At 37.5% G+C, this 111,746-nt stretch overlaps 9 protein-coding genes, 1 non-coding gene and 2 pseudogenes across 19 annotated transcripts; 8 read left to right on the forward strand and 4 right to left on the reverse strand.

The window, feature by feature from the left end:
* Positions 1–18,196: 18,196 nt before the first annotated feature.
* On the forward strand, positions 18,197–18,712 carry LOC147920805 (uncharacterized). The gene has a single exon (XM_087501235.1). It carries the CDS (start codon positions 18,197–18,199, stop codon positions 18,710–18,712), a length of 516 nt encoding a protein of 171 aa, XP_087357361.1.
* An 8,705-nt stretch (positions 18,713–27,417) lies between these two features.
* On the reverse strand, positions 27,418–29,334 carry LOC104766633 (uncharacterized). Its single transcript, XM_010490550.2, has 2 exons — positions 28,738–29,334; positions 27,418–28,575 (listed from the first exon to the last, which is right to left on the reverse strand). The coding sequence occupies exon 2, from the start codon at positions 28,550–28,552 to the stop codon at positions 27,821–27,823; it is 732 nt and encodes a 243-aa protein (XP_010488852.1). The 5' UTR covers positions 28,553–28,575; positions 28,738–29,334; the 3' UTR covers positions 27,418–27,820.
* A 1,238-nt stretch (positions 29,335–30,572) lies between these two features.
* LOC147920806 (uncharacterized) lies at positions 30,573–31,361 on the forward strand. The gene has a single exon (XM_087501236.1). The coding sequence runs from the start codon at positions 30,573–30,575 to the stop codon at positions 31,359–31,361; it is 789 nt and encodes a 262-aa protein (XP_087357362.1).
* A 37-nt stretch (positions 31,362–31,398) lies between these two features.
* LOC147920807 (uncharacterized) lies at positions 31,399–35,207 on the forward strand. Its single transcript, XM_087501238.1, has 2 exons — positions 31,399–31,969; positions 34,984–35,207. Exons 1-2 carry the CDS (start codon positions 31,399–31,401, stop codon positions 35,205–35,207), a joined length of 795 nt encoding a protein of 264 aa, XP_087357364.1.
* A 693-nt stretch (positions 35,208–35,900) lies between these two features.
* LOC104766631 (nuclear transcription factor Y subunit B-7-like) lies at positions 35,901–37,418 on the forward strand. Of its 2 annotated transcripts, XM_010490548.3 has the most exons (2): positions 36,056–36,853; positions 37,093–37,418. In XM_010490548.3, exons 1-2 carry the CDS (start codon positions 36,201–36,203, stop codon positions 37,100–37,102), a joined length of 663 nt encoding a protein of 220 aa, XP_010488850.1. In that variant the 5' UTR covers positions 36,056–36,200; the 3' UTR covers positions 37,103–37,418. The 2 variants fall into 2 exon arrangements, with proteins under 2 accessions (XP_010488851.1, XP_010488850.1); XM_010490549.3 differs by lacking the exon at positions 37,093–37,418 and having other exon boundaries at positions 35,901–37,076.
* A 2-nt stretch (positions 37,419–37,420) lies between these two features.
* LOC104766630 (NAD-dependent malic enzyme 1, mitochondrial) lies at positions 37,421–43,546 on the reverse strand. The gene is made up of 19 exons (XM_010490547.3): positions 43,140–43,546; positions 42,915–43,011; positions 42,705–42,823; positions 42,446–42,613; positions 42,166–42,294; positions 42,011–42,071; positions 41,458–41,561; positions 41,299–41,382; positions 40,857–40,963; positions 40,513–40,624; positions 39,740–39,853; positions 39,525–39,590; positions 39,141–39,213; positions 38,962–39,048; positions 38,755–38,809; positions 38,586–38,657; positions 38,211–38,273; positions 38,004–38,118; positions 37,421–37,752 (listed from the first exon to the last, which is right to left on the reverse strand). Exons 1-19 carry the CDS (start codon positions 43,302–43,304, stop codon positions 37,678–37,680), a joined length of 1,866 nt encoding a protein of 621 aa, XP_010488849.1. The 5' UTR covers positions 43,305–43,546; the 3' UTR covers positions 37,421–37,677.
* Positions 43,547–46,104: 2,558 nt separating this feature from the next.
* LOC104766629 (uncharacterized) lies at positions 46,105–47,421 on the reverse strand (annotated as a pseudogene).
* A 9,736-nt stretch (positions 47,422–57,157) lies between these two features.
* LOC147920808 (small nucleolar RNA R71) lies at positions 57,158–57,264 on the reverse strand. The gene has a single exon (XR_015591844.1). It is a non-coding gene; the product is annotated as a small nucleolar RNA R71 (small nucleolar RNA).
* A 15,544-nt stretch (positions 57,265–72,808) lies between these two features.
* On the forward strand, positions 72,809–74,139 carry LOC104766628 (uncharacterized). 3 transcript variants are annotated; one of them, XM_010490546.3, is made up of 3 exons: positions 72,812–72,998; positions 73,302–73,456; positions 73,625–74,139. In XM_010490546.3, the coding sequence occupies exons 1-3, from the start codon at positions 72,991–72,993 to the stop codon at positions 74,065–74,067; spliced, it is 606 nt and encodes a 201-aa protein (XP_010488848.1). In that variant the 5' UTR covers positions 72,812–72,990; the 3' UTR covers positions 74,068–74,139. The 3 variants fall into 3 exon arrangements, with proteins under 3 accessions (XP_010488846.1, XP_010488848.1, XP_010488847.1); XM_010490545.3 differs by having other exon boundaries at positions 72,814–72,998; positions 73,589–74,139; XM_010490544.3 differs by having other exon boundaries at positions 72,809–72,998; positions 73,302–74,139.
* Positions 74,140–75,010: 871 nt separating this feature from the next.
* Positions 75,011–81,699, forward strand: LOC104766627 (nuclear cap-binding protein subunit 1). Of its 2 annotated transcripts, none has more exons than XM_010490543.3 (18): positions 75,011–75,399; positions 75,502–75,561; positions 75,658–75,714; positions 76,303–76,374; positions 76,489–76,551; positions 76,704–76,880; positions 77,112–77,240; positions 77,486–77,552; positions 77,731–77,930; positions 78,145–78,215; positions 78,637–78,721; positions 78,882–78,950; positions 79,044–79,162; positions 79,469–79,607; positions 80,093–80,596; positions 80,704–81,003; positions 81,090–81,335; positions 81,413–81,699. In XM_010490543.3, the coding sequence occupies exons 1-18, from the start codon at positions 75,316–75,318 to the stop codon at positions 81,518–81,520; spliced, it is 2,550 nt and encodes an 849-aa protein (XP_010488845.2). In that variant the 5' UTR covers positions 75,011–75,315; the 3' UTR covers positions 81,521–81,699. The 2 variants fall into 2 exon arrangements, with proteins under 2 accessions (XP_010488845.2, XP_087358252.1); XM_087502126.1 differs by having other exon boundaries at positions 75,207–75,399; positions 78,633–78,721.
* A 9,628-nt stretch (positions 81,700–91,327) lies between these two features.
* Positions 91,328–97,021, forward strand: LOC104766625 (uncharacterized). 5 transcript variants are annotated; one of them, XR_015590912.1, is made up of 13 exons: positions 91,328–91,769; positions 91,851–91,981; positions 92,059–92,150; positions 92,636–92,713; positions 92,957–93,287; positions 93,525–93,704; positions 94,468–94,548; positions 94,883–95,101; positions 95,190–95,332; positions 95,567–95,773; positions 96,052–96,275; positions 96,367–96,459; positions 96,544–97,021. XR_015590912.1 is itself a non-coding variant. In XM_087501648.1 (13 exons), the coding sequence occupies exons 1-13, from the start codon at positions 91,571–91,573 to the stop codon at positions 96,736–96,738; spliced, it is 2,133 nt and encodes a 710-aa protein (XP_087357774.1). In that variant the 5' UTR covers positions 91,328–91,570; the 3' UTR covers positions 96,739–97,021. The 5 variants fall into 5 exon arrangements, 3 of the variants coding, with proteins under 3 accessions (XP_087357774.1, XP_087357773.1, XP_087357775.1); XM_087501648.1 differs by having other exon boundaries at positions 95,607–95,773; XM_087501647.1 differs by having other exon boundaries at positions 91,449–91,769; positions 92,600–92,713; positions 95,607–95,773.
* A 169-nt stretch (positions 97,022–97,190) lies between these two features.
* On the forward strand, positions 97,191–98,936 carry LOC104766623 (pentatricopeptide repeat-containing protein At2g13420, mitochondrial pseudogene; annotated as a pseudogene). Its single transcript, XR_015590913.1, has one exon. The product of XR_015590913.1 is annotated as a pentatricopeptide repeat-containing protein At2g13420, mitochondrial pseudogene (transcript).
* Positions 98,937–111,746: the final 12,810 nt, after the last annotated feature.

Here is a 111,746-nt window from a genome sequence, read left to right on the forward strand (position 1 = left end):
TGAGGCTGGAGTTTTAAGAGATCGAGAGGGTCATGTGTACAACGAGCAAGTGGCGTCGACCGACGCAATGATGGCATCGATCGATTGATGCTGAAGGACGAGTTATTCAGGAAGAACTCGTCGTGGTTGAGGATGATGCACGTGGCGTCGACCGACGCAATGATGGCATCGATCGACGCAACCAAGAAGGCATCGACCGACGCAACGTTGACATCGATCGACACAATGCCAGATCTGGTGCGGATTTGGATGGTAACGACCAGCAGAACCCTCAGGGCAGAAGGGATAACAATGGAGAGCTTGTCAAGACTCTTGCAGACTTCAACTGACCAGACTTATTCTATGAGAACCGCTCTGCAATTGTCCCTCCTCCATTCCCAAGGAATGATTTTGAGCTAAAGCCTGCCTACTTTGCTCTTGTCGGCCAAAGACCATTCCAGAACTTGCCGCATGAGAAGCCTTTAGACCACATTGAACACTTTGAGGATATAGTCACAAGCATCAAGGCTAATGGGGTCACAGAGGACTATCTCTATTGCAAGCTCTTCCCCTACTCTCTTGCTGGGGAAGCTTCTCATTGGCTCAGACAACTCAAACCGGGATCTCTGACAACCTGGCATGACATCAAGGTGGCATTCTTGAACTACTTCTATGATGATGCGATATCTGATGAGATGAGGATTAAGCTCTCCACTTTTCGACAAGGACCTGCTGAATCTTACAAAGCTGCTTGGGTAAGGTTCAAGGCATATCAGAGAGACTGTCTGCATCATGGGTTCTCAGAAGTGCAGTTGATTAGCATCTTCTTCAATGGTATTGATTGGAGGTATCAGATGGCTTTAGATGCTGCTAGTGATGGGAACTTCAAGACAAGGTATCCAGATGACGCTGAAAAGTTGATAGAAAGACTAGCATCCAGCAATATCACCAAGAATGCGGACTTAGAGCGGAGAAGAGCACATGAAGGCAATGGTTCAAATCAGTTTGCTGCGGTGAATGCTAAGCTGGATACAGTCCACAATCTTCTTGTGGGAAAGAAGTCTGTCCATTTTGCTGAAGATGTTGAGACGTTTGAGCCAAATCCAGAGATTACAGAAGATGTCAACTATGTGTATGGAGCTGGGTATCAAAATCAGAGATTTGGTCAGAAGAATTCCTTCACAGGAAATCCAAACAGCAACTTCACAAGAACCTATGGATCTTCTTCTTACCAACTCCTCCCTCCACCCAATTCAGAGAGCAATTTGGAATCGATGATTGGACAGATTTTGGAAGGTCAACAGAAGTTGACAGTGGACTTCAATGGAAAGATTGATTCTGTATACACTGAGCTGACTGGAAAATTCGATGCATTGAACACTCATGTCAAAACCCTGGAGAATCAAGTAATTCAGACTGTTGGGTCTGTTAAAAGACAAGAGCAACTTCTTTCTAGAAGAACTGAGAACCCCAACCGTTCTTGTAATGCGATTTTGGTGAAGGGAGGAGACGAAGATACGTCTGTTGAACCAGCTTCGATCGACGCCATCACAATGCATCGATCGATGCAGTCACCATCATCAAGGCAAACTCGCTCCAGAACGAGAGCATCGATCGATGCACCACCAGTGTCGATCGACACCCCCCACAAACAGCTTCGGTTCTGTTCCAGTTCCACCTGCTTCAGAGCAAGCTTATAAGCCTAAGGTTCCTTTTCCTAAGCCTAGGAGGTCTAAGCAGGAGCTTGAGGAAGCTAGATGCAAGGCTATGATGGACAAGGTAATTGTTGAGATGCCTTTAATTGATGTTGTCAAATTTTCTCCTGGGATTAAGCGGTATGTCAAGAGAATGGTCACCAATGGTTTGAGTCCTGAGGAAGGAGCTTTGCTAACCAAGGATGTCAGCTCAATTCTGTTGAATCAGCCTCCAAAGAGGAAGAAGGATAAGAAGCAGGAGTTGGTTGTCTCAGAGGAAGTAAGTGCAGTGATTGAAAGTAGGATTTCAGAGAAGTTACCAGATCATGGAAGCTTTGTACTTGATTGATCTATCTCTTCAGCACGGTTTGCTCACTCTCTTTGTGATCTCGGTTCTAGTATTAACCTGATGCCCCATTCTGTTGTTGTGAGCCTTAGGATGACAGATTTCAAGCCAACTATGATATCTCTTATCTTAGCTGATCGATCACGAAGGATTCCTGAAGGTGTCTTAGAGGATATTCCAACCAAGATTGGAGATTGCATGATTCCCACTGACTTTGTGGTGTTGAAATATGACCAAGAGCCTAATGATCCTCTCATCCTTGGCCGCTCATTTTTTGCTACTGTTGGTGCCATCATTGGTGTTAAGAAGGGACACATAGCCTTGAATGTAGAAGATTTGGTTATGAACTTTGAGATGGACAACCTGAGAAGGGTTCCCACTATTGATGGTCAGACATTTTCTGTGAAAATTGTTTTTGATGATGATCTGATCATAGAGCTTCATGGAGACATTATTGCTGGGTATGTCAAAGAGTTGGAGACTGTTGAGAAAGTGAGTAAGCAAGCTGTTAAGCTTGAAGATTGGAGTGGAGATCATCTAATCAGTACTAGAGACCATGATGAGGTTCTGATCCATGACAAGTCGCTGGTAGATGACGTTTTTGTACTGGAAACACGGATAGTTGAGGAAAGTTGCAGAATCGTTGAAGAGACACGAGTTGCAGACACAGTATCGATCGATGCAGCTGTTGCATCGATTGACACACCTCCACGAGAACGTCCAGACTTTTCCAAAACTAAAGATTCTCGAGTTGATTCCTTAGTTGCAAGTCCTACACCGGTTGTAAAGCTGAAATCTCACCATTCTACAGTCAAGAACCCACAGGTAAGGCCAAGGTATGCATCTCCTTCTCCCAAACCTTCTCCTATCATCAATAAGACTTCCAAAGGTACAAAAATTGTTTTGCAGTTAATCAAGCCACGAGATTATCGTAGAGCGCTTGTTTCTTTTGTTGATGATTTTGCAGGACTTCAAAGAAAGCAACCATTCCCTATGTCCCGCCCTGGTCCTGTTCCTCATATACTTGGAAAGTCTCATGCACCTACTGCCTACACACCACCTTGGATGAAGAGGACATTCTCTCAGAAGCATTCATTGCCATGTTCTGATCCACCAGATGCCTGAAATCCGACACAGTCAAGCTAATGACTGAAAACAAGCGCTTAGTGGGAGGCAACCCACTCATAGGTTTTTCTTTTCTACTTTGAGTCATTTTTATTCTTGCTTTGAGTCAGTTTGAATTTATATTGAATTATGAACTTCTATCTATCCTGTTGCGTTTAATCTTGTGTTTGAGTGATTCTTAGCAGTGCTAACATCCAGGAGTGAGAGAAACACAAATTAATCGCAGTTGACTCAAGAGTAATGTTCGAACTCTCTTCATCTGCAGAGTGCATCGACCGACACACCATCGACATCGGTCGACACAGAACATCCGGTTTGGTAACACGATTTTGTTCACAATTTCAATACTTATTCATTTTTGTTTATTTGTCTTCGCCAATGTCTTACTTGATAACACTGGGGACAGTGTTGTTTAAGTCTGGGGGAAGCAGTTACTAACTACGTTATTGTTTTTGAGTGTCAAAAAAAGAAAAAAAAAATGCAAAAAAAAAAAAACTAAAAAACTGTTTTATTGAGTCAAAATTTTGTTGGGAACTATGATTTTTCTTTTTAGTGTAATGTCTTGGTTGATTAATGCTGCAGATTGAATCCAGAATCTGACTAATGAAAAATCCAATGGCTGACCAGTGAACCACATACATCCAAATTTCCAACAGAATCCACAAAAGCCTGAGGTAATTTCTGCGCTTTTCTTTTTACCTCATCAAGGAGATTTATGTTCATAGAGCTTGACTCCTTGTTCATACCTGACAAGTAAGATTTCAGAGAAGAAAATGGTACTCCTCTCCCTTATTTAAAGTTTGAAATATTTTTCCTCAGAGCTTTGTTTTTAAAAAAAAGAGTGAATAAAAGATGAATGATTTTGATCAGTTTAGAGGGGTAGGTAAATTACCTGTGACCTCATTATTCTACTGTTGAGTCAAATGATCCACAAAGCTTGGAAGCGAGGGGTAGGTAAATTACCGATGACCCCATTATTTTTATCCTACAACTTTGAGAAAAAAGAGAATAGTAAAAAAAAAACAACAAAGCAAAGCTCAAAGGAAGATTAAAAAGAATATGTCTGGGGGAGAGAAAGAGTATCACATGTGGTAAAAGATATGTCTTGCTTGTTATGGTATTGTACGTGAATGAGTCTAGAAGGTTCTTGACATTGATCAAATTGATGAGACCCACCGATGAAGGCTTAATGGAGGAAGTAGTGGAACTTGGTTTGAATTTGGGATGCTATGAAAGTCAACGGAGAAGTACATGGAGGTTCGATTTGGATTTATCTGCTAAGCATATGGATTATGGTTTGGATGATCATGGCATTACTTTAAAAAGAAAATGAGTTTCTGCGTTTTCAAACCTCTTTCACAGGTCTAAGTTTATGTTTTGCTTGAGGGCAAGCAAAGACTAAGTCTGGGGGAGTTGATATATCATGGTTTTTAGGTGTTTTTAGCCATGATATAAGTCTTATTTATAGAGTCTTATTTTTAGTCTTTTGAGTCTTTATAGGATTTAGCATGGATGGGAGCTTGATGGAGCTAAATAGGAAGATTTGGAGCTTAATCAAGCATGCTACGAAGTTGGGAGACAAGTTCAAGAGAAGGCATCGATCGATGCTTCATATGTGTCGATCGATGTTGGGCCAAAGAAGAAATCGAAAGTTTTCCCACAAGTTTTGAATATTTACAAAACCGCCCCAAAATTTTCTTATTTGCATCTTTAGTCTCTAAACGTGTTTTACGAATATATATAGGATTTTTATGGTCATTGTCTAGACCTAAGCTTTATTTTTCCTGCGACCTTTTGAGAGAGAAATCCTTGAGAAACTTACAGAGTTTTTGGAGAGAAGAATCAAGACTCCTTCCAGAGAAGATTCAGAACTCCTTTTATACTTCTTTTAATCTCTTAATGCTATCTATTTTAATCATGATTTTTGTTCTTGCAATTATGTCTGAGTAGATCTTTTGTTAGGTTCAGGCTTTTTCATAGGGTTTTTATGATTTATTAGATCTGTTATTTTTAGGATTCTTTATCTTTCTTGATCTTCATCTTATGTTGTTCTTCATATTAATGTTTGATTGATCACCTGGAAATAATACCTAGGAAAATAAATTGATATGAGAATATAATTGATTTTTCTGATAAAACCTTTTGATGAACAAAATTATTTCTTGCAAAGAGATTTGATTTAATATTTTTGTGAACAATCTAAACTTGTTTTTAAAGCTGAATTTTGGAAAGAGATTTGGATTTTCTGGTTTTAAATTTAGATAATATTTGCAATGAGAACTGATTTATTTTACAAGAGTGTTTAGAGTTCTAGATCTGATCTTAATTGCTTGAATCCTAATTTATTGATTGATTTAATATTTCATAAATTCCTGAGAAATTCCCTAGGCCTAGCATTTTTAATTCCTGAATTTACAACACTTTTGAATTCTGTTTTTACATTGCTTTTAAATTAATATTTCTGTTTAGCATAATTAAAAGATTATTAAATCTATTGTGTGTTCTAGAGTCCTTGTGGATACGATCCCTAAGTACTACAATTGATCTCTTAATTTGAGAGAGTAGCTCTAGGGCAAATTTGAGCATATCAGTAATCGACCAAAGACTGAGCAAACAGGCATTTCTTCCTGTTGGCAAAGAGTCGATGTTCCTCAAAGATCTTCAATACTACCAAAAGATGCTCCACATGTTACTCCAATGACGCACTATACACCAGAATATCATCAAAAAACACCAAGATGAACTTACGTAGATACAATCGGAATAGCTCATTCATCATTGCCTGAAAGGTGGCTGGAGCGTTTGTTAAACCAAACGGCATAACGAGAAACTCTTAATGCCCGTCATGTGTGTGAAACGCCTTCTTCTCCACATAATACTCCCGCATCCAAATCTGATGATAACCAGCTCTGAGGTCCAGTTTAGAAAATATGTTGGCTCCATCCAATTCATCAAGCAACTGATCAATAATTTGAATAGGATACTTATCTGGTGTGGTAGCATGGTTCAGAGCACAGTAATCCACACAGAAACGCCAACTTGCATCCTTCTTCTTAACCAACAGAATCGGACTTGAGAAAGGATTGGGGCTTGGCCGGATTGTACCCGTCTGTAACATCTCCTTAACTAAATTCTCCCGAAACTCCTTCTGGGCATGCGGGTACATGAATGTATGGTCGAACACTAACAGCAGTGACTCCCGCAACCAGATTAATAGCATGCTCTCTACCACAGATAGGAGGAAGACCAGAAGGTTCCGCAAAAACTTGTGCAAACCACTGAAGAGCCTGATCCACGACCTAAAGAACCTCCAAAGTCAGAGTTCCAGATAACAGCTGAGTTGATAGTTCACCGGTACCATCACACTCCAACAAGGGAGATGAGCATTGAAACGCACAGCCAGCCAACTGAAGCTCACTCTCACCAACCAAGTTCACCAACTGATCCTTGTACGTAAATGAATACTCATGTGTGTCCCAGTTAACATTGCAATTGCCAATGTGCGTAACCAGTAAATACCCAAAATCACGTCCACCTGTCCCAACTGAAAAATAATGAAGTCTGAAGAGAAAGTCCAGCCTTGAATAGTGAAACAGAGTAAACGACATACTCCAACTCCTTGAACAATCACTCTTGTTCCTAACTTGATATTGAGATTGGCACCAGCTTGAGTCTGTAACTGTAATCTCTCCACCATTTTTGGAGTAATAAAGTTTTGTGTCGCCCCACTATCAAGCATCATCAACACTTCACCATGGTTATAAGTCCTCGCAGCTTGGTAGTAGAAGGGGAAGACAAACCCATGAAGGAACTGTATGATAGCTCCATAAGCTGTCCTGTAGCAACAACTTCAACTTGTTCTTCAGGTGGACATTGATCATGTAACACCTCTACAAGATAATCATCCAAGACAGTGAGAATTTGCAACTCCTTATTTGGACATTCATGACCACGAACCCACTTCCTTTGGCAGTTAAAGCATATCCCTCTGCACTGCATATCATCCAAGTTAGCATTGGAGTGGTGTTTCTGAGGACGCTGAACTGCATTAGGACCTTGCCTCTTAGTAACTTTGCTCTGCTCAGAAACCACCGGTCTCCCTTTCCAAGTCACCACAGACTTAGAATGCAGCACACGCGTGGAATGATCTTTCGCACTTGTTACTGCTCATGGTTGCATTAATCTGTGTAAATGGCTTGTTTCCTTGGATAGAGCAACAACTATCACCTCTGGAAGACTTTGAGGCTTTATCATATATACCAACTCTTGCATCTCCGGTTTCAAACAATTAAGAAAGATTCCTTCGAGCTTGTGATCATCCAAACCTCTAACCTGAGCCGGTAGATCCTCAAATTGGCGCACATAATCAGCTACAAAACCTGTTTGTTTGATGCCGAACAATCTTTGTCTAGGACCTTCGATGCGTAGATTCCCAAATCTCAACAACAAACGATCCTTAAACTGAAACCGCTGTCAAACGGCGCACGAATCAATTGCCAATTGATCCAACCCAAAGCATCGTCAGCTAGATGCACCGACACCAGATCTAACTTTTCCGACTCAGAGAAACCACGAATTCGAAAGTATTGTTCCGATAACGACAACCAGCTATAGATATTCTCACCAGAAAACATAGGCATCTCCAAATTCCTAAATAATTCCTCTCTCGAACTTGGACCTATCTCAGGTCGATGAGGACCCAAAGGAGTAGAAAGTACCTTACGACGGTAATTAACCGACGGATCTGCAGATTGGGGCTCCGAAGAATCACAATCCACGTCGCGCGGTGATTGCTGCAAAAGCAAAAGCTTCACCAACTGTCGCAACTCCGTGATAGCCTCCTTTACGAATTCCCGATCTGAAACCAATTCCTTATGAATCGTATGAACACTCCGAAACAATTCCTCCACTTGCTTCTCTTTGAACTCCTGATAAGTTTCAGAAATAATCGGCGAAAGCTTCGTCTCATAGCCCATCGTTCTCTAAATCAGCGATTTCTCTCGATCAAACGTCACGACGCACCAATTTAATAGAATTAAGAAGTACCCTCTGTATTTATTTCTGTATCGGTATACAAAAAGAAACCTAGAGCATCATATTCTCTAGATTGTCTCTCTCAAATTCTCACGCAAGAGAAAGTCATACACCAAATACATGAATGTTCTAGAATGATTAAGCTAAAGCTTTATACTCCTAACAACCGAGTAAGTTGCAGAAAATATCTTCTTCATTTCAAAATAAAATCTTCAACAGCCTTTTTACACGTGTCCAGCCCACGTGACTTCTTCCTTCGCACGTACATGCGATGCAGCTTATCATATCCTTTACTCAACTCTTTCATTTGCTTCACCTTTTCACATGCTATTTCTGCTTGATGTGCAAGTGGCATGAACATTGAAGTGAATACTCCATTGCCAATTTCTCTGGACACCGTACCAGAAAAAAAAAACAAAAAAAAACAAAATGCGTCATCTTGTTCTTGATATATATAAAAGTAGAATAAGAAGTCACATTGCACGTCTTATATATCAAAAATACACAACTCTTCTACATGACCCGGTTTTTTGGATTATCAAATAGAAGAAAATGTAAACAATAATAATAATAAAATGTAGTTTGTTTGTTCAAGCTATAATATGGTTTCTACTTAAAAAAATATTTGTTTTAGCTAAGTTTTGTTAATTTATGTCAAATTAAGTTTAAGGTTTAAGGTTTAGGGCTTAGAGTTTAGTGTTTAGGGTTTAGAGTTTGGAGTTTAGGGTTTAGGATTAGGGGTTAAGAGTTTAGGATATATGGTTTAGCATTTACGGTTTAGAGTTTAAAGTTTAAGGTTTAGAGTTTAGGGTTTAGGGTTTAGAGATTAGGGTTTAGGGTATAGGTTTAGGAATTTAGAGTTTAGGATTTTCGGTTTAGGGTTTATGGTTTAGAGTTTAGGATTTAGGTTTTAGGGTTAAGGGTTTAAAGTTTACGGTTTAGGGTTTAGAGATTATGGTTTAGAGTTTAGGATTGTATTTTTGAATTTAGTGTTCAGGGGTTATGAGCAACAATAAGAAAATTGAGTATGGGTATGTTAACATACACAGACCATTACTCTCATAACACTACAAGAAAACATGGTGAAATTACTAATTTTGTAAGAAAATTTGTAAGAAAATAATCTAGAGTCTTGAGGGTCAAGAATTACAAATCTATAGTCATAAGAAAATTTGTCAAAAAAATGGAAGGAATTAAATAAGAATTAAAGCGGTATGAATTTGGTAAGAAAATTTCCTTCCAATTTCCTACAAAAACTATATCGAAACAATTTTGTAGTAAACATGGTAAGAAACGTTTCTTACCAATTTCTTACTAAATTTATTTCCTACTAAATTCCTACTAATTTCCTATAAAAAAAATTACCTACAGAATTCCTACAAACTAAATAAACTTAGATCTATTTTCACCCCTTAAAACATTTCACGCCTCAACCCAAACCTAGATTTGGAGGGTCTTCGTCTCTTAATTTTTTTTTTCTTTTGGGGGAGTTCTTCTCTTCGCATGAAGCGTTGTTGGCCGTTTTTCACTGGATTCAAAGTCACCGTCGTCCTCATCACCAAGCTCTCGGTTGGATTCACTGGTATGTCTCTTCAGATCTGACCGATCTTCATCGGAAATGTAAATTTGGATCGCTGGTATAGTGACCCTCACTAAGAATAAAAATCCAAATAAAAATTTTGGAGAAAAAGACCCGGAAAAAACTTGGAAAGAAGGAGAAAAGAAAAATAAGAAGAACGACCGAAGGAAGTCCGAAGAAAAATCAATAAGTCGGAGAATGGCCAATAGCCGGTAGTCAAGAGGCTAATTCCAATAGGAAGTCGAAAAAGAAGAATTGCCAAGTCAAAAATCCAAGATTAAGCCAAGGTATGATCGAGATTTAGTTTTCCGATTAAAGACCGGCATTCCCACGTAAAAATTATGGACGCGGGACGAAGATGGTACGGACAAACATACACGGACGGAGACAGTACGAACAGTTCAGACGTACATGGACGGAGGCAGTACGGAAAGTTCGGACATACACGGACGGAGAGAGTACGGACAGTTCGGACGTACATGCTCAGAGACGGTACGGAAAGATCGGACGTACATGGTCGAAGACAGCACGGACCGAGTAAATACGAAAAGGACGGACGCATGCGGAATGGAGACGATACGGACCGAGTAGGAGGACACATGCGGAGCGGAGACGGTAAAGACCGTGTATACGTGGGAAAGACCGATTGTTCGCGGAGAAGCTGCGGACAAGACGGAGAAGTTGCGGACTTATCGGACGAGATGCTTGACAGACGCGGTACTTACACAGAATCGCAGAACCGACCAGACAGCAATCCGGAAATTCTGGGCGTTTGTCTGCGGGCGCAAAAGAGATTCTTTTCTCTTGAATCAATCAATGAGAATTCATGCAAAGAGATGGGAGACATAATTATTGCCTTGCTTATGAATTGACCAATAAGAATTCATGCAAGAAAAAGTGGAAGACATAATCATTTGTTGCCTTAAGGAGTGGACAATAGGATTTCATGCAAAGGGGAAAATTGGTGCGCAAGCAAGAGCCAACGCCAAGTGTTGCACCCAACGCCAAGTGTTACACATGCTCGATTCCTCACGCCATTTGTCCAGCGATTTCAAGGGAGAAGAGGAGAGTTGCTCGACTACAAATAGGAGCTCTCCCACTCTCATTTCGTCACTCAATGCTTAAGAGTGATGCAAGGAGAGACGCTGTTGGGATGCTGTTCAGACGTAGTCGAGACGTTGTTGGACGCAACGAAGAGAACGCTGTCTGATCTGTGGTGCTGTGAAGTCCGATCAAATCAATCCTCTGCTGAATCACTGTGAGTCTGCGGTAGTTGTGTGGGGTTATGCATGGACCCTAGGGTTCATGTACGTACCTATTGCTTGCTGCATATTGACCAGGATTCATGCTAGAATCGGTTAAGTGTCGCATGTGTAAATTGGTAGGATTCATGCTAGATTCATGTTTAAATCACATAGAATTTATGCTAGGAATCACCATGCATGTTGAGAATTGAAGAGAACTGAACCTCATGTTTACATGATGAACCTGATGCATTTTTAGCAATTTGGCTTGCTTAAAAATTGGACCATAGACTGGCATGTATGATTAAATTGGTAGATTTTTATCTGCAATTTTATCTTGCTCAAAATCGGTTAAAATGGTTGCATGCATGTAGAACAATCTAGGTTGCTTGAATTTTTTTATTCTTGTTGCCTGTTGATTGTTGCGTGATTTTCTTGCTTGATTTTTCTTGCTTGTTATGCTTGAATTGCTTGTGTTGAAGTACTAAATTCTTAGCGTTTTTACCCTTAGAATTATAGTACTTATTTTAGCTAGTCTCTTGAATTATATTTGTTATTTTTCTTGAGTCGTAGCTAGAATAGAGTAGTCGATCTTGTGTTCCAAGTGTTGAAAGGTTGTCTCGTGGGAAGTTCTCAATGACCACTTACACGGGACAAAGTCGGCGTCTAGCTAGCTACTAGAGCGACAGCTACAAGACGTTGTAGCATTGTTGGCTCATGTTGGTTACCTTTGTGGTTTCAGCATGGGAAGTGGTTTGGAACGGAACAGATTATCGAGGGCCCATAGGTGAAAGAGTCTAGGGTAGTCGAGTAATCCTTGATTATTCTAGTCGTCTTTGTGTTGCATAGGTGAAATAGTCTAGGGTAGTCGAGTAATCCTTGATTATTCTAGTCGTTTTTGTTTGTTGCGCAGGATTGAAGAGTCTAGGTTTATCGAGTCAAGTCTTGATTGAACTAACCTTATTTGCTTGCTTGATTGTTTGTATTTCTGCTTGCGTTCCTTTGATAGCCTGTTGTTTTCCCTTGTTTGTTGGGGTAGTCGGGGTGGGAAGTTAGAATGCATGTTTAGGAAAAAGGGGTACCCAGCTCACTGAGTAATCTTAGATTACTCATGATAAATAATTGTCTTGCAGGTAGCCTAGGATGAGTCTAGAGCTGGAGCAAACATTAGGGTACCGGATAGGGATCGTTTTCATGTGTTTTTGTAAAACCCTATATTTTTTTTAAGATGTATTCTATGAAAGTTTTCCGACTATCTATGTATATTACTTTGGTGACTTGTTTTCAATGTAATAATTTATTATAAGTAATATAATCGGTTTTTGGTGGAAATTGGACAAGTTGTACATTATACATTAACCTTGTCCGAGCCAACACAACGAGCCAGGCGACGCGAGGGTTGCAAAGCCTAAGCAAAACCTCGGCTGCGGGCGGAGTCGCGTCCAGGGAGGACTGGTCGGGAAGCTGCAGCTTTCGTACCTCGGCCGGACCACCCCAATGCGGTTCCCATCTGTAGCGTCTCGTGGCTGTCCTTGTCCTCGTCTGGGCCTAGGGCGGTTCGGGGGCGTTACAGCTGGTGCTGGAAACCCTAACTTATGTAAATGTATTTGGTTCATTTACAGAGGAAGACGCCAAGAACTCCAAGTTTGTCCAACAACACAGACGGTAATTTCTTCATCTTTCCATCAATCTATCCGATTTCAGACTTTTCGATGTTTTCAAGATTTTGTTTTCAGTTCATTCATATTTCTTACAATTGTTTGATAGTTTCCATCTGTCGTAATTCATGATTTGGTATCTGGTTAAGGTAGGAGAGACGAGGAGATCATAGATTCATTATGTTACAAGGATTCTATTTCGGAAGAACGCCGCTCTCATGAGCTTAATCCCAGCGGCAGCGTAGCTTGGATAGCAGCTCCGATATGGTGAGGCCAGTAAGCTGCGGAGAGACTAAAGAATCTATGGCAAGGAAGCTAACAAATCTATCTAAAGGATGGAAATCCTCATGGAGGCGATACTTTCTCCAACATCGGAGATGGGTGGTTTATTTCAGTTTAGGCCTGTTTGTAGTCCTAACCAGACCAGTTGGGTTGATTTGATTATGTTTTATGTTTAAAAGAATAATAATTTGATATAAATTAATTTTAGATCTATTTGTAAATAAATTGATTATATATATATATATATATATTATTCAAATTAATCATTAATGATTATTTTACTTTTAATCAATTTCAGAATTAATATTATTATTGAAAAAAAATATTTTATATATTACTTATTAATTTGGTAGGAAAATCATAGGAATCTCACAAGAATATTTTGGTAGAAAACAAGAAGGAAACATATGGTAGGAAAATTGTAATACAGATTTGGTAGGAAAATAGTAAGAATGCTTTTCTTACGAACATTTTGGTAGAAAAATAGTTAATAAGTTTTTTTTTCCATTTTTCTACAAAATTCTTACGAAAACGTTTTTGTAGGAAATTGGTAAAAAATTTCCTACGAAATTCCTACCAAAACCGATTGTCTTCGAACGATTACCTCCAACATTTTTTTGTAGGAAAATGGAAGGAAACGCCTGTTTCGTTCCACTTTCCTTCGAAATCTGCAGTAGGAAATCAAATGTTTTCTTGTAGTGTAAGATTTAATGCATATATAAATTTAAATCTGATTTGGTGTAATATTTGTTTTCGATGGTGCAAAGGAGGGAACAATACTTAATTTGGAGTTTAATGTTATGGAAGGAACATTGAGGACAAGACAGACAACATATGGGAATTGATTGTTGATGTCACAAAGAAACTGACCATATGGTCATTGTCTCGTGAACATCAACTTTCAGAATTTTTCATATACAATCCACTCCATACAAATTCATGAAAACCAATTTTTGCAAAGGATATTGTCAACATAAACATTACATAATGAACATCATTAGCCAAAATTAGTGATTCAAAGATGTCAATTGAAAAGTCCAAATATTTTTATTGGAAACGGCAATTAGGTATTTTTATGTTTTTATATGATCATCCACATAATAAGACACTTTAAGCATCAAATAATAACTAACAAAGATTCAACTATAAATGAATAATATGTAATATAATTATTCATTTTAAGTATAGTAAAATAGATCTTAGAATATAGGAAAAATATAATTATAACGAATCACAAAAATAAAATTAACAATATATGTCATAATAATTAAATAAAGTGCTTACAAGAGAGAAGAAAAATTAAAAAAAAAAATAAAAAGTAAAGGGAAGAATAGAAAAAAATATAACATAAAAGTATTTGAGATAAAAAAACAACAATTATATTTGTTGTAGGTGATAGTAAAAATAATCCCCACGTTTTTTTGTCCAAACTCTCAATCTCTCATATTCTTGTTATATATAGAGGGCAAAATAGTCAAAAAAAATGTGAATAGTATAAAAAGTGGCTAAAAAGTGTCTCATGGATAGAAAGTGTGCTAAAATGAAAACACTTTAATAAAAATGTGTCTCTATGCAATTGTCCCCAATTCTAAATCCGAAAAATGAAACATGATCGGAATAATGATATACCGGATAACAATATGATTCGCATCTTTTTTTTCTTTAGAAAACGACTTTATTGCCCCTTTTAGTTTTTTTCCGTGTTCTTCCTTAGTTTATTTCATAGGGATAATACATAGAATTCTTGTTTTTTTTTTAGCTCATAGTGTAATCCCCAACTAATAATATAGATAAATAAATATATATTTTGTAACATAAAGCATTTTCTGTATATTAGCAATATGTGACTTCAATAACTTTTGAACCGTTTTTTATTTATTTAAAGAGACTTCTAGTTTTGCATTTTACATATTATGCTAAATGGGAATGTGAACATCTAATATCTGAAATGAAAGGTATTGTTTTACTTTTAGTGTTTGTGACTAATTTTGTAAACATGCTATAAAATAAATTAAAAGCTCATCTGATAAATTGTGGAGACATGATGGATTAGACATCTACATAGCTAATAGTCCATATATTCCATTTTAAGTGATTTTTAAGATTTTTACACACAAATTAAAAAAAAATATTTATTTTCATTTAATTTATCCTTTTTACATAAAACACCATTAAATAAAATGAATTTAGCCAATAAGAATATATAGGGGTTCATAGTTGGTTTTCTTAAAAAAAACTCTTCTTGACACGATTCCCAGTGCTCTCCCTCAAAAAACCAAGATGCAAGCATTTACTCGGATCTCACCTAACCTCTTTCACTAAAAAGGTACATTTTCCTGGTCTTTACCCGACCGTTAGAATTTTATCCAATGGTCTATCCACCCCTCCCCCAAGTAAACATTCAAACCTCACCTCTGGCTCGGAAGTTGCCTGAAAAGCCCCTCCCCTCTTAGCGTGTTTCTCCACCCATCTCTTCTGTTAACCTTTGCCCCCTTTGTGTTTCCGACGTTAGTTCCCACTAGTATATCTTCGGCTCTCCCTCTTTATACCTTGCCAACCCCACCAGTGACTCTATTCTAGCCATACAAACCCTGAAACTATGACTACCAGAATCCCTGCGTACCAGAAAGGAAAGGGAATAGCTCGAGGCTACTCCCCACCACCAAGAAAATGAATACAAGCCCATGAACTCAACTGTTCTGCCCTAATTGAAGTGAACTCTCTTACCCTTATTGGGCGACTCACAAATCCCACTGGACGGCTTTGGGCTCTCCTCCCTTTCTTAGTGAATCGCAAGAACCTAAAAGGAAAAGCTAGAGGCTCCGACCTAGGACGTGGAGTTTTCCAATTTCGGTTTGACTATGAGGAAGATCTACTAAAAGTTCTAGAAGAGAGACCATACCAGTTTGACCAGTGGATGATCATTCTGCAACGATGGGAACCAATTATCTCTGACTCTTTGCCTTTAAAGATCCCCTTCTGGGTGGAAGTCTAGGGGCTCCCTGTAACAATCCGTCCTGCGGACTCCACTAGCCTCACTGCTAGCTGCTCCAACAGCCCGTCCGCGGACCCCACTAGCCTCACTGCTAGTCGTCCCAACGGACCCCAAGCTGGCCCTGCAGGGCATCGATCCTAACCCATCATTGTGGATATCCAAATCCACCAATTGGTGACAGCTTGTCATGTGGGAAGGTTGTTAAAGGGTGGGGACCAGGGTTCGAGGAACGCCTGGCGCACCAATAACCTACTGGTAGATTGGGATATCCATAGTGATGGGTTAGGATCGATGCCCTACAGGGCCAGCCTGGAGTCCGTTTGGGCGGCTAGCGGTGGGCTAGTGGGGTCCACAAATGGTCTGTTGGGGCAGCTAGCGGTAAGCTAGTGGGGTCCGCGGGACAGTTTGTCACACTCCCTAAACACTTCTAGCAGCCAGCGATGCTCCAAACAATAGGAGAAGCACTCGGAGAGGTTTTGGAGATGGATATTTCTCCAGACTCTACGAACATCAGAGTAATGCTTGATGGATTGTAACCTTTACTCAAGGAAACAGTGGTGGAGTTCTCAACTAGATCAGAGACTCTGGTATATCTGGAGTACAAAAACCTGAAAAACCACTGCCAACATTGCTTAAGACTTACCCACGATAGGAAGAATTGTCCAGGCTTCAAGGAATCAGAGGAGCATCAAGGAGACCCTATCTCTCATGGTACGGTTAGAAAATACTACACCCCGAGGATAACTTCATGGCTCCAAGACCGAAACCTCACAGCCCTACAAGAAGCATAAACTCGCAGAGAAGCTCAATCCCTCAAAAGAGAACCCACAAGAGACTGCAGTTTGACTCCAACCATAGTTTTGGAGGAAATAACCGTAGAAACCACCGCCTTCCCTATGAAAATTCCTCTAGATCCAAGGACTCCCTTAGAAGACCTACCGACAAGGCTAGATATAGCGACTTTCACAATAGGGATCAACCCCCCCCCCCATAAACTCTCAACCAAGGAACCTATAGTGGAGAGAAAAATCTCACTCATCCTAATCCCCCCTGAATGGCAATAGTGACACCTCTAGGCCACGCCGGCCACCGCTTGAACGAAACCCAAGAGACTTTTCTACCTCTCAGCCTCTGCCCTTAGTAAAGTCGTCTGAGGATAGACAGACCTTAACTATCTTGGCCGAAAGAACCCCTCCAGTAAATACCCCAACAAGAGACCAGGTCATGGAAGAATTGATGGAGTTTACTGTCCAATATACCTTGTGTGCGGATCCTACATAGAGTGCCGCTCGTAAACTTAGAGTTATCCAAGGAGAATCAAGAAACCTAATGGAGGAGGCTGCAAATAGAATCATTACCTCTGCACTCATGAATGCCTCTGCTCCCACCCTTGAGGAACCAACTTTCCAGGAAAGCGTATCCCGACCGACACAAGTGAGCACTGAGGTTCCCCCTGTATTGAACATTGAAGCTATGAAGAGTGTTAAACGGGGAAGAGGATGGCCCCCATTACATAAAACAACCGGAAAACAAAGTCTATTACTACCAGAAGCTAAATCACAAAAGCGAAGCCTTACTAAAAGTTCCCCAAAAAAGTTAACTTCAAGGAAAGGCACCCCTACACTTGCTAGAGGTAGTTCCAGCAGAACCAAAGCCTCTAAATCAGCCTCCCCTCCAGCCAAACTCTCCATAAGTGAATCCTCTGACCTTGTAAGGACCAGTAAGAAAGCCTCTTCAACGGGTTCACCCACTATTAGCCCTATACCTACTGCAAAAAAGAGGAAGGGAGTGGATTTTCAGAATCCACCACCCCCTCTTCCTTAAGAATGGTTAGTTGAAATTGTTTTGGGCTGGGGAACCCCATGATAGTTTGGAGGTTAAAGGACATAACTAAGAAAATATGTCTTGACCTTATTTTCCTGATGGAGACAAAAAGCCCTACTGATTTCGTCTTGAACAAACTGCAAAGTTTGGAGTTTCCAAAAGGCTTCCTAGTTCCCCCTTTATCTCCAGCTTATGGTGGTTTAGCACTCGTGTGTAAAGATAACCTGGAGGTAGAGATTACCAATCACTGTCCAAACTTCATCAATGCCAAAATTAAAGCAAAAGGGAAATTTTTTATTTCTACCTTTGTTTATGGAGAGCAGGATAGATCCTAAAGGGTAGAGATTTGGGACGCCTTAAAAACTCATGCGGAGGATAGATAGGAACCGTGAATCCTGATGGGTGATTTTAATGACATTATCCATAGGGATGAGAAATGAGGGGAACTCCTAGGCCCGAAGGTTCTTACTCTGACTTTAGGTCCTTCATGTCAGCTTGTGACCTTTACGATTTGAAGAATATGGTCAATTTCCTATCCTGGAGAGGCAAGAGACATACGCACATCGTTAAGTGCAGGCTGGATAGAGTTATGGCAAATAGTTCTTGGACTTTAGCATACCCGTCCGGACAAAGTGAATACCTCCGTTTTGAAGGCTTAGACCACAGACCGGTGGTAACTTCTTTCAACCCTGTTAAAAAGAAAAGGAGAAGCTTGTTCAGATACGACAAGCATCTTAGGGATAATGAGGAAGTCAAAAATTTGATAGTTGAGGCCTGGAACTCCCTAATGACGACGACGGTTGAAAAGAGACTATGCTTATGCCGCCTAGCTATCATAACCTGGTCAAAGAAGCACCATACTAACAGTCAAGCTATTATCTTGGACCTGAGAGAAAAATTGGAGGAAGCAATGAGTGATTCTACTGCAGACAAACTGAGATTGATACTTTAAAACATCTATTACATCAGGCATACCAACAAGAGGACGAATTCTGGAAACAGCGAAGCTGCCAGTTATGGCTAGCCTTTGGAGACAGAAACACATGTTACTTCCACGCTGCAACAAAAGGCCGAAGGGCAATAAATTATACTTATGTTATTGAAAAGCAACTTGGCTCTCATGTGTTCGAGGAAAAAGAGATAGAATCTGTTATCTCATCTTATTTCCAGGATATCTGCACCTCCAGAAACGGGAGTAGACTCTCTATTGTTCATGAAGCTCTGAATCCATGTGTTACACCGGAGAGGAACCTCAACTTATCCAAATGCCTACTGCAGGCGAGATCAAACAAGCATGTTTCTCCATCCACCCGGATAAATCACCGGGGCCCGATGGCTTTTCTGCCTGTTTCTTTCAAAGTAATTGGGAGGCAGTGTCTGATAAAGTAGTCGCAGAAGTCCAATCTTTCTTTATCTCTGGCGCCCTTCCTCGGAATATAAATCATACCCATGTCAGGCTCATACCAAATATTACTAGTCCTACAAAAGTTTCGGATTATCGACCTATTGCTCTTTATTCTCTCTACTACAAGATCATCGCAAAACTCTTGGCGCACCGCCTCCAACCAATCTTGGCAACCTGCATATTAGAAAACCAATCAGCTTTTGTTCCCCAAAGAGCTATATCGGACAATGTCTTAATTACACATGAAGTTCTTCATTACTTAAAGACATCAGAGGCGAAGATAAGATGTTTTATGGCTGTCAAAACAGACCTGAGCAAGGCTTATGACCGGCTAGAATAGGACTTCAAGAAAGCTGTTTTTGACAGATTAGGTTTCCATAACCAATGGACTACATGGATCATGCAATGCATAACACAGTATCATATGCTTACCTTATTAATGGTCAGGCTAAAGGTCTGGTTAACCCCCTCCAAGGAATTTGACAAGGTGATCCACTATCTCCCAATATTTTCATCTTATGTAGTGAAGTTCTATCTGGACTTTGCCATAACGCTCAAGCTCAATGACGTCTTGTGGGCCTGCGAGTCTCAAAACAAAGTCCCCGAGTAAACCACCTCCTGTTTGTGGACGACACCATGTTTTTATGCCGATCGGATCAACAGAACTGCTGGACCCTGAAAAATATTCTGCAAAAATATGAGGAGGCATCTGGTCAGAAGATAAACCAAGCTAAGTCCTCTATCACTTTCTCCTTTAAGACCTGTAATGAAGTTAAGAATGGAGCCAAAGTAGAACTACGTATATCGAAGGAGGGAGGCCAAGGTAAATATCTAGGACTTCCGGAACTGTTTGGGTGCAAGAAAAAGACCTCTTCAGTGAAATTGTTGACAGGATCAAACAATGGGCCCTCAAGTGGTCCTCTCGGTTCCTCTCCTCGGCTGGCAAGCTAACTTTACTTAAATCTGTCTTGGCTGCTATACCATCCTATAAAATATCCTGCTTCAAAATTCCCAACTCTCTGCATAAACGCATTCAATCTGCACTAACTCGTTTCTGGTGGATTCTAATGATGGGAAAAAAAAAATTTGCTTGTTAGCTTGGAACAAATGACTAAATCTTTCAAAGACGGAGGTCTAGGTTTCTTGATTCTCAAAAATTGGAAAAAATGTGCTTGTTAGCTTGGAAAAAATAAAATGTGCTTGTCTGAGCTTCAAACTATCAACATTCTACATGATTCAGTGAGGGACTTAACAACTAAGGATGTGGATATAAGTGGACAAATCAAGAAGCTTCATGGTAAAGTAAGAAGTTCCTCTCCAAAGAAAGCAAGGCAAGGTCTGACTATTATTAGCAGACACAGCTCTTTTAGCATTGACCCATTAATAAGAGGAGCAATGCAATCTTTAAGAACTGAGGGGACTTCATCACCTCTCTATCACCCTTCCAAAGCATAAAAAGTATGCAAAGTCAAGCTTAGAGACTTTAAACAAGCTCACTTGGGAGGAAGTCCCAAAGGTATCCTTGTACATATTGGTTTAAGTTTCTTGTTATTTTGATCTTGTTTTCTTTAGTATTATGGTTCAGTTACTAGGGAGGGAGCTTAAGCACTTGGTAACACTTTCATAAATGAATCCCACCCTCAGCCCATCCCAAGTAATACTCCAACTCTATCTTTGTATATACCATTGCATTTCTTGTTTTTGTGTTGTTTCTTGATTCTTAAATCCTCCTTCAAATTTCTCTTACGCAAGGGACTGTGTAATTTAAGTTTGGGGGAGGGTTTGAGATGACATTTGATGTTGTGTTTTGTTTTCTTATTTCAAATTTTTAGCATAGTCATGTTAGTACTTGCATTTCATCTATGGCATAGAAAAACCTAAAAATTTGAATTTTTTTGCAAAAATCTTTACAAAAAAAGAGTGTTCATGTAGTTTGCATTGCATATTAGGATCTCGTTAGTATGTTTCATGTAGGACTGTTTCATATTTGCATTAAGGATCTATGATGAGTTCAGCCTTGTTAACTTATTTAAATTTGCTAGACTAGGATCAATGCCCAAGTTAATAGTACTTTGATGCTAGTTGAGTGAGCTAGAAGCATAAGATTGAACCAAGACTTGAATTCCTGTATTGCATTCTGGTCTAAATTGAAGCATATTGTGATTTGATGTCATTTCCTACTTATAAGAACCTAATATTGACTTGTAATTATCTGGTTGTGCATTGCTTTAAACTCATGGATACCATATACATATTTGGATCATCTTTCTCTTTTTTACCACTCTTGTTGATCCAAGTAGCTGATTTCACTTTTAAATCAGTTTCCCCTACCCTTAACCTACCCTTCTTTCAAGCCATGTTTATTCTTGTGTGCGTGAGGCCTTTTTGGGATTGAGCTTGGTAGAAAGTGTTAGGTTTGAGCTGACAGGAATAAAGCCTTGTGTAGTTCTAGTTTGCATTTTGCAAACTAGATAGGACTAGGTGATATTTACTTTCTGGGTTTGGGACTTGGTTTGTTTGAAAAAAGAAAAGAAAAAGAGGAAAATAAAGAAAAAGAATGAGAAAAGGGTAAAGTCTTTAGGAGGGGAATGTGTTTTAAGCTCTAGTTAAAGAATGGGGAGGTATAAAGTTTATAAAAGATGGTTCTGGTCAAAGAAAAGAAAGAAAGAAAAGAAGAGTATAGAAAAAAGCTTTTATGTCTTAAGAAGTAAGAAGAAAAGGGAACCATAGCAAATAAGAAAGAAACCTCCATTCCACTAGAAAGTTCAAGTAAGAAACCTCTCCTAAGGCTTAGAACAAAAGAGAAAAAGGGTATTTGAGAAGAGATGAAGTTTAAGGGTAGAACTAGGACCATTTGGGATTAGAATGTTAGGATCAAAATCTTTGGGTGCCTTTGGGATTAGAATGTTAGGATCAAAAAAATTTGTTCTAAGCCTTAAAGGAAATGATTGATCTGAATGCATGTGGATGTCTAAAGCTTGAATCGGTAGAGGTTGTGATAGGTTTGTCTAAAGTTTTTAAGTACATCTCATTCACCTTGCATCATAGTACTAGTAACTTGAACATTGATTCTAGGTAGCTCATTATCAAGTTGTTAGGTTCAAAGATCCCACTTTCAAACCTCACTTCCCTCTCTTTGTCTTGTTTGTTTGCTTGAAGGCAAGCAAAGACTAAGTTTGGGGGTGTTGATGTCACTATATTTTCCCATATTTAAAGCCTTGTTTAGTTCATATTTGGCATCATATATATAAGTGATTCCTTAGGTTTTATAACCATTTCTGTCCAAATATGCACTTAGGATGTTTAGAAGCATGCATTGCATACATTTGTGCATTTGGAGTATTATTAGGTGTTATGGAGCTCTAAAAGGGAAATGAAGGACTTGGTGTTATTTCTGGAGCTAAACAAGAGGACTGAAAGTATCAGGAAGGAAAAAGAAGGCACTTGACCATGCCACTCGACCAGGCACTTGGTCGAGTACACGGTCGGATTCATAACGGGCTCCTTAAAGATCGATTCCAATGAAATGAAGATCTTCCGTTGCAATTCATCTTCAGCGTTCTTCATAACAGTTGTAGCAAATCAAGTTATCTTTCTAATTCCGGTGGTCAAAAGTCAATCGGAGCTGTCGTTCAAGAGTTGTCCCTGTTTTATTGAACAGATATCATCCCAGATCGAAGACTGGAGTTAATTGACGGACCAACCACTCGACCATGCACTCGACCGAGCACATGGTCGAGCACTTGCAGCCGACTTTCTGTTTTGTCCTCTAGCTAACTAGGGCTTCTCTCTCTTTACTATATATGTGTGTACTGGCACTTGTGGCCGAAAAAGTCAGACCCTGGAGACACCTCATAACCTAGTTTTTGCCATTTTTAGCTGTTTTTACTTTATTGCATCATCTCTTATATTTTCTAGGATTTTCATAGATTTGTAACCTTCATAACTTTAAATCTGTTGAGTATTTGCTTTCACATCTTTGTGTTAAATTATTTATCTCTCTCTTATCTATATGATAATGTCTGTTTTAGCAATTTCTGGGTTTGTGTTCTTCATGATGATTTTTAGATCTGATTAGTGGCTTAGGATCCTAGAGATGGGATAGGTTAGTAAAGAGTTATGTTTATCTAGATTGTTTAAGCTTGATTGTTATATATCCCTTCTGGGTTAGTTGTGCTCTATACTATCTTTGTTCTGAGAAGTTAAGGATAGATCTAGGGTGTTTTATCTTCCAAAAGATGTTTAAAATGCTTGATCATGCTAATACTGGAGATTACTGTGCCTAGCCTAAGAGATTAGTTGTCTAGGGTGGTTTTTTGACAAATAATGATCTGGAGTTTATTGCCTGTTTAGTATAGTTTCACCAATGAGAGTTGGGTTAGGATATTACTAAACTTGATTGATAGTATCATGAGAATGGATTAGCAAGTATTAGAAGATCATTGTCTAGGGATAGCTTTTGTGAAGTTTGTTAAACAATCTGGGTAAGCTTAGCTTGATACCAACCAATTACCCCCATCTCTAGGACCTATTTGCTCCTTGTTTATTATTGCTTTCTCTGATAAATCGTTTTTCATCGTTTATCTTGCATCTCTGTTCTTTGTTTTGCTTCTGTTCATCTATTATCCACCACTCGACCATGCACTCGACCGAGTGCATACTCGAGCGCCAGTTTACTTCCTTATTTATGTTATGTTTCTTCCAGTTTGCTCTTAATTGCATTTGTTAGTAGTTTTCTCGTGCTTAGCATAGTTTATTGCACTTGTTTAGTAGCTTAATTTCTGCATTAGTACTGTCTTAAGTTGCTTTAATCTTCTACATTTCATTTCTGTCATTAGGTTGTTAGAAACAAATCATAATCATATCTAGCTTAACTTGAATGCATTAATCACATCTTGACTGCTTACATATCACACTCTTTATGGATTGACATCCTTTATGCTACAACATTCATAAGGGTATTGAAACACCTTGCATACATTCTGATCATCTCTGCTTAGGTCTCTGATTGCATGTTTGCATACATTCATTCATAAGTAGATACTTGAAAAAGTTCTTGTTTCACTTGTTGATAAAGGCTCTCAAAACGTGGTTCATTAAGCGCATGAAGGTAGACGGTGCATTAGTTAAACCAAATGGCATAACCAACCACTCGTACAAACCTTGCTTGGTTTTGAAGGCGGTTTTCCATTCATCTCCTTCCTTCATCCTCACTTGTTGGTAACCACTTTTGAGGTTAATCTTAAAGAAAATGGATGAACCGCTCAGCTCATCCAACATGTCTTCTAGTCGCGGAATCAGGTACCGGTACTTGATCGTGATGTTGTTTACGGCCCGGCAGTCGACGCACATGCGCCACGATCCGTCTTTCTCTAGGACAAGCAGGTCATGGACCGCACATGGGCTAATGCTTTCTCGGACATAGCCTTGGGACATGAGCTCAGACACTTGTCGCTCCAACTATTTGGCTTCATCCGGGTTCCCTCGGTACGCGGGATGGTTGGGAATTTGTGCCCCGGGGACCAAGTTGATCTGGTGCTCGATGCCCCTGAGTGGTGGTAAACCTTCGGGCAGTTCATCCAGGAACACGTCCGAGTATCTCCTAAGCACGTCCTTGATGACGTCCGGAAGTGTGTCCTCTAAGCCGTCTGTTCCTTCAACCAACAAATCTCTAAAAACCATCAATAAGACTTGGTTGGAGTCCGTAATGGACGTTCTAACATCACTTGACTTAATTAGGAAGTTCATTTTAGGGTCTGAATCCTTAGACAGCTTCACTTGCATTTCCCTAGCTTGTGTGGGAGTTAAGGGCTTTAAACTTATACGTTTGTTATTGTGTACAAACGTATACTGGTTGGTGCGACCGCAATGTGACGTGCCTTATCAAACTGCCATGGTCTTCCTCACAAGAGGTGGCTATCTTGCATCGGTACTACATCACATAGGACTTGGTCCTTGTACGGTCCAACACTAAAAGGGACGAGGACTTGGTCCTTCACGCGTATCACGGTATTATCGTCCAACCACTTAAGCTTATAGGGCTTGGGATGGCATGCGGTTGGCAAAGAAAGTTTCTTGACCATGTAGGAGCTCGCTACATTCATGCAAGAGCCTCCGTCAATGATCAAGCCACACACCTTCCCGCTCACCGTGCATCGCGTGTGAAAGATGTTGTCGCACTGGTTGGAGTCATCCGGCTCTTGACTAGTATTGAGGATGCGTCGGATCATCAGAAGTTCCCCAAAGTCAGGTTTGGCTATGGCCTCCTCCATGTTCGCTACGTCTTGGTCATGTCCCTCGTCCATTTCTCCTTTGGATTCGAGTTCTCCGGACTCGGTTATGATCATGGGACAGTCGTGGGCATAATGGCCTCGATCTTGGCATTTATAGCAAATGATGTCCCAGCTCCGCACGTCGTTGGTCGTCTTGCGAGGATCTTGTCAGCTGTCCTTGGTTGTTTCCTTGGGCTTGAAACGTGAGTCGACGATGGCCACTTTAGACTTCTCTTGTGGTCGGTTGGATGGCGATGCGTTTGGTGACCAGTTAGGAACACCTTGGGTTCGGGTCCGGCTTACGACTGCGAGCTTCTACTTGATTTGGGTCTCTATTTGTAGTGAATGATGCAATAGTTCTTCAAATCTTTGGTATCGTTGGCGCTAGACCTTGCGTGCAATCCGATCTTGTAGACCATCGAGACACTGAGCCATGAGGGACTCCTCGGTATCCTCTACTTGGAGCCGGTTGCTTAGGTGCTCGAACCCCTTGTAGTTTTCCTCAACGGACCGCGTGCCTTGGGTGAGTCTCCTAAATTTCTTTTAGAGCTCGCGATGATAGAGTGGTGGGACGTAGCGACGTCTCATAACAGATTTCATGGCTTCCCAAGTAACAAGAGGTCGGTCATGGTTTCGACGCTGTTCAGCAACTAGGCGGTCCCGCCATGTGAGTGCATAGTCGGTAAGTTGTGCCATGACATAAGAAATCTTGCGTACTTCCGAGTGTTTGTAGCAAGAATAGATGTGGTCCATCCGGCTCTCCTAGTCGAGGTATGCCTCGGGGTCGGATTTGCCGGCAAAAATCGGAGCTGACATCTTGTGTCCTGGTTCGGTCGGACATGGAGATTCTTTGTACCGATCATCGCAATGGTAACGTTGCCTCGGATGTGACTCATACTCGTCGTTGGACTGGTCACATATGCCGGTTCTTGTCTTTGCCATCGTACGGGCGGCGGATCTTCTCTAGGAGGGCTGGCGAGTTCAAGTCGGCCCAATCGCTCGGCTAGATTTTCTATGTCGTTGCGAAGGGCCGTTAAGGTGGCACCAATCTCCGGCGGTGGTAACGGGTCTCCGATGGTTGTTGTGCGTCCATAGCATCTGTGGTACGGACGGAAATCTTGAACGGCTGACGTGGACTTGGTCTGTCCGCGATGTGTTGGTCGAGTGCGTCATGTACCTCGTTCAAACAAAACGAATATTCGTGAGTATAACACGTCCAAAGTTGGCGGATAAGATATTATTTGGACAATCAATGATTTATAAGACAACGAAGCAATCATACAACCTCTGACTAACAAAAAGCAACTACACGCACCTAAAAACAAACACACGCACAAAAAATAAAAACTTTTGGGACCACAACAAGAACTGGAAACAAAACACTCTACTTTATGGATCTAACAAGTCCTAGGCAAGAAGAATGATGAACAAACAAAGAAACAGGACGGACAAACGAAGGGATAAACGATCTAGAGTTTCAGAAAGATACAACCTTTAGTTAGAACAGTTTGGCTCTGATACCAGCTGATGTGAACCTAGGTCACAGTCGTTACAGAGGCATACAGATGGATGGTCATGACAGACGGACGGACGCTGCAGACGGGAAGTCGATGCGGATGGTCGCACGGTCGTTGCGTATGGTCAGACGCGGATCTCCGGTTGCGGATGACGTATGAATGGAAGAGATAGCGGATGGAAAGATCGATGGGAACTGAAGCGGCTAGCAAACCAAGTAAGAAACTCGACCTTGGTTCCCTAGAGAAAAATGGGGCAAAGTGAAACACAACTAATGATTGAAATCAAACGTCGTGTGATAGAGGCGGTATGGATTGAATCGGCGATGTACACGAGCGATGGGAAGTGTCGTACGCCGACTAGAAGAAGAGAGATCTCCTATCGGTCCTTCTAGGTTTTCTTTCAAGCCCAGTCCCGGACTAAGTTGTGAGAAAGAGAGTTGAGACAAGAAGCAAAGATTCACTCTTTGGAAAATTTATGATTTCATTCAAGTGTAAAGAGTCTAAGCTAGTGGCGTTGGGAGCTTAAATAGTGTAAGGGTTTATAGGGGACTAGGGACATGCGGACTCGCTATGGTGCGCACACGTTTGCCCTTGACGTGTCTTCATAGACGGTGAACACATCACCCTCTATGTGGTTTAAACAAGGCCACATACGTCACACTATTCCAACGTTCACAAGGGAAGAATCTAGAAAAGTTCAAAACGCAAAGTTTAAAGATAAAGGACAGAAAAGAAAGGTCGCGTCCTTAGGTTGAGTGCGGATGACACATCACTGACGTTAAACGCGGCGTTGCACGTATCCTTGGGTTAAACGCGGCGTTGTGCGTTAGGACTCGTCCCCTCATTAAAACCTTCTCCGGTAAACCTTATGGGACAAACCCGAAGTAAGGAAAAAGAGTACGAGTCATGATCCTAACGTCTTTGGCACCCTCATCCTTGGGTAAGGACAAAGGCCGTACGGATGGTCTAGCCAATGGTTGCCTTGGCCGAGTCGATCTCTTGGACTTCTTGGACGAAGTGGTTGATATTGTGTCTTGAAGTCCAGGATGAGCTCTTCCTCCGAGTGGTTGCATCGGGATGATCCTAGGCATGTTGGCTCCAAGTTTTCCCAAGGGTGATACAAGTACTCCGCTGGTGTCCTGGTCTGGTGCGAGTGTTCCTGGCCGCGTCTCCGGTCCCGTGCTCACATCAGTACTGATCCAAGCTGAACATCGCTCACCATCAAACCTTCGAAAATCCACTTTTCCCAGCCGAGTAACCCCAGAGTACTGACCTGGACCCGTAGATCCTCTACCCCTCGAATGCTCATAGCTAACCCCACCTGATTCCGGAGCCGCTGAATCCATCAAAGGGCTTTGTTCTTCAAGTTGCTTAGAACTCTGAGAAGCCTTTTGACCAGATATGATCTTGATCATCTGAAACATCTCTGCGATGTTCCGATCCAACTTACGATTCTGATTCGCGATCGCATACTCAAGGGCTTGCGTACGATCTAGCAAATTTTTGGTTTCCACCGGTGTCACTTTTTTTTCTTCTTCCATGGTAACACCCTCTCCCTCGTTGTCCAGCCTGTTTATATGTGAACGTGTTCCAACCATCGTTTCCAAGGATTTGCTTAGCTCTGATACCAATGTTAACGTAAATCAATAATCGTAGTGAATAGAGGAAATAGCAGAGAGTTGAAAAATAGAGAACTGAGAAACAGAGAGATCAAAAGCTGAATAACTTGTATTTGATAAAAAATGAATCAACGTTCAAGGAATACGAAGGTTCATCATCTCACCTTGAAAGTCTCTCCAGCAGAGATTCTCCCACAAAAACGATGAGGAAGAAGAAGTTTCTAGAGATTACAACTTAGGATAAACGTTGCATAAAAACAAATGCTGAGCTAACAAATGCTCTTATAGAGTGTTAACGTCGGCTAACAAACCTGACAAACACCGTTAACGCGAACTTATTCCTTCCGTGACGTTGACATCCTTAAACCGTCACTTCTCTTAGCTCATATCTAGCATGTGCCTCTCTTCTGATTCTTATCTCGACCTTACACGTGCAGCTCCGGATTTACTGTAACAATTCCAGACGAAAATAGTTGGTGTGACTTTCTTTGATGGCCAGCCGTTTCCACCGCCATTATGAGTGCGTTCTGGTTACGGCGTTCTCGTTACGCTGTTGTATGATTTGGTTTTTGATGGTGACAGCTCCGTTAAGCATATCTAGATCCAAACGCAAGTCGCGTAGAAACGGTGTGATGGTGCTTCTACTGAAAAGAATGAAAGAGACGAAGAGAAGAAGAAATCGCGTTTATTTTTTTGTCTCTCGGATTTGGATACCCGACGAATATCCGATTTTTTAACGGATCTCCGAAAACTAGATATCCGAATAAACTGATCCGAATCCGGATATTAAAACTAAGGATCCGTCGGATACAGATCCGGATACACTCAATTTTGTCGGATATCCAGCTTCATCTCAGGGCTAGTTTTAATACGAAAGTGAAACATTTGTTTACAATTATTATTGTTTGTAAAGTTGGAGAATAAAGTGGCTAATTCATTCTTTTTTTTCTATTTTTTTGTTAAAAACGTGGTTTCGTTCCTTCTCATCTATTATTTTCTTTGTTTTTCTATATTTATGGATAATCCTTGGCTGTTTATAAAATTGCAATGGAAGTTTCATCAATTTTGACACTAATATATCACAATTTTGGTTAAATAGGAGATTGTTTGTTAGAGTACCGAGCAATTTTGAATACATTCAACCAATATATTTCGATAAGATAAAACTAAATAAACAGTATTTTGTGATATTGGTAGGGTGGAATAGGTGCATGCACCCATTATACATAAACAGAACATATTATTGGTGTTGTTGTTTAGACTAATAATAGTAAAAGATAAAACATCTTTAATAGGACTAGTAGTATTCATGGCTCCTAAAAGATAAATCATCTCCATAAAAACAGTAAAAGATAAAAGCATCTCCTAGGACTAGTATTACTCATGGCTCGTAAACCACTAAAACAGAATCTTACTGATGTGTTTAATTGACAACGAACGATTGTGTGCTCAGCATATGTTGCGCAAAAGCCACTTTATAATATTCCGTTTCTGCCAAGTATCACTATCTTATATAATATGAGAAATACCAGAAAGTTTCTTCCTAACTTTGTATTACATGTGGCAGCGCATATTTTCGACACCTATCCTCACTTTTCAATTATTAAATTCTTTTAATTTATTTTTCTCAAAAGTATATACATTATTTTTCATCTTTACTAAATTGAAATGATATTTCTGTACTAAAAAATATATTGACACTTATGCAATGTTCTTTTAGTAATTATATATAGATATTATTTATTAATATTTTATTAGGGTGGCACTTTACAAAATTTGGTAAATGTACGGTTAAGTCAGGGTATGAAACGGCACGTCTGGATATTCCTAACACTTTCCAGGCTCTTGGGTGTGGCCCAGAGATTACTCCTCTTCTTGCTCGGGTTTGGCGGGTTCACTGTCCACCAAAAATTAAACATTTCATGTGGCAAGTGTTAACGGTAGTATTTTGGTGTCTGTTAATTTGAGACGGCGGGGCATAGATTGTGATGTCGGATGCATGAGGTGTGGGGCGGATGTGAAGACTGTTAATCATGCTATTTTTGTGTGTCCGCCAGCCCGTCAGGCATGGGCTTTGGCTAATGTACCTGTGGGGTCCCAACACTTTCCGACGGAATCTATTTATGCTAATGTGGATGATTTTCTGGGTTCTACGAATCTGGGTTCCCAAAAAGAGGTTTTCCCTTGGCTAATGTGGTATATCTGGAAAGCGCGAAATGCTTGTGTGTTTGAGAATCAAACAGAACGCCCAGATGACATTGTGCGAGTAGCGCAAGGGGAAGCGTCCTCTTGGCTCCAAGCACAGGTGGAAGACGAGGGTGAGGAGGCTATCCCCTCCTCTGTAGTTCCTAGCTCTCGGTTACAAGGGGGTAGTTATCCCCTTTCACTGGTTTACTCCGGTTATCGATGCTTTGTAGATGGCTCTTGGAAAGAGACCGATGCTTTTGCAGGTGCAGGATGGTTTTGTACTTCTATACAAGGATCGTCACCTTTTCTAGGCGCTACCAATTATCGGCGTAGTCTATCCCCGTTACATGAAGAAGTGGAAGCTTTCAGCTGGGGGATGCGGTGTATGATTGTCCACGACTTTCGAGATGTGGTTTTCTTTACGGACAGCTTGGATCTGGTGAAGATGGTGTCTTCCCCTCATGACTGGCCGGCCTTTGCAACATATTTGGATGGAATCAAGACAAATCGAGAGGAGTTTTCTTCTTTTTCTTTATGTCATATTCTTCGTAATGCAAATGTTAAAGCGGATTCTTTGGCATGCCAATTTGGTGTCTGTTAATTTGAGACGACGGAGCATAGATTGTGATGTCGAATACATGAGGTGTGGGGCGAATGTGAAGACTGTTAATCATGCTATTTTTGTGTGTCCGCCAGCCCGTCAGGCATGGGCTTTGGCCAATGTACCTGTGGGGTTCCAACACTTTCCGACGGAATCTATTTATGCTAATGTGGACGATTTTCTGGGTTCTACGAATCCGGGTTCCCAAAAAGAGGTTTTCCCTTGGCTAATGTGGTATATCTTGAAAGCGCGGAATGCCTGTGTGTTTGAGAATCAAACAGAACGCCCAGATGACATTGTGCGAGTAGCGCAAGGGGAAACGTCCTCTTGGCTCCAAGCACAGGTGGAAGACGAGGGTGAGGAGGCTATCCCCTCCTCTGTAGTTCCTACCTCTCGGTTACAAGGGGGTAGTTATCCCCTTTCACTGGTTTACTCCGGTTATCGATGCTTTGTAGATGGCTCTTGGAAAGAGACCGATGCTTTTGCAGGTGCAGGATGGTTTTGTACTTCTATACAAGGATCGTCACCTTTTCTAGGCGCTACCAATTATCGCCGTAGTCTATCCCCGTTACATGCAGAAGTGGAAGCTTTCAGCTGGGGGATGCGGTGTATGATTGTCCACGACTTTCGAGATGTGGTTTTCTTTACGGACAGCTTGGATCTGGTGAAGATGGTGTCTTCCCCTCATGACTGGCCGGCCTTTGCAACATATTTGGATGGAATCAAGACAAATCGAGAGGAGTTTTCTTCTTTTTCTTTATGTCATATTCCTCGTAATGCAAATGTTAAAGCGGATTTTTTGGCACGCCAAGCGTGCTTATCTCTGCATCATGTTTTGTTTGTAAACAATTTTCCTTCCAATTGGCTCTTTTGAGCTGATTCTTTTGTTGACAAAAAAAAATATATATATATTATTATTTTATATAATTAACATAACATTATAATTTTGCAAATAAGAAAGAATTAAATATTAATATTATAATTTTAGACAAAATAAATTTCCCATAATTAAAAATTTAAATATTAATATCATAATTTTGGAAAAATAGAATGTGATGGTTATTAAATTCTTTACTAATTTCAAGCTATAAAAATATTATAATAATTATTTGTTGACAAAAAAAATATAATATTAGTTTCACAGTTTTTGTGCCAAAAGATCAAATCAATTTATTCTAAATTAATTTTAAGATATAAAACAATATGATATTTTATTTTCTTTAATAGTAATCATTAACACAATTTATTGCATATTAATTCTTTAGAATGTAACTCCCATGATGTTTGAATTTTTTTTAGAAAAAAAACCTTCATCATATTAATACACTTTAATGTCTTAATTACAATACAATTTGTGTTTTACAAAAAAAAAATATAGACAAAACCTATGATATATTTATTCTTTGAAATGTAATCATAAATAGCTAGAGAAAGCCTTCATCAAACATCATATTCTACCTCTCACATAATTTTCTAAATTTTGTAATATTTAACTTTTCCCTTTATGTGACATTTGTATTTGAAATAAATTAGTTGAGTCAAAATTTTGGAGCATATATAGAAGTGAACATGTGAAATGTGGTTATTCATTAGAAAGAGTTAGATTAAGAAGGTCTTAGGCACATAACACATTCTCACTTGTAAATATTGGTAAATATTATTTCAAAATGCCTATTTTGTATATCAATATTGTAATTTGTTTTTCTTTTGATACATTCGATAAATTTTTAATAGAAAAATTTTACTTTTAGATCATAATTCGTAAACCTTAATAGATTTTATATCTTAGTCACAATATTTATGCTACTTATTAGTCATGCTATATTTTATACAAGTGTGTTTGTATGTATTACCCATGAAAATGAGTTTAAACAAATATTAACTGTTTCAAATACTATTACTTTAAATTTGTTCCTTAACGTTACAACTGTGTTTGTATGTATTTATTAACTTTCTTTCTGATAACAATTTTCATGGTCCTTTATTTTATTTATAGATTATGACTTTTGATGAGAAAGGTTTTGGGATGATTTAGGGTTTAGGGTCGAGGAAGTTTTGGAGGTCTAGGTGATATATATCTCATGATATGGGTTTCCAAAGCCATGTGATTCTTCCAAATTCAGTTTTTATTTTCTTACACAATTTAGTCTTAATTATTTTCTTAAAATATGATTAACATCTAATTTCTTTTTCACAGCATTATTGTTTGGGTTATATTATGTATGCACTTATTTTCTCTTCTCATATGTTCCATTATTTTTCCTAGACATAATCAATTGTTGATAATGTTATGATAGTGCTGACCCGAAAGCAGAGCAAGGCAATGGCATTTGACCATGTGTGCAAGTTTCATCAATACGCATTTAACAAGACTCACTTCTACCACATGTTTATCAAGTCAAAATATCCAAAGATCACCCTAAGCTAATCTCAATCGCATCCATCACATGATTTTAGAAATAAAAACATAGAAGAAAAAAAAAGATTATATGGTGAACAATTATTTTATGTTCTCTTAAGTTATACAGTTAACACTAAAAAAAGTAACTTAGTAATACGATGGTATGTTTTCACTCTTTTTCATTGGTCATTTTGAGTATAATATATATATATATATATATATATATATTTAAACAGAAAAGTATAACACAAAAAGCAATTTTAATTTGATATAATAATATATCAATATATTAATAAAAAAAATTTACTCAATTCTAAACTAAAACTCAGTTTGCATTTAGTATGTTCAATAGATATAAAGTATGTGATAAAAATATAGAAATATCTAACAGAGAACTTTCATTTCCAAATGCAATTAATCAAGAAACAGAAAAAATTCTACTTGTGGAACACAAATGCATTTGAAGTCATTTGTATAATCCATTAAGATTAAAATATTTTATTGCTAAAACATTCAAATTAGAATAATAAATCTTTTAAGCATGTGTTAAGCATGCTGGTAATATATAAATATCAAAATTATTTAAGCTACCTTTAGTATCTAATTAATGAACTTAATTACACAGAGAATGAAGGAAGAGGATGAGTTTCGGCTCAAGAAGAGATTATTCGAGAAATTTAAGCTATGGTCTTTCCCTTTTTGGAGGTGTCTGGTTTTAGAAGATATTGACGTTTTATAGATTATGGTAAAAGCGGACAAACTAACACATAGTATCCATGCTCAGCCGCTTTTTAATTTATATGTAATCAATGTTTTTTTCCCAACGTAAAAAAATGTTTGTATGTCTTGATTGTGCATCAAAACATGAAAGCTCTATATATTATAGGATACAGACTGAATATTTTGAGGTAACCTTTCATAATAACAAAATTTTAGTTAAATGCTTAACTGATCAATAGTCATTCATTTTCAGTGACCGAGTCTACTTCTAGTATATATATATAAACATAACAAATAACAAACATAAAATAATTTATTGAAACACAAAATCTAAAAATTTATTATTTGTTTAATAAATTTTATATATGTTAAAATTATTATAAACTTATCTCGCGCGAGTCTACTTCTAGTAAGCGATCGATCCTGCCTCCGCTCTTCTTCCTCTCCTTTACATCTCTCTGGCCAAATCTCTTATCCTTTCTCTGTTTTTCTGTTAAACAGTGGCCACCGTTGCCGCAACACCCTCTTCTAATGAGAAACCTTACAGCATCTCACAAATAAAGGCTTATATACCAATAACACTTGATATCAAAAAGTTCAACTATCAAGTTTGGAGAGAGCTTTTTGAAACTCATTGCATCTGTTTTGGGGTTTTCGGACATCTTGATGGCACAACCGTCTCCACCGATGACACTGCAAAAAAATGGCAAGAACACGGTGGCTAAGTCAAGATGTGGATCTATGGCACTATTTCTAAATCGATCCTTGACACCGTCCTCAAAACGAAGTGCTGAGCTCGTGACTTGTGGCTAACAATCGAGAATCTGTTTCAAGACATCCAAGAAGCTTGTGCCTTGGAAATTGAAAGTGAGCTTCGCACCACCGTGATTGGAGATCTCTTTGTTGATCACGACTACTGCCAGAAGCTTAAGTCCATGTCCGACCTTCTCTCTAATCTTGACTCACCGGTTACAGAACGTGCTCTCGTCATGCATCTCTTCAATGGCCTCTCTGATAAGTTTGATAACATAATTAATGTTATCAAACACAAATCTCCCATCCCAGGTTTCATTGAAGCTCGATCTATGGTTTCAATGGAGGAGAAGCGCCTAACCCTGTCTTTTCCCACTAACACATAGACCTCTAACCAGAATATTTCGGCAGCTGCCATGGCTGCCGCATCCCTCCTCTGTTCTCACATCTCTACTATATCCAAAAAAGATTCTGACACAACCTTTGCTGTTGACACCTCCTATCTTATTTTCTCTGCATACATCGTCTTTACCATGCAGCTAGGCTTTGCTTTGCTAACCACTGGTTAGTGGTTAGCAAGTGTTGTGTCAACAGCAATTGTTGTGTCAGAATCCTTTTTGGATATAGTAGAGATGTGAGAACAGAGGAGGGATGCGGCAGCCATGGCAGCTGCCCAAGTATTCAGGTTAGAGGTCTGTGTGTCAGGAACAAAATAGGAAAATAAAAATTCAAAACACTATTTGATGACAATATTTTACATGATTGCTATTTTCTTACTCTTCATTCTTGTTTGGCAAATCATCTAAAAAAAAAAAAAGGAGCGAGTCGCATGGAGTTCCAAATTTGGTTGGCAAGGTATCCATAAATAGACAAGTTGCCTAGTTTCATGCACTAAGCTTACCCATAAAATCAGATAGATCACATGGTTGCATCAATCATAAAAACAAAGAGAGAAGGAGAGAGACATGACTGAAGAGAGCCCAGAAGAGGATCATGGGTCTCCTGAAATAGCCGAAACGAATCCAGGAAGCCCTTCTTCAAAGACCAACAACAACAATAACAACATCAACAACAAAGAACAAGATCGGTTCCTTCCCATTGCTAATGTCGGAAGGATCATGAAAAAGGTTCTTCCCGGTAACGGTAAGATCTCGAAAGAAGCCAAAGAAACCGTTCAAGAATGCGTCTCGGAGTTCATCAGTTTTGTCACTGGTGAAGCTTCTGATAAGTGTCAGAGAGAGAAGAGGAAGACCATCAACGGAGATGACATCATTTGGGCCATTACAACTCTCGGATTCGAAGACTACGTGGCTCCATTAAAGGTTTACCTCTGCAAATACAGAGACACCGAGGGAGAGAAAGTTAACAGCCCAAAACAGCAACAACAACAACAAAGACAACAGCAACAACAGATTCAACAACAGAACCATCATAACTACCAGTTCCAAGAACAAGACCAGAACAACAATAACATGTCATGTACTAGTTACATCTCTCATCATCATCCTTCTCCATTCCTACCCGCCGATCATCAACCATTTCGCAATATTGCTTTCTCTCCTAAATCATTGCAGAAACAGTTCCCGCAGCAGCATGATAACATTGATTCCATTCACTGGTGAGAGACTTTCGTTTTTATTTTTATTTTCTTTTTCTTTTTTCTTTCTATAAGTTATATGCTTTCTTTACCTTTTGTGAGAACAATCTTGATCCTTATATAAACAAACTGTTGCTATATAGACACATTAGATACGTACATCGATCTTGATATTTTCAGTATTACCCATGTCATGATTTTGTGTAATAGAATGAATACTTATTCATATATTTTTCGGATAAAACTGAATCACACAACAGGAATATGTAGCAAGTCAGATACACAACTAACTGGGTTTCATATGGTGAATATTTGGTTTAACCCACGGTAAGTATAAATCTAATTCAGTGTTGATAATCCAAAACTTTGAACCTTTTTTACCAAGAAAGTGATACTTATCACCTTACTATTTGAAAGTTACGAAAAATGTTATACCTGAAAAATGTCATGTATCTCGAACTAGTTGATTTTGGGAAATAATTTGTTGACACTAAAGAGAATGGTGTTCATTGTTCATCACTGCTCATAGTATCTTATCACTCAGAGCACGATGCAATAATATAAAATTATAAACTTGAGGGCCCTGTAAGTATAATGTTGCTGCTATGAATCTGATTGGATAAGAAGAAACCCAATTATCTTATTTTTTTTACATATTAATAACATAGAAACTGGAAACTATGAATCTGATTGAGTAAGAAGAACCCAAATAATTAACATTTTTTTTTTTACATAAAAACAAGAGAGAGCAGCGATTATGAATCTGCTTGGGTATGAAGCAACCACATTATGAATTTTTACATATAAATAAGAGAAAGTAGACTAATTCATTTTGGGAACCAGATTTAGTCATCTTTGTAGACCAAAGTCGGATACTCTGGACTCCACATGTTGTTTTCCACGTACTCCATCAGCTCCTCCTGCGAAACGCACAACACAGCGTCAACACAATTAACATTTCGGCTTAGTTTTTGGTTGGTCTTTATATTCTCTACTGGAGACATCAGGTAAGCACTATTCTTTTACTAGCATATAACCAAACTCATATACATTCTATGCAGAATACGATTTGATCATCAGGAGTTCCAAATAGACCAGAGGCGTTATTTCAACGTCTTTTCTTTTCCCCATAGTTTCTAATTACACTATAGATGGTCATAAGCTGAATTACCTCATTAAGCTTCTGGAGCTCTCGAGCGTCCATTTCCCTATATCCGCCGACCAGATCCTCCTCAATCGCTTCCTTAATCACCGCAGCTGCTATTCTTTTTGTTATGTCTCGTATCCTGCAATTTCGATTCCACAAACCAGATATAACAACATCTCTATCAAAACCCTTTTCTTATGCAACACGAAGAATGTGCTTTTATTGTGTCACCTTGATATTGGAGGATATATAATCCCCTGTAGCACTTCTTCTTCGCTCATGTATGCTGCTAGGCTGCAGTTGTTTAGCGGAACAGTGTCATGATTCAACATTCATAAAAATTACGGGAATTGATTTATTTCAGTGTCTTCTTATATAAGAAGATCTACATCAACTAGTGTACGAAACCTCAACCATACTTTGGTCACTGTCTCGTGGGTGGATATATGTTAACAGTCCATGACATTAGCCAAATAGGTGATTGATAATTTGCACACAATATTTATAATTCTCTGAATATGGTCTATATTAATATATATCATGGTACTCTTAAATAAAGATAAAATCAGTAAAAAATTAATGCACTAGATAAGGAAAAGAGCTTACCACTCAGATGCGGCCTGAAGCATACCATCCGAGACGATGGGAGCACCAGATAGAAGAGTACCAAGTCCAATACTACATAAAAATTTACAAGATTATAACTTTTTTTTTTCAGGATGTTATTAATCCACCCAGTCAAGAGTGTATGCAATTTTTTCCGACGAAAACTAACCCCGGAAATAGGTACATGTTGTTTCCCTGGTTGCAATGTCCTACTTGACCATTCCCTGCCACAAAAAATGTACTATTATATTAAACCAAAGCCTTACAGAGAACAAATATCTAGTAAGGTCAATTTATTACATTACTGAAAATAAAGGAGCAGTTAGGATTTTCTTCCCATATAAAAATGGACAACAAATGATGCAGTGGTACATACCGAATTCCACATTCTTGAATGGGCTTCCACTCGCAAAAATCATATTCTCGCCTAATATAGAAAATGCATCTTGAGGCGTGCATTCAGCTGTAATTTTAAGCATAAGTTACTATATCAATTCTGACAAGAATCACAAATAACTACAAACCATCTCAATGCAAACGAAGGGAACAAATTACCATTTTTTGTAGGGTTTGACATTGCAAAAATAGCAGGTCTTGTCGAGGTTGAACCTTTCATGGCTTCTAAAACCTTAAACACAATATCCCAACAATGACTTCCATATGTCAGATTCATGCAAGCAAGACGCACCAAAACTTCTTACAGCATTATGAATCATGCAAGCAAGATGCACCAACGCCTCTTACAGCACTATGACCTATGCTACAGTCGACTTGCTCATTCATTTAAATAGCAGTTACCATGGAAACCAGATTATGAGGGCAGTCGATAGTGGTCACTAAGAAATACGATATTTCATTTGCTCGCTTATCTAATTAGATAAATCAATGATTCTGTTGCATAGCATTAGATATGTTTAGGCGTTTGGCAGCTTTCCTTACCTCTTTTGAGAATAACCCTCCAACGGCAGATAAACCAAGAAGCACATCAGGTTTAACTTCACGAACCTAGCCACCGATGAAACAGAAAACCATTAGTTTCTTACTAGTATTAAGCAGGAAAACATTTTAAGGGAGAATTTCTATCAAACACCAGACCCATTGCCAAATTAGATATAGAATACTGGATGGATATATTGATAAAAAGAATCACAGACCACTTCCACAAGAGTTGCTCCTTCTTTTAATCCCTGACGCTCCATTTCTTTAGTCTTCCTAGCAAAAGGCTGAGCCTCTGGGTCAATATTTTCTCGTCCTTCAGTGATAAGACCCTGATTTAAGTGCAACAAAAAGAGTTAACAACTTCAGCTCCTTAAGCTATTGGACCAACAGGTCCAAAACACACGACAAAACAAAAGGGATGATGAAGTATTTGGCAAGCAGTAAAGGAAACCAGAGGGAAATCGCTTGACAGGGTTAAAACATCTTATTGATACACATTCCACATCGGTGGGATAAAGAAATAATCAATGCCATATAAAGCACCACTGGTCCCCCCACTCATAAGCTAGCTTTTGTGGTGGGTTCTACCTTTGGGCTTTATTGGCTTGGTTTAAGGTCCAATATGGACTAAAGTGGTATCAAAGCGTAACAAATGGTATCAAAGCACTCGATCCTTGGACATGCGACGTCCGGCTGGGGAGGAGAGAAACGGGAGAGGCCCAAAGTAACAGCCGCCCGAGTGGACGTCGCTGTCTAAAGGGGGCGGTAATGATACACATCCCACATCCGCGGGATAAAGAAATAATCAATGCCATATAAAGCACCACTGGTCCCCCCACTCATAAGCTAGCTTTTGTGGTGGGTTCTACCTTTGGGCTTTATTGGCTTGGTTTAAGGTCCAATATGGACTAAAGTGGTATCAAAGCGTAACACTTATCAGCTCCCTAAGCTGAAAATCAATCACACCACTATATAATAATAAATATACCTGAGCATCAACCACCCAAAATTGACTTTGTGCACTATCAAATGCAGTTTCAGTATTTCCCAACATCCGCGCCATTGTCTTCCTTGCAGCATTTAGAACACCGATTCCGGCACTGCAAAAATCAAAGATTTTTACAAGGAAACTCAATATTCTGACATAACTATTCTAAGTTGACTTATGCAGTGATGCAGCTGAAAGATTCCATCTGTTAAATCCCTTCAAACAATCCTCGGCCAGTAAATAAATAAACAATAATACCAAGACCAATTTTTTACAAATACAAATCTCTGGTAAACTAGGACCGTCCAGGAAAGACTAGAAAATAGCAACAGAGAATAGCTTACCTTCCAGCGCCAGCAACAACAATCTTCATCTTAGGAAAATCAATCATAGGCCGCCCCTGTGCTCGAACTGCTCCAAGAAGACCAGCGATTGCAACCCCTGCAGTCCCCTAAGCCAGATCATGAAAACATATTAGTCAAAACATAAAAAAAAAACAAGATTTTTGTATCAACATTTAGATTTCCAAAACCCCTTCTTGTTGTCTGTTTTAATGGATCTGATTTTATGAAAAAAGATAAAGAAAACTTGAACGATAAAATGATGGTTAGAGCACATAATATATGATATTTTAAAAATAATAGTGCCTAATTATTTCAAACATTGTAAGTGCTCCAGCAAAGGCCAGGCAAACTTAACTGACACATTGACCTAATATAATACTTCAGAGCTAAATAATGGTATTTCATCTTTACAAGAATCGTTTTATGGCGGAAGACTCATTACCTGGACATCATCATTGAACATTCGATTGGTGTATCTATACCTCTGCAATAATTTGAAAGCCCACTTGCTCTGGAAATCCTCAAACTGTGGGTAGAAACACATTTAAGTTTCATAATAAGAAACATTTGATATACCAAAGATCTATGAAGCATCGGTTACCTGCACAATAACATGTGGCCACCGGGTATACACTGCCTCCATAAATTCATCAATAACAGATATATACTCGTCATCCTCTAAACGACGTTGCTGCAGACCCAAATCTGTCAAAATAAAACCACACACAGTAAGAACGATTACATGACAGAGGATAAGCTATTCTCGTTCATGTCTCTGAACGATTGGAAATCCCTAAACCATGAAAGAAAAAAATAAAATGTCGGACAACCAAATTATGTTGTTTCAAAGACAAAGAAAAAAAGACATAAATGATATGACAGACTTTTACACAATACTATAAAGACCTTTGACATTTTAATATATGTATGTATGCATACACAAAACTCAACTATGCATTCTTTACCTCATTATGTAAAGAGATTAAGAGACAGATAATAAATATGCTTCACCATACTAAAATCGCAAACATCAGCAAACAGTTATATTATATTGTATGTAGTAGGAAAGAAGAACGCCGTTAAAATATTAATCCTATCGTAGTCATCTTATGATAATGGACTTTATAAAGGTAAGAGGGGCAAATGAATCTTACACATGGGGTCCTTGAGTAGTTTTTCATTGTTCGTTCCAACATCAATCATGACAGGTAGTACCTAAACCAGCATGTGCACGCAAGTATTGTATCACATCATCATAGAGAAAAATAGAGATGGGGAGGAATAAGAAAATATTAGATGCTGCAAGTACCCGTTGAGGATTTATTCCAGCTGCGGCAACGTATAAATCAAGCTTCCCAACAGCAATTCCAATTCCATGAACACCTAGATCTCCAAGACCCAAAATCCGGCTTCCATCGGTAACAACAATCATATCAACCTAAATGTATAGCAAAACGTTATATCAGTAAACAAATGGTCACTAGAAGATATACCAGTTTCTTGGTATACAGTAAGAGAAAGAGGGTAGAATGGGTTGAATCAGTCAGCCAAACATAGTTAAGCACAGTGTCGTCATATATATGAAGGACCTGTTCAGCTGGCCAGTTGTAAACCATGGACATCATTTCACCACGATCTTCAGCACTAAAATACATTCCTCTAGGCCTCCTAAACAACCCACTGTAGTTCTGGCAGACAAGACCAACCGTAGGAGTGTAGACTATTGGCGCATACTCCTCAATATTGTTAATCAAAACCTAAAACAACGGGAAAAAAAAAAAATAACGTTAACAGCCTCTTCAGAAAACAACAAGGCAAGCGATGTGAGCAAAAGGTAAGTGAGTTAACCTTATAGTACATGGTCTCATTTCGGTCATGCAAGCGATTAAGGATTCGCCACTTAGCCAAAGCATTAGGATCAGAAGGTCCATCTCTTGCTTGCTCCTCCAGCCTCTTCAGGTCAGTCACTGGTGAGAAAAGTCAGATCATGTCAAATGAGTAAGAAACACTAACAGGCAGGGAAACATAAACAAAGGTTCCAGTAGCAAGTAAACTCACTAAAACGCTGAATTTGCTGCTCAGAATCCATAACATTAGGTGGAAGAAGTCCTCTAAGATCAAGACGGTTCCTCTCCGTCATCGTAAACGCAGTTCCCTACAGAGAGAGATCGATTCCGATTACACAAGATCCAGATTCGTGTTCACACTCAAAATCCAAGTTGAAAAAAGAGAAGGGGGTGGGGTGGGGGGGGGGGGGGGGGGTTTGAAGCTAAAGTACAGTACCTTGTTGAACCAAGGGTCATGGAGGATATCGAGACCTTGTTTATGGACGATGGTGGGACGGTGACCTTCGGATGTGGTGAAAGATCTGACGGAGGAATAAAGTATCCTCCGATGGAGAATTCGGCTGAGAGAAGAGCTCAGCCGGAGCTTATTGGCCATGCCCATCGTTATTCGGAATCTATTGCGAAGGTCGTACCGATCTGGGATGGAGATTATTTTTTTTTACACACAGCTCAAACTGGACAAGAGACTCTTGAGTCTTGACTCTCCGTGTGGGGTTGTTTTTTATGATGATTCTTCAATATCGCAGACGCAGACTCTCTATTTTCTTTCTTTTTCCCAATTTTCTTTTATTTTTTATATTCGAAGATTCTTATTTCAACTTTTCTCCCACACCCAATTTAGTCAAAAGAACCGTTTACAATTTTCCGTCTTCTATAAAATTTGCAATTTTCATGCTGTCAACATTTATCATGGCACAGTATTTTATATATTTTATATTGATTTTTTTTAACAAATATTTAAAAAATTAGTTTTTGACCCGTGCATAAGAACGGAATTATTATTTGTGAAATTTAATATAATAGAAGTTTTAGTAATTTTGACAATATAATTTAGTTGTATATTATCAATTTACTTTTAGTAATTTTAACAATATAATATGATACTATATTATCAATTTAGATGTTAATACTTAAAATAACATTAATTTGTTAAAATTAATATATTGGTAAGTACTTTACAATGTATAATTTGGTTGAATTTTTATAATTTTTTAATGTTACTCCTAAATGTAGTTATATGTATTTAAAAATATAAAAATATAAATTTTATAATCATGTAAAACTAAACTAAAAGTAACAATAAAAAATTGAAGATACCCTTTATAATATGTTAAAATGAGAAATATGGCATTTTGTTTTAGATAAAACAGGAAAATTAAGAGATTCCATAAAATAATGAGAATATTTGTGTGATTGTTTAAATAGTAATAACAACTAATGAAAATACTACACTAATTATTTAAAGTAGAGGAATTAATTATTCCGGTTTGTTTTATTTGGAAATCTCGTTTGCTTTGACTGTTAAATTAAATAAAAGGAAATGAGATGATTTAGAAAAATATACAGAAAAGGAGTTAATGTAAAAACCTCTATCCTTTGTCGGCACCATTCTTAGCCAGTTAATTGCGATGTGAGCCACCTCCGCCCAGACCTTCCTCTCTCTTTCACCATCGTTCTTTCGACATAAATCTTTTGTGTATATGAAATACATGAGCTGCACATGTATTGGAGAAACCTTTAAGTATGTTCTGCTTTTGTAAGCAACCTTAGATGTTAATTTTTTCTTTGTTGATGATTCTTGAACAGCATCAATGACATCATCACGTAGTCGTTTTGTGTTTGGAGTAAGAGGAGAAGACAAAGACAATTCACTATCTTTTGTTTCTGAAAAGGTATTTTCCAACTGCAAATATTGGAGAAAACTTTAATGTATATATGAGAGAGCTATAATAATAATTTAGTATGTAGAAATATGAAAAACTATATAACTTGAATATCGTTTGACATGCTTGAAATGATAGATACTTCAGATTGAGTTCTCTCCTTGTAAATGTAAACCACGCTAATAAAGATGTTTCCATTCACAACTAAGACAATAATACAAATACAGTAACTATCTTTGTAACAAGGTACCTTGAAGATTAGATTATCTTGAAATTTCTGAACAGTTTGTGGTTTTTCAATGAGTTTAACAACTTTGAAACTTGATTGTGGATTCTTTTTTTCAGTACCTTTGACATGAACAATCCAAACAATGCCCCTTCCTTGTAACTCAATGAGATCTTGATGAATTTCACCTTGACGGTTAAACTACACAATAAATTAGAGAAAGAAGTTTGGTTATAAGGTGATAGTTATATATGTAAAAAAAAAAAAAAATAGGTTCGGTCCATGACATAGAGTTGTATTAAAAAAATGCAAACCACACCTAAAGTTGTTGTTCAAGCAATTCATAGGCAGACTTATGAATAAGTTGCATAACTTCCCTATCAAACAAAAGGAATGTTGCGGTTGCAGCTGTATGATCAACAACTTTAACATGTACTTTGTACCTGAGAGGAAAACAAAGAAGGCTAATATTTTAGTCCTTTTGATATGCGAGTTTCATACTTTATTAAATTGTTAAGGTCAGCATTACCTTATACTTGTTGAAGTTTCTTCCTTGTCGCAATGATCGGATGAGTACTTGTTGAGGTCAAGTTATTCTGTTTCTGGATTAAAATAGGGCATGACCCTCTTTAAACATTGTGTGCATCCAACATAGTACCATTCAATGTCTTTTCAAAATTCCAAAATTCTAGCAAAAGTAACGCAAGTATTTTCCTGACAATTTTAAAATCAGATAAGTATATATCAACTTTATATTAAATAGACTTGAATTTTTTTTTTGTGCAAAAAAATAGACTTGAATATGAAAACAAATACCTGAGCAGTTTTAGTAATGTGATCAATAGATTCCCAGCTACTTAATGGGAAAGAATCTTCAACTTTGTTGCTCAAATCAGGTGCCATGAGTTGAGAAACTCTATGAACATCATTTGAGCCCCTATTGCCCAACCTGAAGTGTTTTGTTGAAAATAAAGGAAGGTAATGTCAAGATTTATGACTCACGAAACTTAAGTCTTAAGTCTTTAAAGCTTTGCATCATATATAGCATCAGACTAATAGATGGAATGGTAACATTAAATAGATCCTTATGGAGTTAAACCAACTAACGATTGGTTTGACAGTTAAAGGAAATAGAATTGGATGAAACTATATAAATCATAAATCAAAAAGACGATCTCATATCCTATCTATAAGAACTGGTGTCTGGTTAGAGCACACAATTAATGTCTACAACACAAAAATTTTCCTTTTAACAAAGTATTTCCTTACAAAATTTTAAACATAGAAAAGACTTACTGCTTTTTAAATTTAGCAATCTCAGATAGGTCTCCATCAAGAAACAACTTTGTAGAGAATCTAGAATTTTGAACAGATACTTTACCTATATATAAAATAATGCTTTGTTAATAGGTCGCATAGAGAAGAGTTCATATTATAAATTAGTAATAAGATTGAATTTGTTACCATTAAATTTTTTGATCCTCATAAGACTCCCAAGTAATATTATAGGACCTGCAATTTTTTTGGTAACATAAGAATATACATCTTCAACATGATTCTCCCATAGAGTACACTCCATGATAGTGTCACTGCAAGAGAAATCAAAAACTGATCTAAGTATGGTGTACAGTTTATAAAGAGAGACATGACGAAGTGTGAAACTCTCCAGCAACTTCACTTACCTTAGATCTCTTAGCTGAATATCCAACAGCTTTGACTTCTGTCCAGAACAATCTTTCTCAGTAATCTGACATTCTGACTCATACCAACAACTTCTCCAATAATATCTGGGACAAAATGGAAATAGAAGCAAACTATAACATAATGAAAATCTGAATGCTTAAATAAACAGAAAGGAAGATATTGTCAACATTTTTCCTTTTAAATAAACTTTACTGAGAAAGATTGATCTCCACTTGAAAACGAAAAAGGATTTGGTAATCTATGTAAGAGTAAAGTGACATGTAAAATAGCAGGAGGAAACATACCGAAGAATACATCATCCACAATGGATTGAGTTGAAATCTCTGAGAAAGAATAACAGTTGAAGCGAGATATACTTGGGATCTGATCACACGGCTTCACCCATGTAGTAAACATGAAATTAATCTTGTAAGGATGTGTAGTTCCCTTGTAGTCACCAAGGTTATCACGAACTTCAAAATTCAAGATATCACAAAACCTTCCTTCCACCAATTCCTTTTTGAATTTTCTAACTAAAGTGTTTTTCACTGATGCTTGAATTCGATCCCCCAACTGCCTGTAGCAGCAGAAGGGGAGCTAGAGGAAAGATTCATTGCTGCACTTGACATCCAACTGGAGGCGCTTGTAGAGCGTATGGCCAAGCGAAAAGCTCCACCTCCTAAGTTCTTACCACCACACGAACTTCAAGAGGAAATCTCTGAGGAGGCAGTTCAGTTGGAGATTGAGGTTAAGGAAGCTGTCAAGGAGATTGGGTATGAAATTCTCAGGAGTGGAGTGTGCTTAAACCCTGAGCTGCAAAGCGAGGAGAAATTGGAGGATCCTGGTTCTTTTACTCTGCCATGTTCAATAGGTCTTAGGATTTTCAACAATTGCATGTGCGATCTGGGAGCTTCAGTCAGCATCATGCCGCTATCAGTTGCTTATAAGATGGGTTTCAGCAGTTTTAAATCGAGTAGTCTGTATTTGGTTCTAGCTGATAGAACAATCAGACATCCGATTGGGATCCTGGAAAATTTGTCTCTCAGGATAAGAAGAGTGGAAGTCCCTACTGATTTTATGATCCTTGACATGGATAAGGAACCAGATGATCCACTGATCCTAGGGAGACCATTCTTGGCAACAGTAGGTGCAGTGATTGAGGTGAAACAAGGAAAGATCAGAATTGAGCATGGAGAGCATTTCAAGATGGAATTTGATGTCAAGAAAGGGATTAAAAGGCCAACTATTGATGGTCAAGTTTTTTCCACTAAGACAAAGCAGAGAAAAGTCAAGCATCTTGAAGAACACTACATTTGCTGTGGAACCCGGACAAGACTTGGAGAATCCATTGAATCTGCCTGCTAAAGTGGAAAAGATTCCAGAACCTTTCCCTCCTAAATCCCATGTTTAAAGAGGATGAAGAGTCAAGCTTAGTGACTTAAAACAAGCTCACTTGGGAGGAAGTCCCAAAGGTATCCTTTATTTTGTTTTAATTCTTACTTATTTATTTTATCTTATTTTCTATTTTTGCATATTTACATATATATATATATATATATATAAAAGTGAAAAAGAAATTTTGGGAAACCTGAGGCTCTACCCGAATGCGTACTCGACGCGCCTGGTCGTGTTCCCCATCGAGTGGCGAGTGGAATCCGAATTCCACAGCCCCAAGCACACTCTCGGCGAAGCCCAAGTTGAAAACCCTAGAGGCAGCCACTTCTATTTAAAGAGGACTCTCTCTTCCCCAAGAAAAAACTGATAAGTCCAAAAAACTTTTAAACTTCTTTCATCTTACTTCTTCTCTCTCTAAAACTCGAGTGTTCTGAGATTTTTGGGAACTAACCCTATTGATCTCGAGTTTAGCTTTTCTTTCTCCTTAAGGATTCCACCAATGGCACCAAAGATGAAGACCTACCAAAAGAAGGGAAACAGATCAACCTCCGCCGCTGCGAGAACCGGAGGTGAGACTGCCGAAACTCGCGATTCGCAAGGAAGGGGAGACGTTCCACTTTCTCAACAGTTGGTCGGACGTTTTGCATCCCCAACCCGATGCTCAACCCAATCCGCCACCCGAGAGGATGCTCGAGTAACCGATCGTGTAGAGACCCGTGTTCTCTGTCCCGATCATGTAGCGGTCGCAGTCCGCCGATCTCCTGGACGTAGGGACCTGTCTACGTCCGAGAGAACCGTTACTGACCCTATGGAGGTCGATTCTGATGCCGGTGGGGGAGGACCAAATGAGATCCAAACCTCGCGGTTAAGGAGCAGAGCTGTGGTTGCAAGAGGTAAGAGACCAGCCTCTGAAAGGGCTGAGAAGGTAGCTGAGAAAGCAGCGGAAGAAGAAGATCGAGATTCAGAGGAGGAGAGCCGTGACCGAGAGGAGGAGCAGAGAGAACGCACACGCCAGTCGCGGAGGCTGAAGCAGAAGGAGGTGGAAACTCCGGCGAATCTCTTCAAGGTCCTCCGCAAGATGAGCTTCGTTAGTACCCGCTATCCCCACCGAGAAACAATGAAGCAATTGGGCATCGCTAGAGACGTCGAGTTCCTGTTCGACATGTGCCACCTGGGCAAGATGATGCGAGCCAACCTCGAGGCTTATGAGGAGGAGACGGTACACTTTCTATCCACGCTGCGGTTACACTTCTTTGAGGACAACCCGACCCTACTACCCGATGGGGGGATCTGATTCATCACTTTCTCCGTGCGCAACAAGGAATACCGACTCACCTACAAGGAGATGGAGAAGTTGTATTGTTTCAAGGCTGGGAGTGGGGAGAACATGGAGTTGAGCAAGGAAGAGATGAAGTCCCTATGGCTGACAATAGGCGACAAGCTCCCTTACAAATCCACAAGCTCCAAGTCTGCTCAAATAAGGAGCCCTGTTTTGAGGTATTTTCACAAGTCCCTCACCTGCACTCTTTTTGCTAGAAAGGAGGCTGGGAATGTGAATGACCATGAGCTCTAGCTACTAGACATTGCTTTGTGTGGAGTATTAGACAATGATAGGGATGGTACACCACTAGTTGGAGATGATGCAGATACTAGCATGGTCTTTGTGCTGCTCGATCAGTTCCTCTACCTGAAGTCTTGGGCAATGAAAACTGAGATAAGGGATGGAGCTGGAGAGATCTCCATTGGAGGATTGGTCACACCAATCTTGGTAGCTTGCGATGTGCCCCTAAAGGGATTGGTTCATGAGCCGAGATGGCTAGACATCGACTACCTCACATTGGCGAGGTTCTTGGCTTATGAAAAGCAAAATGACATGCTGCTCTTCAAGTTTGTCCATCCAACTGCCGAAGCTACCCAAATGATCCTACCCAACGTCGTGTGCACGAAAGTCCGGTTAGGTGACAACATAGACTTCACACCACCTTTGGAGGAGCTTTACAATCCAGAGGAGGAATTTGAAGCTAAGGGAGAGCAAGCTGGGCAAGAACAGGGAGACAACTCAGATGAGTATGATTTTTAGGAGTATGTTTGCTCCCAAAAACATCCTGTTGGGGAGAAGGAAGCTCACAAGAGGATCGGCTGGCTGAAAAGGATGAACAAGTTCCTAGCCAAGAAGGTAAAAGACCTCACTGGCTCAGTGAAGGAAATGGGAGGACAGATCAAGGAGCTGCAAGACAAGGCAAGCTGTGCCTTAGCTCCCACTTCGGCTTATGCACCCACATGGATGGGAAGAAGCGGACCATTGGGAGGAATCCGAGGATTAGCACCTCCAGAGCCTCACAATGCATCCTCCTACGAGCCCCAAGTAGAGGAGGATGTCACCAGACCAGATAGATCGCGGAGAAGCCACTCGGATGCCTATCCGATGCATAACCTGATGGGATACACGATGCCCTATCCGATGCCACCACCGAGCACACATCCGGGTGACCACTCAAGTACTTTCCCTCCGCCTTACCAGATGCCATATCAGATGCCCAACTCGATGCACCCTGCAAGTGGCTATAAGGGTGATCATTTCGGACCTCTCCCACCATACTCGTCGTACTATCTGATGCCATAACCGATGACCTATGTGAGCACTTACCCGATCAACCCCTCAGATGCTGGTCCGAGCAGGTCGTCCGTGCGTATAACCGAGCTCTCTGATGAGCGAATCCCGGCACCTGGTGAAGCCGGTGGCGACCCTGGTTACACGTTGGCGAGTATGGAGGCTGCTATAACCTCCTTCTTCACCAACCCATTAGGTATCATATTCATCCAACCTTTGTAAATAACATTGCATTTAGTTTTATTTCATTTTGTGTGATTCTTGGAACCTTTTTCGGACTTTTATTTACACAGGGACTGTGTAATTTAAGTTTGGTGAGGGTCCTAGAATGTATATAACATTGTGTTTTATTTTCTTATTTTCTTATTTCAAAATTTTTGCATGCTAGTTTTATTCATTTGAGTCTGCATCTATGTGCATTGAAAAACCCAAAAAAAATTGAAAAACTAAAAAAAAAAAAAAACGAGTGTTCATGTAGTTGCATTTTCATAGTAGGATTGAGTCTAGAATGCTTCATATAGGATTGTTGCATATGCATTTTAGGGGACAATGATTAAAACCACCTTGTTTAATGTCAAACCTTAGGATTGAAGCTATAGCCCTTAATCACATTTCATTGTTGCTAGATCAATCTTTGGAAAAAAATGAAAAATCTTTGTTTAGAACCTTATGTCTCTTGAATGCTTCCTCCACTTGCTTGAACATTGAATCATCTCTATATTATTGGACTTAACGTGAACTTAAATTGTCTTGCTTATGGAATTTGAATATTTGCTCATGGTAACTCTAAACTCGGGTTAGCACTCCATTTTTACCAATCTTTTCGTTTAACCTGATTTGTTTTTTCCTACCCTTGAACCCAAACCTTTCTTTCAAACCTCGTTGTGAATTGTTGATTGAAACCTTTTCATTGTGCTATAGGTTGTGAAACCTTGAGAGTATTGAGAACGACAAAGAACTGGCTCTTGATTTAGCTAAGTTATAATCATTTGGACTAGCTAATAGAATCGATTTTGAAAGATAGGTGGTTAGCATGTTTATTTGGGGTGGGGTTGAGAAAAAAAAAAAAAAAAGAAGTCCCTAAGGTCCAGTTCAATTAGCTCTAAGTAAAAAAAAAAGAGAGAAAATGATCTTGCTATAGTCTCCTAAAAAATATATATATAAATATATATATATATATATTAGGAATTTAGCAAAGGAAGAAAAAAAAAAAAAAAAAAAGAGCTAGATGTTTAAAATTTAGACCTTAGGGATTACAAAAAAAAAGGAGTTAAAATCAAGGTTGTGGGTAGTTTTGTTCAAGGGGGGTTGATTAAAAAAAAAAGAGATGAATGAGAAAATGGTAGATTATCAAGAGTTAATCTTTGTATGCCCAAATTGTTCTCAATCTTAGATAGTTTTCACAACTGTCTAGCATTCCTTCTTTTGAGAGAAAACTACCCAAAGAATTTGTTTGAAGTCACCTTACCGAAAAAGCCTTACCCTTGAAACCGATTGAGCTTGATTCACCTTCCATTTGCAAACACTTTAATGAATGTGAAAGAGATGTTCTTTGGAATTGCAAGTCCTTTCTGTTAGTTGGAGATTGAACTAACTCGATGCATGGTGATAAGCATAAAAAAACCCTAAAAATTTGAATTTTTTTGCAAAAATCTTTATAAAAAAAAGAGTGTTCATGTAGTTTGCATTGCATATTAGGATCTTGTTTAGCATGTTTCATGTAGGATTGTATAATATTTGCATTAGGGATCTATGATGAGCTTTGCCTTGTTAGCTTGTTTTATTCACTAGACTAGGATCAATGCCCAAGTTAATAGTACTTTGATGCTAGTTGAATGGTTAGAAGAATAAGATTGAACCAAGCCTTGAATTCCTACATTGCATTTGGTCTAAATTGAAGCATGTTGAGATTTGAAACCATTTCCTGTTTATAAGAACCTAATATTGACTTTCAATTATCAATGTGTGCATTGTTTTAAACTCATGGATACCATATACATATTTGGATCATCTTTCTCCTTTTTACCACTCTTGTTGATCCAAGTAGCTGATTAAATCATTAAAATCAGTTTCCAATACCCTTAACCAACCCTTCTTTCAAGCCATGTTTATTCTTGAGTGTGTAAGGCCTATTTTGGGATTGAGCTTGGTAGAAAGTGTTAGGTTTGAACTGACAAGAATAATGTCTTGTGTAGTTCTAGTTTGCATTTTCCAAACTAGATAGGACTAGGTGATTTCATTGTTAGGTTTAGGATTTGGTTGTTTGAAAAAGAAAGAAAAGAAAAGAGGAAAAGAGAAGGAAAAGGTTAGAGTCTTTAGGAGGGGAATGTGTTTAAGTAAAATCAAAATCTAGTGAAAGGATAGGAAGTAAAAAAAAAAATTGTTGTTGAAGATGGTTCTAGTTAAAGAAAAGAAAAGAAAGAAAAGAAAATCTAGCAAAATGCTTATATTTTTTAAGAATAAGAAGAAAAGAGAACCATAGCAAATAAGTAAGAATCCCCCATCCCACTAGAAAGATCAAATAAGAAACCTCTCCTAAGACTTTAAAATCAAAAGAGAAAAGGGTGAACGAGAAGAGAAGAAGTTAAAGGGTAGCACTAGGATCAATTGGGTTTAGATTGATAGGATAAACACTTTGGGTGTCTTTGGGTAGACAAGGTTTTGTTCTTATATGTGTCTAAGTGTTCTTACCTTTAGCATTCTTCTAAAGCTCAATCCATTTTTATGAGAGAACCTTGATATTGATAAGCTCCACTCTAAAGAGAGACCATCATTGTCTCTAAACCTTTTACTACCAAGCCAAATGAGTTTAAGCATTGCATAGAATTGATTCATGTTCTTGATTAATGAATGTTAAAGGAAATGGTTGATTTGAATGCATGTGGACATCTAAGGCTCAAATCAGTAAAGGTTGTGATATGCTTGTCTAAAATCTTTAAGTACAACTCATTCAACTTGCATCATAGTACTAGTAACTTGGACATTGATTCTAGATGGTCTATTTGCAAGCTTTAGGAGCTGAGATCCCACTTTCAAAGCTCACCTACCTTCTTATGTCTTGATTATTTGCTTGAGGGCAAGCAAAGACTAAGTTTGGGGGTGTTGATGTTCATATATTTCACCCTGTTTTCCCTTAATATATTCACATCTTTTGCATCATTTGCTATCCTTTTTGACCATTATTGCATAGTTTTAGGATTGTTCTTGCATTAGAGTATAGTTGCATTGCATTTGCATCTTTTCTTGCATAAACAGGTGATTTTGGAGCCTAAGGAGAATGGAAGCAATGCTGAGGAGAAGTGAAGCAATCATGAGGAGAAAGCAAAGGAGCTAAGGCTGAAGAACCAAGGTCCGGAGTCCAACTCGACTGCCCACTCGACCAGACACTCGACCGTGTGCTGAGAGGGACTCGACCGAGTGGGAGGAGCACAAGAGGAGCCAACTCGACCGGTCACTCGACCGAGCACCAGGTCGAGTTGGTCGAGCCGCTTGGCTATTTTGTCTTTTAGCGTTTTTAGGGCTTCCACTACTTTTTCTATATAAGGGCTTGTACCTGCAGCCACCAAAGAAGCCAGCTTTTTAGAGAGTTAAAAACCTAGTTTTTACCTTTTTGGGAATTATTCCTTTTGCACTTTTATTTTCTTAAGATCTTGTACTTCTTTTAAAAGGAGAAAAAAGACTAAATTCTTCAATATTGTTGGTTTCATAACTTTCAGAATATTGAGAATTTGAGTTTGATTCTTTCTTCAATATTGTAGATCTTTGCTTTATCTATCTAATCATGCAAGTTTCATCATTTTCTGGGTTTATTATTTTGATGTTCATCATGTATGCTTGTGAGTAGTTGCTTAGGATCTTGAGGATGAGTTAGGCTGGGTTGTGTTTGAGGTTTGTTTGATTTGGTCAAGCTTGATTGTTGTAGATCTCTTCTAGGCTAGATGTTCTTAATGCTGATTCTATATTTGAGAGGGTAGGATCTGATTTCAAGCCTCTTAGCATCACACCAATGTCTAAGGAGCATAGATAAGGCTAGATCTAGAGACTATCATTAGGCTTGCTAAGATGATGTTCATATATTTTACCTTGTTTTCCCTTAGTTTATTCACAACTTTTGCTTCTTTTGCTATCCATTTAGGCCATTATTGTGTAGCTTTAGGACTAATCATACATTAGAGTATAGTTGCATTTCATTTGCATCTTTTCATGCATAAACAGGTGATTTTGGATCTTAAGGAGCATGGAAGCAATGCTGAGGAGAAGTGAAGCAATCTTGAGGAGAAAACAAGAGAGTTAAGGCTGTAGAATCAAGGTCCGGAGTCCAACTCGACCGCACCACTCGACCACCACTCGACCGTGTGCTGAGAAGGACTCGACCGAGTGGAGAATGCACGAGAGAAGCCAGCTCGACCAGCCACTCGACCGAGCACTGGTCGAGTTGACAGAGCCGTTGACTGCTTTGACTTTTTGTATTTTTAGGGCTTCCACCTCATCTCCTATATAAAGCCCTTGTACCTGCAGCCACTAAAGAGTCCAGCTTTTTAGAGAGTCTAAAACCTAGTTTTTACCTTTTTTAGATTTTATTCCTTTTGCACTTTCTTTTATTTTAGATTTTGTACTTGTTTAAGAAAGAAAAACTAGATCCTTGTATTTTGTTTGTTTCATAACTTTCAAAATATTAAGATTTCGAGTTTTATTTCTTCATCAACATTGTAGATCTCTGTTTCATCTTTCTAATGATGCAAGTTTCAATATTTTCTGGGTTTTTGACATATTTCACCATGTGTTCTTGTGAGTAGTTTGCTTAGGACCTTGAGGATGGGTTAGGCTGGGTTGATCTTGTGGTTTGTTTGATTTGGTCAAGCTTGATTGTTGTAGATCTCTTCTAGGCTAGATGATATTAATGCTGATCCTATATCTGAGAAGGTAGGGTTTGATTTCAAGCATCTTAGCATCACACCAATGTCTAAGGATCATAGATAAGGCTAGATCTAGAGCTTACCATTAGGCTTGCTAAGAGATTAGAAGTCTTGTTTGGTTTGAGATGTATTGCTTAATGTCTGCTTGTGTAGATTCTTTTCTTTGTGAGAACAAGTCTAGAAATGCATAGGTTTGATTGTTTCTTGCCATGAGAGTGGATTAAACATGTCTTAGAATAGTATGTCTAGAGATCAGCTCAAAGTTTGCTTGAGATTTGTTGACCAAGTTAGATAACCACAATGATTAGCTCAGCCCATGAATCCCTCCTCAAGGCCTTCTTTGTTTATTAATATCTTAGTCTAAATATCATTGCTTGCTTGTTGTTTGATTAGTTTTTGCATTGCTCTGTTTTTCTTGTGTTGCTCTGTTTTCACGTTTACGCTAGCTCGACCACGTACTCGACCTACACTCGGTCGAGTGCTGCTCGAGTTCATCCCCAGAATTGTGTCTTTGATTTGTGATTGTCTTGTTTCATTCCTGTTTCATTTCCATTGCATTCACTTAGTTTTCTGTTCATTACTTGTCTTGCATTAGTTCATTAGCATAGTGTCTATCTCTGTTCTAGTTTCATTATAGCTTTAATTTGTCTGTTCTGTTTGCATTTAGTATCTTGTTCTAGTTGGTTTTACTTTGTGCATTTCATATCTCATAATAGGATTGTTAGTGACAAACAATCTTTACAATTGGCTTGACTTAGACTCATATGCACATCTTAATTGTTCACAATCACTCAGATAGGATTGACACCTCTTATATTGCAACTGCATAAGGGGAATTGAAACACCCTGACTTCTATTCATTCCATACATCATCATTCCATACATCATTCATTCACCACACCACAAAGAAAGTCAGTTTCAATTTGGCACTGTTGCCCATTTGAGTGCGTTTTGTGACATTTAGGATCTTTATTAGTCTAAGATTAAGTTCGTTTAAACACTTGTGAAGTTACTGAACTCGAATCTTCCTTTGCTTGGCTGTTTTGTGTTTCAGGTACCCACTCGACCACCTACTCGACCACCACTTGACCGAGCTGTGATCGAGCACTTGATCGAGCCAGAAGCCGGATCTAAATAGCCATTACTTCCCAGTCGACTCGACCACCCACTCGAGCCTGCGCTCGACCGTGTACCTATTCGAGTTTGTAGTAGAGTTTGTTGATGCACACAAGGTCAAAAGGCAAAGACAGTCTTCAACAGCCTATTGACAACATCCACAGGCTACAAAAGGGTTTGAGACATAAGCAAGGAAGAGTAGTTCAACAACAACAAGGTCAAGACATCATGGAGCAACAAGCTATCCATGAGCAGAGACCAAGGCACATTGGTGCAGGAGATGCACCCAATACCCACAACCAAAGGGCTGGAATTGTGCCACCTTCAGTAGCAAACAATAACTTTGAGATCAAGAGTGGATTGATCTCAATGATACAAGCCAACAAGTTTCATGGGTTGCCAATGGAGGATCCACTAGATCACCTTGATGAGTTTGACAGAATATGTGGACTCACAAAGATCAATGGATTGAGTGAAGATGGATTCAAATTAAGGCTCTTCCCATTTTCTCTTGGAGACAAAGCTCACCTTTGGGAGAAGACTCTTCCTACTGGAGCTATCACCACATGGGATGCATGCAAGAAAGCTTTTCTGGCCAAGTTCTTCTCCAATGCAAGGACTGCTAGGTTGAGGAATGAAATTTCTGGGTTTGCTCAAAGGAATAATGAGAGCTTTTGTGAAGCTTGGGAGAGGTTTAAAGGATTCCAGACTCAGTGTCCTCACCATGGCTTCAGCAATGAGTCACTTCTAAGCACCTTGTATAGAGGAGTGCTTCCCAAGATAAGAATGCTTCTTGATACAGCCTCTAATGGCAACTTCCTCAACAAGAATGTGGAAGAAGGATGGGAATTGGTTGAGAATCTTGCTCAATCTGATGGCAATTATAATGAGGATTATGATAGGACCATAAGGAACTCCTCAACTGATCAAGAGGACAAGTATAAGAAGGATTTGAAGATGGTCAATGAGAAGCTTGACAAGATACTCCTCAGCCAGTCCAAGTCTATTCACTTCATTGGTGAAGAAGAAGCTCCAGTTCAAGAGGGGGAGCCTGAATTTGCTGAGTTGTGCTACATGCAAAACCAGGGAGGATTCAAAGGCTACAACCAAGGAGGTTTCAAAAACAACAATCTCTCTTATAGGAGCACCAATGTGGCCAATCCTCAAGACCAAGTCTATCCACCTCCTCAGCCTCAACAACAGCAACAAAACTACATCCCCAAGGAACAACACCAAGTGTTCCAGCCCCAATTGTGTCCCCCACCAGGGTTTCAGACTAACCAAGGCCAGGAACAAGACTTAAGAGTAATGATGCAACAGTTGTTGATTGGGCAAACACAAGGCAAGATTGAGGAAGCCAAACAGTTTGCTGAGTTGAATCAAAGGCTCACATCACAGTACAATGATCTGAACATGAAGTTTGAAGGTCTCAATTCCAGAATGAAGTATATGGAGAGCAACATTGCCTCTACTTCAGCTCCTAAACCCAACCAACTCCCTGGAAAAGCTGTTCAAAATCCAAGGGAGTTCACTGCAAAAGCCATTCATATCTCTGATGAGGAAGTCACTGAGGACAGTGAAGTCCAAGTTTGGGGGAATTCATTAGTTATTGAAGCCCCAAGTGACGTTTGTGCAAAGCAACTGGAGTCCGCTATTGCACTCAACCAAGTACTCGAACAGCCACTCGACCGAGTGCATGCTCGAGTGGTCGATCGAGTTGCAGACTCAGAAGATGTCAAGCCTGCTAAGTACATTCCTCCTGCCTACAAGCCACCTCTTCCATTCCCAGGACGTTTCAAAGCACAAAAGATTAAGGAGCTTAGGGAAATCATTGAGAGAAAGGAGATGATGGCTAAGCAACAAGAGGAAGAGAAGGCTTTAAAGGAAGTGGTTGTGATTGAGAAAGTTTTGGTTGAGGAAGTGTTGGCCATACAAGAGATCACCATTGCTTACCAAGAAGAAGAGAGAGGACCTGCCTTGGAACAGTATGATCCATATCCTCTCTACAAAGATTTTTTGCTTGATTTGTCAAAGAAGAAGGCTGAAGCTCAAGATGAGAAGGATCTTGAGGACCTTGGAGGAGTTATCATTCCAATCAAGCTTAAGGATCCAGGTCCATTCTATCTGCCTTGCACACTTAGCTATCTTCACTACAACCAATGCCTTTGTGATTTGGGAGCTTCAACAAGTGTGATGCCATACTCCATAGCACAAAAGCTTGGGAGAACTGATTTCAAATCCACCAACCTTCATATATGTCTAGCTGATGGGTCAAACAAGGAGATGGTTGGAAGGTTGGAGAATGTCCCAGTCAAGATAGGGAAGACAAGGGTTCACACTGATTTTGTGGTGTTGGAGATGGACAAGGAACCTGAAGATCCAATCATTCTTGGAAGGCCATTCCTAGCCACTATTGGAGCAGTTATTGATGTCAAAGAGGGTCTTGTGACCTTGAACATTGCTGAAGATATAGCCATGAAGTTTAACATCTATAACCCAACCAACCTTCCTACCATTGATGATCAACCTTTTACTATCAAGGACAAAGGAGGTCAAGAAGGTTCAAGTGGTGAAGCAACTCCAAAGGCTAAGCTCTCCTTTCAAGATGATTCTGTGGAAAAGCTTAAGAGGTCAGTTCAAGAGTTGACTAGTATGGTTGAGGATCTTCAAGTTAAGCTGAACAAGAGGTCCTTAAAGAAAGCAAGACCAAGGCTCAAAATCAAGAAGAAACATGGTTTGTGTGTTAAGGGTGAGGTGATCAAGGATCAACTTCACAGTGATCAAGAGGTTCCAGGGAGGATTTCATCACCTCCTTGGTATCTAAACAAGGCTTAAGAAGGCAACCAAAGTCAAGCTTAGTGACTTTAACCAAGCTCACTAGGGAGGAAGTCCCTAAGGTATCCTTTGTAAATATGGTTTATTTTCCTTGTAGTTTTGATGTGTTTTCTTTTATATTTGTGTTGGACAGGCCTTTAGGTGAAAATGTAGTTGGGTAAGGAGAGATTTAGACTTGGAGAAGGAGACTCGCAATCCCACTCGACCTGCCCACGAGAGGTACTCGACCGAGCTAGGAAGGAATTGAGGCCCATTTAATCTTCAAATCGCTAGAACGATCGAGTGGAGGGAAGAACAAGAAGAAAAATTTTGAAATTTCAAAATTTGGTCAAGGTGCTCGACCGTGTACAGTCGAGTGTGGGGTCGAGTGGCAGCAAAAAGCAGGTCAAAGATTCTCATTTCAAATTTGAATGGTATGGACGCTCCACCCTTGTCTCTTTGTCCCCTTAGCTTCTTTATATAGACCTAGCATGAGATTATACCTCTCACATTCTCTCATTTGCTCAAAACAATTAAATTCAAGTTTTAAAGTCTCTCTCATAGCTTATCTTTTGCTCAAGCTTAGTTCTTTCAAGTTTTTGGGTCACTAACCTATTAACTTTGAGCTTTGAGTCTATTCCCTTCAGTTCTTTTTGAAAAATGTCTTCAAGAATCACTAGGAAGTCTCAACAAACCGCTGCAACCTCCATGGAACGTCATGATGCTAGTCTTGAATCAAGAGGAGAAGCTGGAAGAGCCACTCGACGCCCCACTCGATCATGCACTCGACCGAGTGGCGGTTCGAGCAGCCGGTCGAGCCAGATGCCGTGTCCAAGGAGAGAGAGAGTTGAGGAAGATCCTGAGAGGACTGAAAGTGAGGAGGAAAGGGAGTCAACTCTCAATGAGTTCATGAGGAGACACAAGGCCAAAGGGAAGAGGCCAGCAGTTGAGGTTGAACAAGAGGAGAGTGAGAATGAGAGTGAGGAAGAAAGTGAAAAAGAAGAGATAGAGGATGATGGAGAAGCTGAGTCTTGTGGGTTGTCAAAGAGACAACTCTATGATGCTTTCATGAGAATGGAGTTCTTAGGGACTAGATATCCACACAAGGAAACCATGGAGAAGCTAGCCATTGGTGAAGATGTGGAGTATCTCTTTGAGAAGAGCAACCTAATTAAGTTTATGGGGCTTTGCATAGAGGGATACAAAGAAGAGAGTTGTGAGTTTCTAGCCACAGTCCAGCTGCATACATATGCAAGGAAGGATGCTGAGTTTGGAGCTGGTCACATTGCTTTCACAATCAAAGGAAAAAGGTATGAACTTTCAATGAAGAAGATAGCCAATGTGTTTGGTTTTGAGGTTGGGAGCAATAGGAGTTTGATGATTCCAAGAGAAGAGCTCTATGCTGTGTGGGAAACCATTGGGGATAACAAATACTACTCATCCTCCAACTCCAAGAGCTCAAGGATAAGGAGCCCAGTCCTAAGGTACTTTCACAAAGCTCTTGTCAACACCTTCTTTGCTAGGAAGGAAACTGGGAACATTAATGAGGGGGAGCTAAAGATGATTGATTTGGCTCTCAATGGAATCATTTTCCAAGCAAGAAATGGTACCATCATTCTTGGGAGCACTGTGGAGACTGACCTAGCAATGGTGCTCATTGATCACATGATTTACTTGAGAAGTTGGGTAGGCAAGTTGGAGAACAAAGGATCAAGAGGAGCACTAACCATTGGAGGCATCATTACTCCAATCCTACAAGCTGCTAAGGTTCCACTTAGAGGAGAAAGGGTTTCACCAAGATGGATTGACTCTAGCTACCTCACCTCTACTCTCATCCTAGCCAAGGAGATGCATCAAGGGAATCACATTTTCAACTTTGAACTTCCAACACTTGGGAAAAAGCAACTGATTTTGCCTAACCAAGAGCTCACCACCATTCAAGAAGGAGCCAACATTGACTTTTGGCCAGCTGAGGAGCATTTGTTTGATGGGATAGTTCAACCTAGAGTTGATGAAGCTGGAGATGTGCAAATGGCTGATGGGGAGGAGCAATTTTACTTTGAGGATTATGAGCTCAACCCAAGAGATAGTAGAGGAGTGAGGGAGGCTACCAAGAGATTAACCCTTTTGCAAAAATGGAACAAATGGCATGGGAAGAGGTTTGATAAGCTGAAGAAGAAGGTGACCAACATGGCTAAGTCTATCAAAGGCTTAAAGAAGGAGATTGCTGAGTTGAAGAGTGAGAATTCTTCACCTACACCATCAAGCCCTTTGAGGAGGAGTAGCTCAACTAGAGCACTTTCTAGAGTTGCGAACCTTGTGGAACCAGCTAGGGCTTCAATGTATGAGCCAAATCAGAGGAAGAGGAGCTCAAGTACCCGAGAACAACCATTTTCAAGGTACTCGACCGGGTCACTCGAGCACCCACTCGACCGAGCACCTCTAATGCACTCGGCCGAGTTCCAGCCCAGATCACCCTATGGCTTCCCACCTCCAGCTGCTTATCCAGGATATCCAGGTTACCCTCCCATCCCACCCCAGTAATTCATGGATCCAGCACTCTACCAGCAGTTCTACCAGCAGCAAGGTCAGAATTTTGACACTCGTGGTCCAGCTCGACCCCCCCCCCACTCGAGCACGTACTCGACCGAGTCCCGGTCGATTCCCATCGTCGAGCTGCCCCAATCTCCACCTCCAAGTCACCAGCAAGACCCCAACTACTCCTATGACAACATGCAGATGGATGTGGACAACTACTTCCACAATCCCTAAGGTACCACTATCACCTTCACTTGTAGATATCATTGTATTTGACATTGTGTTTTGTTTTTTGTTTTTAATCTTGAATCCTCAATCAAATTTCTTTCACACATGGACTGTGTGATTTAAGTTTGGGGAGGGTTTGAGATAGCATTTGACATTGTGTTTTGTGATTCTTAATTCAAATTTTTAGCATCATCATGTTAGTACTTGCATAGCATCTAAGGCATAGAAAAACCCTAAAAATTTGAAATTTTTTGCAAAAATCTTTATAAAAAAAGAGTGTTCATGTAGTTTGCACTGCACATTAGGATCTTGTTTAGCATGTTTCATGTAGGATTGTATAGTATTTGCATTAGGGATCTATGATGAGTATTCCCTTGTTAGCTTGTTTATTCACTAGACTAGGATCAATGCCCAAGTTAATAGTACTTTGATGCTAGTTGAGTGGTTAGAAGAATAAGATTGAACCAAGCCTTGAATTCCTACATTGCATTTGGTCTAAATTGAAGCATGTTGAGATTTGAAACCATTTCCTGTTTATAAGAACCTAATATTGACTTTCAATTATCAATGTGTGCATTGTTTTAAACTCATGGATACCATATACATATTTGGATCATCTTCTTCCTTTTTACCACTCTTGTTGATCCAAGTAGCTGATTTCCTCATTAAGAATCAGTTCCCCTACCCCTAAACCAAACCTTCTTTCAAGCCATGTTTATTCTTGTGTGTGTGAGGCCTATTTTTGGGATTGAGCTTGGTAGAAAGTGTTAGGTTTGAACTAACAAGAGTAAAGCCTTGTGTAGTTCTAGTTTGCATTTTTCAAACTAGATAGGACTAGGTGGTTCACTTGTTGGGTTTGGGACTTGGCTATTATGAAAAGAAAAGAGGAAAAAGAGAAAGAAAAGGTTAGAGTCTTTAGGAGGGGGATGTGTTTAAGAAAATTTAAAGTCTAGTGAAAGAATGGGAAGAATAAGGTTGTTTAAAGATGGTTCTAGTTAAAGAAAAGAAAGAAAGAAAAGAGAAGTCTAGCAAAATGCTTATATGTCTTAAGAATAAGAAGAAAAGAGAACCATAGCAAATAAGTAAGAATCCCCCATTCCACTAGAAAGATCAAATAAGAAACCTCTCCTAAGACTTTAAAACCAAAAGAGAAAAGGGTGAAAAAGAAGAAAAGAAGTTAAAGGGTAGAACTAGGATCAATTGGGTTTAGATTGATAGGATAAACACTTTGGGAGCCTTTGGGTAGACAAGGTTTTGTTCTTGTATGTGTCTAAGTGTTCTTACCTTTAGCATTTTTCTAAAGCTCAATCCATTTTTTATGAGAGAACCTTGATATTGATAAGCCCTACTCTAAAAAGAGACCATCATTGTCTCTAAACCTTTTACTGCCAAGCCAAATGAGTTTAAGCATTGCACATAATTGATTCATGTTCTTGATTAATGAATGTTAAAGGGAATGGTTGATTTGAATGCATGTGGACATCTAAGGCTCAAATCAGTAAAGGTTGTGATATGCTTGTCTAAAGTCTTTAAGTATAGCTCATTCAACTTGCATCATAGTACTAGTAACTTGGACATTGATTCTAGATGGTCTATTTGCAAGCTTTAGGAGCTGAAATCCCACTTTCAAACCTCACCTACCTTCTTTTGTCTTGATTATTTGCCTGAGGGCAAGCAAAGACTAAGTTTGGGGGTGTTGATGTTCATATATTTTACCTTGTTTTCCCTTAGTTTATTCACAACTTTTGCATCTTTTGCAATCCATTTAGACCATTATTGTGTAGCTTTAGGACTAATCATGCATTAGAGTATAGTTGCATTGCATTTGCATCTTTTCATGCATAAACAGGTGATTTTGGAGCTTAAGGAGCATGGAAGCAATGCTGAGGAGAAGTGAAGCAATCCTGAGGAGAAAACAAGAGAGTTAAGGCTGTAGAATCAAGGTCCGGAGTCCAACTCGACCGCACCACTCGACCGTGTGCTGAGAAGGACTCGACCGAGTGGAGAATGCACGAGAGAAGCCATCTCGACCAGCCACTCGACCGAGCACTGGTCGAGTTGACCGAGTCGTTGACTGCTTTGACTTTTTGTATTTTTAGGGCTTCCACCTCATCTCCTATATAAAGCCCTTGTACCTGCAGCCACTAAAGAGTCCAGCTTTTTAGAGAGTCTAAAACCTAGTTTTTACCTTTTTTAGATTTTATTCCTTTTGCACTTTCTTTTATTTTAGATTTTGTACTTGTTTAAGAAAGAAAAACTAGATCCTTGTATTTTGTTTGTTTCATAACTTTCAAAATATTAAGATTTCGAGTTTTATTTCTTCATCAACATTGTAGATCTCTGTTTCATCTTTCTAATGATGCAAGTTTCAATATTTTCTGGGTTTTTGACATATTTCACCATGTGTTCTTGTGAGTAGTTTGCTTAGGACCTTGAGGATGGGTTAGGCTGGGTTGATCTTGTGGTTTGTTTGATTTGGTCAAGCTTGATTGTTGTAGATCTCTTCTAGGCTAGATGATATTAATGCTGATCCTATATCTGAGAAGGTAGGGTTTGATTTCAAGCATCTTAGCATCACACCAATGTCTAAGGATCATAGATAAGGCTAGATCTAGAGCTTACCATTAGGCTTGCTAAGAGATTAGAAGTCTTGTTTGGTTTGAGATGTATTGCTTAATGTCTGCTTGTGTAGATTCTTTTCTTTGTGAGAACAAGTCTAGAAATGCATAGGTTTGATTGTTTCTTGCCATGAGAGTGGATTAAACATGTCTTAGAATAGTATGTCTAGAGATCAGCTCAAAGTTTGCTTGAGATTTGTTGACCAAGTTAGATAACCACAATGATTAGCTCAGCCCATGAATCCCTCCTCAAGGCCTTCTTTGTTTATTAATATCTTAGTCTAAATATCATTGCTTGCTTGTTGTTTGATTAGTTTTTGCATTGCTCTGTTTTTCTTGTGTTGCTCTGTTTTCACGTTTACGCTAGCTCGACCACGTACTCGACCTACACTCGGTCGAGTGCTGCTCGAGTTCATCCCCAGAATTGTGTCTTTGATTTGTGATTGTCTTGTTTCATTCCTGTTTCATTTCCATTGCATTCACTTAGTTTTCTGTTCATTACTTGTCTTGCATTAGTTCATTAGCATAGTGTCTATCTCTGTTCTAGTTTCATTATAGCTTTAATTTGTCTGTTCTGTTTGCATTTAGTATCTTGTTCTAGTTGGTTTTACTTTGTGCATTTCATATCTCATAATAGGATTGTTAGTGACAAACAATCTTTACAATTGGCTTGACTTAGACTCATATGCACATCTTAATTGTTCACAATCACTCAGATAGGATTGACACCTCTTATACTGCAACTGCATAAGGGGAATTGAAACACCCTGACTTCTATTCATTCCATACATCATCATTCCATACATCATTCATTCACCACACCACAAAGAAAGTCAGTTTCATAAGAGATTAGAAGTCTTGTTTGATTTTTGACATATTGCTTAATGTCTGCTTGTGTAGATTCTTTACTTTGTGAGAACAAGTCTAGAGATGCATGAGTTTGATTGTTTCTTGCCATGAGAGTGGATTAAACATGTCTTAGAAATATATGTCTAGAGATTAGCTCAAGTTGTTTGAGATTTGTTGACCAAGTTAGATGACCTCAATCATTAGTCCAGCCCATGAATCCCTCCTCAAGACCTTTCTTGTTTATTGATTTCTTAGCTTAAATCCTGTTGTTTGATCGTTGTTTGATTCGTTTTGGTATTGCTCTGTTTTTCTTGTGTTGCTCTGTTTTGCGTATTTGTCCAGCTGGACCCTGCACTCGATCTACACTCGATCGAGTGCTTGCTCGAGTTCCAACCCAGAACTTGTGTTTATGATTTATGTTTGTCCTGTTTCACTCTAGTTGCATTTCTGTTGCATTCATTTAGTATCCTGTTCATTACTTACCTTGCATTAGTTCAATACTTGCATTATCATAGTTTCTATTTCTGTTATAGCTTCATAATTGTCATAATCATTCTGTTCCATTTGCATTTAGCTCCTAGTTCTTCTAGTTTTACTTTCTGCACTTTACATTTCATCATAGGATTGTTAGTGACAAACAACCTTTACATCTGGCTTGACTTAGACTCATATGCACATCTTGATTGTTCACAAACATTCAGATTGGATTGACACCTCTTATACTACAACTGCATAAGGGGAATTGAAACACCCTGCCATCCATTCATTCATAAGTCATCATTCGATACATCATTCATCACCACCACAAAAAAGATCTGTTTCAGAATTGTTGAGTGAAACCTTTTCATTGTGCTATAGGTTGTGAAACCTTGAGAGTATTGAAAACGACAAAGAACTGGCTCTTGATTTAGCTAAGTTATAATCATTTGGACTAGCTAATAGAATCGGTTTTGAAAGATAGGTGGTTAGCATGTTTATTTGGGGTGGGGTTGAGAAAAAAAAAAAAAAGAAGTCCCTAAGGTCTAGTTCAATTAGCTCTAAGTAAAAAAAAAAAAAAAAAAAAAAGAGAGAAAATGATCTTGCTATAGTCTCCTAAAAAAAAATACATATATATATATATACATATTAGGAGTTTAGCAAAGGAAGAAAAAAAAAAAAGAGCTAGATGTTTAAAATTTAGACGTTAGGGATTACAAAAAAAAAGAGAGTTAAAATCAAGGTTGTGGGTATTTTGTTCAAGGGGGTTTGATTAAAAAAAAAAAGAGATGAATGAGAAAATGGTAGATTATCAAGAGTTAATCTTTGTACGCCTAAATTGTTCTCAATCTTAGATAGTTTTCACAATTGTCTAGCATTCCTTCTTTTGAAAGAAAACCACCCAAAGAATTTGTTTGAAGCCACCTTACCGAAAAAGCCTTATCTTGAAACCGATTGAGCTTGATTCACCTTCCATTTGCAAACACTTTAATGAATGTGAAAGAGATGTTCTTTGGAATTGCAAGTCCTTTCTGTTAGTTGGAGGTTGAACTAAATCGATGCATGGTGATAAGCATAGAAAAATATTTGTAAGTATGTTGATTGATCTTAGCACCATTAAACTATCTTCAAGGACTATAATTTGAATCCTTCGCTTAGCTCCAAAGGTTATGAGTCCCATTTTAGAACGGCACCCTCCTACTTCCTTGCTAGAGAACTAGCAAGATTTAAGTTTGGGGTTTGATAACTCTCTAATTTACATGTTTTAAGCATCCCTTTTTTCCATATTTTGCATTGTTTTTACCCTAACCTTAGCACTTTTAGATCATTTACTGTAGGAATCCACATTTAGGCCATTTAGGGTGTTGCATTCTTGCATTTGCATATTTTGGATGAAAACAGGTGCTTAAGAGCCAAAAATGGGGAGGAACAAGGTCGAATCCGAGCATGTACCCGAAGGAGCTATGGTGTAGGAAGAACAGTCTGAACACCAACCTGATCGAGGAGGATCTAAGAACAGAAAGAAAAATCTGAGAGCTTACCCGAAGAGTAACCCAAGCTCATCCTCGTGCACCCCATCGAGCAGACCCTCGGGCAGGACTGGGAAGCTAGGGTTAATGGGTTTCCTTATATAAACCCCCCCTCTTCTTCCTCTCGCCCTAGCACGCCACAGACCCTCAGAACAGAGAGCGAGAGCTTCTGGGAGAGAAACTGAGTGACTCAAAACTCTTTTTACACTTTGTTAGGATTTAATTTCATTTCTTTTTGCATTTTTGATTCTATACTCTTCCACTCTACTCTATTTTTAATCTAATGCAATTTTTTTATCTATGCTCTTGTGTTTTCTGCAATGAGATCTGAGTAGTGAAACAAAGTTTCTAGGGATGGGATAGATGATTTTGTGTTCTTGATCGGTTAGGATGGCTTAGCTTTGATATTTGTGTTTTATAAATCCTTTTCTAGATTGGTGTTCTTAATGCTATCAACAGATCGAGAGATTGAGATTAGATCTAAGGTGTTTTACCATCAAGAGGTGTAGATGAAATGCTTGAATCAATTAATGCTAGAGATTTACTCACTTAGCCTAAGAGATTAGATGAGTAAGGGGTTTATTGACAATAATAAATCGGTTTGTATTGCCTGCTTGGTCATGTTTCTCCAACGAGAGTTGGGTAGGGGAGTGATCAAGGTTGATTGTTTATATCACGAGAGTGTTTTAACAAGATTTTAGAGATTTATTGTCTAGGAAATATTTGCTTGAGGCATGTAAGATATCCAAATTGGTCAGGAACACTTAGGAGTCGATTACCTCATCCTTAGGATCTTTCGTATTTAGAACGTTTACATTTTATTCATAACTCGATTCCTTACCCGAACAGGTACACGATCACCTGCTTCGAGTATACCTTCGAGCTGTTCTTGCCTATCTTGTTTACTCGTTCACCCCACCTGATCCTGTACTCGAATGCTTGCATCGAGTGCTTAGGTCGTGTGGTTCTTGTTTATTTGCTTTCTTTTGTTTATTTTAGGATTGTTAGATAAAACCCAACTATTGCTTGGCTTGACCTTCATAGTTCTAATTGTATCTTATCTGCTAGCATAAGAACCATTTGGATTACCCTTTGTACTACAACTGCATAGGGAATTGATACCCTGGGTGAAAATCATGTTATCAGAATTCTTATTGGATGTATCCTTCTTCTTACTCTAGTCATCTCCCACCAGATCTCACCTTCCGTTCCGGCTTCTTTGTAAAGCACATTGTCACCGAATACTTCTCCGGCATCTCCCCCGGATACTCCTCCGGCCTCTCCCGTGGATACTTCTCTGTTTGCCTAGTTTGCATTTGATCAATAACCACCTTTGTTGGTTTGGTTTTTCCCCTTTTATGGCAAACGTTGTCTACTGGATACTTCTTTGGCATCCTCCTTTCAGCATTGGAGGCAGACCCAAGTTGCTTCCAGCCTAGAACCACCTATGTGTGAGATCGGGAAGCGTACTTCTCTTCTCAGAGTGTTTTCTGAGTGGAGGAGCTTACCGTCGTATTGGTTCCGAACTAATTAGACTATTTTCTTATTGCGAGATGAAAATCATATATTATTGCTTGTAAAAGTTTTTGATTTCCTTGACAATTCCCTTTCCCTCTTATTTATACTTACTATACTACAATCAATGCGTAATCAATGTACCCCGTCAATCACGTTCTTCACTTATTACGATCTTAATAACGGAATATTCGAATAGATCTCTGAGCTCCGAAGTAATTGTCTCTTTGTCTCACTTTGTCCCCGCTTCTCCTTACCGGGTCTTTCTTAGCTTAATAGGCTGGACATTCGGCCCATATCATTCGGCTCGAGATCAGACATATAGCCCGAGAACAACTGATCGTGGTACCAACACTATGTTGGTTCGTCTCTCAGCTTAACGTTACCGTATTATTGTATATTGGTGACTATCTTCTTACCAGATGTTGGTTATTTGTCAAATGATTTTTCTATCTTGAGCTTGCTTGTGATAATGTGGTTTGGCATTTCTCCTTGTACCCAATCAAGTTTTGTCAAGCTTGTGTCTCTATGTTTAAGTATGCCTGCTCATGTGTTTATCTTTCAAGCTTGCTAGTCGGGTGTTGTCTGATTATGCTCTTGTCTCCTTGTATCTTTTTGGTATGAGTGAAATATTTGGTGCACAAAAACAAAACATGATCCATTTATAAAAATGTAAATGGTGGTTGAAACTAGTATGATGCAAACTCAGGTGGTGAAAATGAAATCCAAAGAACCATGTTGGAACTACTGAACCAGCTTGATGTTTATGATTCAAGAGGAGATTTTAAGGTTATTCTCGTGAAGATAACCACTGAAGACTCTTCAAGCTAATTCCTCTTCATTAAAAGATATTCTTTTTTTTTTATCAACCAAACATTAATAATTAGAAAATAACTCTACGGTTAATTGCTCAAACTGAAGGGTAAAAGTTTACAAATGAAAGTTCTGAAAAAGACATTCTCTTTAAGTAAGTATTTTGCTTGTTACAAATTTACTGGAATTTGGAAAAAAGTTTTATAATACTTAGGTACAAAACCTTAGGCTCATAGATTGTATTGGTGAGTCCAAGTCTAGTCTCCATTCGATTTTATTCACTAGTATGCGGCTATGAGCAACTTCAAATAATTTTTTTCTCTTACAAGATGTCATTGTGTGCTTCATTTTCAGGTGACAACCAACGACAAATAAGAGAGCCAAAATTCTTGGAGAAGGCAGAAGTGAGAATTGCTTGAAATGATACAACAACCTAAGTTTTTGGAGGGAGAGAAAGAGCAATGGAGTTCTTTGTTTAATCCATGTGAATTGCGGTACTTGTGATGTTTGTTTGAGACTTTGTTTTAACAAATGGCATAGAATGATGAACTTCTTTGTAAAATTACAATTATGTATTTTTTCTAATGACATATGGAAAGGAGTATGCTTTTAACAAATTGATTTTATAACATATAATTAATTGGAGTATTCGATTATATATTTGGAATAATATTACAATTCATCAATTTATAATGTAGCACATAAAAAAATTGCTTCAAAACAATATAATATAACAAAATTATGAGCTACTATAAAATATATTAAAGCATTTAATTAGTGATATAATATGAAGACATATAATAGCATGTGAAAAAATGTTATTGTATGATGTGTCCCTATCATAGTTACGACAGAGATAGCGTTTGATAATTCGCTATTAATGACATATAATAGCATTTCTCTAGAGTTAACAAAACCCATAGTTTTTGTAGTGGTAGTAGTGTTATAATTACATCTTATAATATATCGTAACGCCCCTACTGCCACCAACCTCTTATTGGCCTCATGTCCAATCTCAGTCCATGGGTTCACCTTCCTTAATGGACATCACGTCCTCTCATTAGGCTCGTGAGCCCGTCCATATCCGACTGTGGGATTGTTACGTCCAAGAGGTTTTAAAGACTTGTGACCGTCCCTACAAATCACCACATGATCTTTCCATGTGCTTTGTTCTCACTCGCATAGTTCCGACAATCACTTCCCAAAAGGTCACCCATCCTGAGACTACTCCAGCTCAATCACACTTAACTCTGAAATTTTCTCAGACCCCTTAACCGAAAAGATAAGTTCACTTTGGCGACATATATATAAATTTTCGAACATGACAATCAATTTTTTTAAATCTCTCCGCATGTCCCTGAAACCGGAGTGTCACATATATATATATATATATATATATATATTAATCAAAAATGATTATATTTATTAGTATGATCCAATTATACTATCTATGTATGTTGAGGACTTAGGTGGAATCATTTAACCAACGTTGTTATACAAAAAGGGTAACAATGACTTTAAAATCGGACTAGGTGATACCCTGTGATACAACATGGGATTATATATTTTGTTAGTTAGTTTTTTTTTGTAATTTGCATTTTTGTAACGTAGTTTCTTATTTTGACTTATTTTGTTTGTTTATATAGTGTTTATTTGTATATTTGGGGTTATACAGTAAATTGAAAATCCTAATAGAGTAAGTAGTTTGTAAAATGTAGTTTGTAGAATGTAGCTTTTCACGGAAACATACACACCGAAATATTGGATAGTAGTTTTGTAAGAAAATAGACACTCCGCAATATCGGATAGTAGTTTTGTAAAAGGATAGACACACCGCAATATCAGATAGTAGTTTTGTAAGAGGATGAGTTTTCTTTATTTTGGTTTGTCGTCAAAAGAGGAGAAATTGCTTGTTAAATTTTAGTCTGAGATATTTCAATGGTTAAGAAACCATTGTATTTATAGTGAGATTAGGTATATTTAGTTTATTATTTAGAAGTTAATATTTGATATATCAAATCTTAGCAAAATTGTTAAAAAAACCCAATTTAATTTATAGTTTGATAAAAATATTTGTTTAACGGGTTTAACTCAAACTTTTTATCTATTTTAAAATTTTTAAGAGTAAAAATATTAATATTACTTAAATATTTTATAGACTTTCAATATATTATAATAATTTAAACTTTCGACGTGGTTCAAATATTTATAATAATTTAAACATTCTATAAGAATTTAAATATTTATAATATTTTAAACTTAAAAAAACGTAAATATATTATTTTATGTTTACTTTTAAAAGTTTAAATATGCTCAAATATAGAACCAAATTAAACTGTTAAATTTGGATACTTGATAAACCAAGCTTCCTGCTCATTTGTACTCAAAACATATTAGTCATATATTTATAGTGATTATCAACCATATTCCAAAATATTTAGTCGATGTGGGATATACAATACACCTTTTCTGTAAATTAGTTTACAACTTTACATATATATAATTTCTGCGTTTTTTATTATTTCCATCTATACTAATCATAATTAATTACTATAATTTCGTTAAAAAAATATCGAAAATCTAAACTAAATGATGATTTGTTTTTATTTAATAGGTTTTTAGTAATAAAACCCCTCAACTAAAGAAGATGGATCGTAAAAAAACCCCTCAATTATATTTTTAATGATTAAATCCCTTAACTTTAATTCTGTTAATAAACGTCCTCCTCCGTCTACAGTGTCGTTAAAACTGGATGATTAAGGTTAAGTCAAAACGCAGAGTTTTCCAAAAAATAGAAAAACGACATGTAAACTCTTAAACAACACAAATTGTGAATAAAAACAACAAGATGTTTTGATACCCAGTTTTAAAATTCCCAAATTCACCTAAGTTTTAAAGTCCCCAAATTGAAAAAAACCTAAATTGACGAATCTTAGTTTAGAGTGATGGCTTTTATCGATTCTTTCAGTTTTGAGAGATAAACCGGTGATCGACAAGAGTTGCAGAATTCTATATTGAGTGTTGTTGTCTCATCGTTCGTCGTCTTCTTTATTTCAGCTCTAAGAAACCGAAAATCATGGGAAGGTCAGTTCTTATTTCTGTAATTCAGTTTAGGATGAATTCACCTTCGTATATATAAGAAGAGTAATATAATTTGATTCCTCCTTTTCGATAGCTTTTAGGAAGCATCTTTTTTTCTTCTTTTTTTAATTGTTTTCTTTTTATATGAGTTGGATTGGACTCCATAATTGTTTTCTTTTCGATAACGTGAATTCTATGTGATGTTAAAGACTAGTGATTTTACATCACTTTTTTTACATGTGAAACTTCGTAGTAGTTGTGTTGAGTTTTGGGATTAGTCTTTTTTAACCAATTATAGTTGTACAGGACGCTTTTCTTTAGATTACATGTTGGAGGATATTGGGCAGCGGATGGTTCATATAATGGTGGTGAGACCAGATGTTTAAGTCTTGATTTTGAATACCCCAGTTTAGCAATGTTGACAGATATGGTTTCGAGTACTGGTTATGCAGAAAATATGAGTAAGTTTTCTTACTTCCCATCTGGAGTAGTAGGTCAGAATCGCAAGGATTTATGTAGTGATAGGGATGTTGGAGAAATGATTACATGTACACATGAGTTAGAAAGTATGAATTTGTATGTCGTTAGGGCAGATGATCCTTATCTAGATGATGTTCTTGTTGGAGAAGGGGAAGAAGAAGAAGAAGAACGGAGTGATGGAGAGCAGACTGATTTTTACCGTGATGATTATGTTGAGAGTGATGACTCAGATGATGATGGAGAGCAGCCTGATTTTTATGTAGATCAAGAGTTTGTTTCCAAAGAGAAGTGTAAGGAGGCAATTGAGAAGTATGCTGTGAAAGCGAAGGTGAATATACATTTTAAGAGATCTGAAAGGAAGAAAATAGAAGGAGTGTGTGTTCAAGCTGGTTGCAACTGGAGAATATATGCATCAATAACTAGTCGTTCAAACAAAATGGTTGTAAAATCATATAAAGGAACCCACAGTTGCTATCCTTCAGGTATTGTGGATCTCTACATTATGACTTCAACTTGTCATATGAAGTCTTTGTTTTTCTGGATTTTTTTTGTTGCATCATGTTTGCTTTTAATGTTTCACTCGATTTTGTAGTTTTGTTTTGATAATTTTTATGTTCCAGTAGTATATTTGGATTTATAATGGTATTTTGGATTTTTATCATAATTCTTGACTTATATAAATAACATGTCGTTTTTTAGTTTTTTCAAAACACAACGTTTTAATTTAACTATGACTTAACCTTAATCATCCAGTTTTAACGACACTGTAGACGGAGGAGAACGTTTATTAACAGAATTAAAGTTGAGGGGTTAATCATTAAATAGATAATTGAGGGGTTTTTTTACGATCCATCTTTAGTTGAGGGGTTTTTTTACGATCCATCTTTAGTTGAGGGGTTTTATTACTAAAAATCCTTATTTAATTGTATTAAGTTGATCTGTTGTTTCCGTAAATATCTCACAATATAAAAGCAAATCAAATAAGTTTACATATATATACAATTTCGTATTTAATCTATTGATTATTTTGGAAACAACAAAGTCACAATTGATAAATATTAAAGATTTCTCATTATTATTAATATTCGTAATAGTTATATGGATTAAATATGGTAGTAGTTAATATTTGATATTACTGAAGCCATTAAATACTTTGATATCAGTTTCCTTATTTATAGGGATTATACCTATGTTTGGTTGTGTGTTTAATTATTCTTGAATTAAATAATAGACATGATCTGAAAATTATTAATCTGGAGAACAAACAGATCCGCAAATTTTTTTCTTCTATTTTCGGGTCAGAGAGGATCCGCGTCCCGACCCGTTTAGTTTTAAGCGATCGACCCAAGGGTATAATGGTCATTTAAACAAATCGAAACTATTGATTAATTTAATTAAATTAAGTGATTCTCTAATCATTTTTAATGAAAAACCTACTAAAACAAAGTCATGGTCCAATTTGAGTCTAGTCAACTTTAATAGTATAGATACATTATCGAGTACTGATATTCTAACGATTGGTATTCGGTTCTGTTACTTGTACCCTTCTCGATTTCAAGAACAGGAAAATTTTCCTTTTCGTAAGATTGAGTGGCAGTCTGTGTAAATACTTAGATAATTTTGGACATGTTAAAAAACGTACATCTCTTTTAATTATATAGAAATCATTTTTTAATTAGATTATATTTTTTTTTTTGTAATATAAATGTTTTGGTTGGGGAAAAAAAAAATCTAGCAGATCGTTTGACGAGACAGAGACATATAAGAAACTAGGGCAGTGACCAAAGTGAGAGTACAAAGGAGAAAAAAAAGGGGAACTGAAGACGAAGAAGAACCAAAGATGAGCAATTGGAAAACCCTACTCCTTCGCATCGGCGAAAAGGGTCCTGAGTACGGCACTTCCTCCGACTACAAAGACCATATCGTCAGTACTCTTCTCGATTCACTCTTCTTCCCTCTTAAACCCTAATTTGAATTTTCCTGTTTACCCAACTTTTTTCCTTTTCCTGGGTAAAAAAATACACAGGAGACTTGTTTTGGTGTTATTAGGAGAGAAATCGAGCGTTCTGGAGACCAAGTTTTGCCTGTAAGCTGACCTTCTCTTGAAACCATATATGACTTCGTTGTTCGATTTCATGATTATTGGGTTTCTCTCATCAATGTTGTTTTTCATCTTTAACAGTTTCTTCTTCAATGTGCTGTACAATTGCCTCACAAGATTCCTTTGTATGGGACTTTGGTAAGTCTTTTTATGAACCAAGTCACCTTGCTTGAATAAAGCATTCCTTTTTCTTTTCTGGGTATCTCTGGGCATGCATTTAGATGTGTTCTTTGTAGTAGAGGTTTTGATTGAGTCTTTGATGATATCTGTTTTAACTGACCCTTAACAAAGAATAATTAGCTCAGAAGCAATTACCAAAAGGGTTTAACTTGGCAAAAACTACTTTAGAAACACAAATAATAATGCAAACACTCTTAAGGTGGATCGTTTTGTGTCTATTATATCCTATTATGAAAATTGTAGAAGTCTACTTATTTGTAGTTCTGGCGTCATTACTTGGTGATATCTAATAGAACACACAGCCTAACATTTCTAACTTCTGAGTAATAAAGAAATTGTTTGAATGTGTATCTCGTAGTATTCTTTAGGATGGCTAAATAATTCTTATCTCTGTGTAAATATTCATGAAGACATACTTTGGCATTTGGTTTTCCGTTCTTTGAGTCAAAGCTGATCTGAGATATCCGGTTCCCTGTTATATATTCGTTGAATTTAATCTGCTACACATACTTCAAAGTTTGATGGATGTCTTTTCACATGTTTAAGATTGGTTTGTTGAACTTGGAGAATGAAGATTTTGTTCGGAGGATGGTAGAAAGTGTCCAAGTTGATTTCCAGGTGAATAATCTAATCTGTACATCAAAGGACACTTTTGTGTCTAATTGGTAAAATAAGGTTTCTCAGTTACTTTTGTTTCTAATGTGACTGCTTTTACTGGGTTGAACATGCCAGGACGCTTTAGATTCTGGCAACTGCAACAGTATCCGTATATTGCTTCGATTTATGACTTCCCTGGTATGGTTACTAACCTTGTTTCATGGTTGCTACGTTATTTGATACGTAATTTCATGCTTTTAATACACAAAAATAGTTTGAAAAGTTGAACTGTGAAGTATATAGAACTGTAATATTTCATGTTTCTAACATGTTTTATTTGGGTTCTTCAGTTGTGCAGTAAGGTTATTCAACCTGCTTCTTTGATTGTCGTGTTCGAAACATTGTTATCATCAGCTGCCACCATTGTGGATGAAGAGAAAGGAAATCCATCATGGCAGCCACAAGCTGACTTTTACGTCATATGTATCTTGTCCAGCCTCCCATGGGGAGGATCAGAACTCGCTGAGGTACTGCTCTTGGATTAAAGACATTCCAGAAAATATTTTGGTAACTGTGTTTTAGAAAAGTATGATATTTACAATGAATGCTATTAGAATACTGGACAGGCGCTTCCATTTTTTATAATGATCTCATCCTTGTTGGATGTGCAACCAACTTTTGTAGTCTGCTTCTGTCTTTATTGCTGGAAACTATTATTTTAACTTGTCATGACCGCTGAATTTTCCTTTGTCTTGCAGCAAGTTCCTGATGAGATTGAAAGAGTGTTAGTTGGGATACAAGCTTATTTGAGCATCCGAAAGAATTCTTCCACCTCTGGATTAAATTTTTTCCACAACGGAGAAATTGAAAGTAGCCTTGTAGAGAAGGTTTGTTGTTAGTGTTTACTTCTGGAACTTGTTGTTTTTATTTTGTGTTACCTCCCCCTTTGATTTTGTCTCAGTAGATCTCTTAGCAGATGTATAAATAAGATGCATGGGTTTTACTCTATGTGACGTTTCATTCTCTGCTTTTCTATATTTGTCTGAGATAGTTTTCTGTTGAACTTTGTATCATGGTGTAATAACTTTTAGTTTCCGTCGTTTTTTTTCTTTCTCGATTGTTGTCTCTTTAGGATTTCGTGGAGGATCTATTGGATCGAATACAGTCTCTGGCTTCCAATGGATGGAAACTTGATAGTGGTATGCATATTTCGTAAACTTTTCATTTCTTTTTGTATCGTGAAGAGTGAAGACTGCAATCTTCTACAAACTTTTCATATCTACCTTGTTTCACCTAAAAAATTGATTAGTTCATGTGACAAGTGATGTTAGTTGTATATTCCTATTGATGAAAATTTCATGCATGTTCAATTTGCAGTACCTAGGCCTCATCTCTCATTCGAAGCCCAGCTTGTTGCTGGAAAGTTTCATGAGCTACGCCCTATTAAATGTATGGAACAACCGAGTCCACCTTCTGATCATTCGAGAGCATACAGTGGCAAGCAAAAGCATGATGCATTGACAAGATATCCTCAGAGAATTCGTAGGCTGAATATATTCCCAGCTAATAAAATGGAGGTAATATTCTGGTTTGTGATGTCAATGTTCGTCTGAATAGGACATATATCATGTTGATAGAAGTTTATTAGACTTGCTTTGATTTCAGTAGTCAACAATTTTTGTTCTCTAACCTATTAGATTTGTAGATTGATATATGGGTTATATGATGTCTGTTTGTATTCCTTATCTGTGTCTATCCTTTCTTCTGATTCTGTAATCATTAAACTCGCAGGATGTACAACCTATTGATCGCTTTGTTGTGGAGGAGTATTTGCTGGATGTGCTCTTCTATTTAAATGGCTGGTTTGTATTTTCGCAAAACTTGAGTACTTTGATGTTTTTTCACGTTTCTTCTATACTTTTTCTGCACAATGGACCTCCATGCATGCTGGTTTTGGTGTAGATCTTGGTTTTTGCCTCCTAACCACTGCAAATTAATCATGTGCTATCTGAATTTCTAACCTTAGCTTAAGATGTATTAAGCTAAGTTCTAGACTTACTCTTCATAATAGGGGCTATTAGGTCTGCACCGAATATCTGGTTTAACCTTTTTCAAGTCATTATTATGGTTCTCGAATTACGTTGCACAGACTTGTTAAGTTACATCTTAGCTTGTGCTGAGTTTCTTTTTTTTTTTTTTTTTTTTTTTCTGGTTACAAAATTTTGTTTGCCTTTTTAAATTATATAGAATTCTGTTTCACTAATTAATTTATTGCAAAGCTAGTCGGAAGGAGTGCGCGTCCTACATGGCTAATCTTCCTGTTCCTTTTCGGTATGAGTATCTTATGGCAGAGACATTATTTTCTCAGGTATGTTCTGCTGTAGAAATTTTGGGATTTATCTCTCTAGTGAGTATTCACATTGTATATGAAAGCATACCTTTTCTGGCAGATTATAGCGAATAATTCCAGAAAATTTATTCGTAGAGTATGGTTTTCAGATATGACAATTGGATCTGCTGTTTTTCAGATACTACTGCTACCACAGCCACCATTCAAGACTCTTTATTATACACTCGTGATTATGGATCTTTGTAAGGTAGCAACGAAGGATTTCTCTAATCATTCGATGGTTTTAACTCCCTTATGTGATCTTTTTTTCTACCTGATTCCAAATATTTAATTATTTTAGGCTCTTCCGGGTGCCTTTCCTGCTGTTGTTGCTGGTGCTGTTCGTGCACTATTTGAGAAAATTTCCGACTTAGACATGGAATCCAGGACCCGTCTTATACTATGGTTTTCTCACCACTTGTAAGTATATGATTTCATTTTTCTTACCTCTGAATTTTCGTGATCTGAAAAGGTGCTATGTTGTCTAATATTTGTTGATGTTCCATATATGATAGGAGATTTCGTAGCTTATCTGGCTCATGATTGAATTATTGAAACATGAAATTTGGATTCTCACTCGACATATTTTTAATACTGATTATCCGTTAACGTAATACAACGGTCCTCTTTGAGTCTTGATTTGTCGATCAATTGAGAAATCAGTTATTCATCAGATGGAGTTGATTACGTATTGTCTACTCATGTCTATACTACCATACTTGACAGATCCAACTTCCAATTCATCTGGCCGTGGGAAGAGTGGGCTTATGTTTTGGACCTTCCCAAATGGGCCCCTAAGCGTGTATTTGTTCAGGAGGTTTTACAGAGAGAAGTACGCTTGTCTTACTGGGATAAAATTAAGCAGGTAACAGATCACCTGCCGAACAAGAATTTTCTTTTTGTCATGATTTCGTATATTCTGTTGTCCTTGACCTCTTTACCGGCTCGGGTGGTGACGCAATATGGAACATGTTTAGATGGGGCGTGTTCCACATTTACGTTAGGTTGGAAATTCTCAATTTTAAATGGTTCGGCTGAACTGGATATAGTAAGGTCGTATTGTTGCAGAACATCAGGTTGCTAGGGAGTTAGTACTGTATTGGTACTTAAGCATCACCTATCCTTTCGCTTTTCTCCTTTTGGAAGAAATACATTAGTTATTTCGTAAATTAGAAAAAAATATTCCCAGGCTATTAGTAGCTACTAAAGTTAAGCATGACCTAACCTTTCGCTTATAGTTCATGGGCGATCAATGTTTCATCTTGTTTTTTCACATGGATATATCATTCTAAACTTAGCATCAGATATCGTTTCTCAGGCTATTTTGTGTCCTCTATGTGTGTCTAACAGAGCATTGAGAATGCGAGTGCCCTTGAAGAATTGCTTCCTGCAAAGGCTGGTCAGAATTTTATGTATTCCCTGGAAGAGGGTACTAAAGAGAAAACAGAAGAACAGAAATTGTCAGCCGAATTGAGTAAGAAGGTCAAAGAAAAACAAACTGCACGTGACATGATGGTGTGGATTGACGAAATGATATATCCAGTTCATGGTTTTGAAGTCACTCTTTCAGTAGTTGTACAAACTTTACTTGACATCGGATCAAAAAGTTTCACTCATTTGGTCACTGTCCTGGAGAGATATGGCCAAGTATTTGCAAAACTTTGTCCTGATAGTGATAAACAGGTGATTCTGTTATCTCAAGTGAGTACATACTGGAAGAACAATGTACAAATGACAGCGGTGGCAATTGATAGGATGATGGGTTATAGACTAGTGTCTAATCAGGCAATTGTTAGATGGGTGTTCTCTCCAGAAAATGTTGATCAATTTCATGTGTCTGATCAGCCGTGGGAGGTCAGCTGCGTTCTAACTTATCCGTTGTGACCCTCAACAGAAATATTTAATCTACTTTCTGTAGAGCATGTTTGTTTATATTCTGATTTTTGTTTCTCTCCCTGCAGATACTTGGCAATGCTCTTAACAAGACTTATAATCGTATCTCTGATTTAAGGAAAGAAATATTAAACATTACGAAAAATGTTTTGGTAGCTGAGAAAGCTTCAGCAAACGCACGAGTAGAGTTGGAGGCTGCTGAGAGCAAACTTTCCCTAGTTGAGGGTGAGCCCGTGCTTGGTGACAATCCAGCGAAGATGAAGCGTTTGAAATCAACAGTGGAGAAGACAGGAGAGGCGGAGTTATCTCTTCGGGAGTCCCTCGAGGCAAAAGAGGCCCTTCTTAACAGAGCTCTCTCTGAAACCGAGGTATTATATCTGTTTTGAGTCCTTTTTAATGCAGCAGAAGATCTTATTCCTTTGGTTTACTAGAAGCTAACTTGCATTGTGCATAGGTTCTACTGCTCCTGCTGTTCCAAAGTTTCTTGGGTGTGTTGAAGGAACGGCTCCCAGATTCAACAAAAGTGAGATCAGTGCAGGATCTAAAATCTATAGGTGCGGAAGATGACAAGTCATCGGCGATGGAGGTGGACAGTGAGAATGGAAACCCAAAGAAGAGTTGTGAAATCGGTGAGAGAGAACAGTGGTCCATATCAACACTTGGCTATCTCACAGCGTTTACAAGGCAATATGCGAGCGAGGTAAAAAAAAAAATACTAAGAGTTGGATGTTGTTTTAAGAAATTTAGACTGAATCTTACTTTCTCCATGTCGTGTAGATATGGCCTCACATGGAGAAGTTGGAGTCGGAGGTGTTCTGTGGTGAAGATGTGCATCCTCTCTTTCTTCAAGCCATATCTTCTGCACTTCAGTTCCCTTTACAATGATCTTCCTCTTTCCATCTCAAACCTGTCTCTTTTGTTTTTGTTATGAGATTCTGACATTCAACAAGTTATTAGGAAATTTATGAGAATCGTAAAACGATAGTTTAAACAGCAGTCTCATTTCTGAGCTTGTTTCTCAGTGGCACCGGAACGAAAATTTAAAGCATTTTCATTAACTGAAACAACTTTCATGTTATGGCTTTGAAGGAGTACGGGCAATAAGAAGAGTTACACGTGCAAAGATCATTCTTCTACAATAAGATGCTTCTGCATGTGTACGTACTAGTCTTCCCTAGCGACCAAAAAGGTCATATCACTTAATCTCACCAACCACAAAGTAGCAGCATGATTAGATGTATTCCATATGATTACCTATATCTAGATGTATAGATTGGGATTTTGATCCAAAAAAAAAAAGATGTATGGATTGGGAAACAAATCTACAGACCATCCTTCCGGAAACAAATCTACAGACCATCCTTCCGGAAACAAATCTACAGACCATGCCCACTACCACTAGCCATTCTGACACCTCGTCACCTAGAATGACTCTGCACGTCTTCCTTAACTATTTGATATTGCTCAAGTCCCAAAAAAAACAATTTTGTTAGGCCATGTTTATAGGGAAAACACATGGGGTGTTCTTAGGCATTTTAAAAATGAAAATAATTGAATAGTGGATTTAAGATCAGGCTCACTGATCTTATTCTAGAACTGTTCTTGGGCATGATCTTGTGTGACGTGTCTCTTTCGGATTGGTTGAAAATATATGGAATAAATTTTGACATTAATCTATGTATTAATTAAATAAAATGTTTGTCTTGTTTAATTAATTAAGTAATATGTTTGTTTGTTTTTTTTTAAATTTTATTTACAATGTTTTTTTTTGTTTCATAAAAATATGGCATTGTATTTTGAATTTTAGTAAAAGTTTTATAAGTTTGCAATTAAAATGTTATTTTATAAATTTTTATAATTGTAATATGTTTAAGAATATTAATAAACATTATATTATTAAATAGTATTAAACATTCTTAAAAAATTTATTAAACATTAATCTATGTATTTATTAAACATTCTTAAATTTCTATAAGAATATTATATTATTAAATATTAAGATCTTAAACATGTTCTCCCAATAACTAACTTTTTAACAAAAGTTCTTAACTACTGATCTTACATTATTTTCACAATATTTATACTCTAAGAACACCCTAAACTGATCTCCCTATAAACATGCCCTTACTGTCTTCGGAAATCTTATATAGTTTATAATTTCTAATTTATCAAATTAAGTTTTAACTGAGCAAAATTCTGTTTACAATTTTGACAAGAATATCTTTTTATTTTATTATTAAATTCATTAATGAGAAGTTGAAGAGATAAATAAAACAAAATTCATCTTTTTAAAATATTTTAAGAGAAAAACAATACTCTACTACAGTACTCAAATCGCCAATTACGAGGAGTATCATTTTGAATAATTGTAGCAGCAACATTGTGGTACTGGATGACCTTTAATAGTATAATCACATTGTCCTCCATCATAATGTTGTCTTCTACAGTCCATGTAACATTTCCTATTTCCATAATACTGCGCACATGACTCAATGCAACGAGCATATGGCTGGATCACTGCAATTAGACAACCCAAGTTACATATATGTAAGACATTCGAATAAAATACTTCATCTTTTTATAGCCAAAAAAATAATAATATAATTTTAACAATTCTCTTCAAATGATCAAAGACAATTAAACAAAAACAACTCTACAAATGATCAAAGACAATCGAACAATAGTAGCTAACCAGTTTCTGCCGAAATGTTGTTGTTAGAAAACGAAATTGTCGTTATGACTACAAAGAAAATAGTGACAAATGTTTTCGGGATATCCCTTGTACAATTTCCACTATAATTTTTTTGAGAAAGATAGATTTTTTTTTTTTAAATAGCTTCTTGGTCTTCATCAAAAGCTCTTTTATATGTTTTTTTCTTTTTCTTTCTTTAGTAAAATCTCACATTTCAACAACTATTTTGTATTGATTACCGTTAGTCAATGTTCTATATTTGTTCAGGTTGACTAGAATTTAATATAAGGTTTGACTAAACTTATTATATATCTTAATTATAAATTACAAATATATATATATATATACTGTATTACTTTATTAAATTGAATAATTGATAAATCATGAATGACACATTATATAATTGAGAAAATAATTAATAATTGAAAATTTTGAATTGAATAAGTACGTTTTTAATGTAAAGTACATATTAAACGATCAAATAAAAAATAAATGAAAGTTTTCTCAGCAGTTTTCGGCAGTAAAATTACAACTGCATGTCTGAATGATTTATTGATAACATACGGTTGAATTATACATCACGGAAAAAGAACAAGATCCTTCCGAAAACAAAGCTAGCAAGTAGATGTAAACCTCCGGAGACAGAAATCCCAAAGGGCGGACATAAAAGAAGAACCTTAAAGAAATAGGACAAAAGGCAAATATCGAAAGCTCACAAACGACAGATATGAAAACTCTCCACCACAAGTTTATATCCGAAGAGCATTTACATAGAATATTCAATATTGTGGCGCTGGATAGAGGAAACAAACATGAGCATCAAAGAGGACCCACCATTAGATTGCCTTCAATAGACAAAGCCCGAGGAGGGAACTAAACCAAACTCACACAACCACAACCCCATCAAAAACTAACATAGATAAATAAGAGGATCAAAGCACATATCCTTATTGTAACGCCCATGTCCTACAAAATAATGAAATATTGGATTTTATATCTGGAATTAAAGTGGAGTCGGTTTAATTCTTATTGGTTTATTAAGTTGGTCGATTTATTGATTAAACCAATGGTCGGTTTGGCTTTAATTATCTCGGTTTAGGACCGTTTTCGGGAAGCCTAAGTGATATTGTAAAGGCTTGGACGCCTCTCCTTCTCTATTATAGGTTGGTGATCTTCGTTTCATACAAGAGAGAAAGAAAGAGAAAGAGAAAGAGAGAGAAGTGTGATGTGGTGTGATGCGGTGTGAAGGAGATTAAGAAAAAAGCGGAATCGTCAGGGTTTGGGAGAAAAAGGATTCGACACAGAAAATCTTATCCAAAGGAGATATCTGTTGTTTAGTGGAACTAAGACACAAAGACATCGACATTTTTTCCCAATCCTTAATAATTAATAAATTTTTCAGTTATATTTTTTCCAAATACTAATAATACTTAATTCTTTAATTCTGATATCTTGTTCTTAATAAGAATTTAAGAAAGAGAGTTGGAAACATTTTCATGCATGTTATTTGAAAACGGTATTCTTCTATCTTTGTTAAAAGTTTTTGGTTGTGAGTTCTGGAAAAACCTTATCATTCTGAATTATTACTTACTCATATGCCACAATCACTGCTAATCTTTTTTTTCCTTATTATGAACCCTTTATAATTTTTTGTATTAATTTTCTAAAATTTAGAGAATTGTTTTAGTTATGAGAACTTTTTGGTTAATTTATGGAGTTTTTTTGCTAAATAAGAGATTTTTTTTACTATTAGTGTGGAATTGTTTTGCCTATTTTATTAAAAGGATTTTTTTTCCATTCTACTACATTCTCTTAAAACATTTTCCCAAATACCACATTTTCTTTTTATTTTTAAAACTACCACATTTGAGTTTTAAGGTTGGGATAAGATAACCAATATACCCTTCAGATAAAAAGCATGAGATTTGAGAATATAATGCCTTTCTTATGACACATAAGTGAGTGTATTAATATTGGTCATCATAAAATAAATTCTGTAAATTAATTTTATTTGAGGGACACATAGATTCTCTATAAATTGAATATGTTTCCAGACTTATAGATCCGGTGGAGTAGCATAATACAGTGGACAAAATTAGTTTGGTGGACACAGTATGTTCTATGGACAAGTTGGAAAATATGAACTTTGTCAATTAGCTTGAACTTGTTTATTTGTCAAGTATATTCACTATTGGACAAGTTATAAACGAAACTTGTACTTTAAGCGGAATTGTCCATAGAGAGGTTATGAAGCTACAAACTTTTCTATAAATTTAATAAATAAACAAGTGTTCTAAATGGACAAATTAGGAGAATTTCAACTAGTCCATTAAGTAAAATTGTCTACAAGTCAGCCTCCAAATGATAAACAACTTGTCCATTTGGTGAATAATTATAAAAAGTGGTCCTTAAAAACAAGTAAAGTTAATTAACGAGAAAAAAGAAAAAGAAAACCAAGTAAAATGAGCCCTTTTTTCCTCTCTTTTTTCCGGTTAACTTTAGATCTGAATCGGTTTACTTCTCCAGTTTGTCTTTCCAACGCCAGAGAGAGCCCTTCTAGTCCGGCTTCCTCTCTTAATTGTTATTCTTTTTTCGATCCGAATTTATAGTTGGGTGCTTGGCCATTGCGGTGTAGCGGAGAGATGCTCTGGGTCTGCTGGTTTGAACGGATTTCAAATAGAAGAAGGGAGATGAACAAACACATTCATGAAGGAAAGCAAATTAATGGTATTGCAATGTCGACGTAATTGCTTGGACAACCACTAGTATTAGCACAATCAATCGCCAATTTTTTTGTAGCAAATCAGAACATGTAAAATCAATAAAGAAACTTACTTTACCAGATGTTAGAGTTTAGAAAAACAATAAAATTAGAAAAATCACATGTTCCACAAAAAAAGACGTGAATATTTCTCCATTGTTTATGTTTCTGTTCTCATCTTCATTTTTTCAATTAAAAATATATTTCTAATAAATTATTGCGATATGTATTTGGTGGGAAAGGACATAATAGTCTTCTTCAATTATCTTTGTGGTAGCCAGAATAATGTATTTACAAATGTTGTAGTTGTGTCAAGTTTTAGTAGGAAATGTGGTAGAATTGTTAGTTTTCTCTTGAGGCCTGTTTTATTAATTATAAGGCCTCTTCTATCAATTATAAGGCAGTTTTGCTAATTTTAAGTTTTTGTTTGCTAATTTTGGGGCCTTTTACTAACTATAGATCCATTATTACTTTTAATTTATTAAGTATTTTTTTTAAAAAAATCAGCAAAATGGACCTCTAAAATTTGAGACACAATACAAATGTGTCATAGGAATTGGTGCAGGACCACTGTGAACAGAGACTTTAAATAATTATGCATACTCAATTACTCATTAGTTATCAAACGTGGAAAAGACAATATACCTATGTAACTGAAATCTTAATGTAGAGACATCATGTATGTAAGATGGAACTGTGATGTATTTCTTAACATGTTTTTTTTTTTTTGGTTTTGTTGTAATTGGAATCCTCATGTTGATCTCCAGGCTAGCGAGAGCACATCGCCTTGGTCAAACAAACAAGGTTTTCTTTTCAATGCATCAAACTGCGATTGACTTGCAATATATATCATTCTTTTTCTATATGACTGATTGAGGGCCTATATTGTATTCCTTAGATATTGCTATGGTAAATTATTATCTAAGTAAGACAATATAGACTTATCGGTAACATAGTTAAAACATGAAATTAAAATATTGCAAGTCGATCTCACATTGACACCATGAAAAAGTAACCAATATGATCAAGACAATGAGCCCTAGCCATAGGCTAGAGATTAACATGAGGATTCTAATCACTAAAAACCAATAATACATATCAATAAATACATCATAACCATGACAATTTTAATTCATACTATTTAGTTTTAAAATATTCTCATTAGTTCAAGATGAAGAATTGTTTTAGGCAAAAACCTAAACCAGAAGAAATTGTTGCTACATTAATAAATTTACAACAGAATCAGAAGAAACTTTTGTCTTTTTGACATCAAAAATTAGAAGAAACTATAGAAACATATTGACTGTTATCTAATTCTAGCAAAAATTATTTCAAGTAAACTAAAATAAAAATTGAATCTCGGGATTAAATATATATGTAAAAGAGATAATAATTTGATACAAAATTCAAGATCTAAGACTTGTATTGATTTAAAAACATTACAAATAAGCACACTATAAATTTAAGATTATATGCATATAATGACATGTTAATTACAACAGAATCAGAAGAAACTTTTGTCTTTTTGACATCAAAAATTAGAAGAAACTATAGAAACATATTGACTGTTATCTTATTCTAGCAAAAATTATTTCAAGTAAACTAAAATAAAAATTGAATCTCGGGATTAAATATATATGTAAAAGAGATAATAATTTGATACAAAATTCAAGATCTAAGACTTGTATTGATTTAAAAACATTACAAATAAGCACACTATAAATTTAAGATTATATGCATATAATGACATGTTAATTAATAAGCTATTAAATAAATCTCATCTAAATTCATCAGTTTTACAAATGAAACCATTTACAATATTTAATTTGAAGAACAGTACTCTATAAAAACCTAACTATCGTTAATTATTATATGAATTCGAGATTATCGAAGATACCTTTAAATCTTTCATAAGCTGCCCATTTAGATTTGGAATTGGTTACAAAATTAAAATGTTTCTGATGATTATCATGTTCAATACATAAATTATCTCAATAAACTAAAATAAGAATCGAGATTTAGACTGGAATATATATGAATTAGAGACAATTATTCAATACAAAAATTATAAAAATCAAAGATTTAAGAATTGCATAGATTTAAAAAATTATGGATAAGTACACAATGAATCTAGGAGTTTGTGGAGAATATGTTAATCAGTGATTAAATAAATCTCATCATAATTCAGTTTAACAAATGAAAAAAATACAATACATAATATGAAAAAGAAAAAGAAAAAAACTATCTATCGATTAACAAGTTTATGAATTTGAGATTAGTGAAGATACCTTCAAATTTGTCATGAATGTCCAGATCGGATTTAGAATTCTTAACAAATCTAAAACGTTTTTGAGGACGAGAAGATGACCATCATAAGATAAGATGCCATCTTATCGATTAACAAGTTTATGAATTTGAGAGTAGTGAAGATAGCTTCAAATCTGTCATGAATGTCTAGATCGTATTTAGAATTCTTAACAAATCTGAAAGGTTTTTGACGATGAGAAGATGACCATCACAACATAAGATACCATCTTTTACTAAGATGAATCAAACAGACACAATATTTTAGGTTTATATATCTTTTTTTTTAGAGTTTTCCTAGCTAGGTATCTAAAAATTATTGGGCCTTTCATTTAGACCGCATAATATTAATATTATTCTTTGGGCCGATACATAAATCGATTAGTAATTAAAAAAATATGTTTGACCTCTCAAGTTAATATTCTTTGGGCCGGTACATAATTGTTATCAATTATGAAAACTCGCAGAACCCTGCCTAGAGGATTAATATTAGTATTATCAATCCACTGTTGTTAAACATATTAAATCCTCCATAATCCTGAAAACTTATTAAAATTCAAATCCACAAACTATTTTGAACAACAATGGATTTTAAAGTAGATTTTTAAATCATCAGTTCAATAACAGTGAATTTTAATGAACATTGAATAACATAGGATTTGTAAATTTTACATGAATACACCCCCCCTTGAATTTAGTCCAATATTTTTTTTTTTTTTTTTGTCAACCATTGGGCCACAACATGTCGGCCCATTAGCCTAATCCCTACATTCATAGGGAGCGAGAGCGAGACTCTATCTCTGATATGATGGTGTCTTGTGCATTAAGGACTTACATTTGGCTACTGCACTAAGGTCATTTCACAATATTTTCCTTCTTTATTACTAACTACATTACTAATTTCAAAAATTTCAAACAAAAAAAATCAGTAACTCATTTATAAAACATCACGTTTAAAAGTTAAGGAAGAAAAAAAAGTATCAAAGCATTTATTCAATTTATTAAAATATCACTTGTGCAATTATCCCTTTATGTTTCTATAGTAAAATGTTCTCTCTTTTTTTGGTAGTGCACGGGAAGACAAGATCTGCCCTATATTATTAGAACAATAAAGAAAATATATTACGAAAGGATATGCCTTGCAAACGCAGTTCTCGGACATCATCCCTTCTACAACATTTGTAATAAAATCCAACAATTGGAAACCTAACGGTAAAGTAAACGCATAGTTAGCTAACCCATCACCTAGACGATTAGCTTCTCTATACACATGCGAAATTCGGGCTAATCAGTCCCTTGATAAAAAATCATGGTACAAGCGTACCAGAAATGACAAAGGATGAGAATCACTAACCCATGTCAGTAGAAACCGACTACTAACTCCGAGTCCACCCCCACCTCCAGCTTCTGAATGTTCTTCCCCCAAGCTATATATAAACTGTAGTGGACACCCCATAATTCTGCTAACGGGGCCAAGCATATCCCAATTTTTAGTACAAATCCACCACGCCAACACCCTGTCGTATCACACCACCTGTTGTAGCCAACCTCGGATTGCCATGCGACGCCCCGTCCGTGTTTAGTTTCATCCATTCTTGCGCAGGAGGTTTCCAATCATTCGTTCAACACGCGAAGGTTTCCCAACTCCATCAAGAGCCAACATATGCGCTTTACGATCTTCCTGCACTAAACCTCTCACAAACACTTTATCCCGACAGCGACTAACCTTCCCGAAGATAGACCCACCCCACCATTTCCAAATCCACCAAAATCCCATGGCAAACAACATTGACCAAGCATCCTCCGCTGATCCATCAGCAAATCCCAAATTTGCATACAACCATTCAAGGACCAAACCTTTGAAGAAAGCCTGCCTTATCCGACTGGGTACAACACGCATCCAAAGGCCACCAACAGAAGGACAATCTCTCAGCACATGCATTATGGTCTCTTCACCCCCATTACATATCTGACAAACACTCGTATTACTTAGATGACGACGATACCTCTTTGAATTGGTCATAGTTACTTGATTAGCAACCAGCCAGAGTAAAACCCTGATCCTCTTTGGCGCAACAATATGCCATACACGGTGATAAAACCCTACCATACTCTGCTTAAAAGAAGGATCTGCAACCAACATGGAATATGCAGATTTTACTGTAAATTTCCTGTCCGAGGTTTCACCCCAGGACAACCTATCTCGTGCCCTTGTGAAGTAAGATATTTTCTTAGAATTACGCTAAAAGTAATCTAATAAGTTATTGAATTGTTTTCTAAAGATGGGGTCGGAGGCGAAGGCTTCATATTGCCTAACGTAGGCACGACTCGGGACGCAGATGGATAACTTAATTAGTAATAAATAATATGAATTTTATCTATACTAGTATTTTTGTAGAGTGTTTTGAGAATTAAATATATTATGGAAACTATTAGTATTGAATGCCATTAATTGTTTTATTATTATTGATTTAAAATCATCATGTCATATATAGAACTCGCCATGTCATATAACTCGTCTGTATTATTTAAAAAAATTAATACTTTTAAATATTCATAATTTTAAACTTCTTAAAATTTAAAAATTTACTATATATGATAAATTTACCATATGTGTATATTGAACACACATTTTTATATTAATTGAGTAATATATGTCCGTTTTAAGATTCAAATCACAATATATGCAGAATAAATTTTTATTAACTTTATGTATTATATGATGATTCACAACAATGACAAATTGTGTTAAACAAATATAGTTCTATGGTATATTACAAGTTTAATTCGGATTTATAGTTGAACTATTTAATTTAACTATATATAGTAAATTTTAAACTTTAAAAAAGTTTAAAATATTATAATTGATAAATCTAAACTTAATAAAAAATTTAAAATTATAAATATTTAAACATATTAAATTTTAAAAATAACCACCACCAGCAGTATAGTTTTGTAAATATATCTATTGAATGTTTACTAGCACTTAATAATAAGTTTTTTTTTTGTTCGCAATTAGCTCTTAATAATAATTAAGTTAAGATAATTTGTGAAAGAAAAAAAGAAGTTAAAGATCAATTTTACCACAAACGTTTTTAGCTCTTGAGAAACACCACCACAAACCCCTTTGGTCCGCTCTCTGACACACTCGTCCACAAGTCGCAACCTCCGCCTTGAGATGAGAGCCGCCGTCACCGCCTCCGCCTCAGTCAGTCTTCGCCATCTCTACGGCGGCTTCCCTTGTATTGTCCCCTCTCGTTCTTTTTCCTCCTTACCTTTTCGCTCTCCTCGTCTCTGCATCTTCCGCCGCCGCAACTTCCGCCCTCGCCAACTCTTCCTTAGCCGTACCTACGCCGCAAGCTTCAGTTCTTCTTCAGGTGACAACCACTTCACTCTCATCATCTCCAATTTTTAGGCAGTTTTGTACATTTGCTTAGACGGGTAGTAGTAATCTGTAGGTGCTGATTCGACCTACGACGTTATTGTGGTTGGTGCGGGACATGCTGGGTGCGAAGCGGCCTTAGCCTCTGCTCGATTGGGTGCTAGTACTCTGCTTCTCACATTGAACCTCGATCGAATAGCTTGGCAGGTTCGGAATTTTAATCGTAATTGTGTGTACATACTTGTTAGAATTATGCTGAGATATATTGTTTGTTACCCGTGAAGCCTTGTAATCCAGCAGTAGGCGGACCAGCAAAATCACAATTGGTACATGAAGTTGATGCACTTGGTGGTGATATTGGGAAAGTTGCTGATAGGTAATTGTTTCTAATTTCTTTTCTCAGTGAAACTCTTGCTCTGTGCGGTTGGCAACATATGTATGGATACGCAGATGCTTTATATCTTCCTAGGTGAGGTTTGGGGATTAGCTTTAGAGGATTGTTTTAATCAAACGAATTTTGTTTGACTTGTATCAGAGTTTTGAGAAGGAGATCAAATTGAACGTTTATGACTCTGTCTCAGTGCAATGTCTCTGATGTGGTTTCACTTATCTTCTCGAGCAGTGGTCGTGTCTCATTTTCCTATACTATACAGGCCCCTATTGTTTTATATAGTTTCGAAAAAAAGAACACCCACCCTCCTTTAATTTGTTAACTTATAGGTGTAAATAGAATTACAGATACTGTTTCTTATTTGTCACTGTCGCTGAACACCTTATGATATGTGTTCAAATTTTTACCGCTGATGTTGTATCTTAACAGTGCAGATGTTATTTACAGAAGCGTATTCTAAATGTCTCCAGGGGCCCTGCTGTAAGATCGTTACGTGCTCAGACCGACAAAAGAGAATATGCCATGGAGATGAAAAAGATAGTGGAAAGGTTTGCTGAAGTTTTTACCTGTTGTTTACAGATCTTTTTGGGGTCACAAATTTGACTATTGGGGGTATGCTTTCAAAATTAATTGTTAAGCAGACATAAGATGCCGAAAATTTAAAACTTACTCACAACAAGTTATGGCAAGTATACAATCTTGAATTTGAAGGTCTATATGTTTCTTATTCACAATTATTTATGATTTCTTCTATTCTGGCTAATAACTGTAAAATTTCCTTGGTATGCCAGCACTGAAAATCTCTGTATTAGAGAGGGAATGGTAACAGATATCCTAGTTGGGAAGAATGACAATGTGGAAGGCGTAGCCACATTTTTCGGGATGAACTTTTATGCACCTTCCGTTATTCTCACCACTGGAACCTTTATGAGTGGGAAGATTTGGGTCGGTAAAAAGTCTATGCCAGCTGGAAGAGCTGGCGAGTCAGCTTCACAAGGATTGACAGAGAATTTGCAAAAACTTGGATTTGAAACAGATCGCTTAAAGACTGGTACTCCAGCGCGTGTGGATCGCCGGACTATAGACTTTTCCAATTTGGAGGCTCAACATGGAGACGAAGAGGTATCACTATGCAATTATAAAATTAGGCTATTCAGGATCAATACATGGTTACATGGTTTAAAGCATCTCACTCGGCGAGTAGCCAGCACACAAAAGTCTTTTAAACTTTCTTCCGAGATCAGTTTGACCAAATTCATTGGGCGCTTTAAAAATAATTTTCTCACCAGTGGAACAGTATTTCATTTCTTTCTCTCCTTTTAAATTTGAAGACGCTGAACATTAATTTTCTTTTCCCAGGTCAGCTGGTTTAGTTTTGACCCAGAATTTCATATCGAGAGAGAGCAAATGTGCTGCTACCTAACTCGCACGACAAACTTAACACACCAATTAATCCGAGATAATTTGCATGAGACCCCAACTTATGGTGGATGGGTTGAAGCAAAAGGGCCTAGGTATTGCCCTTCCATTGAGGACAAGGTAAATTCTTGACGTCTTTTGCTTTGTATTATCTCTGTCTTGGACCAAGGGGAAGTTACATTAGACATAGTTGATACAGTTGGTAATGTTTGAGCCAAATACTGGAATCTAACCGTGAGCAGGACCATGAAAATCCAAATTTGCTACACAAAAGTAATTATAAGACTTGTTCCTGTTCCAACATGCAAACATATAGTAGTAAGTCTTTATAAGTAGACGAGAGTTCAGCTGCTACATAATGGATAGCAAAATAGTGTAAGCCTTGAGAGCATGAGTAATCAATAGGGGATGGAACAGATCAGTGGGACTGTTGAATGTTTGGTTGGTTTTGAGGCCTTTGGAAAGACATTGGGAGAGTTTTAGGTTCTCTAGAACAAACCCATTGGTTCCTTGGATTTTTTTTACTTGGTTCAGTAAGTGTAAGTCATTTCTCAAGGAGTAAATAAAGCAGTAATCCAAAAAATTCTCAGTTCTTTGATATTTCTTTGTTTCTACCGTGGATGATGTCACAGTAGCAAATTACATATGCTGATGTCCTGTAAATTGCTCTACATTTTTGTTAATTTTCATTTGCAAAGTCCTGAAGGTCCTTTATATTCTCTTTTCTTGACGGTGATTCTTCTAATTCCGAAAATCAATCTTGCATTTTCTGTTTCTACAGTGCACATAGAATTTGTTGAACTCTTCCTCGTAAACTGCTTTGGATGAACTTTATAAATTCTTATATGACTTTGCTAGTCCTAAAATTCTTATTTTGTTTCAGATTGTTAGGTTCAAAGACAAAGAGTCCCATCAAATATTCCTCGAACCAGAGGGCCGAGACGTTCCTGAGATCTATGTGCAGGTTGATGCATACCTTAATTATGATTTCTCTAGTTGTTATTGTCTTCGGCAGTGAAGCCTAAGGATGAGAAAGGAACCTAGTTTGTCTCTAAATGTTAATATCTACAGCATGTGCTTGTCCAGTAATTTTCTTTACGTATAGTTAGAGCAAGCCTGAAGTTCTTTACTGCTCAGTAGTTTTATGTGAGGTTTTGTAAGTCGAGTTTTCAAGACTAGAGCAAATATATCTTAGCTTGGTTGCTATTTATTAAGTCTTTCAAGGCGTCGTATATATCTTCTTACGGGTGTAATGTCTTTGTTATAACCATCTTTTTCATTGGTTGGTAATTCCATAGGGATTTTCAACTGGCCTGCCAGAGAATCTCCAGCTGCCGCTTCTAAGAAGCTTGCCAGGACTTGAAAATTGCTCCATGCTTAGGCCTGCCTATGCTGTTGAGTATGATTATTTGCCAGCTCATCAGTGTTCCAGGTCCCTTATGACGAAGAAAATTGAAGGTCTTTTTTTCTCTGGTCAGATCAATGGCACAACTGGTTATGAAGAGGCTGCCGCACAGGTGACTGATCTGTACGAGATTTCGATTTCCTTAATGATGGACGTTGTAAATATGGTGGAACCAATCTCTGTTATTTATTTCATATTAGGGTATTTTATCTGGAATCAATGCTGCCAGACACTCGGATGGTAAGAAACACATTGTACTTGAGAGGGAAAGCAGTTATATAGGTACATTGATTGACGATTTAGTCACAAAGGATCTCAGAGAGCCATACCGCATGCTAACAAGGTAAGTTCCATTTCTTTTTCTTGCTCATAATCCTAAGATCTCCTCCATTCTTTATATGTTTCTGAAGTTTTCATTTAAACTTAATGTGATCTTAACTTTTCTTGATATACTGTTCTATGGGGTTGACTTTTAAAACTTCCTTTTTTATTTTTCTGTTCACATGAACATTTTTAGTCTTGTACTTATAGTCTATTACCACTAAAGTTCTTGATCAGTACGTATGTATGTTCACAGTGCAGGATAGTCATATATGTTTTCTTTTTCTCAATGACAGCCGTTCAGAACATCGTCTTCTTCTTCGATTCGATAATGCGGATAGTCGACTCACACCTCTAGGGCGTGAACTTGGATTGATAGATGATAGGCGATGGAAGTTGTACCAAGAGAAGCAAGCAAAGATTTCAGAAGAGAAGAAGAGACTGAAAACTGTTAAGATTTCAGGTTGTCTACCTATTCCATTCCCCCAAACCAGCTAAGTTTTATTTTTAGAACGAGTTTATGCTGTCGATCCTTGCATCCATTTTAACATGGGATAGTTCTTTAGAAAAGCTATGTGGAATGAGAGTATTTACGCAGAAGAAATTTGACAAAATTCCACCAACTTTTTTTGTACTGACTGTAATAACACATGGAGCTCAGTATCTCTCTCTTTAAGCAAACGTACTAAGATTGGCAAAACTGAACACATTGCATAAGTTGATGATGTGTATTGCTTGCAGTTGCTGGAGGTGATTTGGCTGCTGAAGTTTCTAACGTGTCTTCTCAGCCAGTCAAAGAATCTGCAACACTAGACAGTCTACTAAAGAAACCTCATGTCCACTACAAGCTTCTTGAGAAGCATGGCTTTGGAAATGAAACATTATCTAGAATGGAAAAAGAGTGTGTAGAGATCGATATAAAATATGAAGGTTTCATTGTGCGCCAGCAAAACCAACTCCAGCAGGTATGTTCTGTCTGCTACATTGCTCCTTTAAATACATACTCCTTGCCTGCTTGGAGATATGGACATGAATTGAAAAATGCATCCTTAATAGATGGTCCACCAACAACATAGACGACTTCCAGCGGATTTGGATTACTATTCGCTGACAACTCTATCTCATGAAGGGCGTGAAAAACTTTCAAAGGTGTGTTAAAGTAGTTTTTTTAGTAGAATGAGTGTGGTTTATATATAGCTTATCTTCTTATGATGTGAACGATTATAAATTCAGGTGAGACCAGAGACAATCGGGCAGGCAAGTAGAGTAGGCGGAGTCAGTCCTGCTGACATAACAGCTTTGCTCATAACACTAGAATCAAACCGAAGGAGAACTCAAGAGGTAAAGAGAGGAAAAATACTAGAGCATGCCTTGGCAGAATCGAGTCCACAATGGGTAGAAGATAGAGAGCATATGGTTAATGAGTGATTAAGAAGTTGTACAGGTTAGCATCAACAACTCTCCAAGATTGTACAACCTTGATTATGATTTTGATCTACCGCCATTCTCTCGAATGGCCAAAAAAATATTTACTTTTTTTACTTTTGTGTAACCTCGTGGCTGATTTTTTTTTTGTATGATTCTTTCTGCTTATACGGTTCAAACTCCTCATCGTTATCAACGTACTAATAAAATAAAGGGCACGAAAAAAAGATTAAAGAGGAAGAACTTGTATGAAAATTGTTAATGGAAGATGATGAAATTTTTCTAATTTTTTTTGTTTCCTATCTCTAGCCTACACAACCAACCCTTCTTCACCTTCGATCGATTCATTTTGGGGCTAAATGGGCCAAGCACTGGAGGGTTCAGCCCAACTCAATAAACCCGACCCGAATTCATAATCTTAAAAATACCCGACCCAACTTGGAAAAAATCTCCCACATAACGGTTCATGGCATAATTTGCAAATTTTGTTAACACAGTCAGTCGCCAAAATGATGCTGCTGAAGCAAATATCACCGGCGTTTCAACTCCGCCGCCGTCTCTCCACCCTCTCTACCGACGGTTTCACTCTCAATCTCCCAAAACTCGAACCATCCTCCGACGCCGAATTAATCTCCCAAATGCTTATAACAAACCACAACCCATTCCACTTCATGGAATCATCTCTACAGCTCAACGGCATCTCACTCTCTCCCGACCTAATCCACCAAACCCTCCTCCGTCTCCGTCACAATTCCAAAATCGCCCTCTCCTTCTTCCAGTATCTACGCTCCTTACCTTCTCCTTCAACACCAACACCAACCTCCTTCAATCTCATCATCGATATCCTCGGACGCGTTCGTCAGTTCGACGTCGTTCGACAACTCATCTTGGAGATGGATCAAACCTCTCCTGAGACGTTTCTAACCCTAACCAAACGGTTAATCGCCGCGGGGCTTACGCGTCAAGCGCTTCGTGCTTTCGACGATGCGCCTTGTTTCCTCGAGAACCGTCGTTTCGGTGTTGTCGAGTTCGGGTTTCTTCTCGATACGCTTTGTAAGTACGGTTACACGAAGATGGCTGTTGGGGTTTTTAATGAAAGGAAAGAAGAGTTTGGGTGTGATGAGAAGATTTATACGATTTTGATTGCTGGTTGGTGTAAGCTTAGGAGGATTGATATGGCGGAGAAGTTTTTAGCGGAGATGATTGAGTCTGGGATTGAACCGAACGTTGTCACGTATAATGTTTTGCTCAATGGGATTTGTCGGACGGCAAGTTTGCATCCGGAAGAAAGGTTCGAGAGGAATGTGAGGAATGCAGAGAAGGTGTTCGATGAAATGCGTCAGAGAGGGATTGAGCCTGATGTTACGAGTTTTTCCATCGTGCTTCATATGTATAGCCGAGCTCATAAGTCTGAGCTGACGTTGGATAAGTTGAAGCTGATGAAGGCGAAAGGGATCAGTCCGACGATTGAAACATACACTTCGGTTGTTAAATGTCTCTGTTCTTGTGGGAGATTGGAGGAAGCGGAAGAGTTGCTTGAAACAATGGTGGAAACTGGGATAAGCCCGTCTTCTGCGACATACAATTGTTTTTTCAAAGAATACAAAGGGAGGAAAGATGCTAAAGGGGCAATGAATCTGTACAGGAAGATGAAGAATGGATTGTGTAAACCAAGTACGCAGACGTATAATGTATTGTTGGGGACGTTTATCAATTTGGGGAAGATGGAGACTGTGAAAGAGATATGGGATGATCTGAAAGCAAGTGAAACTGGTCCGGATTTGGACTCGTATACGTCATTGATTCATGGGTTGTGTAGTACGGAGAAATGGAAGGAGGCTTGTGGGTATTTTGTGGAGATGATAGAGAAGGGTTACTTGCCACAAAAGCTAACGTTTGAGACATTGTATAAAGGATTAATACAGTCTAATAAGTTGAGGACTTGGAGGAGGTTGAAGAAGAAACTCGACGAGGAATCTATCACATTTGGCTCTGAGTTTCAGAGATATCCTTTTGAGCCTTACAAGAGATGAAGTATACTGGCAAATGTAAAAGACATTGAGTCAAAATCTGATTTCTTGTCTTTCTCATTTTGTAGTAAAAAAAAAAAGATTGAGTTTCTTTAGATTTAATAGGAGGATGTTACCGTGTAATCTATATTTTGGTGTATTTGCAATTAATTAATAGAAGTTGTTATTGAATTTATGTGGGTTAAATTTTAGAGTAATAATAAGTATGTGTATTTTTGAAATAAAATGTACTATAATTAAACTCAGAATTTCTCAAATAATTATAGAAATTCCAGAAATTTCTCCCATGTCTGATGGTGTTAATGATTTTTTTTTTTATCTATGTTCTTGAAGATAGTATACGGGGGAACAAATTGCAAAGACAACGACCTGAGCTACAAATTTCCGGAGCGTAGAAGGAGACGTGTACGTCTTTCCTCTTCTGCCTCGACTTGATTAATTCATTCCAACTTCTAAAATCAGTCGATGCATGTCAACTTCAGTCTTTGGAGAGCTAGGTTCCAGATGACAACATTGAAATCACAAGCCAGCAGAAGATGATCTCTTGCTTCTGTAGATTCTTGACACAAGCAACACAACGGATAAATCTGTTGGGGCAACTAATCTCGATCGTGTGGGGCAGTCTATCCAGCTGGGAAACCCACAAGTTATACGCATTTCGAGGTGTTGCACCCTTGAACCAGAACGAAGAAGCTCAAGCCTTCTCCACGTCTTTATGCCTTAGCACATTCCAAGTATCGAGGACAAGGGGGCCCGTCGCGGTTATAGTTTTATTTCGGTTGCGGCATTGGCAAGGGTTTAGCAACTAGTTTCCATTCTCCCACTTTAGTTCGACAAAGTTTCACGGCATTATGTACTGCACCTAGTCCGTAAAAGTAAATTAAAGCCCGGCTGCAACAAAGAGGAAAAGAAATAAGAAAGCTGAGAAACAAAAATACACAAATAATTGGAGGAAGAAGCCACAAACAAACCTTTTGAGAACAAAAACATCAGTGATCAGTCCACATGAAGAGGAAAAAAAAAACGAAAGAAAAGAACCAATATAATTTACTCGTGTGTGCAAAAGTATGCGACCCTAGTAGCAGAACAACAATAGAAGACCTGTTTTAAGAAACAAGAACCAAGTTGTTACCTAGCTAGGCACTATTTAACTTGAGCGATTTCACAACTGGTAAAGGAGAAGCCACAAACCTCTGGACAGCCATCTTTTTCAGGGTCTCTGCAAACCATAACATGATGAACTTCTCCACATGCTTTGAAATGATTTTTTAACGCTAGCTCTATGGGTATCAAGACGAGGAAGCGAAGTGTCGTATCCCTCAACGCTAATCTTAATCCTAATTTTCCAGGAGATCAACTATATTATCAGAAACAATTATAAGAACACATGCATGGATCTTTCTGTGACAGTAAATTGAATCCCAAATCAGATCTCACCGAGAGAACGAGAAAAGGGCAAATTAAAGGCTAAGAGAAGGTTACAAAGGAAGAAGAACCAACTCAGAGAACTAAGATTTGATTATGTATGATGTTTGATGATGAACAATCGTACATAGAGTGAGAGAGAAGAAGATATAATTGTTATTTGGTTGATTGATTCTCACTAACGAGAAAGGATTACGGGGGGTGTATTCAACCTGACATTTTAGGTGATTTGTGTAAAAGTTACAAATCATATGTTATTCAATCATGGATTTTAAAAGGTCTCATGATATCTATTGTTATTCAACTGATGATTTAAAAATCTACTTTGAAATCCACAGTTATTCAAAACAGTTTGTGGATTTGGATTTTAATAAGTTTTAGGGATTCTCGAGGATTTTGGAAGATTTTGGAGGATTTGTTTAGTTAAAAATAAAGAAATACAAATCTAATGGTTTTAGGTGGGATTTGAAAGAATTTTACCATAAATCATATCAACTCCCCTAAAATCTATCAAAATTCCAAATTTTCTAAATCCCATCAAATCCTCCAAAATCATTGTTTCAATACACCCCCTACATATAAGGGTAAATTTGCAAAGTAGTACATTTTTAAAACATAATAGGGTTTTTAGTACAATTACTATTTATAATTAGAAAAATAGGTGGGTTTTACTATTTGTGTAATAGAAAGGATGTGAGATAGATGATAAAGTGGGGTAGAGTGTAGTGGTGTGAAATTACAAAAGGGTAGTTGCATCCGTACATCTCATTTAGTGTACGGAAATACAAAAATATAAATATTTTTATTTTATTTATATTTAATATATTTTATATCAACTGTACGGATGAAATATGTATATTAATATACATATGTATACTAAATGACTTGTACACCTTAAAATGTATGTATTAATATTCATCTGTACACTTGATAAATTGTACGGATTACATCCGTACAGTTACTAAGTTGTACGGATAAAAATTTATGAAATTTATTTTACATAATAAAAACAAATCTTTAAAAAAAATAGATATCAAATAGTAGATGCAAAAATATAGAATTTTATATAGCTAAAAATTTTAGAAAACAAAATTTATATTGATTCTTATTTTAATTACTAGATTAAAGGGGTAATGTAATAAATAATTAAATATTTTAATGGCATATTTGTAAATAATAAGTTTTTTTTAGGGTTAGAAAGTAATGTAAATAGTGAAAGGTGATTGTTTTGCAAATTGTAAATAGTAAATGTATTAGTTTCCTAATTATGTTTCAAAAATGTACTATTTTGCAACTTATCTCTCAACATATAATGTGTTTGCTAAACTGGATAAACAAACCAAAATACATACTAAACTAGATAATAACCAAAAGATTACCAAACCAAGTTATTATTCCTGTCACAATACTCCCCTCAGAACATCCCTGTCCTCAAGGATGATAATCTTGATATTTGGTGATGAACCCTTGATATAGATCTCAGGTGGCATTTGGAAATGGAATACTTCATAAACACAAAATCCAGCAAGAGAATTAGCAACATACATGGCCTGCATTAACAATTCTTTCATATCCATCTCTTTGGTCTGGTTATCATCTATGGCCTGCGTCTTTTGACTTTGAAGATCAGTACTGAACTGCCCCAAATAGTAGTGGAACCCAGCTTCATGATGAGTATCAGGCGGTCTTAGAAGAAAAACATAGACAAACCTTTGTTTAAACAAGAAGCTGTTCTTATCGTGATTAGCACCTACTTTAACATTCTTTAGCTTCTTCTTTTCTACTACACAAACCAGTTCATATTTGCTGCAACGAGCCTTCATCCTAAATTTCCATTTGTGCTTCAGGCGAAACTTTACATTGCCACATATTAAACCACCTGCAATCTTCTTTTCTATTCCAAACATATATCCCCAGAACACAAGAACGGTTTCCTGAATCTTGTGGTCTTTCTCCACCTTACTCGGCCATTCAAAACTCTTATTAATATTCCTATTTTCTCTTTTAAAAATAGCGGAACATAGTTCTGCTTGTTGCGATTTTATCTCTCTCTGCGGAGCTGTGGTACATCCATGAGCAGAAGAAAAGAAGTCACCAGCCTTGGAGAAACATATTTGCCTTGATGTCTCTCCACATCTTTTAATCTGAGCTGCATAAGTGCGTGGAAATGGGATCTTCTCTGACCCAACCCACGCTTCCAATGATCGATTTTCAACCCAACCCACGCTTCTAAGCTGAAACCAGAACACACTTGAACCTTTAACCATGCATTCACTATCCAATGTTGAGTTTCTGTATCCCATCGAATGGTCATTCCTGCAATTTTCTTTAAACTCACAAGTACACCCATCTCATGAAGCTTCTTTAACCATGAAAATACAATTTCTGGGCAATGATAAGAGACACACTTATTGTTTGTAGAATAGTGACAACCCGAGTTAAAAATGATAATCTTCCTCATTTTACATTTAATGTTCCTTCCTTGCAAGAGTTTATGTTGTTCATTCTGTAGTAGAACTTTAAACAAAGCTTTTTGTATGTATTTGAATTTCCAGGTCTGATTATAAGCTTTCTGCCTCTTTGACCATCCTAGCAGCTTCCTCAAAGGTTGCCTAAACTCTTTAACCAAACTGTCCGCAGGAGCAGCTCTTTTTCTTTCACTCTGCAGGTTATACAACTGTCCCGCCAAGCTGTGGTGTTTCTCCATCAGAGGATAAATCTTTAGCTTGAGTTCTCCATGAGTATCTGAACCTTTATCCTCTTCTAGAAGTGCAATGTTCTCGGCCATAAGCTCGGTATTTGTGCAATCCGTAATAGCTTGAATCATTCGTGAAAACAAAGACCAGTACTTCCATTTAATCACAACTCTACCAAAGATTATCGTCCTTCTGAAAACTTTATTCTCTTCAAGCAACAATTTGGCTCCTACCTCCAGATTTGGCTTGCAAAACAAACCAGTAAGTGAGCTGTAAGCCAATAAATCAAAAGAGAACTTTGACTGTTTCCTTTTCTCAACCACTCTAATCACTTTATGTTCTCTTTTAGGGTTGACATAATCCAAAAGTCAAAACGTAAAGGGTCTTCTCATCAGGAGAATATTCAGCTTCATTCATTGACAAACTTCCCATGTTTGAGCTCTTTAAACTCTTTTCCAACAAGAGAATCATCTTGAACAAGCTCAGGATCATTCATACACTCATTAGTCTTACCAATAACACATCCAAGATTAGATGATATACCATCAACAACAACCAATGATTCCTTGTGATATCTATGGCCAGGTTCCAAGGAAGAGAATGATACGTGTTTTAGCTCATGTCCATCATCTTGTTGGTCTTCTAGACCAAGAGTCTTGCTACTCATTTTTCTGTCAAAATGCTTAAACTCTTTTGGGTTACAACAATGCGCCACTTGCAACTGTGAAGATAACAATGTTTCAAGCCGAACTGATTCTTCATGTGACTTGGATCCTTTCTCTGGCCAGCCACAAAGATCCATTAAACGACCTAGTTCCCATACACGATCAGCTTGAGCTATTTTAAATGTGTCAATTCTTTTCTTCCCATGAGCCGTCATAGTTTTTGTGAACTCTTTGTAGACACAATCCCAAATGAAACAGTAAAAGTAAGTATAGATGAATAAGTCCCGAATCAGCTCTCACCGTGAGAACGAGATAAGGATAAATCAAAGTCTAGGGGGATGATCACTAAGGAAAAAGGATCGACCCGAGGAACATAGATTCAATGGTGGAAGATGATGATGAGATACAAAGATAATAGAGATTAAGAAGATTGTTGATTTTCATTAATTGATTCTCTAGCTAGCTAGTGGAGAAAGGTTACATATAGTGTTTACTAAACCGAATAAACAAACCAACTAGATAACTAAACCGATAATTAAAGATATTAAACCAAAGGCATCTGTCTTCTTCCTGTTACAATACTTCCCTCCCCAAAACATCTTTGTCCTCAAGGATGATAGCAGTCTAGATTGGTAAAGCGTTTTTGTGAGCCTTACGTGGGAAACGCCCATGCTCAACTCCAATCAAGAATAAATTTTATCCCTTTCACACGTGTTAAAGAAAATGATAACTGCTCTAAAAAGTTAAGCGTTATGACGCTGAATTTGGGAGAGTTTTGGGATATTATTTTTAAATAATTATCACTTAAAATAAATTAATTTTGAAACAAAAATATTCTGGTAAAAAAATATTTGACTTGAGTCCAATTAATCAACAATATATTCGAATATGCTTTCAATATTTCTTTATTCAAATTTAAAATTAAAATTTTCAAAAATATATATTTAAATTTTATTCACAAAATTGCTAATTTTACGTATAATATCTTTAATATAATTCTTGATAGTTTAAAAATTTAAGTCTATAAATATCAACAGCTCAACCCAACAATTATCACTTCACAAAAGGTTCAGAGAGAGTTCAGGTAAGGTTTCAATCTATATATTTCAAGCTTACATAAATCCAAACATGCAAACGTTTATTGAATTTTTTTCGGTGTAGGACAATATGGCAAATCAAAATGAAGGTTCTTCAACACCATCTTCCGAGGTGACCCTCTCTCTCTTATTTCTTCTTCTTTTTTTTTTATTAGTGTTCTAGTTTTCGTCTCTCATATTTTTAAGTGTTTATCAGTGTGATTGATTGTATTAAGATATTTAGATAAAATTTGTGTAGAATCGTGAACTGAGTCATGGATTATTGCAATTGTGCAATGATCAAAATGACAAAGGTCACTGGAAGGGTACATGTCTTGACGAAATTGGTCGACAAAGTGTTCGAGCTGAATTTCTCAAACGTTTTGGTTTGGATTTTCCGTGGAAAACTTTCAAAAACCGGATGGATCACATAAAAAAGCAGTATGATGTTTACAAGCGGATCACACGAACAGCTACTGGATTGGGATTCAATGAATTTGGAGAGCTCGACATGTCAACTGATTGGTGGAATGAGCTAATAAGTGTAAGTAATTTTAATTAATGAACTAGCTATCTCTTACAACCAGAATTTGCTCAAAGTAATTGCTTTGTTGATCGAGAGTGAATGCTTGGATCCAAACAGGGATAGATAACTAATGAGAATTGATCGAGGTCGTGGATGGCGCCATACGAGGCAAATGATAAATGGCCATGATCGAGAATGTTTCGAAACTCTACGAATGCATCAAGAAACTTTCCAACAATTATGTGGTACATTGAAGAAAGATTATTGATTACGAGATTGTCGAGAATGTGGATTAGAAGAAGCTGTTGCGATGTTTCTTGAAACTGTTGCACATGACGAAGTCCAACGAACAATTGCAACACATTATCAACGCAATCAAGAGACAGTAAATCGAAAGTTTCATGAAGTTTTGGATGCACTGGTTCGCATGTCTCAAGATATTATAAAGCCTGAAGAAAACGAACTCCGACAGGTAAATCCCATTCTGTCAGCTGATAGAAGGTATTATCCTTTTTTTAGTGGTTGCATAGGAGCTCTTGATGGTACACATGTGGCGGTAAGAGTTGGAGGTGATAAGAAAGAGAAGTATTGGAACTTACGTAAGCAACATCCTACCATGAACGTGCTTGCGATTTGTAACTTCAAAATGGAGTTTATATATACATATGTGGGAACAAAAGGAAGGGCACACGATTCGAAGATATTGACATATTGTGCACAAAACGATGAATATTTTCCAACTCCACCTGAAGGAAGATATTTTCTCGTTGATTCAGGATATCCTAATAGAAAAGGATATCTTTCTCTGTATCGTCGAACCCGATATCATCCGCATCAATGGCGAGGAGGACCACCTACAAATGAGAATAAAATGTTTAATAAATGTCATTCCTCTCTGCGTTCTGTTGTTGAGCGAACATTCGGTGTATGGAAAGGAAAGTTTGCTATCATCCGGAATCCAGCACGCTATGATCTTCAAACGCATTGTAAGATTGTTGTAGCGACTATGACATTGCATAACTTCATACGAAGATCATTAAGAGTTGATAAAGATTTTCAAGAGTACGAGCAAATGGAAAAGGAAGAATTGGATTTCTCAGATTCTGATGATGTTGATGTTGAAACTCAAAGAAGGAGTTACATACCTACAGGTGATGCATATATGGAGGGTATTCGAAACAGCATTGCAAAGCATATATGGAGAGCTCGTAGATGATTTTTTTCCTTTCGTTATTTGTTTCTGAACAAAATGTTTTTATAATTTTGTTTTTTAATAAAATTAGTCATAATTAAATTTGTTTCAAACCAAAGCATTTTTATTTATATATAAAAAAAAAATAGATCTTCCTCCCCACCCCGCTCACAGCTCCCTGCTCCCCACCCCTGCTTCAGCTGCTTACCGTTGTTGCTCCCAAATCCGCTTTGCCAATCTAGACTAGCATAAGCACCTGCAAGTAATAGCATGAGAAGATCCGGAGGGTGCTCCTTGTAACTGGATTTTAATTGAGAATTTGGCCGGTTTGTTTTCATTTCAAGCCCATTAAGAACCAAGTGAGCAAAATGATTAAACGACAAAGGCCATGTCGTTTGTATATGTATCGTGGATGTATTTTCTTCAGCCGTCAAAAGGGAAACGCAAGGCTAAACCCTAAAACCAGACCAGCAGCCACCGAGAGTGGGAGAGAGATTGTGGTTGTTATTATTGTTCTGTCGTGGTGCTGTGTTTCAAAGAATCCGAGAACGTTGAGAAGCGAGACAAGGTTGTTGCCGTCGACACCACCGCCACCGTGAGTTGCAACTAGAGGTCGCAACCATGAGTCACCGGATGACCGCCGCTGTCATCGGAGCAGTGGTCCATCGGAGATGTCGTTAAGGGTACGGAAACCCTATTTTGTTATGTAGCTTGCGGAATAAGCTTCTGATATTGTCTTGATGGATCTGTTGCTTTGTGTTGTTTGATTGTTGAGAGATGAGGACGTGACAACCGTGGGCTTGAAGCTTTGTGCATCGGCGTTGCTGATCCGTCACGAGTCGTTGGGTGTAAACGCCAAGGAAGGTAAACGGCGAAACTCTTTCTCGTGTCTGTTGTTGTGTTCTGTTGCATTGATTATTGAACCGAGAAGCTTAACCAACTAAACCAGATGATTTAAGTCCAGAACCGAAACTTGTTTATGGAACTTGCATGAGTTGATTTGTGGTGGCATGCATGGTTACGTACGTTGTCGATAACGTTGGTTAATATAAATATTGGTGAATCGTGTATTGTGGCTGGTTTAGGAATTGGTATTGTGGGAGCATGTGATCGTACGTGGACTAAATGGTGGAGTTATGAATTATTAGATTGTTGGTTTGATTTAATTATTAAACTACATCTAATTAATTATTGGAAAAGCACCAACATATTTAAATCAGTTTGGTTAATAGATTAAATCAAGGATTATTGGAATATACTCTTTGATCAGTTAATCTAAACCGTTGCAGGCCATTGAACCGGGTTTTCGTTGTTGCAAGTGCTAAACCGAGGATTATATTCGTGTGGCCAAGATGAGGACTAGTTGGTGTCTTCTACATATTCAGATGTGTTTGGATAGTTGCTTAGTCTAGGGTTAAGCTGAGTATATCTACGAGTTACGTATATTATGATTAACCGTATTTGTTTGTTGGTTGTATAACATATTTTATAAATATATTTTTAAATAAAGTATAAAGATAGAGAACTAGTATCCTAGAGATAGAAATTGATCTAAAATGGATTTTGTGCATGTTGATTGTTGATGATGTGGTTGCGTGAATGCATGTTATGTTGTGGTAAAATAAGTGCTTGTGTGTGAGATAGGTGTTAAGGGCACGTAGATGCGGGTGAGCCGCAGAGAGTCCTGCAAGGAGAATTCCTTGTAGTTGTGTGGTGGTCCACGAGCGGAAAATGCGGGTAGATCAGGATGGCTGACGAGCCGACGTGTGAGCAGTGCTAGGAACAAGTGCAAGAGGCGATTGGGGTCTGTAAGCATGAGCACGAGTGATTGATGCTAGGACGAAGTGCAAGAGGCATGAAGGTTCCGTAAGCATGGTGCATGAAGAAGTGCGAAAGCATGAGGGATCTAATAATGCACGAGGGTAGCGTGTGTTGACACGTTGTATCCGACCCGTCTTTAGGGCGGTTATGGGACGTAGTTCCATTTGGGTGATGTGTGCTTATGTTTGTGTGTCATAGGATTTAGGACACAGTGATTGGTGCTTGTCTTAGGTTTAGACTTTGTGATTGTCTAAGCGTGTTTGGGTGTGGAAACTTCGTGAGCCCTAAGGCTTTCCCTCACTGAGTGATTATCAATTACTCACCCCTCTCTTTTTGCAGGTTGGTTAAGCTAAGAGTTCTTTTTGCAAAGTTAGTTGGTGATTTGCATTTAAAGAGGGTTTTCGGGTCGGGCCAGGAAGTCAACCCGTTGACCTGTTTCGGGTGTCGAGTTCGGGTGTTACACTCCTTCCATTGAACAAGAACCTTAGCGATGAAATCCAGACTTCCATGAAGATTATTTAGCTTGGGTGGCCTTTGAAAATGAAACACTTCATAAGCACAAAATCCAGCAAGAGAATTAGCAACATACATGGCCTGCATTAAAGCTTCTTTCATATCCATCTCTTTGGTATGGTTATCATATCTGGCCTGCATCTTCTGACTTTGAAGATCAGTACTGAACTGCGTCAAATCATTGTAAAATCCAACTTCATAATGAGTATCAGGCGGTCTTAGAAGAGAACCATAGACATACCTCTGTTTAAACATGGTCACAACTACTGCTTCTATTTCACCAATATTTCCCTCGTTGTGACAGCGAGAGCTAACCAATTCAACACAAAGCATATACAGATCTTTGAGGTTCCTTTGCGCTGTTGAAGAAACACATTTGGGGGGACTGTTGCTAAACTGGCCATTGCGAATGACATACACCATAGGTTCAAAAATGGTTTTAACTCTTTCTAAGAGCAACAAAAGAGAGCAGTGTTGACTGGCTTCAGAATTTTGTTTCACCTTTGTCATGTCAACAATCCTATTCTCAATTCCCCTTTTGTTATTAAGTGCTCGAAAGGATTCTCTCCCAAAAATAACCACTTGACCAATAGCCCAGAAAATAGAAACCAAAATGAAGGACCAACCCTTTCCTGAGCAAACCAAGGAACCCACTTCAACACCACCTTCTAAAAGAAACGCTAGTGGAACAACCCTTACAGTCTTAGAAAATAATCCAACTAACCTATTCTTTTCGCTAGACGGAAAATTCACGTTAGATCCTGGTGGTCTTACAAGAGATCCATAGATGAGCATCAATTTATTCAAATGCAGCCATATATTTTCATCGATCATGGCCTTATGAGGATCCTTTGTCATCTCATAATCATCAGCTTCATTTTGACGTCCCAAGCATAAGCTTACATTGCTCTCAAGTGATAACAAAGTGATTCCAGCTTTACTGTCCCTTAACTCATTATTTTCTTCATCATAAAACAGCCTCGACTGCATGTTTTGGCCTGCATCTAGCAGCCTCTTACCATTCACAAACCACAAAACTGATTCTAATTGTTCCCAGCATACCATTATGCATGTAACACACTTTCCTTAGAACATGATAACACTTGCATTTCTAAACCATAATAACCCAACATCATCATGTGAATTTTATACTCACAACAGCATAACCCTGACCACGTTTTTATATCAACAAAAGAACATACTGGTAACATATAAATCTCTCTGGACTTGATTCTTTGCGACCACATACTAGACATCCAGTGCATTAACCTCATCAATTTACAATGATTGTAACATTTTTGTGCCCCTTTACAGTTATCATGTTCATTCAATACTCCACCAGGTTCCCAAATCTGATTATTAGAAGATGAAATGAATTTTGTTACCTGTGTTAGCTCATGTCCATCCTCTTGTTCGTCTTCTAGATAAAGAGACTTGTTACTCCTTTTTCTGTTAAAAGGCTTGAAATCCTTTGGATCACCATTCACCAATTCCATCTGTGAAGGTAGAAATGTTTCAACCAGATGTGATTCTTCGTATGGCGTCAATTCTTTTTCTGGCCAGTCCCAAAGATCTAGTTTAGCAAGTAAACCGTCTGGTTCCCATACACAGATCTGAATTGGTCCATCAGAAACTCCTGACTTTGAACTCTCATCAGCTAGCTTATATCGATCAATTGGCCTCCTCTTACAAGTAACAACAGTTACTTTGAGCTCTTTGTTGGCATGGTCCTAATTTAGGATCTTCACTAAGCAAATAAGTTTTCACCACCGAAGAGAACTTAAAATCCATCAGTTTGCTTCTCTTTGAAGTGCATTTGAACTTGAATTTCCATCCCTTAAGATACTTCCTTTGTTTTTCTATACTTGTTACTCTTAGAGGAATTTGATCAAACACTTGGTATGCATCGATTTTGACATTACCAATTGTTGATTGTTGAGGTAATTCTTCCACTCCGTTGAAGTGTGAATCCATTTTATGAACCTGCAACACAGAAACAGAATCTAGAACCTACAAAGCTGAGATATGCTCCATTTGTTTGGTGAGTGGGTCCAAAGTCTTTGCAACGATCGGATCCAGATTCATCACAGTTTCTTGGATTTGATGAGCTTCTTCTTTATCATCAAACACTTGATCATCATCTTCAGATTCTATCATGGAAATTCTTACTCCTTTGTGCTTCAACTGATAATGACCTGGGTTGTCGTGTTCCTCACAAAATATACACATACCCTTGTTCATTCTTTCATAAACCTCCTCACATGAGTAAGGAAGCTTATTTAGCTTATAATCTGACTTGATCATCGATTGTTGTTTTGTATCCGCCATGAAAATCGGTCTGAAGGAAGAACTCACTGCTCTGATACCAATGAAACAGTAAAAGTAAGTATAGATGGATAAATCTCGAATCAGCTCTCACCGTGAGAACGAGATAAGGGTAAATCAAAGTCTAGGGGATGATCACTAAGGAAGAAGGATCGACCCGAGGAACATAGATTCAATGGTGGAAGATGATGATGATACATAGATAATAGAGATTAAGAAGATTGTTGATTTTCATTGATTGATTCTCTCGCTAGTGGAGAAAGGTTACATATAGTGTTTGCTAAACCGAATAAACAAACCAACTAGATAACTAAACCGATAATTAATGATATTAAACCAAAGACATCTCTCTTCTTCCTGTTACACTTTCATATACAAAATCTCCAAATTAGAACGCATCAACTTGCTTAGAGCAAGACCAACGGAGCAACGATGCAAGATTTATTTAAAAAAAAAGTATAATTTTAATCACACACACATATATATATATATATATATATATATATATATATATATATATTATCTTTTATTAGTAATATCCATTAAAAAATGACACCTGTCTATTTGGTCTAAGGAACGTTTCTTGACTAAGCAACTTTAGCATTGATTCTCTCATCTTTTCTCTCTCTCATTATTATATATATATTTCTAAAGAATTCTCTTGATTAGCATCTCCCAGCGGAGATGCCCTTAGTGCCCGTAAAAGGCTTTCATAAAATCGACAAATTGATCACCGGGTATT

The sequence above is a fragment of the Camelina sativa genome, chromosome 19 (genome assembly GCF_030686135.1).
Source record: "Camelina sativa cultivar CO46 ecotype springtype chromosome 19, ASM3068613v1".
NCBI classification, from domain to species: Eukaryota; Viridiplantae; Streptophyta; class Magnoliopsida; order Brassicales; family Brassicaceae; genus Camelina; species Camelina sativa.

Excerpts from the sequence above, each read along its gene's own strand:
- LOC147920805 (XM_087501235.1), top strand. The coding sequence starts at position 18,197 with ATGAGGGGAACTCCTAGGCCCGAAGGTTCTTACTCTGACTTTAGGTCC.
- LOC104766633 (XM_010490550.2), bottom strand. The coding sequence starts at position 28,552 with ATGGTTGGAACACGTTCACATATAAACAGGCTGGACAACGAGGGAGAG.
- LOC147920806 (XM_087501236.1), top strand. The coding sequence starts at position 30,573 with ATGAGGTGTGGGGCGGATGTGAAGACTGTTAATCATGCTATTTTTGTG.
- LOC147920807 (XM_087501238.1), top strand. The coding sequence starts at position 31,399 with ATGAGGTGTGGGGCGAATGTGAAGACTGTTAATCATGCTATTTTTGTG. Across the intron at positions 31,970-34,983 it reads TTTCAGCTGGGGGATGCGGT|TGGCCACCGTTGCCGCAACA; the intron begins GTATGATTGTCC and ends TCTGTTAAACAG.
- LOC104766631 (XM_010490548.3), top strand. The coding sequence starts at position 36,201 with ATGACTGAAGAGAGCCCAGAAGAGGATCATGGGTCTCCTGAAATAGCC.
- LOC104766630 (XM_010490547.3), bottom strand. The coding sequence starts at position 43,304 with ATGGGCATGGCCAATAAGCTCCGGCTGAGCTCTTCTCTCAGCCGAATT. Across the intron at positions 43,012-43,139 it reads ATGACCCTTGGTTCAACAAG|GGAACTGCGTTTACGATGAC; the intron begins GTACTGTACTTT and ends CTCTCTCTGTAG. Across the intron at positions 39,214-39,524 it reads GAGGGTTATTCTCAAAAGAG|GTTTTAGAAGCCATGAAAGG; the intron begins GTAAGGAAAGCT and ends ATTGTGTTTAAG.
- LOC104766627 (XM_010490543.3), top strand. The coding sequence starts at position 75,316 with ATGAGCAATTGGAAAACCCTACTCCTTCGCATCGGCGAAAAGGGTCCT. Across the intron at positions 75,715-76,302 it reads TTCCTTTGTATGGGACTTTG|ATTGGTTTGTTGAACTTGGA; the intron begins GTAAGTCTTTTT and ends CACATGTTTAAG. Across the intron at positions 76,552-76,703 it reads TTCGATTTATGACTTCCCTG|TTGTGCAGTAAGGTTATTCA; the intron begins GTATGGTTACTA and ends TGGGTTCTTCAG.
- LOC104766625 (XM_087501647.1), top strand. The coding sequence starts at position 91,571 with ATGAGAGCCGCCGTCACCGCCTCCGCCTCAGTCAGTCTTCGCCATCTC. Across the intron at positions 93,288-93,524 it reads CTCAACATGGAGACGAAGAG|GTCAGCTGGTTTAGTTTTGA; the intron begins GTATCACTATGC and ends TTCTTTTCCCAG. Across the intron at positions 96,276-96,366 it reads AGCAAAACCAACTCCAGCAG|ATGGTCCACCAACAACATAG; the intron begins GTATGTTCTGTC and ends CATCCTTAATAG.